Source organism: Rhinatrema bivittatum, chromosome 3 (assembly GCF_901001135.1).
Source record: "Rhinatrema bivittatum chromosome 3, aRhiBiv1.1, whole genome shotgun sequence".
NCBI classification, from domain to species: Eukaryota; Metazoa; Chordata; class Amphibia; order Gymnophiona; family Rhinatrematidae; genus Rhinatrema; species Rhinatrema bivittatum.
In genome coordinates this window covers 35,305,233-35,446,299 of record NC_042617.1, presented here as the reverse complement: position 1 = coordinate 35,446,299, position 141,067 = coordinate 35,305,233, and the positions used below count along the sequence as shown (strand labels likewise).

General features: G+C 43.4%; 1 protein-coding gene across 1 annotated transcript; it reads left to right on the top strand.

The window, feature by feature from the left end:
* The first annotated feature begins 48,851 nt into the window (after positions 1-48,851).
* On the top strand, positions 48,852-127,186 carry LOC115086780 (F-box only protein 28-like). The gene is made up of 5 exons (XM_029593099.1): positions 48,852-49,099; positions 59,833-59,942; positions 92,087-92,225; positions 92,658-92,853; positions 123,840-127,186. Exons 1-5 carry the CDS (start codon positions 48,896-48,898, stop codon positions 124,232-124,234), a joined length of 1,044 nt encoding a protein of 347 aa, XP_029448959.1. The 5' UTR covers positions 48,852-48,895; the 3' UTR covers positions 124,235-127,186.
* Positions 127,187-141,067: the final 13,881 nt, after the last annotated feature.

The following is a 141,067-nucleotide window of genomic DNA, read 5'->3' as shown; positions in this document are numbered from 1 at the left end:
ACCCAAACACTAAGAAGATCCCATGCTACTGATGCAATTAATAGCAGTGGCTATTACCTAAGTAAACTTGATTAATAGCTGGTAATGGACTTCTCCTCCAAGAACACGCAATATTCGTGATATCATGCTTTCTATTTGCATAAAAGCCGCCCCTATTACAATTAGTTGCTTTGCATTCATTTGCATGTATAAAATCGCATAATGTGCTAATGCAGAGTAAATTCTGTGTAAATAAAACAACACAGCTGACTTAGAAATTTTTCAGGCACAATATTTTATCTACAACTTTTGTCAAAACGTTATTCTAGCGCTGGAGCACCGAGACTCTAATGGGAGTCCCAATGCTTCCCTGCTAGAATTAAAGGACCACGCGGCTCAACTTGATAACCCCCCCCTCTCCCATAAAGTTGACAGAAGGTCACCCGGTGTCTTATTAGAGCCTCCGCCTGCCCCAGGGCTGCCATTTGAGGCGACCTCACAAACAAATTATAAAAATAGATAAAATCAGGTGTTTGGTGATGCCCCGCCCCCCTGCTCAAACCCCTCCCCATTCAATCCGAACCACTTCTTGGTACAATAGCAGATCCACCTCCATTATTCAAACCCCTCACCCCCAAGAGCTGCCCCCCAGCTCCTCCTTTCCATCAATTTGAAAGGTAGGTAGGGTCCCCCCAACCCCTCAAAAAATTAACTTGGTGGGCTAATGCTCCCACCTGAATCCCCCTGACCCCCTCTACCTTTAAAAATGTCATTGGTGGACAGTGGAGGGCCAGGGCATGGCGGATTTATTTTTTTAAGTTTTTTTGCGAGCCACCTCGATTGGTGGTCCTAGGGTGGCTGGGGGAGGGGTCTAATAAGACCCCAGTGACTTTCTGACAACATTTGGCAGGGGGTCGCATTGGGCCTCATGGCCCTTTAAAGCGTTGGTGACACCCCCCCCCCCCCCCCCCCCCCCCCAATGCATCGAAGGCCACTATCACACGTTTTCTTAGCCCCAGCCACTTTCTTTTGTCTCATGGACTTTTTTTTTTTTTGGTGAAACAAAAGAACGCGGCGATGCTGCTGCTGTATTTTGTCAGGGAGGGACAAAATATCTCTATTGTGGTTTTAGCTATTTTCCATCATAAATTAAATTCCCCAGTTCCCTTATTTGGCCTAGTTTGGGTTTTTTTTGTCTTGATTATAATGTAAGATCTATAGAGAAAAGGCTCTGTTTCTTATGTGCATTTGTGAGCCTAAGGCTTCGGAGACTGAATCCTCCTCCCCGCTGGAGAGGGCAAGTCTGTGTTAGCGTGAGATGAGGGAGGTCTGGAAGAAAGTGGCCCCGGGGGCCCTCGTGTGCCCCTGCATTCCAAAAGATCCCCAAAGAAGGGGGGGTTACACGTGGGTCTACTGCGGTAAATACAGCACTACGATCGAGCCACAGACCCAGCTCAAATTTGTACTAATTTAATACAGTTTGTTAATAGAATAAGAACACAAGTTCCTCTTAAATGGCTCTCACCAGAGCATCAAATGAAGTTAATATCCTCAGAATGGAACCATAAAAATGTATGATTTTGACAGCAAACCTAATTGGGAATACTGAAACCTAATAAAGATAAAAACCTAATTTTCTGAAATGTCAAGATTCCCACTTTAATTTTACAGCTCCAGTATTAATGAAGTTGTTGCTACTGAAGTGCACCAAGACAAATGATGCTGTAAGGAAGCAATACAAAATATTGAACCAGCATTAAATTAGACAAGTCGAGCTAAGTTTAACCTTGTACAATAAGAAACAGAGAGACGGGGTCACGTGATGTGGTGAACGGGATCGGATGCGTCTGATTCTGCTCCGGTCGGCTTATCTCCCTCCCGCCTCCATCCACCCGCAGCTGTACCTTGAAAAGCCTCACTGTCTTCCCAGGGCTGTTGGTTTATGTCGATTACATCGGTTATGTCCAGATCGCCGGCTCCCATGCCTCCGAAGCTGGCGAAGCGGGACAAGGAGAAACTCAAGGGGCCTGAACCTAAAATGGCGGCCGGACACGCTGAGACGGAGAAAAGCGGTGAGCCCCAGTTAATCCTCCCGACCTCTCCGACTGTGGCGGAAATTAAAGACGTGGTACTGGCAGCCTTGGACAGTAAATTGTCCGGAATAGCTGATCAGCTTGGAGCGCTGAGGGAGGTGATTTCTGATTATGCCCCGCGTCTGTCCCAAGTGGAAAATAGAACTTCAACCCTCGAGGATGATGTAGTGGCGCTGCAGGGGAGGGTAACTAACCTCGAGCGCTTATTACAGGATCAAACTGAAAAAACGGAGGACCTTGAAAATAGAGCACGCCGCTCCAATATTCGCTGCTTAGGTTTTCCTGAAGCCATTGAAGATAATCAGCTGCGCACCGTGCTCCTAAAATGGCTGCCCGAGGTTCTGGGCCTCACAGAGTTAGCAGGTGTGCTAGAAATTGAACGGGCACACCGCATTGGTATCAAGGGTCCAGACCAGGCGAGACCGAGAGTTGTGATTATGAAAATCCTGAACTACCATCATAAAAACCTCATCATGCAAGCCGCTAGGAAAAGCGGCCCTTTACAGCTTCAAGGAACAAGTGTAAGGTTGGCACCGGATTACTCAGCTAAAGTGGCTGCTCTACGTCGCTCCTACGGCCCTGTGTGTAGCAAACTAATTGAAAAGAACATTCGTTTTTCCATGCAATTTCCAGCTAAGCTCCGGATTAATCTTAATGGGAAGTGGATTACTTATGCTACCGTGCTGGAAGCAACTAAGTTTTTGGACGCTTTAAACACATGATAGTATGATTTTCTGGACTCTGGGTGAGGCTAAGATTTCTAGGGAGGCGGGAGGGGGCTCTGAGCCGCTGATCACTCATGTATGACCTGTTTACCAGATCTTTTTAGTCTGGTAGGGCTTATTCTTGTGGGGTGGGGGTGGGGGGTGGGAAGGGAATGCGGCAAAGCACTGATATTTGTGGGACTGTTTGTGTGTACCTGTTTACTGAGTGGTACTGATCTTGTTTCATATCGTTATTATGCTACTGGGGTAGGGTTTGGTAGTTGTGGGGAGAAGCCAGGCTGGGGGCTTTTCCCTCCTCGTTCTTTGCTATTGAAATTCTTTACCAACCCTAGATCTCATGGGGAGTAAATGCAGGTTGATTTCGTGGAACGTGGATGGGCTGGGTACTCCGATTAAGAGGAAGAAAATTCTCCAACATTTGCAAAGGCTACAGGTGGGAATAGCATGTTTGCAAGAAACACACCTCACGGACATAGAAAGTAAGAAACTATGTCAAAGTTGGGCAACTGCTTGTTTTTTCTCTGCCGCCAAAAGGAAGAAGGGTGGAGTTGCAGTGCTCATTAATAAAAATGTTCCCTTTACCTTAATACAAGAGGTTAAGGACCCCGAGGGACGTTATGTAATAGTTATTGGTCTTCTGGCGGGAAAACCGGTGACTGTTTGTAACGTGTACGCACCAAATACCCCTGACAGAGGGTTCACTTCTTCCCTGCTCAGTACCTTGCTATCTCATATGCAGGGTGAGCTCCTTTTGGCTGGGGACTTTAACAGTGTTTTACAAGCTAGTCTGGATAAATCACATACCCCTAAAAGTTATAAAGTGTCCATGGATTGTGGGGTGGGAGCTTTCTGTAAACAATTAGATCTCCTTGATATATGGCGTTTATTACACCCAAGTGAGAGGGAGTATACACATGTTTCTCGTGCACATTATACTCTATCTCGGATTGACTATATCCTGATTTCTAAACCGCTTTTTAGTAGAGTGGATAAGGCGGGCATAGAATCCATTGTGATTGCGGATCATGCCCCAGTGTGGGTAGATCTCTGGCTGTCGACTTCTCTGGTGGGCAAGAAATCCTGGCGTTTCCCCGGGTCTTTAGGTACTGATAAGGGTTTCCATGCCTTCTTGAGGGGAAAATGGGAAGAATATGCTGCTAACAATGCCCAACATTCCGATAATCCCTCCTTGTACTGGGAAACGAGTAAAGCGGTAATGCGTGGGGAAGTGATAGCGTACTCTATTGCCCAACGGAAAAAATTAAACGCCACTATCTTACGTCTGGATGCTCAGCTACAGGCGGCTCAGCATACGCTAGCGAGTTCTCCCATGCCAGCCCATAAAGTAGCTTATAAGGCATGTCTTAATGCCTTGAATGCGCATCTACATTTGAGGGCGCAGAAATCTCTGACGGCCTCAGACCAATTCTTTTTCCGTTATGGAAATAAATCCAGTAAATTACTGGCGAGATTGGTTGCCATCAAGCGGAGGAAAACCTTTATTGGTAGCCTCAAAAATGCGGGGGGCTCTCATGTTTCCGCAAGCCCGGAGATATGTCAGGTGTTACGAGATTTCTACGAAGGGCTTTATAGCGAAGATAGGAAGGGGGGTAAGGCGGAGGAGGAGGCCTTTTTTCGTAATTTACAACTTCCCCAAGTTCCCGCGGAGAAGAGGGAATTTCTCAGTAGGCCAATAACCGAAGGGGAGGTGCAGGGGGTGATTCACACGAGCAAAAATCATAAATCACCGGGCCCCGATGGTTTAACGGCTGAATATTACAAAATTTTGTGTCCTTCTATCTCCAAATCATTAGCGTCCTTTTTTAATAATGCCTGGGATATTAACCATTTCCCGTCCCAGTTTAATACAGCGTTTATCACTGTTCTTCCCAAACCTGGGAAGGACCCCTACCAAGCCGCTTCCTACAGGCCCATATCACTTTTGAATTGTGACCTGAAATTATATGCACGAATAGTAGCCCAGCGGTTAAACTCTGTAATTCCTATAATAATCTCACCATATCAGGCGGGCTTTGTCAGCGGACGAGATGCTGGGGCGCATGTTATTAGACTCCTATCTGCCATAGAGTCGTCCCATCACCTACGTATTGAATCTATGGCAGTGGGATTCGATTCTGAGAAGGCATTCGACAGAGTGTCTTGGGACTATATGTTCTCTGTACTTCAGAGATTTGGTTTTCCTACCCGGATCATACAGGCCATCTCTGTTTTATACCTGCAGCCCAAATCGCATATCGTGGCGAATGATCATATCTCTGAAGCTTTTTGTGTTCATCGAGGGGTGCGCCAAGGCTGTCCCTTGTCCCCGCTGTTATATATCCTGTCCCTTGATCCCCTTCTGAGGAAATTGGCGGAGTCCCCGGAAATTCAAGGTCTTCATTACAAAACGGGTAACTTTAAAGTGGCTGCCTTCGCTGATGACATGCTAGTTTTTCTTTGTAATCCCACTGTCTCTTTAGCACATGTCTTGCATACCCAAGCTGCCTTCGGTCGTTTTGCCGGGCTTAAAGTAAATATTGACAAGTCAGAAGCCTTGGACATATTGGGGACCCTACAAGGTCACTGGCCGGGTAACTTCCCGTTGAAATGGGTTCAAGCCTCTCTAAAATATCTGGGGGTGTATATTCCTTCCTTTCCTAGTAAATTGTATGCTCTGAACGTTCTGCCCTTAAAGCAGAAAATGCTTAAAAAACTGGACATATGGCGAGGTTTACCGCTCTCCCGCTCAGGGAAAATCCTGTTATTGAAAATGATGGAAATTTCTAAATGGCTGTATTTGTTTCATATGCTGCCAGTCTGGCTTGAGAAGCGAGATCTTTATGATATAAATAGGGGTTTACGGGCTTATCTGTGGAATGGGAAACGAGCAAGAATCCCTTTGGACGTTCTTATGTTACCAAAACTGCAAGGCGGTCTTAATTGTCCAAACCTGGGCAGATATAATCAAGCCTGTTTGCTACGACATATTAAAGATTGGGTCTGCAACTCTTCTTCCCACTCTCCAATGGATCATTACAGGGCGTGGCTTGCACCTCATGCGCCAGGAGCTGTTCTTCAACTTCCGGACTCTCTTCTTCCTACCTACATAACAAGGAGCGTGGTGGTCCGTCCCTTTCGACGAATGTGGAGACTCATTAGTAAAACCCTACACATTACTGGAGGGATAACGACGAACTTACCCATTAGAGGCTGTCAATTGTTCCCACCTGGCATGACTCAACTTATTTTTCAACAATGGTCTGCGAAGGGCCTCTTGTTTCTGCAGCAACTCTTTATAGTGAAAGACGATGCCTACCAGATCCGTAGCTTTCAGGAGTTGGCTACTTGTTTTGATTTGCCGCCCAGTGACTTTTATGGATATTTACAACTGCGCCATTTTTTGGTTACTGATCTTCGGGACACTTTACACCTCTCTCAGGGTCAAGCTGTCTTGGACCTCTTGTTGGGAACTGACGGGAAGCGTTCAACCTGCTCACAATATTATTCTGCGCTGGGAGCTTGGGTACCGCGGACTTTGCTGGAAGGGGTGGTGAGCAAATGGAATAAGGTCTTACCTCAGGTGGTCGCTCTTGAAGACATTAAAACTTGTTTTAAAAGAATACCTAGAATAGTCACCAATGCCAATCTACGGGATCAGACATTTAAATTTATTCATCAAGCCTTTTATTCACAACAACAGGCTTTTCACATGGGGCTTACCTCAGACAGGACTTGTACTTGCTGTAAGTTGCCTTGCCCGGACTTTTACCACTGTTTCTGGTCTTGTGCTGTTTTGCAACGGTTTTGGATGTCATTAAGAGACCTAGTGCAACTTTTGTGGGGGACTGTTTTCCCGCTAGAGCCCTCTTTATGGCTGTTAGGCTTGTTCACAGTATCACCCTGTGCGTTAGCGGATCATCAAGTTTATCTATTTGAGAAGATTATCCTTATAGCCAGAGACTCTGTTCTGCTGCAATGGTTGAACCCCGCCCCCCAGCTTCTTTCCGTTTGGAGGACCAGATTCCATAAGCTAATGCATATGGAACTTGTGATTGCCAAAAGTACATCTGTGTCTCAATACGAGAAAACCCTGCAAGTTTGGCAAGACTATATACCGTATTTTTCGCACTATAAGACGCACCTGACCATAGGACGCACCTAGGATTTGGAGGAGGAAAATTAAGAAAAAAATTCTGTCCCCATAATGAGCTCTATCCGGAGCTCCCCTGGTGGCCGTCCATGGGATATTTTTTTGGTTTTGTTTTTTTATAGTAAGGCAGAGAACATCCACACAGGTACTTGCTGGTTTTCTCTCCCTCACAATCATACATAGGCTCTTTCACACTCACTAGTTCTCTCCCCCACTCAACTCACTGGCTCTCCCTCACGTATGCACATACCCACAGACAATTACTCACTCAGACTCTCTCCTTCATACGCACAGCTCTCTCACACCAGTTATTTTAAACTTTCATGACTGCTCCAAAGTTCTTACTCTGGACTGCAAGAGAAGTCCTCCGACGACAGAGCCCGAGCTCCCCGCCGGTCCCGGGGTGCATTTCACTGCAAGAGACGTCTTCCGACGACAGAGCCCGAGCTCCCCGCCGGTCCCGGGGTGCATCTTACTGCAAGATCGGCGTGGGCAGGTCAGTCATCATCTGTTTGAACCGCATGGGCTACGGAGGCCCTTCCAGTTCAAACAGCTCCCTGCCGGTCTGCTGTTCCCAGGGTGCATCCCACTGCGAAGGCCGGCGCGGCACAGGTCAAACGCCAGCCGTCCGAACTGGAGGGGCCTCTGGAGCCCACGCAATTCAAACAGCTGATGTCTGACCTGCGCCGCGCCGACCCTCGCAGCGAGATGCACCCCGGGAACAGCAGACCGGCAGGGAGCTCAAGTTCCGCCGGCAGAATACGACACACCCGCGTCACCATGCTGTTTGGGAGGAGTTCGGAGGGGTCGGGGAATGGCGCGCGAGAGGGAGAGACACTACATTCGCTCCATAAGACGCACCCACATTTTCCCCCCATTTTTTGGGGAAAAAAAGTGCGTCTTATGGAGCGAAAAATACGGTACATACCTTGCAGCCGGAGGATGTTTCCACACTGCCAACATAAGTTGATGTCACATGGTCCTATCTTCACTAGCCGTGGGGAGGGTACTTCTCCTTGCTTATATCACCTTGTTGGAGACAAGATAGAGTCCAGAGAGCCTGGGTCCCTTGCCGGCTCTGACCTTCTGCGTTTCATGAGACTTGGATAGTAATTACCCCAAGTGTAGAACTCTGATGGACCACCTTATGTCTGGACCTGTATTTTTCCTTGCCTTGGAACTTTTGTGCTTGTTCAATTTGTACGATTTTTTTTTTTCATGGTGTAGCATCGTGCTTTGCAAGGGAGGGTGGGTGGGGGGGGAGGAGGGCAGTTCATTTCAGTTAACACTGAGTTATGTTAAAAATTCAGACAACTGGCTAAATAATGCTCCATCTACTACATGTTATCAAGCTGTTACCGTTTCTTAGTATCTGTAGAGTGGATGTGAGTTTCTTCTGTGCGATTTGTTGTATATGCCTATTGTCTAATAAACATATTCACACAGAAACAGAGAACACAAAAGTGACTCCAGCTTCCTTGCTCATCAGATCTCTGCTAAATAACAAACCTGAGCAGCAAGTCTGATATACAGTGGGGTAGATTTTAAAAGAAGTACACACACACATGGATGAGCTGATTTTATAATCTGCGCGTGCAAGAATGGGGATAAGAACATAAGAAATTGCCATGCTGGGTCAGACCAAGGGTCCATCAAGCCCAGCATCCTGTTTCCAACAGAGGCCAAACCAGGCCACAAGAACCTGGCAATTACCCAATCACTAAGAAGATCCCATGCTACTGATGCAATTAATAGCAGTGGCTATTCCCTAAGGAGCAGATTTTCAAAGGAGTACACGCGTACCCCCCGAAAACCTGCCCCAAGTTCCCCCTGCGCGCGCCAAGCCTATGTTGAATAGGCTCGGCGGTGCGCGCAAGCCCTGGGACGCGCGTAAATCCCGGGGCTTTCCTGGGGGGCGTGGTGCTGTGGCGCGTCATTCGGGGGTGGGGCCGCGGATTTGATTCCGGCCCGGGGGCGTGGCCGAGGCCTCCAAAACGGCTCCCGGGCTGGGGAGTTACGCGCATATCTATTAAAATCCGGCGTACTTTCGTTTGCGCTTGATGGGTGAACAAAAGTACACGCAGGCGTACTTTTATAAAATCTACCCCTAAGTCAACTTGATCAATAACAGTTAATGGTCTTCTTCACCAAGAACTTATCCAAACCTTTTTTAAACCCAGCTACACTAACTGCACTAACCACATCCTCTGGCAACAAATTCCAGAGTTTAATTGTGCGCTGAGCGAAAAAGAACTTTCTCCGATTAGTTTTAAATGTGCTACTTGCTAACTTCATGGAATGCCCCCTAGTCCTTCTATTATTTGAAAGTGTAAATAACCGATTCACATCTATTCGTTCAAGACTTATGCAATTTCCACGCAGCGACGCATCCCAGCATTCCCCACCCCCACCTAACCTTCCTTCCCCTTCCCCTCTCCTCCTCTCCTCCTCTCCTCCTAAACCTAACCTACCTTACCTTTTTTTTTTTTTTAAAGTTGTGTGCTTCCCCAGCACAGCGACAAATGCCCGCTGAACCAGCTGCCTCCAGCCCCGCCCCTCCCTTCCCCGCCCCTTTATCTGGGTCCAGCACTTTGGCGTGTAACAGGGGTCCTTTGAAAATGCACGCAGTGTGCGTAACCCCGTTTTCTACGTGTGCAAGTGATTTAAAATCTGCCAGAGTATCTGTGACCCCCATCCCGGGGAGCTTACTGCACTCCCATGGGGCCATACATTTTTTTTTTTAAACTTTCAGGGCCCAGAGTGATTTTTTTTCTTTCTTGTCCCTGGGAGAGGGGTACTTTTCCTCACTGTCAGGCCGATACAGTACAGTGTGGTCCGGCGGAGCAAGGTGTTAACCCATGTTTGGACGCGCGTTTTCGACGTGTGTCCAACCCCCTGAAACTAATAGTGCCCGCAACATGCAAATGCCTATTGATGGGCCTATTAGTTATTCCCGCACAATTCAGTAAGTAAAATGTGCAGCCAAGCTGCACATTTTACTTTCAGAAATTAGCGCCTACCCAAAAGGTAGGCGCTAATTTCTGCCAGCACCGGGTAAGTGTACAGAAAAGCAGTAAAAACTGCTTTTCTGTACACCCTCCGACTTAATATCATGGCGATATTAAGTCGGAGGTCCCAAAGTAAAAAATAATTTAAAATTTAAAAAAAATGTAAAATCAGCTCGCGGGTTGAAAACCGGACGCTCAATTTTGCCGGCGTCCGGTTTCCGAACCCGTGGCTGTCAGCGGGTTTGAGAACCAATGCCGGCAAAATTGAGCGTTGGCTGTCAAACCCGCTGACAGCCGCCGCTCCTGTCAAAAAAAATAGGCGCTAGGGACGCGCTAGTGTTCCTAGCGCCTCTTTTTACCATGGGCCCTCATTTAAATACTGAATCGCGTGCACAGGAGAGTGGGCGCTCTCCCGTGACTTTTACTGAATCGGCCTGTGTGCGTGTGCTGTATGTGCCAAAGAAATACACTGGAGCCACTGGTTTAGTGTCCAAAAGTGAAATATTTTACTGGAGATAAAGCAGGTAAAGTATGGCACAAATAAATCAGTCCTCAGCACCACAGGAGCTCTTTTAGTTACAGTCTGTTTCTTCTCTGTCTGTGCTTGTGTCTCTCTGCACCAGTACAGGGGAATCTCTCACCCTCCAAGTCTAGGCTAAGCGAGATTCTCAAGTGGGCAAGGTATCCTTAGTTAGGCAGGAAAAACCCCTTCCAAACTGGCAAAAATGTTAAAGATTGTCTAATGCACAGAGAGTTCAAGGTCCTGTCTCTCCCCAGGGGTGAAGACTCCCTTTGGGTGTCCCTGAAGTTCTCAGATAATTCTTACAGTTAGGTGATGCTCTCTTGTCTTTTTCTCCTCTCAGTTGAATCCCTGATGGGAGGGCTCCTCTCAGGAACCTTCAGTTCTCAGGGTTCCTCTTCAGGCAGAAAGAGGCAGCAGAAATCTTCCTCCTGATTCTTCTAACTATAAAAAGTTCTGTTTCTCCAAAAATGAAGCTAACTCCGGAGTTGCTCCTTGTTTCGGGTCACCACCATATCTCCTTCTTCACTGAGGGTACAGAGGGCGAAGGTCTTCCCTAACTTGGGCGGCCCTGGACACAGGATTTCCCCGTGTCCTGAATCCAGTGATACCCAGGGCATCACAAGGCTCCTACCACAAAAAAAAAATGTAAAAAATCCCAAAACAAGTCAGAGGATAGCCCCAACCAGCCATCTAGTGGACTGGTAGGAACCCCCTCATGACCTTGCTTAGGATCCGCAGTCAGGGTTTGCCTGGATCCTCCAAGTAGATCTAAAAAGCAACGCAAAAAGCGCTCCTTTAGTGCCATCTAACTCTCAAAAAAAAAAAAAAAAAACCCAAAGCATTGGCCACAGTCTCTGTGTAGCGAGCTACTTAAAAAAAATAACATCCTAGGGGGCCCGGCCAATCCAGCACCCTCAAAGGGGGAGGGGCTGCATATGAATGGTACCTCCCCTCCAACCTTCACTGTCCCTAGCAAAAAAGCAGTTTTCCCAGGGCCTTAATGGTAATGGACCAGACTGTCCATTCCATGTGGAATTTCATCTGTCTCCTCAGATGTCAGGGTTGTGCTCCAGTGCCAGGAACCTGCTCATGTAAGAACGGGACTATCTAGCATGCATTTATTTTATTTATTTATTTAACGGTTTTATATACAGACGTTCGTTGGTGATATCACATCGGTGTACATTAAACGCAAAAGACGCTTGACAGAGAACATGGTAAATGGAAAAATGTATAAAACATATAATGCCTAGAACAAGGGGAAACATGCAGGACTATATATAATATTTACAAGATAACTATATAATTATTTACAAAATTAACCAGAGCAAATGTAATCTATTAGTTACAAATTAGCTACAATGTTCAGCTTCATTTTGAATGTCCACTATTTTGATTGCCTTCAGTAGTACTTCAGCTATAAGGTGGTCATTTAAAGGGCTTTATTCTGTACACTGACTACCCTCATAAATAACTGTTAAAGCACTATAAAGTGAATAATCATCTTGGTAGGAAGGACAATAATCTTTCTCATGCAATGTTCCCAAAGATAGGACAATCATTGATTGAATTCCTACCTGTCCCTCCCAAAGGGATTTTATTTTTGTCCCAACAACTTACTCCTGTTCTTTTGAGCTTCATTGAAACCAGGGCTAGGATCTTGTGCCATGAGCCTTCATTTACGAATACATGGGGATTTTCCCCTTCTGTTATGACCCCTCTCATCCCCCTTAGTCCTGTCATTGCAGTGACAGTCCTCGGGCTGGGGGCCATATCCCAGGGGCTCCTTCTAGTCCCCTGTTATCGGACAAAGTGGTGATGCCATTGTATGAGGGCTGCCCCCTGCAGCATCCCCAGCCCTGGTGAATCTGTGAAGTAGAAGACCTGAGCCGGGTATCAAACCCAGTTCCTTCCCTTTGCAGGGAGTGCACAGCATGCCACTGGTCTTGCCCCAAAGAGAGTTTCTACCAGTTGAAAGCAACATTATTTAGAAAAGAGAGAGAGAAACATCTACCTATATATCTTTTTTTAGCCTGGCAATTCTGTCCTGTTCCTTTGGGCTTCCAGCTCAATCAGAACCTGCCTCAACTGTGGCTTACCACACTGTGATCCTTTGTTTACAACTATTTATTTATTTAAAACTATATATTGCATGCTCTGAAAAATCACAGAGGTTCACAATATTAAAATATGCATAATATCACATAAAAACAATCATTGAGCAATACAAAAAAACCCCCACAAATTCAATAAAATGACATTACAATGGAAGGTGCATACTTCTACTCCAGAGGAACTTTGCTTGTCACCATTTCTGGATAAGCTGGCAAAAACACTAGCTACCGGTGTCTGGAAGGAAAAAGACCCAAGAACAGATATCTTTGGGCTTCTTCTGTTTCTCCAGCCTTCAGTGGGCTCTGCAGCCATTCTGGTGCCCAACCTCTTGCAGGTCCTGCAGATAAAGTTGTGGCAAATGCCTACTGCATGCCTCCCCCATGGCCCACGAATTAGATATGAAATACAGGGTCCATTCTTCGCTAGGATTTGGGTAGTCCAGCTGCCACACCACTCCATGGTGGTAGAGCTGGCATTGTAGTGGGCTAGGCGCACTTGAGATCGCTCCAGTACACCCCCTGGAAAAAGATCTGAAAATAGTGTTTGCTTTTGGGAAGAAGGTCTTTCAGGAATCCATGCTGAGCACCCATCTGGGTGCTCAGCATGGATTCCTGAAAGACCTTCAGCTGTGCATGGTGCAATATTTGCACGAATGCATACAGAAGTTAAAACCTTTGCTGGATTCATCAAGCCCAGAGCAAGCAGTAGAGGACATGGAAGAGTGTGAAAAACAATTGATTTGCTCCGTGTACTAAGTCTTTGATACAGTATCCATGATCTCTGCCATTGCCATTTGAACTCAAAGGCTTGCATGGTTGAGAGCAAGTGGCCTTTGGGAAGATGTACACAGCCTTCTGGCGAATGTGCCCTAATCAGGGGATAACAGTGGCTCTGATTAAGGAGCATCAATCCATCCTTCAGTTGTTATCAGCAGCAGTAGGGGAACTAAGCCACCACCAGTCCTTTTCATATAATATGAATTTTCACAAAGACATCCCTTCTGCTCTTTTTAGCACTATCTTGCCTGCCCTCTCTTCCACAGCAGCAGTCCACAGCAGAGGGAAAGATGTCCATCAAAGGCCCAGCAGCAGTCATAGCCTAAACTCAGGACCATTGCCTCTGGTGGAGGGAAAAGTGCAGGCCTTCATTCTAAAATAGCATTGGATCATGGAGTATGGCTACTGCTTATGCTTTTCTCACCCTCCTCTGACCCAATGGATTGCAGTCTTCAGCTCCGATCCTTCTCAATCTGCCCAGTTATAGCTAGAATTGGAGTTGCTACTTCAGCATCAGGTGATCAAACCTGTCCCTCCTTAAAAATGTGGCCATGGGTTCTACTCTTGATACTTCCTAATCCCCAGGAAGTCAGGGGGATTGAGGCCTATCCTGGACCTGCAAAGACTGAACAGATTGTGGTTTGGGAGAGGTTAAAGATGAGCTCCTGATCATTCTCCCTTTCATTCCACTAAGGGATTAGATGTGTGTACTGGATCTGAATGTGTATGCACACATCCCCATCCACCCTGCTTATTGGAAGTTCCTATGATTCACGGTGAAGGACATGCACTATCAGTACAAGATGCTCCCCTTTACCTCTCATCAACCCCAAAAGTGTTCACAAAATGCCTGGCAGGAGTTTACGTATTCTCTTACCTAGGCAATTGGTTAGTGATGAGCCCATCTCCAGTAGGAGTTCTAGAATGCCTCAAAGATCATTTGGTTTCTCCAATCCCTGGGTTTCCTGGTCAAAATTGTCAAGTCTAACCTGGTTCCATCTCAAAAAAGCAGTTCAAAGGAGTCTGGATAGACTTCAGGAAAAAGCATTTCTCCTCTCGACAGAGACACATTGTTCATGAGTCTAATAATGTTTCCCCTTCTACAAGATCAAATGTCAGCAAGATTGATCTTGGGACTTCTCATCTACTTGGTGGTTGCAGTGTATCTGGTTCCTCTAATTTGTCTGTACATATAGGGCCTTTTGTGGGGACTCCAAAACCAATGGATCAGAAATAATGGCTGTTATCCCACCAGATCTACATGACCCCCAAGATGAGGGCATCCCTTCAGTGGTGGATAAATTAAGAAGTTCTAGACGTGGATCTCTTGCTGTGCATCCCACCACATCAAATTTTTCTGTCTACCTAAGGGGTTATAGTCCTCTGTGGATAGTCATCAATAAATCAACCTCCTAGTGCTGCAAGCCATCCACTATGTTCTGAGAGCTTTTTCTCATCTTTTGGGAAAGAGAATCTTGTGTTATGAAAGTGGACCCCTGTTTCGAGGTAGATAGCTACCGTTGAAGGGCGAGGCCGCTCGGACTGGAGAGGCTTGATAGAAGACTTCGCCCTGGAAGCACGCAACCCCTCCCCCAGAAGGAGCCTGTAGGGGTCCGGCCACTGGGACTTAGGTGACTCCTCTGAAGACTGTAGAAAGGTCTGGATGCAGGCGCCTCCTGCAGGTCGTGGGTTCCAGACGGCTGGCGCCTCCAGCAGGTCGTAGCAGTCTGAGGACGGCATCGTAGAAGAGTCCAAAGCCGGTCCGAGGTTTGATACACAGGCGGGGTCCGAGTCCAGTCCAGGGTCTAAGCAGGAGAAGGGTCCAAAGCCGTACCAGGGTCAAGCCAGAAGAAGGGTCCAATGCCGTACCAGGATCAAGCCAGGAGAAGACACGTCCACCAGACCAGAAGTCAGCAGCCAAGAATCAATCCACGGAGCAGGGGAGCAGAACGGGACGAAGAACCAGGAACACAGGAACACACTCAGGCAGGAATCCAATACCAAGGCAAGGACTGAATGCTCAGCCCTTGCCTTAAGTACAGGAAGCCAGGGGAGGAGTTTCAGAGGGAGCCATGACTCTTCTGTCATGGCTCCTTTAAGAATACCCATCAGCTGCGTGCGCGGCTCCTAGGAGCAGAGGGGGAGAAACTAGAAATGGAGCAGGCTCCTAGGAGCAGAGGGGATAGAAACCAGAAATGGAGCAGGAATGGAGCTGAAGACCAGGAACAAAACAGGAGACTGGATGCAACAGAAACCAGGAACATGCAGGATCATGGACGAAACTCTATGAGGACTGTTGGACCTGCAAAGGTGTGTCAGGCTAGGGGTTCTTATATCCAGCTCTCAGTTTGGGACACAACTAATGCTGGTCCAGTAGGGATCCTCTGAGTCTCCTTAACACTGTTTTAGCTTCATAGTTTCTACAGGATTCTTGCTGAGCCAAAGTCCCTGTGGCTCCACTGCAAGATTTCCTTGCCTTAAACTTCCAGGCCCACAGGTTCAATTCCTGCTGTTCCTGACAAGTCTTTGATTCCTTTGGGAACCTCTCTAACTCTCATCACACAGGAGGATGACAAGCTCTGCCATCTCTGGCCCTTTCAGTGTGGATGTTGAATGCATAGTAATCTCCTCCTTATTCCTTTCCATGGAGGATGTACTGATTTCTACCAGGAAGCCTCCAACCAGAAAATCTTACAGTTTCAAATGGAAGAGATTCTTGAATTGATATAGGACTAGCCAGCTAGATCCTTTCTTTTGTGACCTGAGGGACTTGCTTCAGTATCTATTTTTCCTCTCGTTCTCAGGCCTTCAGTCACAGTTCATCATAGCGTCATTATAATATATCACCAACAGATGGAAGGGGCTCTGATCTCTCTCCACCCTTTGATTTCAAAATTCATGAAAGGACATGGCATTTCAAAGCAAGTCTCCAGTTAGTAAACCTCCAATGCTTTGGGACTTCAGTGTAGTCCTAGCTCAACTCATGAAGCCTCCTTTTCAACATCTCGAGTTGGTGAACTTGAGGTTTCTCACCTGGTATGAAGATTAAGGGCTGAATTTTAAGTGTTGCTCATGCTAAAAGGCCCATATATGCAAGTATGTGGGCTATGCATGAGTGCCCCAGATTTTAAAAGCTGCTAATCATGTGTGCATATGCGCGTGCACAAGCTAAAAAAGGGGCAGGGCCAACAGTTACGCATGTACATCCTTATTTTAAAACCGGAGGCTGCAGCATGTGGCGGCTTCTTAGCCGCGTATATTTACTACTGCTCTTGATGAGGTGTAAGTCTGCAGAAATTGCGTTTTAGGCCTAACATGACAGGGTTGAGGGGTCCAGGTCAACTGTGGGAAGTGCAGGCTGAAGATCTCAAGATAGACTGGGCAAATTGGTGGACTACTTAGTAAAATTGGGACTGTTACTTTTGCGTGAGCATGTTTTAAAATTTGCTTATCTGCACACGTTAAAGCCAACGAAATCCTAAGCAAGATATGCGAAGTACATTTGCTCAAGTAATGGCTTAAAATTAGAAGCACACTTCATATGCAGTAGGCATATTTTAAATCATGCATGCAAAACTGCATGCATGATTTAAAATTCCAGCCTACTGCATATGGGCGCCTACGCGCTTATTTTAAAGTTACCAACCCTACGTACATATATTCAAGTCATAGTTCTGTCAAAAACCATATCTTAGATCATTTAGTTGGCAGTTAATACAACAAAATCATTTCAGTCCCTCTTCATATTCTGGTTTGTGTATTCTTGAATTGCTTATGTTTGACAGTTTTTGAAATCTCCTCCTACTTAGCCACGCTCGCCTAAGCTTACTGGAACGCAGCTGCGCCAGTACTGGTCACAACCCTTTGAAGGCATCGCACTGATACTGTAAATCCCAGAATCTGCAGCAGAAAAGGGGCCAACCCGGGGGGAGGGGGAATTCGGGGATACTCAAATCTACGCCTGGTGTTTCGTCACCTCTCGTCCCGGCGCTCTGCCAGCTTCAGTAGCAGGAGTATAAAGTACGAGGACACTTGTGCGCCGTGTACTTCGCAGGCAATTTTCAAAGGGAAACTGCCCAGGCTTCGGTACGAAGAGTAAGGGCTGAATTTTAAGTGTTCCTCATGCTAAAAGGCCCATATATGCAAGTATGTGGGCTATGCATGAGTGCCGCAGATTTTAAAAACTGGCAAATGGGAATATTTACCCTTTCTGAGGGGACAATCTTCAGCCAGACCATTTTACTCAGGTAAATACTTTTTAGACATTTTTTCTCACAGTTACCACAAGCAAACTTAAACCATCCCTAAAAAGATAGTACATTTCTGGAGGCAAGCAAAGCATTTGTTGCAGGTTTCCAGTAATGCCACATGAAAAAAAATCAACTTCAGCCAAAGGAAATACTGTCTCTGGCAATGTTTGCTGCAGAATCAATTCCTATGTGCCTTGCTAGAAAACGGTAAGTTTTTTGGCTTTTCAGTCTTATGCTGCTTTTAGTTATGGAAATGTTCACATGTAGGTTCTGCCGGTATAAAACTCTCTTTTCTAAAAAAAAAAACAAAAAACCCCAATGATTATTTAAAGCCCTCTATAAATTAAATAGGTGATTTAAAATAATGGGTTTTATACCTTTCTGCTTCTCTCTGTTCCCTGTCCCACAAACAATACTGGCAGGCTTATTGACAGCCTTGACAGTAAAAGTATGATGGACCACAGCTGGTCTTGATCTATGATCTGATATTTCCCTGACCAGGGAGAATCACCTAATAAAGCAGAACGTACAAGATGAACTGCCAACCATAAAACGTTGAAAGAAAACCAGCTAAGTAGACAGGTGGAGACAGAGCCTTTTATAAAGCTAATGAATATTGATAGGTGCAAGATTTCAGGATTACTAAAGGCTTTTCTTCAGGCATTGCAATGCAAATGAGACTGAAGTTCTTTATATAGGGCAGAAGAAAGCAGTCTCAGAGTACTCAAGGAGAAGGTTCGTTAGCTTTTATTTACAAAACATTCAAAACAGCAAGGAGGTGTTATTCTGTGTACTTGTTCTAGCCGGCCCATGCAATAAACTGAGCGTTAGCATTTTTAATGCTCAGGTTACTTTTTTTTTTTTTTTAACATCCCAACGCAGTGAGCTAAATACACCGTGAGTTAAAATAAAAAAAAAAAAAACAGAAATGTAAAATGTGCATTTGGCCAAATGCACATGTTTTAACTCAGGAAAGTGGGGGAGGCATCCTAGCAGGGAGAGAAGAAAGGCAGAGCCACACATTCCTCTTCTCTGAGCGCCTGTACTTTATCGGATAAACGGTAGCCGCCTCCACCTCCACTTACCCGGATAACTATTGATCTATCCGGCTATCTGACAGTGGTAAGCTGCTGTCACTTAGCCGGATCTGTCACTTAGCCGGATAAGTCACTACTTATCCGGGTATCTGGCATAATTCGCTGCTACTTATTCAAATAAGTATTTATCCGACAAGTACTTATCTGGCTAAGTAGTGGTGACCCACACCAGATACCCAGATAAGTACTGACTTATCCAGCTAAGTGAGAGCAGCTTGCTGCTGCCATATAACCAGATAAGTGGCAGTGGCTGCTGCCATTTACATGAATAAGTCGTCATTTATCCGAAAAGTGTGTTTGGTAAATTTTGTTTTCTGTTTTTTAACCTATTTTAAATGCCAGTGCAGTAGCGCTGGAAACTTAACTCCATCTCTGACCCAGAAAGTTTCCTAGTGCTAAGAAAATGACAGCCGCTCCAACGCACTGTTCTGCACCAGGGAGTAAATACTTAATGCCCTCATTTGCATAGGATTCCATGTGAGGGAGCTAAGCAGTATTCCCATTTTAGAATGCTCATTATCAGGTCGATCCAGTAAAGTGTGCTCCGTCGGAGCGCACTGTCACCCTGCTCTGGACGCGTGTTTTCCCTTACCCCTTATTCAGTAAGGGGAGGAAAACACGCGGCCCACCCGCGGCACCTAATAGCGCCCTCAACATGCAAATGCATGTTGATGGCCCTATTAGGTATTCCCGAGCGATCCAGTAAGTAAAATGTGCAGCCAAGCCGCACATTTTACTCTAAGAAATTAGCGCCGCCCAAAGGTTGGCGCTAATTTCTTCTGGCGCCAGGGAAGTGCACAGAAAAGCAGTAAAAACTGCTTTTCTGTGCACCCTCCGACTTAATATCATAGCGATATTAAGTCGGAGGTCCCCAAAAGTAAAAAAAGTAAAAAAAAAATAAAAAAATTTTGAATTCGGCCCGCGGCTGTCGGGCTGAAAACCGGACGCTCAATTTTGCCGGCGTCCGGTTTCCGAGCCCGTGGCTGTCAGCGGGCTCGAGAACCGACGCCGGCAAAATTGAGCGTCGGCTGTCAAACCCGCTGACAGCCGCCGCTCCAGGCCAAAAGGAGGCGCTAGGGACGCGCTAGTGTCCCTAGCGCCTCCTTTTCCTCGTTTGCACCGCGTCGCCTAATTTAAATACTGGATCGCTCGCACCGGCGAGGGGCCGGTGCACGCGCCAGGAGAGCGGGCGTTAGTCCGCTCTCCCACGGACTTTACTGGATCAGGCTGTATGTGAGCGTAAAACTTCTTACTGCATCAGCAGTAAAATTCACGCTCATATACAGGCCGATTCAGTAAAGTCTGCGGGAGAGCTCCCGGCGCGCACAGGCCACTCCCCTGTGCGCGTGATGCAGTATTTAAATTAGGTCCGGCGGTAGAAACGGGCAAAAGGAGGCACTAGGGACACTAGCGCGTCCCTAGCGCCTCCTTTTGGCCCAGAGCAGCGGCTGTCAGCGGGTTTGATAGCCAACGCTCAATTTTGCCGGCGTCTGTTCTCAAGCCTGCTGACAGCTACGGGCTCGGAAACCGGACGCCGGCAAAACTGAGCGTCTGGTTTTCGACCCGACAGCCGCTGGCCGACTTCAAAATTTTTTTTTTACTTTTTTTACCCTTCGGGACCTCCGACTTAATATCGCCATGATATTAAGTCGGAGGGTGCACAGAAAAGCATCAAACCAAATTTTCATGATTCATAGAAATTGTTCCAGAACCTCCATTGCAATCCTGTGTAACCCCCACCCCAATGTGCCCATCTTGTGGGCACGGGTAGGGTCATAAAGGAATTTGTTTCTCTTCAGAGCTGGAACCTGTCACATTCCCTCTTATTCCCAGGGCCAGATCTTTGTAAGGGGGTGGGTGGGGGGGGGAGAGATATTCCAGGGCCCACTGCCACAGGCATAAACCTTTTATACATCCTGTTTGTCCTTTCTATTCCCTTGGGGAGGGATACTCTTTTCTCAATGCTAGATGCTGCGAGCATCAATACTAAGAGACAGAAGACTCGGGTTAAGTGTCCAAAAGCAAAGGGGCGGATTTTCAGACTCCACGAATAGGCCTACTTTTGTTTGCGCTCCAGGCGCAAACAAAAGTACGCTGGATTTTAGTAGATACGCGCGGAGCCGCGCGTATCTGCTAAAAACCTGGATCGGCGCGCGCAAGGCTATCGATTCTGTATAGCCGGCGCGCGCCGAGCCGCGCAGCCTACCCCCGTTCCCTCCAAGGCCGCTCCGAAATCGGAGCGGCCTTGGAGGGAATCCTCTAACGCCCTCCCCTCACCTTCCCCTCCCTTCCTCTACCTACACCCCCCCCTTACCTTTCTCCGGGATTTACGCCTCCTGGAGGGAGAAGTAAATCCCCGCGCGCGAGCGGGCCTCCTGCGCGCCGGGCCGCGACCTGGGGGCGGGTACGGAGGGCGCGGCCACGCCCCCGGACCGCCCCGGGCCGTAGCCACGCCCCCGTACCCACCCCCAAAACGCTGCCGACACGCCCCCGAAACGCCGCAACGACCGGGCCCGCCCCCGACACGCCCCCCTCTGAGAACCCCGGGACTTACGCGAGTCCCGGGGCTCTGCGCGCGCCGGTAGGCCTATGTAAAATAGGCTCACCGGCGCGCAGGGCCCTGCTCGCCTAAATCCGCCCGGTTTTGGGCGGATTTAGGCGAGCAGGGCTCTGAAAATCCGCCCCAATATGTTTACTGATGGGTTAATCCAATGCCATAGCCAAGGGGTGGGCCTGGGCTGGCCATGGACAACCTACCTTGGTCTCAGGCCTACCCAAACAGAGCTGCCCGACACCACAACAGCACGCTGATGACCTGCCTGCGAGGATGATGACTCGCCTGCAGGGATTCCACCTCCCACAGGCACATGAGTAGAACTGCAGCGGTGCAATGATGATGTGTGTGTCGTCCCCCCCCCCCCCCCCCCCCCCGGTCACATGAGCAGCAGTGCGGCGGTACGTTCAACACCTGCCCACAAGGATTCCACCCACCATGGGCTGAAAAGGACCACAAAGGCCTGATGAAGACCGGCCCACTAGAGTACCACCTTCCAGCGGGCTGAAGACGACCACGCTGATGTGACAGTATAAGAACTATGAATGATGATGAATTCTGTTTTGGTCATGTTGAGAGAAAGTTTGTTATGCTTTAGCCAGCTGGTAACGGTAGAGAGATAAATTTGTAGATGCTCAACAATGTCTTGCCATGTATTGCTCGATGATAAGACCACACCTTGAATACTGTGTACAATTCTGGTTGCCTCATCTCAAAAAGATATAGTTGCGATGGAGAAGGTACAGAGAAGGGCGACCAAAATGATAAAGGGGATGGAGCAGCTCCCCTATGAGGAAAGGCTGAAGAGGTTAGGGCTGTTCAGCTTAGAGAAGAGACAGCTGAAGGGGGATATGATAGAGGTCTTTAAAATCATGAGTGGTCTTGAACGAGTAGATGTGAATCGGTTATTTACACTTTCGGATAATAGAAGGACAAGGGGGCACTCCATGAAGTTAGCAAGTAGCACATTTAAAATTAATCGGAGAAATTCTTTTCACTCAACTCACAATTAAGCTCTGGAATTTGTTGCCAGAGGATGTGGTTTAGTGCAGTTAGTGTGACTGGATTTAAAAAAGGTTTGGATAAGTTCATGGAGGAGAAGTCTATTAACTGCTGTTAATCAAGTTGTCTTAGAGAATAGCCACTGCTATTACTGGCATCAGTAGCATGGGATCTACTTAGTGTTTGGGTACTTGCCAGGTACTTGTAGCCTGGATTGGCCACTGTTGGAAACAGGATGCTGGGCTTGATGGACCCTTGATCTAATCCAGTATGGCAATTTCTTATGTTCTTATGTACAAAGAAATGTAACCATTTCTTTTAGCCCTTTGACATAACTATTATCATTAAGGCATTCAGTCATTCCCCATTTTAAGAAGCTTCCCTTCCCCAAAGTCACCACTCCACCGACTCACCCCAACCTTACTCATCACCCTGATATTCTTGATGCTTTCTAGTTTGGAAGCCTAGAAATAACATGAAGCACTTCCTGTATTGTAATTGCAGCTATTAACGGCTTATTATCCTCTTTCAAGATTCTGGGAAGAAAGATTCTCTCACACAATTTATTAAATCTTAGCTGCAGATCTCATGCCTCTGTTATATTTAAAGAGTGATTAAAGCTTGCAAATTCAGTACTTATATCTTCTGGGCTTGTAATTACACTCCCTTGCATTCCTCTAAGAGACACTATTGAATCCCCACGTCTTTGGGTCTTAATAAGATGACGTAACATTTTCCTCCTTTTCTTATTGTATGTATAATTTACATTTATTGTATGATAAACTGCATGTTCCACTTTCTTAAAAAAATATTCTATTTAGACTTAACTTTCATCAATTTCTAGAGCTGCAGTAAAGTGGGAAATCTACCGTGGCAAAACTCCAATCTTTTAATCTCTTTAGTTGATTTTAAAACATCTTCTTTGTGCTTTCTAATTAAAGACGAAGCTTGAACAATCAACCACCTCCAAACTGGACAACTGCTGATACCCTTCATCGATGTGGAAGATTCTTCTCATTCTGCCTGACACTATCTTGTTACACCAGAAACTTGTATTCAGGTGCCATCTCCTGGATGTTCTGAGAATTTCTTTCCAGCTAATCTGCACCTGTGCTGGAGCAGGATTCGAGTTTGCAGCAAACCCCGATTTTAGCAGCTTTGATTTTCTTATTTACGCATAAGTATTTCATACTCCACCTTTTCCTAAAGGTAGAGCCCAAGGTGAATTACATACAGTTAACAAGATAAGTAATGGATACATAGAGAGATGATATACAGACTTGAGTTAAGACTGCAAGTCAATACATGAGAAATGTGGTACATTAGGTAGGAATGAAGACGTGGGAGCACCAGGTATAAACTGCATATATATAGTTCAGAAGTAAGTCAAATAGTAGCAGTGTGAGTGATATGAAGAAGAACAGATGGATAGAGGGAGCCTGCAGGGGGCAAACCTTGTGGGATTTACAAACAGGTGGGGAGATATTAGAGAATGAGTCTCTGCTGTGGAGTCTTTGGGACATAAGATATTTTAAATATTTTTACTGCTGAGCACCACTGAGGGAGGTTTTCCATTGGGAAAAGTGGTTTATAAAAAAAAAACAACTTGGCAATAAATAAATGATCAATCCCCGAAAGTGTTTTGAAGTCGATTTTAAAACGAGTGCACGTGCGCCCATACATGCGTGTGTCAACTCGCAAGAGAGAATACGCTAGAATTTTTAATCATGCACGCACTTCTGTACATATGATTTAAAATGCGCCAATCGCACATAAGTATGCTCCTAATTTTAAGAGGTTATTCAAGCCCAGCTAGCACGTGTGTTTCTTCAATAGGACCAAGTCAGTTTTTACCCGCATATGTCAGCGAATTCTAAAACATGCTCGCGCGGGTCACATTCCCAGTTTTCCCAATTAGTTCGCCAGTTTGTCCAGTTAATAGTGAGGTCTTTCAGACCCCTCTGGTTCTTCATCCTGCATGTTGCCCAGTTGACCCGGACCCCTCACCCTGTACTATTAAGCCCTAAAACTTTAGATCTACAGACTTGCTCTTCCTCAGGAGCAGCAGTACAGATATCTAGCGTACATGAGCTGTGGGTTCCGTTTTTAAAATTCAGAATTATGCACGTAAGCCTTGATCCCGCCACAAAACGCCCATGCCCTGCCTATGCCCCGCCCCTTTTCCACCCCCTAATTCCTCACATGTGCATATTCTATGTCTTTTTAAAATCCGCATTGCTCACGTCTGGCCCACATACATGCATGTGGGGGCAGTTTTGTGTGAGCAATGCTTTTAAAATCGACCTGTTTATGTCTATCAGGAAAAAACGTATAGGGACATTCCATGTTAAGTGAACTAATTTAGAAAATCATCCACGCTTGACCTCCTTCAAATTGAATAAAATTTTGGGTGGATGTTCGCTAGGGCCTCAAACAAAACTATGCAAATTTTTTCGGCTGGATTTCTATTGGTTCCAGAGCTAGAGGCAACTGAATGAAGGTCACTCATAGAGTACTGTGCTCCGCGCAATACAAAACGACCAATTTGTCTGGGCACTGCAGTCAAACAACCCCTGTTAGGGGCCTGAAATTTTGTGGATTATTACAACATCTGGTGATAAGTTCCTATGCAAAGTTTGGAACACAGCGTGAGTTTACCTCCCTTTTTATGGGTCAGCAAAGTACGTGAAAAATTTTGCAAAAGAAATTTAAGGCCTACTTTGACTCCTCATTGCTCCTGATTGTAAACTTCAATTCAGGCAGTAACTGGATCAGTAGTCATGGCCCATGATGTACATCTAGGATTTTCACTAAGAGGCTTTGCAGCCAACTGGAAGTAAAGATATAGTTACATAAAGACATGATGTCACCTTTTTATGCTAATTTTTGGGTGGAAATATCTCTACTGTGTAGTTTTTTTTTTCTAATGTCATTTGATAGCGCACCTTTTTTGCTACTAAAGTCACCCTGTTTCATCTTGGTCTGAGCTGTGCTTTGGTCAGAATTACAGTCCCAAAGACAAGCATCATTTGCATGCGTGAATGCACTATGTTACAAAGAGCCATCTTTGGCACCCAACTGTGAAACATGCAAATGAGCTAGAGATGTGAAATTATACAGTGCAGCTCAGTTTATTGTGCTTATCACACTTAGTTTTTGACACATATTTGTTTAGACATATTTTCATAACTTAGTCATCAAAGTCAGTGCAAAACTTTGTATGCTGATTAGTTACCATGCATTGCTCAGTGGAGGTTGAGCTACTGCCAATTCAGCAAAACTGACAACCCCATCTCCTAGAGGGCCACTCCAGACAGCCAGACAAGGTACCAGCCGCAAGTTTCCAAGCTTTTATTTAAGCATGAAACAAGAAAAGGCAAGACGCTACATACGGAAATTACTTAAATTGCACATTTCACAAAAATTCATTTACAGGTAGATTTAAAAAAAAAATATGTGTGAGCCTCCATGTGCGCCTGCTACCTGGCGAGTACACATGGATGTGCGATTTTATAACATGTGCGCGCGCGCACATGTTATAAAGTCCGGGCCAGCACATGCAGGGGAGTAGATTTCTCCAGTTTATTCATGGCGACGAGATCGGACCTCCCCCAGTTCCCTCCCAGTCTGCTCCAATTAAGGAGCAGACTGGGAGGGAACTTTCCTACCCCTAACTCTATCCTTCCTGCCTCTTCCCCAACCTCTTTGAAGGCCCTACCTTTTTGGTTTTTCTTGTTTTCAAACTTACGCCAGCTCCTCAGCTAGCGTAAGTTGTGCATGCCAGCAGGCTTATGGCGCGCAATCCCCCGGCACAGCAGCAAATGGCTCCAGCTCCGCCCCTCCTCACCCCTCCCCATCATTCTCCATCTTCAGCCCATGCTGGGGCACCTCTCACCTGCCTCGGTGCTTGCCGGAGCTCCTCTGTGGCTGTATCGGGGCCCCAGAGGTACATGAAAACCCACGAGATGGGATCACTACCCACGTTTCCACAACAGTGGCCATTTGTGCACGAGCTACGCTTTTAAAATCTACCTTTTTAGGTTTTTCCCGTAGACACAAAATGGGAGAAAAGCCTTAATGAATCTGGCCCTAAGTCTGATATTAGGAGTTAGCCAAATATGTTTTTTGGCTAACTCTAACCAGCCCCAGGAGCAGGTCTAAAGTTATCCAGAAATGTGTACCCAAATAACTTTAGGTTTAGCCATCTATATTGAAAATAAATATAGCCAGTTAAATGGCGATCTTGTTTTAGAAAAAAAAAAAAATCTGCCTCGCGGACTTGGCAGCCCAATACACCCACCCCAGAAAATGTCAGAAAATTGGGCCCTACCGGCCCGAATTTCCTCACCCCACAAATTCCTCTGAACAAACTCTGTAATTCCTCTGTAATTGGTCTGGTTACACTTGGCGGCCCCTTCCCCCCACCCTCTCTCTCTGGAGGGCCTGGTGACATCTGAGGGCACTTCTGACATCTGAGTTTGGCATCCAGTAAAGACCCAGTGTTGAAAAATCCATTGACACGATATTGCTTGAATTTAACAATTTATATACAGTGCACATCAGGCTGTGAATCATCATTAATACGAGCTGAGTATTCAGTTTTGGTTCAGTTCCTGAGATAGTTTTGTTCGTTGGAATATAATTCCAACGAACAAAACTATCTGGAACAAAACTATTCTGGAACTCCCTTCCCCCCTCCCTCCGAATAGAGCTGTCACTCAACAAATTCAAGAAAGGAGTCAAAACATGGCTCTTTAAGCAGGCATACCCCGACTCATCTATTGCGTAGACCTCTCCTAAATGGACCTTTTCTAAGACTTTCCACTGCCAGCCCTCCTCCTCCCCTTTCTTTGCGCCCCTACCCCTTTACTCTTCCTGCCTTTCCATTAGTGCCTCTTACCCTCCCCCCCCCCCTGGAATTTTTCTACGCATTTTGTAACCCCTGCTTTCGCACACAATGGGGTAGATTTTCAGAGCCCTGCTCGCCTAAATCCGCCCAAAACCGGGCGGATTTAGGCGAGCAGGGCCCTGCGCGCCGGGAAGCCTATTTTACATAGGCCTCCCGGCGCGCGCAGAGCCCCGGGACTCGCGTACGTCCCGGGGTTCTCGGAGGGGGGCGTGTCGGGGGGCGGGGCCGGAGCGCGCGGCGTTGCGGGGGCGTGTCGGCAGCGTTTTGGGGGCGGGTACGGGGCGTGGCTACGGCCCGGGGGCGTGGCCGCGCCCTCCGTACCCGCCCCCAGGTCGCGGCCCGGCGCGCAGCAGGCCCGCTGGCGCGCGGGGCTTTACGTCTCCCTCCGGGAGGCGTAAATCCCCCGACAAAGGTAAGGGGGGGGTGTAGACAGGGCCGGGTGGGTGGGTTCGGTAGGGGAAGGGAGGGTAAGGTGAGGGGAGGGCAAAGGAAAGTTCCCTCCGAGGCCGCTCCGATTTCGGAGCGGCCTTGGAGGGAACGGGGGGAGGCAGCGCGGCTCGGCGCGCGCAGGCTATACAAAATCGATAGCCTTGCGCGCGCCGATCCAGGATTTTAGTGGATACGCGCGGCTCCGCGCGTATCTACTAAAATCCAGCGTACTTTTGCTTGAGTCTGATGCGCAAGCAAAAGTAGGCTGATCGCGCTTCTTTTAAAATCTACCCCAATGCTAAAGATAAAGCTGTATAATTTGTACAAAGTTACTATTCTCTTTATACCTTTTTTTCTACCCTACCTATCAGTTCTTTCATGTTCTTATATATAACCATATAGGGGCGGATTTTCAGCGCCCTGCTCGCCTAAATCCGCCCAAAACCGGGCGGATTTAGGCGAGCAGGGCCCTGCGCGCCGATAAGCCTATTTTACATAGGCCTACCGGCGCGCGCAGACCCCGGGACTCGCGTACGTCCCGGGGTTTTCGGAGGGGGGCATGTCGGGGGCGTGTCGGGGAGCGGGCCCGGTCGACGCGGCGTTTCGGGGGCGTGTTGGCCGCGTTTTGGGGGCGGGTACGGGGCGTGGCTATGGCCCGGGGGCGTGGCCGCGCCCTCCGTACCCGCCCCCAGGTCGCGGCCCGGCGCGCAGCAGGCCCGCTGGCGCGCGGGGATTTACGTCTCCCTCCGGGAGGCGTAAATCCCCCGACAACGGTAAGGGGGGGGTGTAGACAGGGCCGGGTGGGTGGGTTAGGTAGGGGAAGGGAGGGTAAGGTGAGGGGAGGGCAAAGGAAAGTTCCCTCCGAGGCCGCTCCGATTTCGGAGCGGCCTTGGAGGGAACGGGGGGAGGCAGCGCGGCTCGGCGCGCGCAGGCTATACAAAATCGATAGCCTTGCACGCGCCGATCCAGGATTTTAGTGGATACGCGCGGCTCCGCGCGTATCCACTAAAATCCAGCGTACTTTTGCTTGAGTCTGATGCGCAAGCAAAAGTAGGCTGTTCGCGCGCCTCTTAAAATCTACCCCATAATGTTTTATGTTCTTATATATAACCATATAATGTTTTTTAACTATGATATGTTATTCTGTTCATTGTATTTTCCTCCTTTTCAGTTCAATGTAAGCCGGCATGATGTGCCTTACGAATGTCGGCAAAGAAAAGCCTATAAATAAATAAATAAATTTGTTGTAGCACATGTTGTGACATTATAATATTTGCGCTAGCACGTTTTAATTGCAAAAAAAAAAAAAAAAAATTCCCTAAAAATATGATCACGGGACTCACACAGGTACATGATTAAAACCACACCTGATGTTCCCATTCTAGGGCTTTGTCTCTGCTTCACTGTTACTTTACAGGTTTGTACTGATACCAGTTTATAGAATTTTTTGGTATTTTGAGTCTATCTCTGGCTCTTTTTGTGTGACCTGAATACTCTTGCCATTTTGAGGCAGTTGAAGGTTTTGTGACCCCATGCCGGGGGGGGGGGTCCCGACTCACAGTTTTGGTAGCCGTTCCCTATCGTATTGGGCGACTGGTGACCCAGAACTTAGTTCTTTCAAGCAGTGAGGCTGGCAAGGCAGATTTGTCTACAAAAAGCACAATAATAAGTCGCCAACTGCACGAAAACTCAACGGTAAAACATTATTAGAGAGGCAAGGGGGGGCCTGCTTTTCTTTACAGAGACCCTTTTCCTTCTAGCGTCTTTTTCTGCACTGAAATGAAATCTATGAATACAACTAGAGACAAGAAGATTGCTTTTCTATATATTAATTGCCTCTGATTCCAGGGGCCTTAAGGCTAAAAATCCCTAATTATGTTGATAATTTGACAGTGTTGAGAACATGTTAATAAATACATTCTAAGTATTTATGATTAAATGGTTTGCCTGGGTATAAAGAAAGATCCAATTACATTCTTTACGGCTGGTCAAACATTTATCGTTGAACAATTATATAAATGTTTGGATCTCATGGCGCGAGATGATACTTAAAGTTAGCACTTTTGGTTTAGGAAAAAGATACTTCTCCAAGCTAAACAGCTTTTCAGACATTAACAGGGGATGAAGGGCAGAGAAGAAACTAGGAAAGAGAGCAACCTTTTCACAGCTGTGACAAGAATCTTGGCGTAGTTGCTATGGAAGACATATAAAATATGTAACAAAATTGACTGCTTCCCTTAATTTAACTTTAATTAAAAGCACACTATAACACAAACACCAATATGCTGGTGTTGCTGTAACAGTATTGGAATAAACCATCTAGTAAGACGCACCGAAATCACACTTTATTTTAGATCTAAAAGCAGATGCTGCGTTACTGCAGGAGACTCATGAAAATGTTCCGAATCTCATGCACTGAATCCCATATCTCATGGATATGGGTTTGGGGAATTTTCTTCAGCTTATATTTGTCCAAAAAATGGGGAATTGCCATCCTTACAAGAAGATGCTTTAGTTTTTGTAAGCTGAAAAGTTTTTTGCTGATTTTTAAGGATAATGCTCTGGAGCATCTTATTAATAGCATGCCATATTTTCTCCTTTACACAGATTGCCCAGATTGTTTTACTAGTGTCCATTTTCTCATGTTTAATAAGTTTGATAACATTATCATAAGAGGAGATTTTAATGTGATCTTTTACCCCACCATGGGACTGATTCAATAAGACGTGCATTGAAACGGGCGCTCATGCTGAGTGCCTGTTTTCCTAACGCACCCGCAGCCACATCCCCTGGGCGCTCGATGCAGTATTTAAACAAGGGGCTGCGTAAAAAAAGGACGTGCTGGGGAGAATTGTGCGTCCCTAGTGCTCAAACGCGTCGGGTGCCCACAATTGCAATGGGTGCTCAATATGAGCTTCCATTTTCATCCCACTTCTTCTGGCAGATTTTGCTGAGGTTGCTGGAGATGGCCATTACTAAGCACCCCTTGCTATGGGCATCTAAATTGTGCATCCAGAAAGGGGTTTTTTTGTTTTCTTTTTCAATCAAGCCAATATACATTTATTTTTCAACACTTCAAGCAGTAAATTTAAATGTCACAACGATACTATGTAGGAAGAACCACAGAGGACTACATTTTTTAATTTCTCATTTTTCAGCTTACAAAAACTAAGGCACTTGCTTGTAAGGATGGCTATTCTCCATATTTTTTTTTTTTTTGACAAATATGCCACCTCCGGGCCTGGAATTCATTTTGCCACATTAAAAAATGTGCGTTGGGAGCCTAGCGATTTTCTGCATTGGTGGGTAATAAATAATAGCCCCATTTACGTGGAATTTACATGAGATGGGCGCTGTTGGCTATGCATTTGTTTGGGCACATGTTTTGGAGGCGCTAATCTTATTGCATCATGTACTAGTCTAATACGTCCAAAGCGCACGTCCAACCGCGTGTAAACCTGTGTGCAAAGCTGGGTGCACTTTATTGCATCGCGCCTGTGGATGGCTGAGGCAAGTTGATGAATTCTTCACAGGTCAGATTAGAATTATATAGATTTATACCCAACAGGTAAGAGTCTCTAGCCTTGGCATAGGGCCCTAGCCAGTATTATTGGGCTCCTGACACAGGAAATGGAGACAGGAGGCTTCTCCCTCATGTTTCTGCAAGCTTGGGGAGCCTCCTCCCTTGAGGTGCCGGACTTCACATTTGTTCTAGGTCATGGGCTGAATGTGATACTGACACCTGCGGAACCGGACAAGGCACTAAGAAGAGTTTGCCATCTAGTCTATCTGAACCTGGGGCTGACCAGAAATGACTGTTTAACTAGGAGTTTGTTTTTTTTTTTAATAGGCAAGTTGGTGGTATTAATAATCCATAACTAAGGATTGTATATTGTGTGGTTTCTGGAAACTTACATTAAGGTTGCCCTTTATAAAAATACACATTCTGGTCTCTTCAAAACTAGCAAACTAGCATAAACACACAATCACAAGCCTTCTTCCTGTCTAGATCTATTGAGAGATGCCTGGTTCTGAAAAACCTGATCAGCTGGAATAGTTTATTCATCTGCAGCTGAAAAGGTTTAGTACAAATGTTTCTGCTTTGCAGATAGCAACCAACATGAAAGGTGTTACTTAGGACATTGCATCAGACTTTTATTCACTCACATCTCTCTGGGGGCTCTCATTTGAACATGTAGCTATTGTTAGATTTAGGAGATGAGGCATACTTGGGCAATGGGCAAACTACTCCCAGTCTTTCTCCTGGTCATAAAGAAAGTCTTCTGTTGAACATGGGCTCCCATCCTCAGATTCAGGATGAGAAAAGGGAGAGACCCATGGTGAATAACTGCTGCAACTGCTACTCTGTTCCTGGACAGAGGGAGTCTATGTGTTAACTAGCCGTTAAGCCAGTAACAACGGGCTACATTAACTTTTTTTTTCAGTCCATTTCCTTACCCCTCATTCTTCCCTCCCTCCCCTCATTCTCCCCCTCCCCCCACTCTCCTCCCCCACTCACTCTCTCCTCCCACCCCCCACTCACTCTCTCCTTCCTCCCCCCTCCCCTCAGTCACTCTCTCCCCCTCCCCTCACTCTCTCCTTCCTCCCCCCTCCCCTCAGTCACTCCCTCCCCCCTCAGCTCATTCAAAACCTCTTCGGATGGCGCAGATGGAAGATCTCCGGGGGAGGTCCGTCCCTCCCTCGCGCGCGCGCGCCACCGCTACTGCTCCTGCTCCTCGCTGCGCCATTTTTGTTACAGGCAAGCTCTGACCGACGTGCTGCCCGCACATGCGCGGTAGAGTTGCTCTCTACTGCGCATTTGCGGCACGTCTGTCAAGCTTCATTTATCTAGTAGATGCTGCATGCGCTGCTGCTCTGATAGTGAGCAGGTAAGGAGGCTCTATGACCATTAGAAATGTCCACAGACTTCTCCACACTTCTTCCCTTTTACCTTTTTCCTTAATCAATACTTTGTCTAGTTCAGGACTTATTCCTTCAACATTGCATGGCACTCAGGAAGCTACCAACTTTGGCATGGAGATGCTTGACAGTGGCATCAGTCTACTTTACAGTCATTAGCAGCTGCAGTGGAGAACTAACCACCCCCTGCCTGATACCAGGTACTTCTCTTACAAGTGCCCATTCTTCCAGGATCCCCTGGTCCTGAATATTTGGAGCAACAGGTTCAATTTTGTTTGTCAACTGCTCTTCTCATTCTATTTGAGTCAAAGGACATGAACAGGTGAGGATAAATACTCTTTAGGTAATACGTTAGGACTCTCTTACAATCCCAGGAATGAAATGCCTGCTCTCATGTGCATGAGGTCTTGGCAAGAATGTAGACAACATAATAGCTTGATTAAGGAGAAACAGATACTACTTTCAAAAGGAACTTGGGATGAGTTTGTAAAACCTCACTATTGTGAAAAAATTGTAGGTATGATAGATATGAAACCAGAGCTTGTAGTTCATTTACTTTTTATGCCAAAGTGATGGGCACATAAAACAACACTTCAAGTCCACTGTTTTCAGCAGTTCAAAAGGAGACTTCATAAGTTGAGTTGGGACTAGAGTGAAGTCCTAAAAGCACTAGTTATTTGCTGACTGGAGGTCTGAAGTATCAAAAACCTTTCTTGAATTTGGATACCAAAGAGTGAAGAGAGATCAAAGCCCCTTCCACCTTCTGGTGATCTGCTACAATGGCATTGAGATGAACCTTGACTGAAGAGGTGCTAAGATCTGAGGACCAGAGGAAAAAAAGGTACTGAAGCAAGTCCCTCAGGCTGCAAGAGAAGGAATCCAGGAGCCTGGTCCCAAACCAAGATGAAAATCTTTTTCACTTGAAACTGTAGGATCTTCAGGTTGAGAGGCCTTCCAGCCAAAATCAACACATCCTCTACCTCCTTCAGAAGAAGCAAGGAGGAGACTACTGCACATTCAACATCCATGCAAAGAGGGCTAGGAATGGAAGTTTGAGATGGCAGAGTCTGCTATGCTCCTGTGCTATGAAAGTTGGAGATATTCCCAATAGAATCAGAAGCTGAACTGATAGAACAATGAAATATGGAAACCACTTCTGTGGCCAGACTGGTGCAATTAGAATTAGCTTTGCCTTGTTCCATAGGGCCTTCTGGACATTCCTGCCAATTAAAGGAATCAGAGGATATGCACAGAGCAGAACAACATTTCAATTTAGCAGATATTGCATTCAGCAACCCCGCAGACCGTTGCTCTTATCTCCATCCTCAACGCCAACATGCACCCTCAGGCTACAATGCGGCAGGCCACCGCGCTCAAGCAAGGTTGATGCCACTTGCGGCGGGATGCTGTCAACTCATCCCGATGCCGCTCCTAAGGTGCATGCGCAATCTCCTCAGATTTAAAGGGCCTGCGGCGGGAAATTTCCCACAGTGCCCACAAGTTGACATCACAGCCCTTGCCCTATAAAAGGGTATCTTTCCTTGTATTCCATGCCTCAGCAATAGGTCCACTACTGTGAAGTAGAGCAAGTTGCCTCAACATTTCTGCCTGTGTTCCTGCGTTCCTGGTCTTCATCTCTTCTGTTCCTGATCCTTATTACCCAGTTCCTGGTCTTTATCTTCGTTCTGTGATCAGTAAGAACATAAGAACATGCCACACTGGGTCAGACCAAGGGTCCATCAAGCCCAGCATCCTGTTTCCACAGTGGCCAATACAGGCCATAAGAACCTGGCAAGTTCCCAAAAACTAAGTCTTTTCCATGCTACTGTTGCTAGTAATAGCAGTTGCTATTTTCTAAGTCAACTTAATTAATAGCAGGTAATGGGCTTCTCCAAGAACTTATCCATATCCAATCCTTTTTTAAACACAGCTACACTAACTGCACTGACCACATCCTCTGGCAACAAATTCCAGAGTTTAATTGTGCGTTGAGTGAAAAAACTTTTTCCGATTAGTTTTAAATGTGCCACATGCTAACTTTATGGAGTGCCCCATAGTCTTTCTATTATCTGAAAGAGTAAATAACTGATTCACATTAACCCGTTCTAGACCTCTCATGATTTTAAACACCTCTTCAGCTCTTTAAACAGTCTTCAGCTCTTTGTCAGGTCTTCATTTTGTGGTCAGTCTTCAGTTCTTCAGTGTCTTCTGTGTCTTGCCTGCCCACCTGTGCTGCTCCTTGCATTCCTGCCTGCCTACCCATCCCACCTTCCCTCGGACGGATCTCTGGTTCTGACTTTGGCCTGTTGATAATTAACCTCGTTTGAACTCTGCCTGCAACTGACCACTGCTTGACTCACAATTTTGCATATTGTTTGTGCGCCAAGGTTTGGAGCGGTAACAGTGCCTTTTGGCATACAAACTTGGGATGCTTAAAATTTTGTGCGCATAAAATTTGTTTCAGCAGGGATTTGGATGGACACACATCTTCAGTCTCCGGTTAAACGTACTGATGGATTAATGCCGCCAGTGGCTAAGAAACCTAAGAGCTTTTCTCTCTGTGCTGCCTGTCACATTAGGGCATCTCATCCTGAAGGGCCCTCTAACTTATGCCAGCGCTGCTTAGAGGCTCAGGGAGAATTATCTTCCTCTGATTTTACTAAGCCTGGGTCTTCCCAGCCTGATGATGACCTGGTTAAGGATTGTCAGGAGGGACGCCTGACCTTGGAACACCCTTGATGGGTTCCTCAGCAGGGGACGCCAGTTCAGTGGGCGCTGTGCACGTTATAAAATAGCCTGACTGTTACACGTGCCGAACCATTTTAGTAGCCACCCTCTGGACCGACTCCATCCTGTTTATATCCTTTTGAATGTACAGTTTCCAGAACTGTACACAGTATTCAAATTGAGATCTCATCAGGAATCTATACAGGGGCAAGATCACCTCCCTGTTTCTGCTGAGCATTCCTCTCCCTATGCAGCCAAGCATCTTTCTGGCTTTTGCAGTCTCTTTATCCACTTGTTTGTCTACCTTAAGATCATCAGATACAATTACCCCCAGATCCCACTCTTCCTTTATGCTTAGAAGAATTTTACCTCCAATACTGTACCTCCAGTGGGTTTTTGCATCCTAAATGCATTACTCTGCATTTTTTAGCATTAAATCTTAGTTGCCATACCCTAGACCATTCCTTGAACTTCGCTAGATCCCTTCTCATGTTTTCCATACCATCCTGGCTGTCACCCTGTTAGAGATTTTGGTATCATCTGCAAAAAGACAAACCTTTCCAGACAATCCTTCATCTATGTCGCTCACAAAAATGTTGAAAAGAACAGGTCCAAGAACAGGTCCCTGAGGCACACCACAAGTAACAATTCCCTCCTCACAGAAAACACCACTTACCACTACCCTTTGTTGCCTCCCACTCAGCCAGTTTCTAACCCAGTCAGTCACTCTGGTTCCATACTAAGGAATGCCCTCCCGGAAGAGTTGGTGAAGACAAGAAGAATAATGGAGTTCAAAAGGACATGGAATAAGAGCAAGCTTGCTTACCGTAAACAGTGTTTTCCATAGATAGATGAATTAGCCATGTTGTCTGGATGTCCTCCGGTCCTGTAGGTGGCGGAGCTCTCAAAGTAAAGTTCTGAGTTTTGCTGTTGTGTGTGCCTACTTGGCACCTCCCCCGCTCTCCTGAATTTCCTCAGTCCATGATTAAGCAGAGTAGTTGGTATCAAGACTGTCTGGGGAAGCGGGGGGGGGGGGGGGGGGGTGTCAGCATGGATAAGGATGCACCAAACTAGAAGTTATTACTTGTAACCTACAAATGCATTTTAATGTTAAATTAAAACCACCTAATATGTTCCTAACAAACAAGCTTAACTTACACACACAGTTTTTTTTATACTATATTGTTACCGTTCTATGATGGCACATGGTTAATCTGTAATCTATACCACTCATATTTTTTCATTATCGTGCCTTTTTGTAAACCGTTGTGATGGTTATCCAACTCAATGACGGTATAGAAGAGTTTTTAAATAAATAAAAAAATAAATCTACGGAAAATACCGTTTACGGTAAGCAAAATTGCTCTTTTCACATAGATAAGCAAGATGAATTAGCCATGCTGTCTGGGAGTCCCCAGCTAGCAACTTGAGCAACACGGCTTGTCATATTTGTGAAGTGTTACTTCGTGCGCTCAAGATGTCGAAGAAGATCTGCAGACAGTCCTTGGTGATATAGTTGATTCAGGAGGTGCCCGCTTGTAGAATCTGTGTGCCCATGGAATCATCTATTGCTGTGAGTTTGTCCAAGCAGTAATGAGTGGTGAAGGTATGAAGTGAGGACCAGGTTGCAGCTTTGCAAATGTCCAGAATGGGCATATCACGCAGGTGGGCTATGGAAGCTGCCACAGCACGCACCTGGTGTGCTTTATGTGAAGAAGCTAAGGACTCTGAACGTTTTTGGTAGAAAAATTGAATGCAGTTCGTGATCCAGGTTGATAGAGTCCTCTACAAGTAACGCTGGAGCATTTGAGTTAAACGAGACAAAGAGTTATGATGCTGTAGTATCTGAAGCAGTTCTCTGTTTATAATAAGCAAGTGCACGCTTGCAATCCAGTGTGTGTAGTGTATGCTGTCCCCACCTCTCCCCCTGCTATAACTCTCCCTGAAACCCTACCCATTTAAGAGTTTGCTCGACCCCTAACTACCCAATCACACTATGGTCTGCTTTCCCTGTATCACCATTACGCCTGTAATACGCTCTTGCCTTCCCTGTTAATCACACTATGGACTATGGACTGTTTCTATGGACTGTTTCTCTAACCAAATTATGGTCTATATACTATCAAATTCTGTAAATAGTTTCTCAGTTACACAGTTTATCTTGTTTTTGTAAGTTACTGTATATTTTGTTCCTGTTCTATGTAAGGGCATTCCCAACTAGTTATAAGTTATATGTAAACCGATACGATGTGCAAACAGTTGTCGGTATATAAAATTCTCTAAATAAATAAATGCTCTGCCTCATTGCTATGAGGCTTTGGACAGAAGGTTGGAAGAGTTATAGATTGGTTAAGGTGGAAGGAAGAAACTACCTTGGGTAGGAAGTTAGGATGCATGCATAACGTGACTTTATCGTGGTAGAACACTAGATACGGAGAGTAGTGAATTAGCGCTTGAAGTTCGCTAACACGTCTTGCTGAAGTAAGGGCTACCAGAAAGAGTACTTTCCATGCCAGGTATCTAGGATGGCAAGTATCTAGAGGTTCAAAGAGTGGTAGCATAAGTTGTTCCAGTACAATGTTTAAGTCCCACGGTACGGGGGGGGTTACGTATCGGTGGGCGCAAACGTAAAATCCCCTTCATATATCTCGAAATTAGAGGGTGAGAGGATATTGATGTATCATTGTGTAGAGAATGATATGCTGCTATTGCACTCAGGTGGACTGAGTGAGGCTGTGGCTAGTCCTTTTTGATACAGTAGTTGAAGATACCAAGTAATTTGTCTTGAGGGCAGGTGAATGGGTCCATACCCCTGCCCGAGCACCAAGAGGTTTAACTAATCCATTTTCTTCTGTAATTTAACCTGGTGGAGGGTTTTCTGGAAGAGATCAGAATATCTTCTAGCTGAGGTGAAAGGTCTAGGCTTTGAAATAATAGCCTTTCAATCTCCACGCTGTGAGGTTCAGAGAGGAGTGAAGCTTATGTAGGAGGGATCCTCCTTCCTGGGTTAGGAGGCGAGGGCTGTTTCCCAATGGAATTGGAGTGTCCACTGATAGACGAGTCAGATATGCGTACCATGTTTGTTTGGGCCATGCTGGAGCTATCAGAATGAGGTTGGCATTGTCCATGATGCATTTCTGTACCATGCGAGAAATCAACGGTATTGGGGGGAAAGGCATACAGTAGGCCTTCCTACCAGTCTATGAGAAATGCATCCTGCGCTAGCCTTCAGGTGCTTGGATATTTCGAACAGAAGGTCTGAATCTTGCAGTTGCATTCCGTAGCGAAGAAGACAATGTGTGGCCAGCCCCAGGTTTGGAAGATTTTGAGTGCCACCTTCTGATGAAGTTCCCATTTGTGGGGATGAAATATTCTGCTCAGTTTGTTCACTCTGGTGTTGTTGATGCCAGGTAGGCAGGTGGCTGGTAGGGTAATGGACTTGTTGTTTGCCCATTCTAGGATCTTTATTGCCTTCTTGCACAGGGTCCAGGAACCTGACCCTCCTTCTTTGTTTATATAGAACATGGCCACTTGATTGTCCGTGTGGATCATGACTGTTTTGCCTTGTAATGTGAGTTTGCAAGCTCGGAGAGCGTTTTGAATTGCCCTCAGTTCTAGCAGATTTATTTGCTGCGTACATTCCCAGGCGGACCAGAGGCCCTGAGTTTGCAGGTGGGCTAGGTGAGCACCCCATCCTTTTGTTGAGGCATCTGTGGTGAGTATGATATGATGAACTGGGGGTCGCAGTGGGGCTCCCACTGTGAGAGCTGATGGTGTCAACCACCAGTCCAAGTCTTGTTTCATGCTGGGCATGATGGAGACGGGTGTAGAGAAATGGTCAGAAAATTGATTCCATTGCGTCTTCAGGCCCCACTGTAGACACCGCATGTGGAGACGTGTGTGGAGAACCACATAGATAGCTGCCGCCATATGCCCCAGAAGTGTTAAGGTCTGATAAACAGGGGCAGTGGCCGAGTGTCTTAGGTTTTGCGCGAGATTTCTCAGGTTGATTGCTCGTGTTTTGGGAAGGAATGCTCTGTCCTTTGAGGTGTCATTATGGGCTCCAATGAATTGCAAAGCTTGAGTGGGTTGCAGATTTGATTTCTCATTAGTCCCAACCCATCTAAGCATTTGATGGTGGTAATGAGGTTGGCTTGTAGAAGAAATGGGCTGGCTACTAGAAGCCAATCGTCCAGATAGGAGAATATTTGTATGCCCTTTTGTCGTAGGTGAGCTACCGCTACCGCTAGACATTTCGTGAAAACTCTGGGAGCTGAGGAGAGGCCAAATGGAAGTACTTTGTACTGAAAGTGGCGTCCCATCACCATAAAGCAAAGGTACTGCCAGGAGGCCTTGTGCATTGGTATGTGGGAGTAAACATCCTTGAGATCTATGGAACACATCCAGTCTTTGGGTTGAATTAAGGGCAGAATGGATTTGAGGGACATCATCTTGAATTTTTCCGTCGCCAAATGCTTGTTGAGCGCTCTCCAGGATAGGACGGAATCCTCCTGATTTTTATTGAATGAGGAAGTATTGGGAATAAAAACCTGTGTGATGGTGCGGCACAGGTAATTCTTGGATGCACTGCTGTTGGAGTAAGTTGTTGATCTCCAGGTGCATTTGAAGGGAATGCGTGTTTTGTTATCTGGTACTCACCAAGTGTGGCATGGGGGGGGGAAGGATCAGAAGTTGAGGAAGTAACCTTCCTTTATTATTTTTAAGACCCAGAGGTTGGTTGTGATGACTTCCCATGCAGGTAGAAAATGGGATATTCTGCCCCCAACAGGAAGTGGTAGCGGTGGTTTGGGGTTCCCGAAAAACCCTGCGATGGTTTTGGGGGGTTTGGATCTTGAGGAGTCCGAGGTTGTTTCGGAGTCCTCTGATGTTGTCTAGGTCCTTGTGGTTGCGAGGTCTGAGGGCGAGAAGAGTAGTAGTATAGAGGACATGAAGCTGGATAAGGCCTGAAGGGTCGATGCTGATATTGCAATTTGTGGTAAGATGTATAATACCGTCTGGAGGTTGAAGGGTCCGATGGAGTGGTTAGAGACTGTACTGCTAATTTTTACTCTTTTAATTGAGCCACTGTCTCCCGGAACTGGTTGTCAAACAAATTATCTGGCAAGCAGGGGAGGTTTGCTAACTTCTCATGGACATCTTCTCTGATGGCACTTGCCCTCATCCATGCAAGTCTTCTCGCTACGATGGCATTGGCTGTGGACTTCGCAGATGTCTCAAACCCTTCATATACTGTACGGATGAGATGTCTCAAACCCTCTTCCATATGGTAGAACTCTTCAGGGAGTTGCTGATCAGGAGATCCTTCCTGAAGCTTAGGTTTCAGGGCTTGTAAGCACTCAAACAGGTATTGGGTAATTGCAAACTGCTGCTGCTGGATCTTTGCAATGAGCATACCTGATTGGTATGCTCGTTTACCAAAATCATCCATATATTTGGAGTCTCAACCTGAAGGGGCATTTGAATGTAGCCTAGACTTATGGGCCTTTTGCATTGCTGACTCGACCACTACTGAGACATGAGGCAGTTGAACATGCGAATAGTAGGAAGATTGTCGCATTCGATATTTTAACTCCGATTTTCTTGAAGTGGAGGCGCCTGATAGGGGTGTTTTCCAGGCTCTTTTCATTACTGAATCCAGCACCTCATGAGATGGAAGTGCAGTTGGTTCTGCTGGAGTTTCAAAAACCTTTAATAAGCCAAGAACATCTGCTCTTGGATCCGGTAGTCGCTTGATATCACTGTTTAGTCTTTGGCCCACTTTCTCGAGGAATTTCGAATAAGTGAGGTCTTCGGGAGGCGAGACAGGTTTTGGTTGATCATCTGGGGAGTCCGAAGGGTACCCCGTTGAGGAGCCTGGTGAAGATGACAGAGGCGATTGGTCAGCCGGAGGAGGAGACGGGGATGCCGGAACCGGCCCAGGACTAGGGCTGTCTTGAGGTGACATTGGAACCTCCTGTGGTGGTTCTGGCAGGTGTCCTCCCTGATTTGCCACTGTTGCCAAATATTGTGCCAAGATTAAGGAAATTTGTGACATCGCTTGGGAGGCCAATGTCTCCTGAGGTTGTGTATCCTGTGGTGCACCTCGTGGTGGATCTTGCGGCGGCAGAATAGGAATTTCACTCCCTGAGTGCATGGTGCTAGGGAGTGATGATATCCGTGGCCTCTTATGTAAAGGCTCCTCATGGTCAGATGGTTGAGACGGTGAGGACGCATCAGGGGGAGAAGACAGAGGATCTTCATCCACAATCAAGAGAGGCGATGGCTCTTTCTGCCTCTTATGGCCAGAAATGTGTTTCTTTGGTTGTTTATGAGGCCTTTGCCTCAATGGAGTCGATGATAAAAACCGATGGTGATGAGTCAGAACTGTAGTGCTTCGATGTGTCGAAGTTTTATGTCCATGCTTTGAGCCCGAAGCATGGCTTGACTTGCCTGCGCCGGATGTGTCGGTGCATTGATGATGGTGCGTCGGAGCACTGATGCCAGTCAACTCAACGCCTGTTGATGCTGCTGCCCTCTTCGATACAGTGAATGCGTCGCCCGTGCTATGTGTCGGCACCAATGGGAGCTTCTTGGTAGTCGACGCAGTCGAAGTGGGAGGCCCCACCGAAGCAGCCCGTGGACGCACCGACGCCTTTGACGCACGAGGAGGATCGAGCCGAGTCCTCAGAGGGGGCATATGATCCTGACGCAGCCTGCTTTAATTCTTGGATCTTGGCTGCATGTTGTCTCTGTGCTCTAGGGGACTTGCGTCCACAGTCCACGCAGTTAGACTGGTTGTGTTTTGGGCCCAGGCAAATATAACAGGAGGTATGTCGGTCTGTAACAGACATTAACTTCCCGCATTGACAGAATTTGAAGCCTGGACGAGACATGTTCAGTCAGAAGTCAATGAATTTTTAAAGAAGTAGTTAAGCCTAACTAGAGGAAGAGGCAATAAGATAAAAAAAAAAAAAAGTTTTTTTTTCTTTCTTCACAGAATAGATTGTGAGGAGACCGAGAGCTCCGCGTGCTGTTAAGCTCGCGGAAAAAAATGGACTGAGGAGGCTCAGGAGAGCGGGGAAGATGCGAAGCAGGCACACACTACAGCAAGACTCAGAACTTTACTTTGAGAGCTCTGCCACCTACAGGACCGGAGGACATCCCAGACAGCACAGCTAATTCATCCTGCTTATTTATTTATTTAAGAACTTTTCTATACTGGTATTCGTGGGTACATCATATTGGTTTACAGATAACTTAACGTATTACAGAGAACAAGGGTAGGGGAAACAAGGGAACGAAAGAGGAACGTGAAAAACACAGAAAATCCCTAGTTGTTACACTCGCCTCCCATGGCAACCCCACGGTGCGGCCCTCTCACTTCTCTGCACAAGCTTCAGGCTCTAGCTCCTCGTCGCTGTCGGCAGTGGGCCGCCAGTCCCAACCTCGGACTCCCACCAGCATCTCCGGCCCTGCTCTGCTTCCCAGGACCTCCAACCAGGATTCCTCCACTCCTCGGGCCTCTCTGCAGGCCTCGCAGAGAGACACTGCAGGCACTCACGCATCAGTGAATGATTTAAAGGGCCCGCGGCGGGAAACTGGCCGTGGACCCGGATGCTGACGTCAGATCCTTCAGCATATACATACTCAGGCCGCGCTCCTCAGCGTCGCCTTTGCAACAGGTCTCCTTGGTTTCCTGTTCCTGGTTTCCGAGTGCTCGTTGCTGCAGTACTTGTTTGTTCGTGTTCCTGATTCTCCAAGTTCCCGGTTCCTGTTCCACTGTTCATCTCGACTTGTGTCTGATTGACTTCCTGGTTTTGACCACTGCTTCGCCTGACTTCGCCTACCTGCCTTCTCCAAGCCTGAACACTGCTTCGCCTGACCACGCCTGCCTTCTCCAAGCCTGACCATGCCTGACTTCTCCGTGCCTTGACCATTGCTATGTCTGACCATGCCTGCTTTCTCTATGCCTTGACCATTGCTACGTCTGACCACGCCTGCCTTCTCCGTGCCCTGACCTGACCATTGCTACATCTGACCACGCTTGTTTTCTCTGTGCCTTGAACTTTGCTACGTATGACTTCGCCTCAGACTCTTTTGAATCCAGAGATCCACATTGCTTGCTACACCTTCCAAATGCCGCCCGCTTCTACTCAAGTTTGAGAGTGATGCCTGTGTCCCTATCCTCTGGACACGGACTATTAAGGCTTCGGCCTCCCTTTGCTCAGGCACCTTCAGTATCCTCCTGTTCACTGGTGCTTGGGTTTCCGTTCCGCATCCTGACCGGGATAGGATCACGCCATCTGCTGGCTGCTGTCTCTGGGCTGAACCAGTTACTACTGATACCCAACCTCGAGGCCCGCCTAAGTCCTGCCAGCCACGGCACCTGAAGGCTCAACCCTAGGGGAACGTGGGCTGGTATAAGTGAAGCTCCAGTGGCCTCCAGCTTCAGCCCACTCCTCCTGCTGACGGTGGGGACTATGGGTTGCGTCAACCCCACCTCAGCCCAAGGATCCACCTCTTATGCAGCACTAGTGACTGGAGAATAGAAATGAAAAAAACGGGGTAGCTGGTGTATAATTTCTGCATGGGAATAACCTGCACAGAGCAGCAGTTACAAACCTAAACAGCAGGCATAGAGTTAATCTGCATGGAGCGGCATTTACAACCCCAAACAGGGGCAGATTAGATGGACTATTTGGGTAATTATCTGCTGTCATTTACTATGTTACTATCATATCTCCTTATCTCACCTTTCTCCAGGGTATACATGTTTAGTTCTTGATACCGATGGCAAAAAGTCTTCTTTTTTTCCCCGTTTCGGGGAAGAGGAATGCTTATTTTATTGGTGCTGCGGAGGATGACCTTTTTTTGGTGGCTACTAGGCTTGGGGGTGGGGGGGGGGGGGACGACAAAGACTATTTCCCTTCAGATGGTGATGACAGCTCATACATAACTTGAGCTCCATGAAGGTAAGGGCCCCTGGAGATATTATTCTGCATGCGGAATAGTTGCATCATGCTCAGGCCTCAGGCAGCAGAGACAGATGTCATAGAGTGGAGAAGCAGCCTAGTAGTTAGAGCAGCCTATGGATTCAGGCAAGCCAAGGTTCAAATCCTGCTGCTGCTCCTTGTGGAAGTCACTTCACTTTCCATCATCTCAGGTTCAAACTCAGTTTGTGAGCCCTCTGAGGACAAGGAAATAACCTTAGTGCCGAATGTAATCTGCTTTGAAGTGCCTGAAAGGCAGAATATAAATAAAAGGAAATCCACTGAAGCTATTTTGTACTTTTATTTTACACATGATTTAAAAGGTTTTCCAGATATGACAGAGGAAAGAGCTAACTCTAAGAGGAGACATAATATTTTTTTAAGGCTCACAAAAACAGAAAACAAAAACATAACCAAATAAAGTAAGCCCATTGAAAAAAGAACAAAGAGTAAACGGCAGTTGAAGTGGAGAGAGAAAGCATGTATTTTTACTCCAGTGGAGAAAATATGACTGAGGGGACTTCCGCAGCAGTGGATCCACAGGAACAGCTGCGTATAAAGACAGATGTTCTATGTCTTTTTTGAGCTCTGAGAGCATATTTCCACGACAGTGCCCATGGTGATGTCACCAACTTGTGTGGCTGAATTAGTTTATCTCTGGAACCACAACTGCCCTTTGCCAATCTTACAGCAACACTTGTGCCTCCAAGGATCTATTAAACAGATCCTTCAGCAGGTCTACCAGCACTTCCCTGAACTCCCTTACAGGCCGATACAGTAAAAGTCGCGGGAAAGCGGGCAAGCGCCCGCTCTCCTGTGCGCACGATTCAGTAAAAAAAAATATTCAAATTAGGGCCTGCGGTAAAAAGTGGCGCTAGGGACACTAGCGCGTCCCTAGCGGAGCGGCAGCTGTCAGCGAGGTTGACAGCTGACGCTCAAGTTTGCCGGGGTCGGTTCTCAAACCTGCTGACAGCCACGGATTCGGAAACTGGACGCCGGCAAAATTGAGCATCCGGTTTTCAACCCGTGAGCCGTGGGCCGATTTTACATTTTTTTTTTTTTTTTTTAACTTTTGGGACCTCCGACTTAATACTGCCATGATATTAAGTCGGAGGGAGTACAGAAAAGCAGTTTTTACTGCTTTTCTGTGCACTTTCCTGGTGCTGGCAGAAATTAACGCCTACCTTTGGGTAGGCGCTAATTTCTGAAAGTAATATGTGCGGCTTGACTGCACATTTTACTTACTGAATCGCGCGGGAATAACTAATAGGGCCATCAACATGCATTTGCATGTTGTGGGCGCTATTAGTTTCGGGGGGGTTGGACGTACGTTTTCGACGTGCTATTACCCCTTACTGAATAAGGGGTAAAGCTAGCGTGTCGAAAACGCGTGTCCAAACTCGGGTTAACAGTGTGCTCTGGTGTATCGGCCTGCATGTAACCTAGGATGTATCTCACTGAGCCCTATGGCCTTGTTCACTTGCAGATTTGTCAGTTCCACTCAAACACTCTCTTCTGTAAATGGCGTGGTATCTTATCTACTGCACTCCCATCCATACTCTGGCCAACCAGCAAAGGACCTCTTGCAATGCCCTCTTTAGTGAACACTGAACTATTTAATATTTCTTTTTCCACATCTTTCTTCACACAATGCTCCTTGTCTCCTTTCAATCTTATACCACCTCTGACCTTCCTCCTTTCTCTGATATATTTGAAAATAGTTGTGTCACCTCACTTTACCTCTTTGACAATCCTTTCTTCCACTTGAGCTTTTGCCATCCTGATATCTTTCTCAGGGCTGGTGCAAGGTTATTAGGCGCCCTAGGCGAGCCTTTTGCCTGCTGGCTCCTACCGCATTCACACCCACCGAGTGTGTGCGCTGCTTTGGGTTGCGAGCAGGATGGACACTGCTCGCAGCTTGCCGAATCTCTACTCCTCTGCCGAGAGCAGGATAGGCTCTTCTCGCGGCTCCACATGGCTGCTTTTCCCGAGGCAACTGTCTAGTTCGCATAATAGGACGCATCAGCCCTGATCTTTCTTCATCTCTTTCAACTGCTCCAGTCTTTCTTGTGTTTTTTTCTTTTTGAGACCCTTTGTACTCGTGAATGCTGATCTTTTTGCATTCATTTTTAGCCACTTCTTTGGAGAACAGTAGTTGATGCCCTTTTCTCTTACTTTTATTACAAAAATGTATTGGGTCCACTGTTGTTCCACTTCACCTATATTTTCCCAACCATCCAGCTCTTCCTTCAAGGTATTTCTCCATTTTACCAAAGTCTATATTTTTTTGTTGATTCCTTAAGAGGGACACTTAGTCCAGATAATATATTACCACTTGCAATTGAAGCAGGAATGACTGGAGAGCAACCAGTGGTGGGGGATGGAGAGCTTAAGCAGGAGACGAATATAATTATACCTTCTGATATACCTGAGGTTACTATGGGTTCAATATGGACCGCAATAAAATCCCTTGAGAAAGCTATAGTGAAGTTGTCTCAAAATATCACTAGTACACCACAAAATGTCTCTAATTTGGAAAATTCAGTTACCTTAAATAAAATTAATATAGAAAAGTCAGAAAAACGCTTAGACAAGTAGAAGCGTTTCAACAAAAATTTGTAAAAGTGGAATTGATAAATGATAAAAAGTTGGAGTACTTGGAAAACACAACAAAATACCTGAATCTTAGAGTTTTGAATTTTCCAATGATTAGATTGACATCAGCTAAGGAAATGTTTAATAGATATTTAATAAAGGTTTTGAAGATGCAACAACAAAATATGCCTGTAATCTAAAAAATCTATTATCTGCCAATAAGTCGATCGATCTCTCTGAAGCATTGGAGACAAAACCCTGACCATAGTACACAAGTCTATCCACACCCATAATTCCAACTGGCTTGACCTTCCTTTCAATGCCTCCCAGTCCACTCGAGCTACCAGATCAGCCAGCAAAGGCACACTACATGTACCTTCCCTGAAAACAGCTCATCTTTCCTCGACCCGCGACCGTGCCATCTCTATTGCTGGTCCGGCTCTCTGGAACTCCCTGCCCGTCCACATGCGCCTTGAACCATGTATGATCAAATTTAAAAAGAAACTAAAAACACTACTGTTCAACCAAGTTTATTCAGAATAGTCCCTCCATCTCTCACACCACCTCCTGGTGACCTCCCCTTTCCTTATATTAAGGAGCTAATTATATTGTAAACTGTTACTTGTTCTTGTTACTTGTTCTTGTTTGTTAAACTATTTTTCTATACTGCCTTAGGTTAACCCCCTGCCCAGTTCTCCCTCCCTGTTGATATGTATTTTCAAGCCTTTTGTTATCATGCGAACCGGTATGATGTCCCCACTAATACCGGTATATAAAAGTTTCTAAATAAATAAAGTAAATAAAATATCGGTTGACACCGAAATAAAGACAAGAGCCACATTATTTGTGACTTTTGTCTTTACAGCTGACCGAGATGCAGTTTTAAAATTGTTTTCGAAACAGCGACTACAGCTGTTCCATGGCCAAAAGATCTGGATTTATCCAGACTTGGCCAGGTCAACTCAGTTAAGAAGGAAATGTTTTTTGAATGTTAGATCTGCTGTAGAAGCAATTGATGCTAGAATGATTCTCAAATTCCAATGTAGATGTGAGATCTATCATTTAAATCATAAATATGTTTTTTATGAAGTGACTCAGCTCCAGAAGTTCTTCAGTTCTCATACCCCAGGAACCAGAGGAAATGGTTAGAAGCAAGTAGTATTAATGTATCACCCAGTGTAAAACTCTGTTTCTTGTTGAAAAAAAGGGTCTAGACCCCTATATGTTTATTAACCCTTTATTTTTCCTTGAATAGCTCGTATTTACCTGTAATAACACAGGTATAAGGATTAATGGTATTGGATTTAATTAATTTTCTCCGATGGAAAATTTTCTACTTATAATATCTGTATTTCATTTATAATGTAATGTTATCAATTTTTGGAAACTTCAATAAAATTTAAAAAAAAAGTCTACATTTTTAAAGTCCAGGACTTGCCAATTAAATACTTCAGAGATATCAATGCACAGCAATACCCCCCATTCCTGGGGACGATAGGTGGTGGCTGAGGAAACGGGATTTGGCCAGCAGAATTGGCCGCAGGGCAACCTACAGCCTTTAGTTTTTCAGAGGACCCCCAGTTCCCTTCTTTCCCATCCATTAGTCTCTGGTGCCCTCTAGGGGGCACCAGAGAAGAGAATTTCTATTTTCCTTCAAGAGAAACCAAAGTAATAATAAAGCGCACAAATTCGGAAGACTAAAACCATCTATTTTTGGAAGCCAAATGCCTTCTCATTTGTGAAGTTTTCACCATATTTACTGGAAGTAAAAGTTGACGGAAGGACTGAGTGACCTTCTCCCCTCAACTTGTCCAAAGAGAAATTGCATGGCACAAACAGAAAGCAGCTGAGAACTTAATTCTCCTTGTTTTCTAAACTAAGAAGCTCTGCCATTAACCCAAGCCTTGCCTCAGAGACCCATAACCACCACGTCCTCCTCCTCCTCCTTTCTCGGGCCTAGCGGAGGACGGAGCCCGCCCTTTAAAGTCAACGGAAGTGACGTAGAGCCGCGAGATTCCTTTCTGCAGGCGCAGTGAGAGAGAGAGAGTGAGCGATGGCGGCTGCGGTGGCCGTGGAGGAGCAGCAGCCGCGCCGGGACGAAGGAGGGCCGCTGGCCTCCGCCGCTGCGTCCCCGCGGCTCTCCCCGGCCGCCCTGGAGCAGCTCCCGCAGAACAACACGCTGGTCGGGCTGCCGATCGTGGCCATCGAGAACATCCTGAGCTTCCTGAACTATGACGAGATCAGCCAGCTGCGCCTGGTGAGCCGCGCGGGCTGACGGCCGAGCGCTCCCCTCTCGCCCCCTCCCCCCCCCCCCCGGGGGGCAGCCCCGGATTTCCCTCCTCCCGCCCGGGGGGGGGGGCAGCGGCCATAGATGGAAGCCGTGATCGCGGCCCGTTCAGCCGCTGCGAGGCGCTCCATTACTTGGTAGGGTCGGGCAGACGTGAGCAAGGGGGCTCGCTGCTTCACGTATTTTTGGAAGCATCCAAATCTGGAAGTAGTCTTATGGTTGGGAAATCTATATCGGATCAGATCTGTGTCTTTTATTATTGTTTTTCATTCAAAACCAGCACTTTTTAGAAAACAGATATTGTACCAACTATCCAGGTTTGGGTGAACTGCAGCCTAAGATCTGGGGAGAAAGTCAAATAATGTTGTGGGCACGTTTTAAGGGGGCATAGGGGTGGAATGGAGGAGAGATAATAAGCAGCTTGGAGTTTGAAAGCCAAAAAAAATGTTTTCCTTTTAATTGATCTGACGAAATAAATACGATTAGTTTGAATGTGCCTGCAGTCCTCGGCGGTACCAAATTTAATCTGCTTTGAAGCGTCACCAAAAGACGGAATATAAATAAAAACATATTGTTACATTAAAAGAAGATGTGACCATTCAAGTTTGAAAGTTGACTGTAATGTAAAAAATGTTTTTTGTTTACAAGTGTACTTTTCTAAGGAAGATGACAAGCAGCATTATATTAGACACCTAAATAGAATAAGTATAGCAACTTTATGCAGTATAATAAAGGCATACTCATAATCTAGATATATACAAAAAAGTCAACAAATACATTGTAGATGACATTTTTTATTTTATTTTAATGGAATAGGTTTGTGACTAGCATTTGAGAGCTCTTCTCCCTTCATCAGATCAGCACAAAATGAGCTGAGGATGATATTGCCTGAATATATAAATAAAATGTATAATGGATTACAGCATTTCCATTTTATATTCAAACTTGTAAAAGGATGTGAGGTGAGAACGTCTTTAAGGAAAGGGTGAGAAAATGGAGGGAGCCATTTTATAGCTAAAACATAGAAACAGAAATGTAATGGCAGAAGAAACCATATAGCCAGTCTAGTCTGCCCATTCACACTATCTGCTCAGCTCTACAATCCCTACCACATCCTCAGAGATCCCCTGTGCATGTCCCATGCTTCTTTGAATTCAGATTCTGTCATTGTCTCCATCATCCCCACTGAAAGGCTGTTCCATGCATCTATCATCTTTTTGTGAAGAAATACTTCCTTAGATTACTCCTGAGTCTACTTCCCATTTTACTCTCATGCCATGACACCTCCAGAGTTTCCATTCTGTTGAGAGGTCTACCTTCTGTGCATTGATACATTGGAGGTATTTAAATATCTTTATATTATCTTCCCATCCTGCCTTTCTTCTAGGATATACAACCTCCCCCGGTTAATGAGTTAATTGTAAAGCACTGTTGCAAATGTTCATTTTATTTAGCACAGTTGCAATGTTTCTGTTAATTGTCAACCGATGTGAGGTTACTAAACAAATATCGGTATATAAAAACTGCAAATAAATAAATATTTAGATCTTAAAGTCTGCTCCCATATGCTTTAGAACAAAGATCACTGACCATTTTAGTAGCCACTCTGGACTGACTCCATCGCGTTTATATTCCTTGAAAGTAAGGTCTCCAGAATTGTACACCGTATTCCAAATGAGATTTTGCCATGGACTTCTACAGGTGCAATGTCTCCCTCTCTTTCCCCTCCACACTCAAGCATCTTTCTGGCTTTTGCCATCACCTTAGCCACCTGCTTGGCCACCTGAAAGTTATCGGGTATGATCACCCCTAGATTCATTCTTGTTCCATGCTTAGAAGCATTTCACCCTTAGCCTGTACCACTCCTTGGTTTTGCAGCTCAGATGCATGACTGCATTTTTTTTTTTTTTTTTTTAGCATTAAATCTTAGCTGCCAGACTCTAGACCGTTCGTCAAACTTCGGTAGATCCCTCCTCCATATTTTTCACACATTTGTGCAAGTGGATATTGGTATTGTCTGCAAAAAAAAAAAAAAAAAAAGCTTTTGTTAATTCCCTCTTGTTCGATGTAAATCGATGTGATATGACTTATGTCATGAACGTCGGTATAGAAAATAAATAAAAAAGACAAACGTTTTCCAAGAGTATTGCTTACAAAAATGTAAAAAAAAAAAGGCCCAAAGACTGATCCCTGCAGCGCACCACTAGTAATGAATGTCCTTCTCACTACCCTTTGTCATTTCTCGCTCAACTGTTTTCTAACCCAGTCAGTCATTTTGGGGCCCATACCAAAGGTACTCAGTTTGTAAATTGCTCCTGTTGAACCGTTTCAAAGGCCTTAATGAACTCTAAGTGCATCTAGTACTCTTCCCAACTGTCTGGATTCTTCTAACAAAACCTACCTCTGGTAAAACCAATTCTGTCTTGGATTTTGTAATCTACTGCATTCCAGAAACCACACTTCTGTTTTTTTGCACCATTTCCATTAATTTACTTACCACAGAGGTCAGACTTCGCCTTTCTTTTGGTTTTGGGAAGAGGAACCATATCTGCCGGTCTCCAGTCCTCTGGAACTACCCTGGACTCTAAAGCATTGAAAAGATCAGCCAGTGACGCTGTTAGAACTTCTCTGAATTCTCTTAATATCCACCGATGTATCCCATCCGGCCCCATCACTTTATCTGCTTCAAGTTTAGCTAGCTCTTCACTAACACACTTTACTGGAAATTGTTTTGAAGTTTACCTCGCTTCCAATCTTATTTTTGTCTGTTTTTAATGGTCCTTTTCCTGGCCCTTCTTCAGTACAGGAAACAAAGATTTGTTAAGCAATTCTGCTTTTTCCTCATCAGCCTTCACCTCCTGAGACCCCCAAGTATGTCTTCTTTTTGGAGGAAGATAGGCAACACTATCTGGAAAAGCTAGGAAAGTAGTCAAGAGAGTGAAGATGCAAATGGAAGAAAAATAGGAAATATAGTAAAATGGGGGGCTTGTTTGAAAGATGTTAGTGATAGAAGGATATGCACAAGTGACCTTGTGAGACTTGGGAGAAGAAGAGGAAAATGTAGAGGATCTGGGTTCACCGAGGAAAGGCCAGGAGAAGGATCAAAGAGAACGAGTGTCACTAGACTGGAAGGGAGGTAAACCTCAAACGATGTTCAGAAGACTGTTAGCGAAAGGCAAGAAAAAGGTCTTAAGTTTCGTTACTTCAAAACATTCGGTTATTTAAATTTCTTGGGCTCCTAAATAGTTCTTGAATTTTCTCGTTTCCTCTCTTGATCATAAAGGTGCACTGATCGAGCCTGGAAAGACATTCCTGTACAGCAGTGTCAGCTTGTTCCTACCTGTGATGTGTTAGTTGGTCTGTAAAAGGTTGATTCTTGTGTTTTCACTACTGGTTCACTTTTGCTAACTTAGCATCCCTCTTCTACATCTGAATGTCTTTCCCATGTGGGTAACTGTAGGGTCCCTGGGATATGTGCTGGCCTGGCACAGTTTGCAGTGTGGTATCTTGATCAAGTTATTTTTTTGTGCTTTTTTTTTTCTTCAAGTTGCTCTGAAGCTTGTTTCTCACCAGTTTTAGGTTGATTGTTGGAAAGTTAAAACCGGAGGTGCAGGGAGTATTTCTTTAGGTGATTTCATCTTCCTTTGGCAGTGGTTGGAGGACTCTGATTTTTCAGTCTCTGGGTTGTAAATTACTGCAAGAGGTAACTGCTCCGTGGCTATTCTGGATACTTTTTTTTTTTTTTTTTTCTGGTAGGTTTTCTCCGAGTGTTAATTGAAGGCGACTACTTTCTTGGAGATCCTATTCTATTTGGCTCCACTAAAACAAACCGCAGTGAAAAGCCTACAGGCCCATTCTGTAAAAAGTGCGGGAGAGCCAGCGCTCCGTGTTGAACGCCCAGGCACCTTTCCTGGGCGCGCGATTCTCTATTTAAATTAGGTGTCGCGCTAAATAAGGAGGCGCTAGTGACAACTGTGCATCCCTAGCACCTCCTTATTAGCATCAGGGATGGCTGTCAGCGGGTCCGATAACGGACGCTCAATTTTACTGGTGTCGATTTTTGAACCCGCTGACAGCTACGGGTTATGAAAATGGACGCCGGCAAAATTGAGCGTCTTTTTTTTTTTTTTTTTTTAAATCCGCTGACCGGGCAGATTTTTTTTTTTTTTTAAATTTTTGGTGCTTCCGACTTAATATCACTCGGATATTAAGTCAGAGGGGGTACAGAAAAGCAGAATTTTCTGCTTTCTGTACACTTTCCCGGGTTGCTTAGATCTTAACGCCTGCCCTTGGCTTGGCCGCACATTTTCCTTTCAGTATCCCAGGCGACTAATAAGCTCATTAACATGCATTTGCATGTGATGAGCGCTGTTAGTTTTTGCGAGGTTGGCCGCGCAGTTTTGAGCCGCTCTTACCCCTTATTTTTTTTTTTGAAGAAATTAATTTATGATCCCTAAAGTCTAGATGTTTTGTTTAAATTTGAATGGTTTATAACTTTTTTTTTTTTTTTTCTTCTTTATATCAAAAGGAAATGCAAGAAGAGTCGGGACAGAAATGTTGGTTTGCATCCAGTGAGGTGTTGGTTTTTGTTTTAACCAAGTGCACCAGCTCTGAATTTTGTTTTACAGCAATATGATGTTTTTGAGATTTCATATGCAAGTCCCTTAAGCAGCAGCAAAGAGAGAGGCTTGACAAGTGCAGTGTCCTGTTACCCCCCCCCAGTGTTTGGAAGAACCCTTCTTAATGGGAGGTAGGAAGGCTGCGTACACGCCGAGGCCTTGTATGGCGTAATGTGGACGTGGCTCCTTTAAGTACCTGGGTCTAAAGCTTTTCAAGAAGAGAGAGACGCTAGATGCAATGTAAGAATCTGTACACAACAGCCACGAAGGTGCCACTTCAGCTGATTCGTTCCAGCAAGATTGTTTGGGCTGTCAAGGGCTGCATGCCAATAGCTCTTTGCCAAATTGATCTCTGTTTGTCTGCAGTGATGCAAGTATGAATTAGGTCTTTCTTTTCCATTTTGATTGAAGGGTGGAAGGAAAGGTAGCAGCTCCTCTAAAATGTACATATGTATGCTGGGATGAGTTAGACCCTTACAGATCTGGTGAACCTTACTCGGGCACTCCCTCTCTCCAGCTTACCTTGTGACACCAGCTCCAGCACAGCGCTCCTTTCTTTGGCAGTATTGGCTTTTCCCCTCAGGACCTTGTGTGATAGAATTGACACTCCCAAAATTTTGGCACTTTAGTCAACCGCCTAGCTTGACAAATGGAGGAAGCACCAGCCCTGCTTAGTCAAGTCGATTTATAAGCAACACTCTGCAGCAATATGCAACTGTAGGAAACAGATACTGTTCCAAGTAATCCACTTATAGCTAAAGCCAACCTTTTCATTTCAGCATGTAACTTGTCAGGCGTAAAAATGTTTCTTATTTTTGCTGACTCGGAGGCCAGAATGAGGTAAATATCTCTGGAAGCTCTCTGTCGGCATTCAGTTGATGTGGATTCTTGTATGGGAGAAATTGCTCACTCTGTGAGGGTCCTTCCAGAAGTGCATACATGGGTTACTTTTGCCTCACTAGAGTACATCTGATATGATTCATGAAATATTCTACCTGGGATAGAAAAGACCACAGAAGGGCAGCAAGGCCCATCTAATCTGCCCAGTTCCACTCCTGCTGCAGTGCCAGAGTCCCCAATGGATCTCCAGCTTTCCCCTCATGTCTTTATAACTCTGGTTCCTCTATGCTTATCCCAGGCTTTCTTGAATTCTGTTAATGATTTTACTCCAGCAACTCCTGTAGGAGACCATTCCATGCATCCTCCACTCTTCCCGTGAAGAAATATAGTATATTCCTCCTAAGTCTACCCCTCTAGACCCTCGTACTGTGTGACCTATTGTTCTAGAACAGTCTTTCCTCTGCAAAACATTGCTTCTTGTACATTGATCCTTTTTGAGGTATCTGTCTCTACCATATCACCTGTCCTTCCTCTCCCCTAGCATATACAGAATTTCTGGTCCTGAAATCTCATCTCTTATGTGTGGCATAGATCAGCTCCATTTTGGTAACCTTTCTCTAGACTGTCTCCATTCAGCCTATAGGCTTGCAGAGATACGGCCTCATGATTTGGACATAATCTTCTTGGGAAGGTCTTGCCAATGATTTGTATACAGGCCTTATTGCCTCCTTTTTTTTTTTTTAAACTGGCTATCCATCTCCCTGGGTACCATAGCATCGTTTTGGCCGCTGCCTTCTCGCGCAGACTCCCTATCTTGATATACCTTTGGATATAATCTTGTGGTGGCCGTCCTGGTTGCATGTCTCTTACCCTGGCCATGTATTGCTCCTTGGGGTTTCTGCACCCCAAATATATGGGTCTGTGATCCTTTTTTTTTTTTTTTCTCATTGATATTAACTGTCGAGCATTCGATCACTTCTCAAGCTTTCTTAGATCTCTTTTCATTCTCTCTACTCCCTCAGATGTATCCACTCATTTGCAGATCTTCGTCGTCTACAAAAGATAAACTTTTTTTTTTCTAACTCCCTCTGCAATGTTCCCAACTGTTGGCTAGTAGTGCTATAAATCTAATTTGCATACTGCTGGGTTGGCCGTGCTTGAATTAATTGCTAATCCTCATGAGAACTGATCTAAGAATTTTCCCCAGATGCACAACGTCGCAGCAAATTCTTGATTCATCGGGCCTGTAGTGAATTTCATGACACTGAATTCTACCCACATTTTTTGAAAGGTTCACTGTAAGTGACTTTACAGAGATGATCACTATATTGTTTATTAAACCTTTTTAGGTTTACAAATTAGAAAAGCTTCTTAAATCAGTATTGTAGCCTTTATAACCAATTCCTCTCTGGTTCCTCTATGTGGCTTTGTGTTTGCTGTAAGAATATAAGAACGGCCATGCTGGGTTAGAAAAAGGTCCATCAAGCCCAGCACTCTGTCTCTGACTGTGGCCAGTCCAGCAAATCCCCAATAGTTGATCTGTTTCTTGTTTCTCATTCCCAGGGATAAGCGCTGGCTTTCCCAAGTCTTCCTGGCTAATAACTGTTTATGGACTCTTCCTTCAGGAACTTGTCCTGCCCACTTTTGACCACATCCTCTGGCAACCGGTTCCATGGCTTCACTGAGTACCAAGTGAAAAAAATACTTTCTATGATTTGTTTTAAATCTGCCAGTTATTTTCATGGCGTGTTCCCTAGTCCTAGTGGTGTTTTGAAAGGATAAGGAATATTCATATTTACTTGTTATACCCCACTCAAGATGTTGTAAACTTCAATCTTACCCCCTCTGTTGTCTCTTCCAAGCTAAAGGGTCCCAATCTGTTTAGCCTCTCTCCATCCCCTTTATCATTTTCGTCACCCTTCTCTGTGCCTTTTCTGTGTCCACTCTATCTTTTTTGAAATGGGGGCGAACAGAACTGCACATAATACTCCAGGGGCAGTTGCATCATGAATCTATATAAAGTTGTTATATTCTCAGTTTTGTTCTCTATTCCTTTCCAAATAATTCCTAACATTGTTTGACTTTTTGACTGCCATCATGCACTAAGCATAAGATTTCAAGGTATTCACAAGGACTCTGAGACCCTTTTCCTGGCTGGTGACTCCTAACGTAGTTATAAAGTAATACTGCAAAATATATGTATGATAAATCCAGAGGGAGAGTGAGTTTTAGGGTTTTTGTGAGGTTTTTAATGAATTTTCATAGTTTTGGGTGACAGCAGCAATGTCATCGGAGAATTATTGTCCTCTTTAGAATATCCCATTCTCGAGTGAAAGTTTAGAGAAGGTGGTAATACTTCAACTCCAGGAATGTTGGTTTGGTTATTTAGATGCCCAGCAATCAAGATTTAGGGACTACTACTACTATTTATCACTTCTGTAGCGCTGCTTGACGTATACAGTGTTGTACAAAAACTATATAAGGGATAACCCCGGTCTCAGTAGAGCTTACAACTTAAGACAAAAGTGCAAAAAAACCTTTTATTTATTAAACTGGTTAAAATCAATAAGATTGTAAACGGGCTAATCAGGGGATTAAATTTAAAATCTGAGAGAAAGTGGATTTTAAGACTGGTCTTTTGAATAAGACAAAAAAGGGAGCATGAAGCACCAAATTGGGCAATCCATTCCAAGCGTACTGTGCAGCCAGGTAGAAAGCATGGATTCGGGAACTGGCGGTAGAGGAGAAGGGCATAGATAGGACTTGCCTGGTGAGCGGAGTTCACGAGGAAGGGTTGTAAGGAGATAGGAGCTGCAGAGTGAAGTACCGTAGCGCTGAAGCTGCTCTTATAGCAATAACCGATATTCTGCTGTTAGATACAGATCAGGAATTGATTCAGTTCTGTAATTATTAGATCCTAGTGAGGCTTTGATACCATCGAAGTAACTCTTATTGCAGCAGTTATCCACCATGGGAGTAGCTGATTTGTCTTTAGAATGGATGTTTATTTTTGGACCAAAAGGAGCAGTGAGTGAGGTGATCGCATTGGTAGATGACCTAAAAATATTCAGAATAATTACCGTAAAGCACAAGCCTGTTGAAGAACTACAGGTGGGCCTGACTAGAATAGGGAACTGAGCATTTAAATGGCAGATAGAATCTATGTGGACAAGCACAAAGTGACGCACATAGGGGGGAAAAAAAATCCTAACATTAGATACACAATACTGCTTTCTGTATTAGGAGTCATCCAGGAAAAGGATGTCGAATTCATTGTGGACAATGCATTGAAATCTCAGTTAAGTGTGCGTAGGTGGCTTAAAAAAAAAAGGAAATAAAATATTGGAAATGATTTGGAAAGGAATGTAGAATATAGAAACATAGAAATGACGGCAGAAAAGGACCAAATGGTCCATCCAGTCTGCCTCGCAAGCTTCTGGTAGGATCTGCCGTGCCGTGCAGGTTACCCCCGTACCTATCAATTTCCCAGACTATCAGTGAGGGTCCTTGTTGGTGGTTGAGTCCAATTCCCCGATACCTATTGCCGTTGAAGCAGACTGCAGTAAAACTGAGAATATCATGATGCTTCTGTCGATCCATGGTGAACTGCACCTGGAGTGTTGCGTGCACTTCTGGTTGTCCCATATCTTAAAAAAAATAAAAAAATGTAGAAAATTTACCGAGGCAGCAAAAAATGATACAGGGATGTGGAACGAGTCTTTTATAAAGAGAAGCTAAACAGATGAGGGCTGTGCAGCTTGGAGAAGAGTTGACAGGTGGGATATGATAAAATGTTTAGAAAATCATGCGTGGGGTGGAACAGTGATAGATTTATTTAAAATCATTTAATACCTGCTCCCTTTGAAGTTTGGGATGGGGTACGTCGTAACACACAATAAAAGAAGATAAATTGGGAACAGTTATGTATTCTTTCAAATAGTACAAATGACTAGGGGACACTTTATGGAATGAACTGGGTAGCAGATTTCAAAGAAATTGGAGGAGAAAATTTTTATTTCACGCACTGTACAATGAAGCGCCGGAATCTGTTGCTGGAGGATGTGGTAAAGGCATCTAGCGTAGCAGAATTTAAAAGCGGCTTGGATGAGTTCCTCAAATCAAAATCCATAAACAGTTAATTATTAGCCAGGTAGACTTGGGGGAAGCCACTGCTTATCCTTGGGAGTGGGTAAGAAGAAATGGACCTACTCTTTGGGATCTGGATTGGCCACAGTCAGACAGGAAGCCGGGCCTGATAGACACTTGGTCTGGCCCATCTTATGTTCTTACCATGGTGTGAATTATTTTTTTGGAATGACCCCTGTGATCACGACTCCTTGATTCTCTGTCAGCATTGTGATCCCAGTGTTTATCTGTTTCTGGGACTTGTGAATAGTTTTAGCTGTCTGTAGTGGAAACTCTTCTTCAAACAATGGAGTAAGAACCATACTGGCTTGATGTTCCAGACACGGGTTTATTACCTTCTGGCTTGTGTGATTGTGCCTTAGCTTGTCCAGTTTTTGCCTTTTATTGTGATATCTTTGTGGATTGATGTTATCTCCCTTTGCTGCTGATTACTGTGCTGCATTCATGCTTCACATGACTGGACTAGAACTACACAGGGCCTCGGACTGCCAGCACCGCTGCAGCCCAATTTGCGAACTCCATTATGGTGGACTTAGAAAGAAAGAGATTTAAAAATATATATTCAAATGCTTTCTCTTTAAAATTACAGAGGACTATTGTGGGAAGCTGTGTGCATTGTCCTCCTTTTACCCGTTTGCCTATTTTGGCCTTCTAATGTTGCCTCCCCATTCCTATAGGATCCAGAAGGGATCTCTGACTACGAAACGGCAGCAGCATTGGCAGGTTGTGGAATAATCAGAAGGGAGGGTTGAGGGTGCTGAGGCATTTTTGTCAGTGTTTCATAGACTGGGATAGGCAAAGTTCATCACTACCCCTCCCCCCTCACAGGCTCTTGCCTGCTCCGAAAAAGGGGGAGAGAGCCTCCTTGCCCCTTCCTAATTTAGACTGCACATGTGTCATACGCCCTGACTTTTAAGGGGTGCAGTAATACTCTTTCTGCCCGCCAGGCCCTAGAGCATCGCCTTCATGGGGCAGGCTTAACTAGGCTGAGGAGCAAGAGACCCAGTCCTGCCACCCGGGCCGTACCACCGCTGTAATGGGGAGTTGGTGGTTATCTTTGACGGAGGATTTTTATTTCTCTCACCTTGCTGTCTCCAGGTTTGTAAGCGAATGGATCTGGTCTGCCAGAGAATGCTGAATCAGGGATTTCTGAAGGTGGAGCGCTACCACAACTTGTGTCAGAAGCAGGTCAAAGCACAGCTCCCAAGGTAAGTACAGCCTGCAACAACTAATTCTGCGCTTCAGCGGGACCAGTAAGGTAAGTGGCTCAACAGGCTTAATGGTTTTCTTTAGGAAACGTCCTTGGTGAACAAACCTGTTCAAGGAAAGTCGATGGAAACCCCTCCCCTTTCTGATTGGCTCTTGTGCAGACGGCTGGGATTTGCCTATAAGTTCAGGCCTAGACTTGTGCTTTCTTGATGTTCTTGCAACAGGTAACTTCAAACTTCTCCCCAAAAAGGAAGAAATGTGGTTTTTTACTTGCCCTTTGAGGAAAAAATTAGGTTTGGGTTTTGGCTGGTACAAAAAACTCAAACTGCAGCCAAAAACAATTTTCATTCCTTCCTTTTTTTTTTTTTGTTTTGTTTTGTGCACCAGATTGAAAGGAAAGCTCATCCCTATGAGAGGCATTGCCAGCTTTCCTTACTACCGAAGCTTGTTCTGAAAGCTTTCAGTTTAAGAGCATTTTTAGTGCGGACTTGGATACGTTTCTTTTTCGACTTCTGCCCGTTGCCTCTCCAAGCTCTCTCCACATCTCTGTTCATTCTTGTTCAAACAAAAAGCTTGCCCGCTCTGATGAAGAAAAGGGGGCCTAGCTGGGCTGCAAGCCAAAGGAGAATCCTCCTAAAAACCTGGGGGGAGGGGGTGTTTCCTAACCCTTTTTGTTTAGTCTTGGAAAAATTCTTCATCCATTTGGCTTTGTGTTTGTCTACTAATTTTAAGAAATTGGCAAGTGACAGGATTGACTGTATTACAGTGACTCGGTATGTGACGCTGCTGTTTACACTTATTAATGGTAAGATGGTGATCGGCTCCTTTAGATGTAGGACAGTACAGAGAATGCAATGCAGTCTTGGGTTTTATACTTTTCATTACTATGAGCCAACAATATCTGCTATAGGAGATGTCCAGTGACCTCGACCCCATTCTGGGTTCTGAGAAAGCAGCTTTAAAGAGTTTGATATCTCAGGGTAGGCTCCCAAAGAAGGAAAAGAACCGTTGGCCATTCTAAATAGTGCCAGAGTAAGTTAGTGAGTTAAGTTTTGCTAGTGCAAGAAGCCGATGTAAAGTTTGACTTCCTTCTCCTTCCCACAAATCAGGAAAGGATCTCGGATCTGCCACAGTCGAGGGAGCAGCAAGACGCAGAAGATGGTAGGGGCCGCATGAGGCACCGAGAAGAGTGCATAAGCAGTGTGAGGGATCCCTTCTGGGGCTGTCTCCCTTGGTGCTGAAGAAACCAGCACTTCAATGCAGGTGCCTGCCTCCTTTATAGCACAGAAGATCCCTATGGTGCCAAGTCACTTATTCTCTCCAGACCTGCCCAGTCTGTGTGCCATTAGTCTCTCTGATGGAGAGCTTGCTGGCATGCTAGGACGCAGTCATTCTCCTCGGCCGGGGATTCTAGGATGCCTTCAATCTCATCGGAGCAGAGCTGCTTGGTGCACAAAGGCAGGCATATTTCAACCATGGAAGTAAGGGCTTTGGTACAGAGTGGCCCTGTTGGGGTCAACGATCAAACCAGGCACTGGTCAGTGAGATGCATCAGCACAGCCGGTGGGACATGCATCGGAACCTGTGGCTTCTACAGTGCAAAGGATTCCTCTGCTGTTGTGAGCCTAGCTATCTGAATTGGTGAATTTCTTTTTCCTCCTTAACCCCTGAAGACAAGAGGGAAGTTGGACCCTCTCCTGTCCAGGATGGAGGAGCTTTTCCCACACATTGGGTCCTCACAGGGTCTCACCTCGGGGACTTCTGGTGCTATGAGTGATTCCATGTCCTAAGGGGTTAGATTCACCACCTCAGAGGGAATCGCTTCATGGATCAGAAGTATGTGGGGTTTACTCACTCTGAGTTCCTTCCTGTTTCTCTCTCCTTATCAGGATCCTGATTAAGCATCTTTCTGTGGTCAGGTGAGGAATATTTTATGGGGATTTCTCCAGATCCACTGCTGCGCCTGTTTCAGCATAACATCTTTGGAAGATCTCCACTACTCTCGCTTTCTGAACAAGTTAGTGAAGATGCTTTCCATCAAGGTGAAGAAGAGCAGGTCTCAAGAATGCATATTTTTGGTTTGTTTGCAATTTTTTCAGCCTCTGAGGGATTTTGTAGCCACCCCAATACTTGTTCTCTTTAAGAATCTGTAAATGATACTGTGGCAGGCTCAAATATGTCTTCTAGCAGCCGGGAAAATTGATTGGAAGCCATAGGGTCCTGGTCTCAGTGTTTCGGTGCAGTCTGACTGCTGCACCATTCCTTTGTGGTGGAGTCTGCATTGAAATGGATGAGGCACGCCAAGGATCACTCTAATGCTCCTCTTGGAAAGTATCCAAAGGTGTTGGATGTATTTGGGAAGAAGGTCTTCTAGGTGTCCTTGCTTTGTGATCTAATTGTTGCACAGCAATCTATGGTGCCATACCTGCATGAGCGTTCCAAAACTGAAACCTTTAATGGAGTCATTGGACCTTGGGCATGCGGATTTTCAACAAGCTGTAGAAGATGCAGAGAAGTGAGAAGCATATCATCCATTCTACCTCTGAAGCCTTTAATATTGCAGCCAGAAGCTCTGTTGGAGCCAGGAGGCTTGTGTGGCTGAGTGAATGACTTCTGGGAAGATGTATTCGATCATCTAGTGCAGTCATTGTCTGCAGCAGCAGAAGACTAGTCAGCTCTTACCAGATGGCCTGGACTTTGCCTACAAGTGCCCATTTTTCCAGAGATGTCCCTTCTGTCCTTTTCAGTATCATCAAGCTTTTCCTAATCTGCCACATTAGGTGCTGGCAGAGGGCTAAGCATCAGCCAAAAATCCAACACATTTATGATGTCCTTGAGCTCTGCCGTCTCTGGTGGGGAGAAGGGTACAATCCTTCCTTCCAGAATGGGTCCGCATCATCAAGGACGAGTGGGTTCTTAAGATTATGGAATATGGATATCACTTGCATTTCTTTCACTCTACTCTCTCAGCAGACTTCAGTCTATTTCTGTCCCATCTGATGCGCAACTGCAGCTAACGTCTCTCCTTCAGCAGAAGGTGATTGAGCTTGTTCCAGTTCACTATGGTCAGGGGTCTATGCCTCAATACTTATCCCCAAGAAGTCAGGAGGATTGAGGTCTATCCTGGATTTATGGAAACTGAACAAATTGATCCAAGAGAGGTTCAAGATGAACTACAGTACTTCCATACGATTCTTCCTTTCATTCAGCCAAAGGATAGGATGTGCACTCTGGATCTGAAAAATGCTTATGCACGCATCATCATTCCCTCTGCTCATCAAACATGTTCCTCGGGTTTGTGGTGAAGTACGCACTACCAATACAAAGTACTTCCGTTTGGTCTCACAGCAGCTCGGGGTGTGTTCACAAAATGCCTTGATCATAGCTACACAGCTTCATTGGCAGGGAGTCTATATATTCCCATATTTGGACGATTCATTGGTGACTGGCCTGTCTCTGGCAAGAGTACTAGAATTCTTCAGCACAACTGTCTGGCTTTTCCAGCCTTTGGGGTTCCTAGTCTGTTTTCCAACTCACACTTGGTTCTATCCCAAAAGATACATTTCATAGGAACCTGCTTCAGGAGACAGTGTTTCATCCTGTCAGTCAGAATCTTAATAGGCCTAGTGAGGCCCTTGTATAGCAAGACTGTATGTGAACAAGGTCAATCTTTCTTCTTCTAGGTCACATGGCTGCAGCAGTGCATGTGATCTGACTCATCTGCACATGTGGGGCCTTCAATAGAGACCCTCTGAGGCCAGTATACCACTAAATCTCTGTAACCCCTAGGATGTAAGTGTCTCTTCAATGATGGATATCATCTCATGATGTGTCCTGATATATCAAGTGTCCCTGTCTGACATCTGCTCCAGGGGGTGGGGAGTGCACACCAGTGCTGCATGGACCCAAGGGATGTGGTCCCTGATAGACAGTCACCTGCAAATCAACCATCTAATGCTATGAGCCATCTGTAGGGCCCATCTGTTGGTTTCAGTTTTTATTTTTTCCTGGGAATTTATCAGTGCTTGTTACAGCCAAAATGGGAGAAATCTGTGGAAAAAGGCTCATCATTTTTGTTCTTGTTGTAATAGATAAATTCTCAGGAAAAATAAAATAAAAACACTGAAAAATGCTTTAGTAGTAAAATGAAGGTTCCTAGCCATCCATTATGCCTTAAGGACTTTCTCATTTGCTGTCAGGCAAGAGAATATTGATTCAGGTGGCCAGGTTCTGTGTAAACAAGAAAGGAACACAGGATTGTTTGCTTTCTGTGCAGAGGCCCTCTGAATCTGGTCATGAGCCAGTCATTGCAACACCCATTAGGAATCTGGAATATGTTGGCAGACTGTCTCAGCAGAGTGCTATAGCTATATATGAGTGGTCTTTGAATCTAGGAGTTGCAGATGACTTGTTGAGGCATTAGGAAATGTTGGTGATCAACACGTTTACCTTTTGAGTACAACAGGAAGCTCAAGGTTCTTCGCTATGCATCTGAGTATCTATAGGTTGGCTTCCACTGCTTTTCTGCTAGATTGGAGTGCCGATCTACTCTATATGCATTTCTGCCAATGACTTTTCAGAAGGCCCTTCAGGACAGATGAGCGTGATAATCATAGCACCAGACTGGCTGTAGCAAGTGTGATATCCATTAGAGATGTCTAACTCTCATCACACAAGAAGATGACAGACTCTGCGAACACAAAGTAGCTTCCTCCTTATACTTTTTTTTTTTTAAACGGTTTTTGAAAAATACAAACATGAGAGAGACAAAAGAAAAGAAACAAATCAAGAAATAAAACAAATATAATAGGAAAAAAATTTTCATTTCTTTATCTAAAGTAATAAGATATAGAGGGAGCCAGGCAAACAGAGGAGAAAATAAGGAAAATCATTTTAAAGTTTATAAACTGTGGAAAAGGCGAATTAGTGTAAAAGCCACTCCAAAGAATAATTGATCAGATTGATCACCCGCTTATCTTAAGTTCCTGAGAAAACATTCCCATGTCTAGAGTCCAGGAAACTCCTTAGTTGATGTGGAGCAAAGAAAATATAGATATTGGCATTCATTTTAATCAATGGTTTCGCAAAAGAAGAGCGGCACCAATACCCTGTACCTCTTGTCTCGTGAGAAAAACCTTCTGCCTTTCCTTTGCAGCCTTAGCCAAATCAGGGTAAATTCTAACTATTGTACCTAATATTAGAAAAATAATTTCTCATTATCGAGGATATATCATGCTCGATATATTAAAGTTGATCTTTCTGTAACTTTGATGTTAGATGACTCCCAGAAAAGCAGATAAGTTCTCAAAGTCCACAGCAGGTTGACAAACCAGTGCGGGATTTATGAGTAAAAATGTAAGCTTTATTGAAAGCAGGAATTTGATCTTCAGAGAGCCATAAATGTCCAAGTATTTCCTTAAAGTAACAGAGGGCAATTCACCCATTATTTTGGGAAAGTTAATTAGCCTTAGATTTAAATGTCTAAGATTATTTTTCCATATTTTCCATTCTTCTTTTGAGGAAATCTTGCTCACGAATCATCCTAGCATTCACTGCACGCACATCTTTTATTTCATCCTCCAAAGTTTGAAGAGTCCCAGTATGATCAGATAAAATTCTTTGGTGATCACATGCAAGGGAATTTAAACTCTGGGAGATAGTTTCCACCTTATTTGAATGCTTTTGCGCTGATTGGGGTGTTAGCCATCAGGTCCCATAGAACATTGAGGGTCACGATGGGCGGTTTAGATAGAATCAAAAAAGCCCGAGAAGGGGAGGACTCTCCCTCTACTGAGCCTGAAAACTCTGCCGCCTGATCCACTACAGTCAAATTCGGCCCAGGATCATACTCTCCACCGTGCTCCCACAAACAGAAGGCAACACAGACTTTGAAGCAGAGAATATGCCGGTGGTTCCCCGCACAGGCGCCACAGATGAAATCAAGTACCCATCTTCATGAAATGCCACCGGTGGTTGGGTAAAAGACTCCGGCGGGCTGAGTGACACCTTCCCAGGCAAAGGTGGGGGCTCCTCAACCCGTATCGCCAACAAGACTCAGCTCGCAGTGGTGGAGCAGTTGACACAAACTCTGGGATGATTCACTGCACGGAAAGAGGAGTCGAAGAGGGATAAACTCACACATTTCCTTTTTGGTGGCATTCCAATGGAAGAAACAGGTAAAGCAAGAACAGGGGAAAGAGCAGCACAGTCGTCAGCTTATGCCACCAACTGTGTACAATTCTGGTCGCAGCATCTCAAAAAAGATATAGTTGGGGACCATGACGTCACGAGTAGCAATGGCCGCTTAACTCTAGAGCTCCCACAGACTCCCGTACAATCAACAAACATCTACCTAATCAGCGCGTCAAATCGCACTCTAATTCTTTTGGGTATACAGATAAGTATCCCGACATGGCAACCAAAAAGAAAAACATTGATTTGCATCGCTTCTCATTCACTAAAGAAGGGAAACGCGCGCTCGATGATCACGCTGACGGCGACGCTGAGGCCCAAGATGGCGCCGATTCGTGGGCTCAAAGCCCTGATGCTTTAAAGCATGGTGCTGAGCTCCGGAATCCGACCACCCGTCAAGGGCGGAATTCCGCGAATGGTTCCCCAATATTCGCGCTGATATTAAATCCTACCATCAGGAGCTTTTGGCACACACAGGAGATGCGGGAGGATCTGACCTGTATGGGGCATCGTGTTGATGAACTAGATGGGCGCATCGATAGCCAGGCAGACCTAACGAACACCAACACAAGTGCATATGAAGCACTGCGGGCTGAGATGTCTCAGCTGGTTACCAAACTAGCTGACCTTGAAAACCGCTCTCGCCGGCGTAATCTCCGATTTCGGGGGTTTCCAGAGGCTGTGACCACTGAAAACTGTGCAGCTCTTATTCAGCAGTTTTGTCAACACATGCTCGCTACCACTCACAACTCAGAAAACTTTACTCCCCCGGAGATAAAGCTTGACCGGGCACATCGGGCTCTTAAGGCTCCACTACCCAATCGTACCAGGGACATAATAGTCTGTTTTAACGATTGTTCAGTAAAAGAAATGATAGCCACAGCAGCCAGAGCCTGCAACGCGTGGTCCTGGGAGGGAAGCACCATCGCCATTTTCCCGGATCTCTCAACAGCTACCCTGCAGAGCAGACAGTCTTTTAGAGAAATTACTACATTTCTTCGCACAAAAAATGTTAAGTATCAGTGGCTACACCCATTTGGAATCTCTTTCATGCTGGAAGGCCCAAATTACAAGGCCCTGTACCCCACTGAAGTGCTGCCCACACTTACTAAATATGGTTTCACCAGCTCCCAGGGGGCTATCTCCCCGACTACCATTCCCTGCCTGGCAGTGTGTAGGCAAAAGAAACAGTAGACTGCGCAGTCAATCTGGCAGTTCTGCAAGCAGCCAAGGTCCTGCCTGAAATTTATCAGCTTACCATCTAGGGCAATAGTGGAGATTAATTTCACTAATAATCTGTGCACCAAAAAACAGTTTTGATGCGTTGTGAGGCATTCTAGTTACTTTCCTACATAATTACCATGTTTGCAATGTTTACTTTTATATATAGCCTAATGTTTACATGTTTGTTGTATACTACGTTCTAATCTGTTGTATTCACAAATGGGAGAAGGGGGAGAGATTCACCTCCTGCGAGTGTCATTCACACCCCCCCACATAGGAAAGGGTGCAAGCTTACATGGAGGGTTCTGTAAGCTCACTTACCATAGTAGGGGATACTCTAACTCCCCAGGGGACTCATGCTATCATTATGAGGCACAAACTATATCTGTCTAACTTTTGTAACTTACAGTATTTTTCTTTTTTGGCTAAGTATGATTTTATACCCTGTCTTCAGGACGTTGGTATCAGCTTTCATACTTATTATTCTTTACCTGTCTGTGTATACACTCACTGAAGGCATGGGCAGACCCTGTTTATGGATATTGAGCAATGAGACTGGAGGTTTTTTCCTGCTTGCAGCTTTTCCAGAAAAACCTCAGTAATGACGGGTTTAAAACTTCTCTCAATTAATGCTAAAGACTTAAACTCCCCACAAAAACTATCCTTTTTCTATGAAGAATTGGGAGTCTCATCTTCAGACATAGTATTTGTCCAAGAGACTCACCTTTCAAGTAGGCATGAATGCCTTATGAAGTCTCCTAAATATACTAATCAATATTATTCTGCAAATAAACTGGTTAAGTATGCATCCTTTTTGCTTCTCAATTAGTTTTCGAATGTACCAGCTGTATTAAGGATCCAATGAACAGTCCTAGTGGTGTTTTGAAAGGATAAGTAATGTTCATATTTACTTGTTGTACCCCACTCAAGATGTTTTAAACTTCAATCTTACCCCCTCTGTTGTCTCTTCCAAGCTAAAGGGTCCCAATCTGTTTAGCCTCTCTCCATCCCCTTTATCATTTTCGTCACCCTTCTCTCTGCCTTTTCTGTGTCCACTCTGTCTTTTTTGAAATGGGGGCGAACAGAACTGCACATAATACTCCAGGTGCAGATGCATCATGAATCTATATAAAGTTGTTATATTCTCAGTTTTGTTCTCTATTCCTTTCCAAATAATTCCTAACATTGTTTGACTTTTTGACTGCCATCATGCACTCCAAGCATTTGGAGGAGAAGTCCATTACCTGCTATTAAGTTCACCTAGAGAATAGCCACTGCCATTAGCAATGGTAACATGGAATAGACTTAGTTTTTGGGTACTTGCCAGGTTCTTATGGCCTGGATTGGCCACTGTTGGAAACAGGATGCTGGGCTTGATGGACCCTTGGTCTGACCCAGTATGGCATATTCTTATGTTCTTATGTTCTTAATAAATAAATCTCTCTGAAGACATGCGTGATTTGCTTAACGCAGAAATCACAACCACAGAGATTCTCTTGACCATTAAGACTCTTAAAGTTGGCAAGGCTCCAGGACCCGATGGCCTTACGACATAATTTTATAAAGCCTTTGGACCTTTTATGGTTTCCCATATCCAAAAATACTTTACCTACACAAAGGGGGTTCCCTATTATCAGACTCGAATAAAGCAGGCATTACTATTATTGCTAAACCAGGCAGAGATCCTGCTCTATGTGCATGTTTTCGGCCCATGTCTCTGATTAATTTCGATCTTAAGTTACTTGCCAGAATCTTAGCAGATAGATTAAACTGATTCATAGCCCAAATTGTTCATCCCGACCAAGTGGGCTTTATCCCGGGCCGCATTGCTAGGGACAACTTACAGAAAATCATAAACATTCTATGGGGTATCACCCAACAATCATCAGATCATCATCTCCTGGCCATTGATGCCAAAAAGGCCTTCGATATGGTACACTGGCCTTTTCTATTTCGCATCCTTACCATTATGGATTTTGGGGCCCCATTTCAAAATTGGTTACAAGCGCTATACAACTCTCCTACAGCCTGCCTAAAAATAAACGGTCAATACTCACCTCCCTTCAAGATTCAACAGGGAACCAGACAGGGGTGTCTGCTCTCCCCAATTCTTTTTGCTATTTTCCTTGAACATCTAGCCATCCATAAACGCAACAATCCCAAAATATTCGGCTTTTCTCTCCGCTTCCAGCAATATAAATTATCGCTGTTTGCGGATGATATCTTGTTTACAGTTTAGTCATTGCTCCATTTCATCCCTCTATCTCTTTATAAGAGATTGAAATGGACCTTGCCCGCTATAGCGCTGTATCAGGCTTTAAAATCAATTGGGACAAGTCAGAGATTTTAAATATTTCTTGCCCATCCCAGTTGGTTTCTCAACTTCAGCTCTCCCACCCCTTCAAATGGGTGTCTACGAAGCTTAAGTACCTGGGGGTGTATCTTGGAAAGCAGATCTCTGATCTGTTCCAACTTAATTATACTCCCCTAATCCAGAGTCTTGATCAGGACCTAATCAGGTGGAATTCTCTTCCCTTAACTTGGCTGGGCCGTTTGGCAACATTAAAAATGAATGTACTTCCACGGTTATTGTATCTCTTTCAAACTTTGCCTATCCCTGTTAGCAATGTAACACTACAAATGTGGCAGAAGAAACTACTTCATTTTCTGTGGAAACTAGAGCAACTCTTTTTTTTTCCCAATCTAAAACCCGTGGTGGCTTAGGACTTCCTAATCTTACTTGGTACCATGCAGCTGCACAGATTCGTCCTGTCATAGATTGGCACAGGACTAATGATGTCAGACCTTGGACATTGATAGAACAGAGTTGCCTGCCAGATATGCCTCTTGTGGTTCTGAAATGGCAGCCGAGCAATACCTGGGGACCGATGTCCCCCATGCACCAGACACACCCTTAATGGATGGTGATTATGGAAACGATCGCTGGTGGGGGAGGTGGATTACTTTTATCAGTCATCTTTATTTTATAATCAGACATTTGCCCCTGGCCTTCCCAAATCAGCTTATCTCACTTGGAAATCTCAGGGTATTACGCAATCTCTCACCTCTATACTCAAGGATCCTTTATTTCTTTCACTAAGCTCCAGGAGGATTATAATCTCACCAAGGCAGAGTTCCTACCATACATGCAACTCTGACATTTTGTCCACCAGATCCACTCACGAAATCTACTATCTCATAAGAGATCCTTATTCGAGGGCTACTGTACCCACCCTGACTTGTCTAAAGGTCTGATTTCTAAAATCTACCAGCTATTGGTGGCTCGCCCGCCAAACAAACCTTCACATCTTGTGGCTTGGGAGCACGATCTGGGTAAATCGTTCTCTGAGGAAGAATGGGAATCTATTTATGCAACTTTTACAAGGTTCCATTTCGGCTCGGATTATAGAAGCTAACTACAAGCTACTTTACCGCTGGCATCTAACTCCTACCTGTCTGCATCATTTTTGTGCCTCTAATGATCCCCACTGCTGGCGAAACTGTTATCAACTGGGCACGTATTTACACCTATGGTGGGACTGTACTCTCATCCAATCATTATGGCGGTATGTTTCCAGGATCCTGTCAGAGATACTTGACTTTCCGATTCATCTCACAAAGGAACAAGCACTTCTTTGTATTTTTGAAGATACAATAACACCCCACAATCAAATTCTCATTCAACAGGTCTGTACAGCTGCTAAAATGGAAATAGTTGCAAATTGGAAGAGGCCTTTGCCTCTGACATCTTCTGAGCTGCTGAATTGTTTTCACAGGGTTTGCACTCTATTGTTTGACTGCTATTAAATACCATCACCTCGCCAAATTTTCTCCTATCTGGAAAGCATATATCTCATGGAGACGCTTGTAATTTTCTTCGTCTACTTAATTCTCCTAGCCATTTTCTATTGATTTGAACCATTCTGTATTTCACCATAGTTCTATGATATATTTTGTACCAATAATAAATAAGCACTTATTGTTTGCTGAATAGCATGATCGGGAAAGGGGGGGGGTGTGAACAATGTCTTTTGAAAATCGCTGTTTGCATGTTGGTTTGATTTGTTCCTTACTTTTAATGCTTGTACAAATGATTGTATAACAGCAGTTAAAAAAAAATAAAATATATATATATATATAGTTGCAACGGAGAAGGTACAGAGAAGGGCAACCAAAATGATAAAGGGGATGGAACAGCTCCCCTATGAGGGAAAGGCTGTTCAGCTTGGAGAAGAGACGGCTGAGGGGGGGATATGATGGAGGTCTTTAAAATCATGAGAGCTCCTTGAACCAGTTATTTACTCTTTCGGATAATAGAAGGACTAGGGGGCACGTGATGAAGTTAGCATGTTGCACATTTAAGACTAATCAGAGAAAGTTCTTTCACTCAATGCACAATTAAGCTCTGGAATTTATTGCCAGGGGATGTGGTTAGTGCAGTTAGTGTAGCTGGGTTTAAAAAAGGTTTGGATACGTTCTTGGAGGAGAAGTCCATTACCTGCTATTAATCAAGTTGACTTAGAAAATAACCACTGCTATTACTAGCAACGGTAACATGAAATAGACTTAGTTTTCGGGTACTTGCCAGGTTCTTGTAGCCTGGATTGGCCTTTGTTGGAAGCCACATGGCGGCAGCCATCCATGCAGTTCCCCACACGAGACTGCACATGCACTGTTTACAATGGGGCCTCAAAACTCAATGGGCACAGTTCCTGCAGCCCCTCAACTCCAAGGTTCAACTCACCAAACCAATGAAAGCAGACATTCAGTGGTGGCTCTCTCCCTCCAACTTATCCTCAGGAGCTCCCTTCCGGTTGCCCCTTCATCAGCTAACGCTCACAACAGATGCCTCCAGGAGAGGTTGGGGAGTCCATCTCGACGACCTCAAAACTCAGGAATTTTGGTCTCCACAAGAATCCACGTACCAAATCAATCTCCTAGAGTTTTGCGCAATCTGGAGGGCGCTTCAGACCTTCTCTTCTCAGGTCCAAGGAAAACGTCTCATGGTGTACACAGACAACCAAGTCGCCATGTTTTACATAAATAAGGAGGGTCCGGTTCATGGACACTCTGTCGGGAAGCACTCCGGATACTCCATTGGGTGAATGCAACCAATGTATCCCTCCAGGCCACCTACTTGCTGGGTCCAGATAACGTCACGGCGGATCGCAGGAGCAGAGTTTTTCACCCACATGAATTGACTTCAAATCGAGATGTGGGGCTTCCCAACAATCGACCTCTTTGCCATGAAAAGCAACTGGCAGATACGGATCTTTTGCTCCATTTCTCTCAGCAAACTTCAGTACCCCCTGGATGCCTTCCTCATCCCATGGATGACAGGCTTACTATATGCCTACCCTCCCATTCCGCTAATATCAAGGACAATTCAGAAATAGCTCCAGCGTGGCCGACACAACATGGTATGCGTATCTCATGTGACTTTTCATATGCCCACAGATTCCGCTGGAGAACCATATGCAGTTTTTAACACAGGAAGGAGGTTCCCTCCTCCATCCAATGCATCAATCCCTCCATCTGGTGGCATGGAGATTAAAAGGCAAATATTAAACCACCTTGGCCTACCTTCGCAGTTGGAAGATATCCTTATTGCATCCAGGAAGCCTTCAACCAGACGTAACTATGCTGGCAAATGGCATCGCTATCAGATGTAGTGTAAGCCATGGAACCTAGATCAGTTCTCCTCCACCGCCATCCAATTACTGGAATATCTTCATACGCTTTACCAAGCGGGTCTGACCACTACGTCAGTTTGGGTACATATCAGTGCTCTTGCAGGTTTTCATCACTCTCATAAATGCCTACCCATCTCTAACCATCCTTTGATTTCTAGATTAATGAAGGGCATGCTTCTCCTCAGACAGCTGGTGACAAAGCCACCTGTACCATGGGACCTGAACATTGTCTTGGAGTAGCTAATGCTGCCTCCCTTTGAGCCTTTAGACACAAGCCACATTAAATACCTGACATAGAAAACAGTATTCCTGGTTGCTATCACATCAGCTAGAAGGGTAAGTGAGTTACAAGCTTTAGTTCACTACTCTCCTTACTTAGAATTCTACCACGAGAATTCTCTTCGTCCTCATCCCACCTTCCTTCCCATGGTGGTCTCAGCTTTTCATCTCATTCAAACCTTCACTCTGCCCATTTTCATGCCAAGGCCTCATCACAATGATCGAGAGAAACTTCTCCACTCACTGGACTGTAAACGGGCTCTGGCTTACTATAAACAGAGGACTCAATCTCCTATAAGACCTTCTCAGTTCTTTCTTTCATTTAATCCAAATGATCCTGGTCAACCCGTCTCTAAGAAAACCATCACCAGATGGTTATCACAAAGCATTCTTTTTTGTTACAACAAACGATCAATCAAACTTCACAAGAAGCCTCAGGTGCACCAAATACGCGCCACCGCAGCATCAGTTGCCCACTTGAACAAGGTTCCATTACTGGATATCTGCAAAGAGGCAACTTGGTCCTCCAATCATACCTTCACGTCACACTATTGTCTACAACAGCAAGCGACCTCCGATGCAGCGCTGGGCACAGCAGTCTTGTCGACTCTTCAAAACCGATGAGACTGTCTACTACACTATGGGTTGCTGTCCTGACCTTCAAGACTTACCAAATGGACACAACCCGGGAGCTTGGGACTCCCAGACAGCATGGCTAATTCAGCTCTGCTATCGACAGGAAAAAAGCAAGTTTGCTTACCGTAAACGGTGTTTCCGTAGATAGGATGAATTAACCATGCAATCCCTCCCTCCTCCCTAGACAGCCCCACGAAGGACACTTAATTATTACCTCTCACTTGGCTACAAAGAAACTGAGAAGAAGAGGGGAATCGTGCGGGAAGACAACTGCGCAGCTGCACAGAGTCAAAGCTCTGTGACTCACTGAGGAAACTCCGCATACTTCTGCTTGCGTGCACTCCCAGACAGCATGGGTGATTCATCCTGCTATCTACGGAAACACCGTTTACGGTAAGCAAACTTGCTTTTTTTCAGGATTCAGTTACATTATTGGAAAAATAATTGAAAATCAGAAGCTGCTTTTCTTCATATTTGAGGGCCTTTTATGCTTATAAGCCTGCATTATCTTGACTTTCATTGTCCATAATTCAGTATTTTTGCTATTTCCAGCTGTGGATGAGCGTTTTCCTTCAAAGAGCCCACCTTATGCACTCGCTGTACAGCAATGGGCACGCCCTCCATCTCCATAAGATCTCCATTTCAGCTGCCATTTTGAGATCGGGGATTTTGCTTTTTTTTTTTTTTTTTTTCTTTCTGAATTTGAATGGTTCTAGTTGACACAAGAATTGGCTGGGATGCACCACTTCACATATTTTGTCCACTGTACAGCAAAAGATTGCCCCCTCTAGGGTTAAAGAGATTTGTGTATTCACCCAGGGGTCCAATATTTATTTAGTGCAGATTTTGTTGCCAATTATAAAAACTGGATTCTGGTCTGCTTTGCCCATGAGGTTGTACCTCCTCTTCCATTTCCATTGGTCTCTGAGGTATGGGAGACTTTTTGGAGAGTGTAGTGAGTAAGTATGATAACCCTGCTAGCTATCTACAGACTTCTAATCTGTCTACTATGAGTAAATAATTAGAAAAGGCGATATACTCTCAGTTGGTTGGGTCTTTTTTTTTTTTTTTTGAAAGATGAGGTACTGTACCCTTTTCAGTGTGGTTTGCCTAAAACCCATAGCACAGAGACCTTGCTGGTATCCATGACTAATTATCTACTGCAAGAGCTTGATAGTGGTGGGGCTGTAGGTACTGTATTTCTTGACATTTTCCTCGGCCTTTGTCTCCCAATCATTTTGGAACGTCTCTGGCACCTTGGAATCTGAGGTATTGTTTGCTTGGTTTAAATCTTACCTGGAGGCTAGAGGGCACCAGGTCTCTCTTCTATTCTATTGTATTTGGCACAAGCCAGGATACCGCAGGGATCGGTCTTATCACCGGCTCTTTCTAATGTTCGTCTGAGGCTGCTTTGTTCTGTCCTTGATCAACAAGATGTCCTGTTCTGAATTTATGCTGGTATTAAGCTATTCTTTCCAGTGAGGGATAATTTATGTCTATTTTGCAACATGTTTCCAGTAGTCTGTTAGTTATTAACTCTTGGCTATGCCAGCATTATTTCATGTGAAATGTTTCTAAAACGGAGGCAATCTGTTTTGTGAGGAATGCTGATAATTAACATTCTGGTTGGATAAATAGTTTTCCAGCACTTGGCACTGTTATCCAGTTTGAAGACTGTCTGGAATCTGGGCTTTTTATTTGACAGCTCTCTCTCCCCTAAGCCCCAGATTCAACAGATTCTCCATGCCGATTGTTATAAATTGTGAATTCTGCAGACTTCTGCACTATTGTTCGGGCCTTTCTTCTTTCTGCCTTAGACTATCTTGATTCCTTTTATGTTGGGGTCCACGTTCCCACCTTAAAACACTGTCACGTGCCTAGTCTTTAAAGCCCTAAAAGCTGATGCCCTCTTGCACTTTGTGGTCCTCGAATAAATTCTTGTTGGCTTTACTCTCCATAAAATCAGGAAACCAAGTGGTGGGCTTTCTTTCTTGTTGGTCCAGCTTGATGGAATGTGTTGCTTGATGCTTTGCAGGTTGAGGAGAACATTACTTAGGTTCTGTAAATGCTTGAAGGCTCTCTTGTTTCAAGATTTGTACCAGCTAATTTTTATTTTTTTGTGTTGGTTTCCTGTTCTGTGTATTTTGCTTTATTTGTTTTATGGTATGTGCTTTATTTGTAACTGCTGTTTTTGTTATAATCTTGTAATTTGCCTAGTACATTTGTTATAGGTGAAACATTTTTAATATTGAAATGGATAATCGTGAAAGGACTATGGTATCCTAAACCTCCGATCAGTAAGCCTCCTAGTTCCTTGAGTCCTCAGCATAGTCTTAGCTCAACTCATGAAACTTCTCTTCAACTTCTCAAGTCTGTGTATGTGAAGATTTTTACCTGGAAGATGGTTGCAGTCACTTCAGCACGAAAAGTCGGCAAATTTACAGGCTCTGGTTTTAATTTTCATCATACCTGCGTTTTTATTATTATTTTTTCCCACAAGATCATGTGCACAAAGATTGGGCTTTCTACTTCTTGAAGTGTATGATAGCCCAGGCATTTTACATGAAGAGGACTCGACTTTACAATCCAAACTTCTTGGTGGTTTGTCCTTTGGTCCAAACAAATTGGCAGTTGCTAAAAGAACTGTCCAATTGACTAGAGGCCTGTATAGCACATTATTAAATGCTCACTGGCTTACAGATAGATTTTGAGAGCTCACCCAAACACTTGTGGATTTACACTGGCTCCCAATAGAACAAAGAGTGCAATTTAAAACACTATGCACTAATCAATGACGAAAATGCCGACTGGCTAAACACTGCACTACGATTGCATGTCCCCCAGAGAAATCTCAGATCGGCCAGTAAAGCTCTACTAACCATACCCTCAGTAAAAACAGTTGACCCAAGTTAGAGAGAGAGCACTATCTTTGGCAGGGCCATTATTATGGAACACATTACCACTCGAATTAAGACTAATGAAAGATTCAAAACTCTTTAAAAAAAAAAAAAAAAAAAAAAAAAAGCTTAAAAACATGGCTCTTCAAAAAAGCCTTTCACAGTGAGGTCATTGAATAAGAACACATACACACAGCTGAAAGTCACCTAAATAAGGAAAAAAAGCAGAATTGCTTACTTTATTATTTTGCTCATAATTAAGTATTAAATTAGAAAGACAGTATAAACATATATGATTATCCTAATAATCATATAAATAGAAACCCCTACCCACTTTCCATTTAAAGTATATTATTGAACTATGTAACCGAAAATGTATTGGCACCCCAAACCGTTGTGATGGTGCATTACTAAATGACGGTATAGAAAAGTTTTTAAATAAGTTGAAAATATGAAATCCTACTTGATTGTCTGTCCACATCTTCACGTCTCCCTACAGTCTGGACAATATGTCCCAAAGAGATAGATAGTAACTTTGAACAAGTAGTTCTGGGCAGCCTGTTTACCTAATAGTCCACGCTCCACATGGGATGGGGGGAGCCAGGTTGGCCTTTAAATGATTGCTCTGCAATGCAACCCTCAGCTTGGGACTCGCATGTGTTACGCCTGATTTTAATCCTCTTTTTCAGTGGAGAAAGTCAATTTGTATGCCTGTAAATAGGTGTCACGGTGTGTGAGCCCTTGAGCTGCGGTGAGATTGATGTACCCAACTGGTGACCCAGCTGAACCCTCACCGACAGAAGGCAGAGTCGCTCGAACAGGGACCTGATCTGGGCGTCACCTATCCCAGCTTCTTCCCCCGCGCATTGAGCCTTTGGGTTGGGAGGCTGGCAGGGCTTAGGCGAGGGTCCCAGAAGCAAGCAGACAAGGTCAAGAAACAGGCTGTAGTCAGGTTCCAGGCAATGTCTGAGCACAAGAGGTTAGTCCAAGGAGGGAGAAGGTAGCTCAGAGGCAGGTGGGAGGTGAGGCTGGGCAAGGCTGTGCAGGCTGGAATTAGCAAGGCAGGAACTGGGCAGGCTGGCCTGGAAGAAGGCAGGAGCAGGCAAGCAGGCAGGATTAGGATTAGATCAACACGTACTGCAGGCGGTTAAATATGGCAGAAGAATCTGTTCCTGAGACACCGACTACACAGTGTTGAGAGGTTTACATGGCCTGGTGGGGTGACATCATCAGAAGGTGCCATGGCCAAGTTTCCGCCACAGGGCCTTTAAGAATCTGTGCTTAATAGAAGCCATGTTTAGCATCAGGCAGCAGTGTGATGTAACAGCAAAGGTGTTGGCAGTGTCCCCACCATGGCGAAGATCCAGCAGCATCCTGTGCTGAGTGAGGCTGCCCATGGCAGCCAAATGTTACAATAGGGTTCTCCTTAAGGTGAATCAGCTATACATAAATGCTCATCTGCCTCTCTGGAGAGTCAGCTAACTTGCTGAAGCTTAAGCTCAGGCAGAGACCCATGAGACAGTTACTATACACAGGAACTCCTGCACATGCTCAGTAAGACTTCTGAGCTCTGAGTTGGGTCCATGTTGGTGCTGTTTGGATGATGTCACCCAGGCATTATGGCTGGTTCATCCTGCTGTCTGCAGAGAACTCTGTTTACAGGTAAACGGACATGCTTTCTTATGTACTGTATATGGGCCATACAGCTTTAACCTATTATTGTGTTCTTCTGTTTGACATTTTTTTTTTAAATTAAAATTCTCTATGGTACTGATTGCATTTTTGCTAGGCTTGCCACTTGGGGAAACGAAATGTAGATGAAATAAATCTAATGTTTTTCATAAATACCTTTCCTATCATGCTGCAAGAAAAGAATCAAATTATCTGCAGTTTTTGAGGGTTGAAAGGAAAAGAGAACTAGTTGCTTACCTTGAGGTTAAAATCCAGTTTACTGTTCTAAATGGAATGTGATTTTTAGATTGAAATACTGTATTTCTTCAGAATCCAATGCTGCATGTCTGGAATTGCTGCTCTGACTTTAGAGAGAGATTGGGCCAGAACTGATGATAAAGTTGACTTGTTTCTCATATGGCCATGATGTATCTAGATCATGTGTGAGGGCATTCCTGTCTTGAGAAGAGAATGTGGTTTGCAGGAGTGTGTGGACAAGGGAGTTTGGTTTCTACTTAGTTTGGTCCCTAATCTTTAGAAACCGCAAGTATTCCTTAGGCTAAACGAAGGAGCAGGCCTTGGGGCCTTCCCTCTATCTCTCCGGTAGGTTCTTGAAGGACTAAAAGCCAGGTATCTCTGCTTGCATTGGAGTCCTTGAATTGATTGGAAGGCATTGCTGTTAATTAGGGGCCTGAGGCTCCCTCCTCCCCGAGCACTGAGGGCCATTTTGCTGTTACTCTCAGCTTCAGCCTGTCCAAGTCCTGGTCTCCTGCACAGCCGCACATGGGACATGCCTACTTTAAATACTGCTAATGTAGATGCCCTAAAATGATACCTCCCAGTATTTACATAACATCGGAGCTCTAAATCAGAAGTGTATTGTTACATTTGGTCAGTAGCGAGACGACCTCGTGACCGGCTGCACTCATCCTCCAGGGCCCACGATACCGCCGTTCCTGTTTTGGCGGCTCAGACCGCTGCCAGCGGGTGGTCCCCTGTTGCTGCGTCATGCCGTACCTTAGGTGCATGCAGTGCGTCAGCCTTTAAGGGCCCTCTGGCAGGAAAAGCCAGCGCCGATGCCCCGGATGTTACATGTCTGGGTATTTAAACCCAGCCGCGACTTCTTCTCTTCGCCTCAACAATGGGTCTCTTGCCATCTAAGTGGTGCCTGTTACCACTATTCCTGTCTCCTTGCTTCACCTTGTCTCTCCAGCCTGTCTCTGCCTCTTCTTCGCAGCCTGCTATGTCACTCCAGCCTGTCTCGACTCGTTCAGCCTTCTGATCTTGTCTGTCCATCTCCCTTTGCCCTTGCATTCTCCTTGGACTAATTACCTGGACCTTGACTACGCCTTACCTGCCATCTGCCTCTGACCCCAGCCTGGACAGTGACTATTCTCGCTTGCTGCTTGCCTCTGATCTTAGCCTGGACCCTGACCGCTCTTGTCCGCTGCCTGCCCTGACTCAGCCTGACCCTGGACTCTTCATCTCGCCTTACCCTGAGGGATTCTTGCATAAGTCCTGGCAGCCCTCAGAAACCAAGGGCTGGGTCTGTGGGTACAGGGGTTGGTATAGGTGACAGTCTAATCCCTTCCAGGGTTCATCTGCCTGCCCAAAAGTCCCGCAGCAATGGTCAGTGTGCTCTAGTTTGTGAGCAGCGGTTTTTGATTGCTGCGTGCCATGGGGAAGCCCCTTATGAGAAAATGCGAGTTAAATGCCCCATTTCACCACAGCATCTCCAGTATTTATCAGCGAGGGAATTGGAGATCTTAAATCTGACAGGCACGCAGTAAAATCGTATTATAATCCCATACTTTTTGCATGCATATAAAAGCCGAGAAAGAGGATTGCCATACACTTAACCCATTTTTCTACTGCAATCTGATCACCCAGATCTTTGTCCCAGGCTTTGCAAGGAAGAGTATCTATATTTAAATTAGTTTAACCCTAAAAGTACTTACAACTGTCTTCCCCCCTCCCCATTGGGCAGGTGAATTTATTTATTTTTTTCAGGCTAATTGTTGCCTGTACCAAATTTACATGCTTAAGTGTTCTCAGGATGCAGCTAAACCAGGGGGTTGCAGCACTGCACAGCTACAGTTTACCTGAGTAAGTGTTCGGAGAAATCCACTGTCCTAAAGTTACCGGGGTAACTTGATCCAAATGTATTTTGTGGTGCTTTTACTCAAGATAAGTGCTGCTGAATATCTGGGCGAAGTTACATGGGAGGTAACTTGCTGCTTGTTGAATAGAAACCTCTCTATGGAGGTGACCGCCCACATGAGTCTACAAAGGCGTGCATAAGGGACACCAGTTTTCAAAGCAAACGTGCACATGTATGTTAGTTTTGCTGGGATAATTTTCAAGGCAATCTGTACACATGATTTGTGCACCAGAAACATTTCTGAAGACATTTTATGGGCATATTTATAAATATCCAAAAGTGCATAGGCCTCCAAATGCCTCTCCTGCTTAGTCTGGGCTAACTTACACGCATACAGTACATACCTGCAAAGTCTACCTACATGTATGTTGGATGGGTAAGTTTATTATAACCAGTGGTTGATGTTATCGATGGTGCTGACACGGATCCACTGTCAGAGCTCGGACGTCTTTCTGAGCACGTGCGGTGGCTTCTGTGCACTGATGCAGCCTCGTGAACTGCGCAGTCTTTCTTCATAGTTACAGACCATATGACCTATTTAGTCTGCCCATTCACTCCAACTTTACGATCCCTACCCCCTCTTCAGAGATCCCATGCTTTCTTGAATTTGGATATTGTCCTAGTCTCCAACACCTCCACTGAAAGGATGTTCCCTGCATCCACCACCCTTTCTGTAAAGAAGTATTTGCTAAGAGTACTGCTGAGTCTACCCCTTCTCACCCTCATCCCATGGCCCCTCGTTCTAGACCCCCCTTTCCATTGAAAAAGGCTCCTCTCCAGTGCATGGAAACCTTTCCTCTAAAGTTTACATGTTTAGATTTTGAAGTCTGTCCCCATATGCTTTAGAGCAAAGACGACTGATCATTTTAATAGCCACCCTCTAGAAGTACTCTAGGTTTTACTTATTTGAAAACATTTCTAATCTGCCAGTTCAGAAATATGTTCTCAGCAGAGCCCTACCGATGCATATACATGAATTAAAGGCAAATACATAGAAAATAATATTGCAATAAAATGTCAGTTAAAAGCTATAGATTACATTGTGGAAAGGCCTTGAGTGTATAAGAAAGCTTTTATATTCTTTTGAAATATGCACTAACGATTGATTGCAGTTCAGATGGAAATTTATTCCAGAGTGGGAGCAGCTACAACAAAGGATTGCAATTGTGTCCATGAGGCGGAACTGCTTTTAATAGTGGGAATCTTTAAGTAGCATCACTTGTGAGCACAATGGTTTAGTAGGGGTATTTATCAATATCTCAGCATGAATGCTCTCAGGAACAACTTGGAGAGTTTTTTTAAATACCAATATAAGAATTTTAAATTGGATTCACCAGGCAATAGGAAGCCAATGAAGGCTAGCTAGAATGGGAGTGATATGATCATAGCAGGATGTAGTGGCCTTCTGAACTAGTTGTAGAAACTTTCGCAGTGATTTTGGGAAACCTAAATAAAGCAGGTTACACTAATCGGAAGAAGAACACATACTTGCATGTCACTGTGGAAGTTGGATGGATGTAACATTGATTTCAAGCCACAAAGAAGCTTGAATTTGTAAAAGGCAGAGCCAGCAGATGCTTTTGATTTGTGTTTTTCAAAAATAATTTGGTGGATGCCTAAATCTCACCTCTGACCAATCAGGATGGTTATATCATCCTTCTGAAACATTAATTGATCAGGAATTGCAGATTGGTTGACCTTTTTGGAGCTTCAGGTTTTGCCAAATTAAACACCAGATTATTCCGGAACATTACTACTTACCAGTACTTAACATTTCTATAGCATTACTCGATGTATGCAGGGCCATACAAACGCACAAGAGACAGTCCCTGTTCAATAGAGATTACAATCTAATCATGACAAAAAAATATATAGCTTTTTAAAGCATTTATAACAGCGGAAAAAGAAGATAAATATCAATCAGTAACTGGAAAGAGTAACAATGTTATATGCATAGATATAATATCAGATGTGTAGGGAAGTAAAAAATTAACTGTAGCATATAAATATTAAAAAGAACTGTGGTCTCCAGAAATGTGTGTGGTATTCCAAATAATATCTCCTGATATATTGCTAATATTGTAAACTTTTCTTTCATCAGGTATGTTGCCTACATATATCTTTAAAAACACGCCTCAGTTATCCCATTCCCAAAAGGCTTTAGTAGATCCTTTTGGATTTTTCACATTTTCAGCCTGTATCATCCCTAACATCACTGGCAAAAATCATTGAGCCTGTAGTCCTACAGCAGCTAACTGAATGAATGTATTAACGCAATCTTTGACCATCAGCAGCATGGATTTAGGCAGGGCTTCAGAACAGAAACCTTTAATCTTCTTATCGAACTCGATTTATATGGGGGTTCAACTCAATATTGATTCTAACCACTGCATTTGATGCATTCTTCTCATTCCATTTAAAATCTTGGCATCAATGGAGCAGTATCTATCTAATTGTTTTTCTTCATATTTATGTGAAAGAATCCAGCAAGTAAGGATTGGCTCATTTTGCTGTGATCGGCATGCAGTGCCCTCTGTATCCCACAAGACTCTGCCCTCTCTGCTATTTTCTTGAATATTTACTTAGCCCCTCTTTGTCAACTTCTTGCATGAATCGCTGTGAATTATAACATTTACGCTGGCGACACATAATTTCAGACTTCACAACTCATCCTGGTCTGACACTTTTTTGCTTTGGTTTAACTCCATCAAGCATTGGTTAACTCATAATAGATTACAACTTAACATTGCATAAACTGATTATCTAATTCCCTTCATATGAGATTCCCACTTCTTTAAATTTCCAAGGACGTTTGCGCGTAGGGCAAGAAATGTAAGTATTATTTAAAAGCCTTCTTTGACTTGCAAGTCTTCTGTTTGGTTCTGCAGGTTCTAATACTCGACAGCCTAGATTATTGTAACTCCTTATACTTTTGGCTTTCAGCATGCACGATTCGTCCTTTAGCAGCTCACCTAGTTACTGGCACCCACACATGATGCTTTACTCTGGCTCCCCAATGTGTACTGTATTCAGTACAAGGTAGTAACGCTTACATTCAGCCATCTGCACAATGATACATCCATCTGGCAGAGGACCTCCCTCCAGATTTGCAAACCAGCAAGGCAACTACGCTTCTCTAATAAGAACCTGTTGGAAGTCCCTGCCCTAAGAGTGGCTAGATTAGATTAGATATCACAAGAAATTGTGCATTCGCTGACCCGAGACTCTGGAAGGCTGTAGTTAATCACGGCGAGAGTCCTGTGATTTAAAGAACTTTCAAAGGAACTTAAAACCATTCCTTTTTTAAACATGCATTTAATGGGTAATATTGTGTTATCAGTCGCGGTGTGCGGTAGATCATTAACAGAGTCCGGAAATCAGTTTTTACTTGCATGCTATGGGTTGAATTGAATGTCTGTTGTAGAATGTACTAATGACTTTGTATTTGTATGTTACTTTCTGTTTATGTATGTTATATTGTGAGCCACCTCACCAGGGATCTATACAGAGGCAATATCACCTCCCTTTTTTCTGCTGACCATTCCTCTCCCTATGCAGCCAAGCATCTTTCTGACTTTATCCACCTGTTGGGCCACCCTTAAAATCACCAAATACTGTTATCCCCAGATCCTGCTCTTCTTTAATGCTTAGAATCTCACCCCTATATATTGTTCTTCTCCCTTGTTTTTTGTTTTTGCTTCCTAAATGCATTTTTTTTTTTTTTTAGTATTATATCTTATCTGCCAGACTCCATACCATTTCTTAAGCTTTACCAGCTCATTCCTCATTTTCCACACCTTCCTGACTGTCTACCCTGTTGCAGAGTTAGGTTTTGTCCCCTTTGTGCACCCCTTCGTGCAACCCTTGTGCTTGAAAAAAAAAAAAAAAAAAAAAAAAAAAACTTTTATATTTTTCTTTTATTTAAACTGTATTCCAATTTTTTACCTTTTCTTTTCGCTTGTTAATAATTTTAATTAGAAATGTTCTTTGTATTAGACTATGGAAATTTATTTTCTGCTATTCTGTTTAATGTAAACCGGTATGATTTACATCGGATATAAGAATGTCAGTATATAAAAATAAAAATAAATAAATAACAGATTCTTGATAGTCCTTCTGCAATATGAAAATGTTGAAAAGAACCAAGATGCCACTGTGAAATCCATTTTCTTTGGAATGAGCTCCATTTACCACTACCCTTTGCCTCTCACTCAACTAGTTTCTTATCCAATGTCTTTAGGACTCATAAGAAGGGTACTCAATTTATTTCTAAGTCACGTGAAACTGAGTGTAGGACCTTGCTGAAATCCAATTACACTATATCTAATGCTCTCCCCTGATCCAACGGTTAAGGGCGCTTACCTGAGTGACGTCAGGGAGAGATCGATTTTCCATAGCTGGTCCCAAATTCTGGAATACTAGGCTAGTCTAGCTGAGGCTTGAACCAGACATTAAGATCTTCAAAAAGGGATTACAAACATGGCTATTCGGCATTGCATTTCCGCAGACAGAAAAAGGATAGCAGGAAAATAGCATAATAGTGAAGTTATTTTAATTATTTTTAATGTAGTGTAGGTATGATGTCTATTTGTTGCTATATACCTGTATTTTAATTTTCTGCGAACCGCCAAGATTGTTTATCAGATTGACAGTATACAAATAAAATAACACCTCTCTGGTCATGTAGTCAAAGAAATTAATTAAATTTGTCTTAATGAGACCTACCTCTGGTAAAAGCACACTGCCTCGAATCTTATCATCCATTGTATTCCAGAAACTGCACTGTTCTTTGTTTTATTAGCATTTCCATTAATTTGCTCTCTACAAAAGTTAGACTAATTGGCCTGAAATTCCCAGCCTTCATCTTCCTTCCACGTTTGTGACTAAGAACCATATCCGCCTGTCTCCAGTCCTCCGGAAGAAGCCTTGAAAAGGTCAGCCAGCGTTGCTGCCAGAACCACTCGGCTGTATCCCATCCTGCTCGATTGCTTTAAGTATCGCTTCTTCCTCATGCATGCACTCTTCTGAATATTGGAGGTTTACCAATATCCTGGGGTCCTACTCCAGGCCCTTCTGAACACCAAACAGAAAAATGTGTTGAGAAAAAAAAGCAGAATTACTTGTCTGCCTGTACACAGTCCTCACCTTTTCCTCAGTCTCACATTGCCACTTTTGCACTTCCTCCTATCATTAACATAGCTTAAAAGTCTTGTCCCCCTGTTATAATATTTACTATTTTTTCTTCCATTTGCCTCTTTGCTCTCCTGACTTCTTTCCCAGCTTCTCTTACCTTTTCCAGATATTGTTGCCGGTCTTCCTCTTTCTGCAGTCTCTCTTGTAACTTACAAATACTTTTTTTGTTTTTGTTTGGTTTCTTTCATACCTTTTCAGCTACTTTAGAAACCATAGCAGCCTCTCTTTCGTCTTCCTCTGTTTACATTTCTAACAAGGTTAGTTGCCGTTACAATATCTGCTTTTACTTTTTCCCCACTGCTTTTCTCCCTCCCCTAGATTTTCCCATCCAGCTAACGATTCCTGAGGTACTTCTCTCCCCCCCGCCCTCATTTTAACACAGCTAGTTTTCCTGAAGACTAGGACCTCTCCTTAAAATGAACCATCACCACCTGAGCTCTAATACTGAACCGCACCATCTTTTGACCACTGGATCTCAGATTATCCATTACAACGTCAGAAACACCGACCCCCACTTTTGGTAAACATCAGTCCCAGTATTGCCCCTTCCCCGTATGGGTTCTGTTACCAGCTCTCCCTGCAGAGAGTCCAGGATCTCTCCGCTTCTAGAAGACACCACAGCCGTGATGTCCCAGTCAACATCTGACAGGTTGAAATCCCCTACTTACCTCCCTTTTCATAGCAATTTTGGGAATATCCTCCTCCATAAAATCTTTCTTCTGTCTGAGGTAGAAGTGTGTGTGTATTCCACCAATATACATAGAGGTTCCAATCTCCTGGCCTCAGAAGCCCTGCAGTTCTGTTGCTTTAATATTTTTATATATATATATATAGCGCAAGTCCTCTTTTCTTCCTACCCTGACTTTCCTGGATAGATTGTAGCCCAGTATAACTGTATGCAAGTCATGGCTTTCTACATGATGGCCACTACATCCATGTTAGCCTCTTCCATGACTGCCTCTGGACCTGGGATACGAACCCTACTTGATTTCTCTGAATCAAATTTGGTAAACTATATCGCGCCTTTTAGCCAGTACTTTTTGTGGAAATTTTCAGGTTCGTATTCACTGGAAAGAGCTGCCTGTAAGATGCATTCTTCGTAGCTTTATCTGGAGAAAGACCAGACTATGTGCCGAAGCCTAGTTTGTATGCTAGGCACGTTTGCATCTGCGGGGAAACACGTTAAAAGTGAAACGGGTTAGGGCTCTCAGCCTGAGAGGAGATGTGAGGGGTGGGATAGGGGAGGGTAAAGAGGAAATAGCTATTTACCCTTTCCAATAGTAGCAGAGGACATTCCATTCACGTTAAAATAAATTGGAGAAAGTATTTTTTTTTTCTTTGCACAGTTAAACGGTGGAATTTGTTGCCAGAGGATGTGGAGAAAGCAGTTAGTGAAGCTCATCTTAAAGGTGTGGATAAGTTTCTGGAGGAAAAGTCCATAAACTATTAACCATGTAGACTCGGGAAAGCCACTGCTCATTTTGGTTATGGACCTATTCTTTGGGATCCTGCTGGGGACTTACTACCTAGATTGGCCATTGTGTGAGACAGGGATGCTGGAGCTTGATGGACCTTTGTTCCATCCCAGTATTGCATTTATGTTCTCATTTTAATTGAATTTCTCCTTCTAATTATATTTCCAAAGGGATAATTTTGGGTGGAGCACTACCTGAGGAGCTGGAATTGAATATTAAATGGCCCGAAGAGGAATTCAAATATGCATTTTGAATGTGAATGACAGTGACCAATATGGATAATATATATGAGTCTGATAATCAGCACTACTTATCCAGATGATAAGTGACTTATCTTGCTAAGTGAAGGCCACTGAACTACCTATAAGCTAAGTAGATAGCTGGATATTTAGTATGCGGGAAGTGGTTAGATTGGAGCAATGCTACTTATCTGGCTAATTTAGCTGGAAAAGTCATATTTGTACTTATCCTGGTTAAGTTAATCGAATAAATTAGTGTCAAAGACAGGGATATTCAGCAGCAGCATAGCTATGCTGCCGACTATCCCAAGTAAGTTAGCTGGATAAATGTTATCTGGCAAGCTTACATATCCATTTTCTTTTCAGTATCTGCCTCAAGGTATAGATGCTAAGTCCATCAAACCAGGTACGCCCTCCACTTATCTCTTACCGTTTGACAAACATCAGTATCATTAAGGAGTCTTAAGTCTCCACCTTCTGGTAGAGAGAAAATCAGACTCCCCACCACACAAATTGGCTCCGAAGAAACAAGTACACGGTGAGAAATAGTAACGCAACCCAAATCGCATCTTTCCACCCACCAAAAATCTTCGTGAATATGATTTTTGGGGGGGTGGTGAGATCTTTTTCTGAAGGATCAACTTGCTCACATATCTCACAGGCTTAATGTATTCCCATTTCTCGGAATAAATGTGAACCCTTTTCCTGTATGTGTGTCTGGATCTTGCTGAAGTTAAGCTTGAGAAGACTTAGGAAAATGAATGTTCCCTGGTTACATTTATTCCTATTTACACAAGAAAATTGAGATGCTGGATGTCATGAGAGGCTGTAATTTACGACTGAGAAATATTTCTAAGCTTCTAGCCGTTTCTGCTTTGGGAATATTTAAGATTTAACTGAACTACTAAAAAGTTCCAGAATGTTTTCCTCTGCTGTCCAAAGCTGCTTATTCTCCATCAGGCCTGCAACCCTCTCTGGATAATCTGCATTTAATTTGGGGATGAGGGGCAGGGGAGTTTGTGTGTGGTGGTTTTATTGAGAAATTTAAGCTAAAGTCGGGGTAAAACTCTCACCTTGCCCCTGAAATTTCAAGAAACCACTTTTTTTTTTTTTTTTTCCCTCAAGATCATTGCTTGACTTGATAGCTGTAGAACTTAAGAAGGAGAACCTGGGATTTTGCATTTATTATTCTGGGCCCTGGAGGCGTGAGGGACGCTGATGGATCAACAATTTGCAGCACTTCAAAAAGAAATTCTGTACAATGTCCTTTGCAACCTCTGGTATGCGGTGCTGTGAGTTATCTTCCAGAACGGTCACTTTTATTTTGGAGAGCTGCCATCTGCCTGCGGAGCACCAAAAGTGTATCGTCAGTGCGTTTTGCTGAGACTAAAGAACTCCCAGGCCCAGTACATCCAGCTTTACATTTAAAGTGTTAATGGAGTCCTTTACTGACATCAGCTACAAAGTCTGCTGGAAGCACTGTGATCTCAGCTAGAATTGATCTGTCTTGGGCTCGGAGGAGAGTTAGGGCTGTGTACTAAACCTGGCTGGTGTGCTGCAGATTCTCCTTCCCGCCGTACCATAGACAGCCAGATTATAGGACTATGACCACTAATACTGAGAGGAAAGGAAATGAGAAAATATTAAGATGGGAAACCAGAAATCCACCTATCGGGCCCCTGGTGGTAGATTTTTCAAGATAGCAAGGTGAATAACTTTCCCAGCTCAGCTTAATATTGGCAGGACTTCAGCGCTGCTTAGTATGACTCATTATAGGCAGATTATAAGTACTGTAAATAAATATATAATGCTTTAGGTACCAGTGCAGTGGCATCTTGTCAGTAAACCAGCAGTGCATTTGGACCAGAGGCGCACATGCTGGGATCGGACAGGAAGGGGGACATAGACTTCCTCATTCCTCTGAAAATGTTTTGCAGGCATCTGCTAGGTTCTATATGTTTACTTCACAATCCCAGCTATGATCATACTATCTGAAGCATTAGGACCCCAGGACCAAAGGGTATCCAGTCAGCACCCAAGCATCATCTTGCATCTGTCCCTCGTCTTGACTCCTCCCTTTACTGCTCTATCACTGCCGCAGGGGATCTCTGCAGGACCTTAATTGATCTCGCATGTGACTTGGGCCTATTGCCACTGTTGACCAGGCTCTTCTCTAGAGCCTCATCTTCATAGCTACCTCCTTCTGTAATCTTGGTTTCTTCGCACAACCGTCTGCAGCTCTGATGTGGCTAACAGCCCCCCTTCTCCCGATCCGCCTCCACTTCTTGGCAGCACAGCCCCGTTGACTTGCTCAGTGCTGGTACAGGGGGTGAGGGGAGGCTGCTATTTGGCCCATGGCATCAAAGGTGTTATACTGGCAATCTTGCAATTGCCCGCCACCTTCAGTCTCTTGATCCTCATCATTCAGGGCAGGCACTACCATTCTGTAACGAAATTTCTGTTGCATATTTCTTTTATATGTTTTAAAGACGTTTTACTAATTTAACAATTTAAAGCATTTCAGGAACAGAGGGAACTGAGAATTCACCCTACCTTTCAGCTCTCTAGCATCCCCAGGAAAGAGAATATTTTTGAATACCTTTGTTTTCCAGATGGAAGTAAAGGCCAATATCTTATACCAGTTATACTGTTCCATATGTTCTACTGTTCCATGTAAAGCTCCGCTCTCTGTTGAGCAGTTCTTCGTTTTATGTAAACCGGAGTGATTTGTAGTCCCTACAAGAACTTCGGTATATAAAAATTAAAAATAAATATAAATAAATAAATAAATCTTTAGAAAATTCAATCAAACTTGCTCTCTGATTCATGCCACTTGAATAACCTTTCCATGGTCACATTTTTGTAACTTATTTGCTTTTTATAAAACCTAGGAGTTCATCTGGATGAAAACTTAAGTATGAAAACTCATATAAGTAATATGATTAAATCTGGCTACAACAAATTAAGGATACTGAGCCGATTTGAAACCATTACTAATGACAACAGACTTCCGCACAGTATTACAAACCTTAATATTCTCTAACCTTGACTACTGCCAGGGCTTCCAGCTAGTAACATAAAACCACTACAACTACTTCAAAACGCTGCTGCAAGATGTTTAACAGGAACTATGATCATATCTCACCAATATTAATGGCACTACATTGGCTACCTATCCAGTCACGAATACACTATAAAGTATTAACAACAATATTCAACAGCATAAACCCTGACAATAATGGATTACTGGAAGTGACACTCCAAAAACACAACCCCAGTCGAACACTAAGATCTCAGAACAAAGGCCTCTTAAAAATCCCAACAATAAGACACTCATTTGACTCAAACAAGAGCTAGGCTGTTATCTGTGGCTGGACCAAAACTCTGAAACTCCTTGCCTGGAGAACTAGGAACAATATAAGAGAATTTCAAGCGAGACCTGAAACCTTGGCTCTTTTAAAAATGCCTATAACTTAGTATAGCCTTAGCATTCAGATCACCTAACTGATAAATAAGATGCTCTGAAAAATAACCCTCTGGAATCGTTCATATGTTATTACTAATCCTTTGTTATATGTGAGTTTATCTTGTATAAATTTTATCTATGAATGTTTTTATGTAAACCATTATGATCTTGTGAACTTCACGTGGAATGATGGTATATAAAACATTTAAATAAATAAAATAGATAAATGGATGTATATAATGTCTTTATATGTAGGAATTGCAAATTTCAGAGTGGATGCCATTTCCTTCTCAATTTCTAACGAAGGTTTGTTAGCATATCGCAGGTCCATCGCTCTCCTCTGGTTTATCTAAGTAGAATCTGGTCTTGGGTAAACAACCTCTCCCCGGGACATAGTACAAATTATTTTAACAGATAACCCATTAAGGCCCCTATTCATGAAGGTGCATGTTAACACGCAAAAACGCACATTACTGCTTCTTGCAGGCCCTATTATATTCGGTGGAGTCTAGTCACTAACGTGTGTGTTTTGAAGCATTAATGCTAAACGCGCCTTTGTAAATGGGACCCTGAATGAACAGTTGTGGGCTGGTTCTTAAAGTATTCAGATTTAGCAATTTCAAATGTGTTTAAAAATGTCTCAAGTTTTCCATTTGCTTCCATCAATTATTCACCACTGATATTCACCAGGTTGTCATGTATACTGTTTGCTGGTTATTTTAAGTGAATGTTATTCCAGGAATGTTTCTGCAATGTGTTGTATAAATTCCATCACCTTCCATATTATGTGATGATATGTCTGACCTCATGTTATACTCTTCATAATATTGAGTATATCCATCCATTCCCATCACAGAAGTTGTAGGTAGATCAGCTGAAAGCCCACATCCTTGTTAGACATTTTTTGTATCTACTATTGTCCTAACTCTAATCCAAAGCATTTATCAGCAGGAGAAAGTTTGAGCAAGTGTCATCCATGACATTGATACCTGCCTTGTCCCTTTTCATTAATGACAGACGGGAGTCGGAAAGGAGGAATCACTCATTGGCCCGCCATGCAGACATTCTAGCTGCGGTGGAAACCAGGCTGTCGCTTTTAAATATGACTTTCATGAAATATGTAGACTCCAATCTCTGCTGCTTCATTCCTGGAAAGGTAAGATGGGCTATTTCAGGTCCTACCTTCATGTGTTTACAGTTCTTCCAAAAATTAGCTTTTGTTCTTGTGAAAGGTGGGGTGTATAGGTTTATGCTTGCAGATTTGGCCTTCAGTCTTCCCTATCTGCATGATTTGTGTGTACTAATTTTATAGCATGAAAATACATATTACTGTCTACTTTCATAAACTCTTCTTGGATTTTAGTCACTTATTAGGATTTCTAGTTCTAATATTACATTTTCAGAGTATATTATAAGGAGCATATAGTAAGTCTTTTTTTTTTTTTTTTTTAATAGTTTAGATGTACAAAACTATAACTTTAAAATATCCTTAAACAGTGCAAAATATGTCCATGCCCATGAAAATTCTGTCATTAGCCCATACCAGTATCTTCAGTAGAACATGTCTAAGTAACTCTAAATGTTCTAGGTGATTGATGAAATCTACCGTGTGCTGAGATACGTGAACTCTACAAGGGCTCCTCAGAGAGCCCACGAGGTCCTTCAGGAACTGAGGGACATCTCATCGATGGCCATGGAGTATTTTGATGAGAAAATTGTTCCAATTCTGAAGAGGAAGTTACCTGGTTCAGATGTTTCAGGACGTCTCATAGGATCTCCTCCAGGTATGGCCCAGTCTGTTCACATTTCAGGTTGGGTGTTTTTTTTCCATGCCTCTATGCATAGAATAAATGTATACTCACCACCCTTTTTGTAAGGTCTAATAAAAGACTATTATCAATGTTCCCAACAAAGACTAAAATAAATAATAATAAAATGTGTATGTGTGTGTATATATATACACACATACCAAGTAACTATGCAATTATGAACACTTCTGTATCTTTTTAACAAAATACCTTTCACTTTATACAATCACACTTCTTTATTAAACAATTTCTTTTACACTTTTTTTTTAAAACATTGATTTTGTTCATTTCAATATATATTAAGTGCTCAAATGTCCTATCACAAGACACTTAATGGATCTAAAAATGTCCAAATATCAATGTCCAAATAAAATTGTCCAAATATCAATAACTATTGTTAAATTATAATTTATAGATGTCTCCAGCACTGAGTACACTGTCTCTGAGATTTATATGTGCTCTGCAAGTGTGCTGTGTGTAGCTGCAATTCTGCTCTGTAAATGTACTGTTAGGTTTCAAGCCATTCCAGCTGCCACATCTCGTGTCCTGTTGTTAATACAAACTCTTCTCGACAAAGGACCTCCTGTTTCACCAATGCTTGGCTTCGTCAGGAGGAAGAGATGCAAAATTTTTTTCCCATATTTCCAAAACACCTTCAGCGTTCAAACCTTTATGGACTTCCTCATACCACGGCTAGGAGATCAGATATTTATCTTCTTCTATTAACCAAACAACCTGAGCCTTCCTCTCTTGCTTCTATATCAGAGAAATGAATGTTGATTGTAAATTGTAATAGTAATTGAATAGGAATTTAACCTATAAATTTGAGTGTAATCTGCCTTGAGGCTAGCTTGGAAAAGGCAGAATGTCAAATTACATACGTGTGTGTGTGTGTATACTATCTTACCTTATATGTTCTGGGAAAGAGTCAAGGCTTGTCAAGAATGTCAAGCCTAAGGTAAGATGTCTCAAGCATAAGGGGTAGTGGTATCTTGTTCCATAATTTTGGGGCATAGCAGTTGATTGAGCAAAGTCTGGTGCAAGGTAATCTGGCTGGACCCAGAGGAGGAGAGGATAGAAGGACCATTTGGAAGGAAGAAAGCTCTCTTGAGGGAGTGTAGAAGCTGGGAGAGATACCGGGGGGGGGGGGGGGGGGGGCGATCGTGTTTACCCACCTGATGACAAAGTAAGAATTTTTAATTTCATCCTGTTTTCGACTGATAGTGTAACTGATTTAAAATTGGCCTTAGGTGGTCAGTTCCCTTGGCCCCAAAATTCCAAAAGCTGTATTTTGTAATTGGAGGCATTTGAGTTACACAATTCTCTTTTCCATGACATCACAATATAATCTGTTTGCTCCTCTATTGCAATTTATTTATTTATTTATAGGGTCTATTATTCCTTCAAATTTTGTTATCCTGTCATATATGACTGTTTGTTTGTTTGTTTTTTAATACTTTTTATATTAGTAATTTGTACTTTGCTGCTATGACTTTTGTGTTATAGGTTAGGTTTTGTATTTTTTATTTTGTTAATTTATATGAGTCGTTTTTAAGATGCTTAATTTTGGAAGGTTTTCGCTCTAGTTTTATTGCAGCTTTGAAATGGCCTTTTCACTGGATAAGGTGGAATATAAATAATACAGCACAATAAAGATAAGCGAAAGTGTCACAATTAAATCATTTGAATATTACTCATTGAAACATAGAAATTTTAATGCTAAATTATTTTACAATATTTATCACAAACTTTTAATTTAATGATATACAGATTTATTCAACAATTCTTTCAAAATATCTTTTCATAAATACAACATATACATCAATACCAAAAATCACATACCACAATCACACTTGATATTTAAAATTTAAATTAAAACCCACACATTCAGCTCATACATTCTCAAATCAATTTAAACAATATATACCCATGCACAACATCCAACCATTCTTAAAACTTGTTGCACTGGAGGTGGACCCTTGGCCTGGTGTAGGATTGGTAGGCCCTCTGGTCGAACCCAGAGAGTGTCTGCCACCAGGAGACGGTGCACACGAGGAGACAGAGGCTAACTGTAGCTTCACCAATAACAGTCCAGGGTTTCCACAGGTTGAGCCCTTGGGTACCCAGACCACCTGGACTTAGATGGGCCTCAGATGGTCTCCCGGAGAGGTAGTGGAAGGGTGTGCCCACCACAAGCAAGGGTGCGCAGCTAACACAGATAGGATGGACTAGACCCGAACTGGAAGCTCCGGAGACCTCAGGGGAGATCACAGTTCAGGAAGGGTCTCCGAGCGAGGCAGGCAGCACCTGCAGGTCTAGTCAGGTGGAAGCCTCGAGTGGATTCCCAGCAGGCTGGTCTGGTAGTCACAGTAGGCCAGAAGAGTGGGTCCGAGTGAAGCGCAAGGGTCAGAGCCAGAGTATCAGTTCAGAAGTAGTCAGCCAAAGCAAGGGTCAATACCAAGGTCAGTCCGAGTGTAGTCAAGGCAAGCGAGGGTCTGTTCCAGGCAGCAGACAGGAGAATGGTCAGGCAGGCAGAGGTCAGTCCGAAGGGGTACTACCTGGGAAAGACGCTGGAACACGGAGTAGACAAACACCACGGTGTCGACCGGATTGCCAAGGCGAAGTCCTGGGGGACAGGACCTCGCTTTTATATGAGGCTTACGTGACGTCATCGGGCTGCGCCGCGGAACTGGTTCCTGCCCTTGACCCTCTAAAGGGCCGGGCGGTCTGCGCGCCTAGGGGTGGGGCTGGTGCCGGAGAGGACGCCACACCCCAGTGTGGAGCTAGGCCCGATGTGGAGGGCCTGGGAGACACCGCCGCGGAGCGCCACGGACGGGAGGCACTTGCAGCGGGAGAGGACGGCCCGGGGCCCGACAGTGCAGGAACAAGGTGAGCAGGCCCGGACGGGATGCGCAACAAAACCTAATCACAACGAGCGATGTTAAAGTTCTTATATTCTTCTTCCACTCTCAAAGTACATCTCGGATGCTTTAATTCAAAAAGGACAATTTTTATACCAAGACAGTATTCATACAGCCCTTCCAACTTCAGTCTGCCAACATGTTGTGCATGTGTATGGATGGTTTAAACGTGATTTAAGAATCTATGAGCTGAATGAGTGGGTTATACTGCGTGGACATTTATGGAGGGTAATCAATTCATCTTTTGTAATATTAAGCAGCAATTTATTATGGGAAAACCAGGATTTAACATAATTTAAACTTAAATGTATGAGACCAAGATGAAATATAAGAAATAAAAAAAAAACTGAATATCAGCATAAATTTTATAATTAACACCAAGACATGATAGAATCCACATAATGGGGAGAAGTAAATATTGAATAGTGGCTGACTGGGCTGAGCCCTGCAGGACTCCAGTGGTCCCATCATATTAATCTGAAATATTGCTACCTAGTCTGAACTGGTAGGATTCATAACTGAAGAAATACCAAATGATTTTAAATGGACTAATAAGAGCAAGGGTGTTGAAGGCAGAGGATATATCAAAGAGAACCAAGAACATTCCACACATTTTAAATGGTTAACCATTTAAACTATTGAAATGTAAATTGATTAACTTTTTAAATAATTACATCCTTAGTCTGGTGGTTAAACCTACAATGCACAACATTGTATTGGTTACATAAAAGAAAACCAGACTTGCACTGCTGGGTCAGACCAAATCAATCGAGCCCAGCATCCTGTCTGCCAGGTCACAAGTATATGGCAGATCCTGAGCATCTGATCTGTTTCTTGTATCTCATAGACACACAGAAATGATGTCAGAAAAGGACCAAATGGTCTGCCCAGTAAGCATATGGTAGTTTGTGCTGTGCCGTGCAGGTTATCCCATGCTTATGTTTCCCAGACCATCAAAGTCTCACTCCCAGGGATGAGCACTAGCTTGCCCAAGTCTACCTGGCTAATAACTGTTTATAGACTTTTCTTTCAGGAACTTATCCAACCCTTTGTAACTCCTCTGTTAATTGCCTTGACCACATCCTCTGGCAACAGATTCCATAGCTTGATTGGGCACTGAGTGAAAAAATACTTCCTATAATTTGCTAGTTTCATGGAGTTGCCCCTAGTCCTAATGTTGTTTGAAAGGGTAAATAACCATTCCCTTTTTACCTATAAATTTCAATGCTGTCTCTTCTCGGTCATCTCATTTCCAAGCTGAACAGCCCCAATCTGCCTTTCTCCATAAAAGGGATAGAAAGGCTCCCTAATAATTTTGGTCACCCTTCTCTGTACCTTTTCTTTTTTTTTTTTTTTTTTAATTGTAAACGTTTATTGGATGATACGGCATAAACACATATAAAACAGAACATACATGTAAATACACCCACTTTCATCTCAAGTGTATATAGAAAGCAATCAACCAATTCTCCCCCCCACCCACAGAGCTTGACAAGTTCATCACTTACATTGAAGAAGACTAGAACAAATGCACGATGCAGCATTACCTAAAGCACTAGGATTTAGAAAATAAAGTATACAATAAGTACAAACAATTAAGAAAACATGTGGAAGAAAATGTAAAAAAAATGAATGAAAGGAGAAAGCACCTCCCTAAGTGACATTAGCCACGAACATCAAACCCCAAAACACCGCTCAGTCATGGGCTCGAAGCCATGTCATAAAAGGGCCCCAGGTGGCCTTGAAGGATGGCAATAGACTATGTTGTAAAGCAGTGAGACGAGCTAATCGACAATATCCATGTAAGTGTTGGATCACCAGCAAAGCTGATGGAACCTTCACTCGTTTCCAAAAGGTGGCTAACTCACGGGCCGCTCTGAACAGCTGTTGGGGGGGGGGGGGGGGAAACATTGTAAGTGCTTATTCAAATTGGATATGGGAAGGTTCAGCAAGCCATGACAAGATTCAACACTAACATTCACCTTTAGAAGTTGTGATATCCACTCCATAATTTGCTTCCAAAAAGAAACTACCTTCTCGCATTGCAACCATATATGGAAGAAAGTGCCAATACCGCCACAGTTTCTCCAGGAAATATTTGACCCTTTGAGGAATAAACGGTGCAAGTGAACTGGCATAAAGTGCCATCGATATAGCAATTTATAACGATTCTCTTGTAGACTGGCTGATATAGAGCATTTGCCAAGATACAAGAAAACCGAATCCCAGTCCTCAGTACTCAAGAGGATGCCCCAGATTAGTGTCCCAATCACACAAATGTTTAAAGGGTTCAGATAATTGGCCATTAAGAAAGTGTATAAATTTTAGAAATCAGACCATGCAAATTATCTGCTTGTTGGCAGTAGGTTTCAAATAGGGATCTGGTTTGGTGTAGGATATCTGCTCGAAATGAGGAATCTATAAAATGCTTAATTTGTGCATAAGCTAAGAAATCCACATCCCTCAGACTCTATCTCTAAAAGCATCAGCAGGCAAAAAATTCTCCTGAATGAAAAAAATGCTCAATGCAGAAGATACCCGAAGCCAGCAATTTAGTAAAGGCCTTGGATTGCAAGCCTGCTAGAAAGATAATATTGTGAAAAAGATGAGTAAGAAGAAAATAAGTCATTACCAACCAATAGTGACCGCCATTGAGACCATACTCTCGTGGTAACTTGTAATGTAAACTGAAAACATGAAAGCGGCTTCCAAAAAAATTTAGGCTGCTAGGGCATGGCAGATAAAGGCATCATACCTATTAATGCTTGTTCTAACAGAACCCATTGCTTTACAGATTTTGTCCTATGTATATCAGTCAGAGCCCTCAATTGGGAGCCACCATAATCCCAAATCAAATTGGGGACTCCAAGACCTCCCCGTAAGTTGGGTTGAAAAATAATTGGCAGAGCTACCCTTGGGGGACATTTTTTTCCAAATAAATAAAAAATCTTTTTTTGCCAAGAACGTAATATTGCAATTGAAAGAAAAATGGGAAGGGTGGAGAATAAGTAGAGAAATCTAAGTAGTATATTCATTTTGATTATAGCTATGTGACCCAGTCAAGAGAATGTGTCCCGAGACCACCTGTCCAAATCACAGTCTGTGGCCTTCAGCAGGGGGATATAGTTCAGGGCATAGAGATCAAACATGAGATCCAATATGGACTCCCAAGTATTTGTGAGCACATTTAGCCCATTTGAAGGGAAACATTTTAAGCTTATTAACCTTAGTCTCAGCCAAATTAATTTTCAGAATTTCATATTTATCAGTTGACCTTAAGACTGGAAACTACTAAATTAATCCAACTCATCAATAATACCAGCTAAAGAGTTAAAAGGGTTGGACAGAGTCAACATATCATCTGCAAAAATGAAGGACTTGGTGAAGATCATCAAATCTGATCCCAGTGACTAGTGGGGATGAATGGATCCTGGAGGTAAAAGGTTAAAAAAACAGAGCGAACAGTAAGGGGGACACTGGGCATCCCTGCCTCGTACCCCTCTCTATACCAAAGCAATCGCCATAGCCTCCATTAATCTTAACTCTGGCCTTTGGTGATTAGAAACCTAGAAATGATGGCAGAAGAAGACCAAACGGCCCATCCAGTCTGCCCAGCAAGCTTTCGCAGTTATTTTTTTCATACTTAGCTGTTACTCTTGGCCCTTATAAGTAACTTTTTGGTTCTATTTCCCTTCCACCCCCGCCATCAATATAGATAGCAGTGCTGGTGCTGCATCTAAGTGAAGTATCTTGCTAATTGTTTAGGGGTAGTAACCACCATAATAAGCAAGCTACTCCCATGCTTGTTTACCCAGCCTGTGCAATTCAGTCCTTATTGGTTGTTGTCTGAATATAGATCCTCTTTTCTTCATTTCCCCTGCCCCTGATTAATACAGGTTTTTTAACCATTGAAGGAAAAAGGGTCCTAAATGCATCTTATCTAAAGTTTTAAATAGGAAAGACCAATGGACTAGGTCAAATGCTTTTTCAGCATCAATAGATAGTAAAACAGATGGCATATGTTCCTTTTGGACCCACCAGATTAGGTCAACAATTTTGCAGACGTTATGGGCAGCCATGCAGCTTGGGACAAAGCCCACTTAGTCAAAATGCACTAGAGAAGGCAATATCTTATTCAGCCTTTCAGCTAGAACTCTTGCCAATATCTTCAAATCTAAATTTATCAGCGAAATTGGCTGGTAAGATCCGCATAACATAAGGTCTCTGCCCAGCTTAGCTATAACCCATATGCCAGCTACATTAGAATTCGCAGAGAGAGAGCCCCCCTCCCTAATATAGTTGAACATGTCAGTCAAAGAGGACACTAGAATATGGGAGTACCGCTTGTAATACCCACTAGAAAATCCATCTAATTCTGGGGATTGCCCTATTTTTAACTGCTTAATCACATAATTCAGGAGTGTTTGGGGCTATCCAGATATTGCTGTTGCTCCATAGTAATCATGGGCAAGGATACGGAGCTGAGATGGTCTTTGATTTCAGAATCAACAATATTCCCATCCTTACCATACAAGGTTGTATAAAACTATGTAAAACAGTCCCGTATACTAGAAGAAGTAGACACTGGATCTCCTGGTGAGTTTTTTAATTTTGACAATAGGTCCTTGAGTATAAAAGATTTTCAGGCACTTAGCCAAATAACGCCAAGCTTTATTTCCCCCTTCATAATAGGACTGTTTAAGTATCTTTAATTTATGGTTTAGAACTCGGGTGCCTGGAGCTCAGACTTGGCAAGAATCAGGCATTTATATATAATATGAGATTGGTTATTCATATGTAGACAGAAAAGATATCTGGGCCAAAAGAGTATTCCTATGCTTCTCTTGCTCTCGCTTATGAAAGGATGCTTGATAAATGAGAAAACCCGGTGCCATTGCTTTAGAGCACTCCCAAACTACTTCTTTAGATATCTCTGCCAAGGAATTTGTCTTGAAGTACTCCTGTAAATGCTTGCCTAGAGAGATAGACAAAGATTCATCTTTCAATAAGCTTTCATTTAATTGCCAAAAGCGGAGGCCTCTGTCCGTATCTTGTAGCTGAATATCTACCCCTACAGGTGCGTGACTGGACCAGATAATATTTCCAATTCCTGCCCCCAGCACACGATTTTACGTAGCCTTATCTATAAGAAAATAATCAATACGGGAATAAGTCCCTTGAGTGGAAGAGTAAAATGTGTAAGTGCGAGATGTGGGATAGCGCTGTCTCGAAATAGCAACAAGACTCCATTGTGACATAAGAGAGCACAGCACCCTCCACATTCCTTGTAATGAGGCAGGGGATAAGGAAGAGTTATCTAAAGACGAGGTTCTGGTAAAATTAAAATCCCCCACCCGACACCACGAAGCCTTCTGCAGGAGTCAATAAAAGATCATCATCTAGTGTCTTTAAAAAGGTTTGATCAGAATTGGGGAAATAGATAGTAAAAATATCCCTTCCCACTCTCACCTTGACCAGTAAAAACCGACCCTGAAAATCTGTCATTTGAAAAAGCAACGCATAAATTAGAGAGCAGGAAATCAAAATGCCCACCCCTGCATACCTTGTTCCCTTAGAACTAGCTGCAAGATATTTATGGGGAAAGGAAGGCAGAGACAGTAAGTGCTCGTGACACTTATGCAGGTGTGGTTCCTGGATAAGCGCAATAGCCACTTTATGATAATCAAGCTCCTGAGCCAGAAAATAGCATTTTCGAGAGGTGTTAAGCCCCTTAACATTCAGAGAAATAATATGGACCACCTTAGCATATATATTTTGATATTTTTTTCTAAGGTAATGCTTGTACATTCAGGACAGCTAAATAAGAAAAATCAGCATGCTGACACAGCAGGGAGTAAAATAAGTGAAGAGAACGAGAATCGGATGATGGAAAAAGCCCTTTATTGAAATTTGCCCAACTCTGGCCGAGTTTGGGCAGGACTTTCCCATCATCCGATTCTTGTTCTCTTCACTATTACACAGCCAACTGGATCAGCTTCCGCTTTGCTTTGTGAGTAAAATAAGGCAATAGTAAGGATGAAATGCCTCTCTCCATGTTCCCAAAAACCCTTATGAATCACCTTCCCCAAATGGCAGATCCCACTCCTCCCAGGTGACCCAAACATCTGCCAAAAATGAACTCCCAAGGAAAAACCCCTCTCCATAAACAATGGTAGAAAAGAAATGACCATCACACTTATTGTAAGCTGAACCCTCCAAGACTAATTGCTATTAGTAGCCCTTCTTAATATCGAAATAGCTAAAGAGCCAGTGTTGCAAAAAGGTAAAGGTTTATGTTTAGCAAAAAACTAATAAAGGATAGTATAGCACTATAAGAGTTCGTGGAACCTTATCTTAAATTACTCAATAACTGAGGCTTAAAGATTAATTAGATCAGCATATCCTTTGTGTATTTAATGGTTGCTTGTAGACAAATCTCCCTGTCCCCCGACACGGACGGTGTTTCGCCACAAGGACTGCCTTGGGGAGGGACAAAGGCCAAAGAGTAAAACTAGGAAGAATCAAAACAATATTCTAATAAGGAACCATAAAAATAACAAAAGACACCAACAGCACAGATAAATCAATGGCATCGAACAAGAACATGTAAATATGAATACATACAAATTGAATAACTGATGTAATGTTAAATAATAAAAATAGAAATCAAGACGAAAGTGACCATATTAAAAGGTTGGCGTTACTATAAACATGAGAAGATGTTTAATGCAATGCCAGGTAATCAGGGAATGGGTCAAATATCCAAAGAGAAAGAGAAGCAAAGTAATAAGAAGAGGAAGGGAGGAGTAGGGGAAGGGAAGGAGGAAGGGAGTGGGGTAAAGCACGGAGGGAAAAAAGAAGAAAGCATAACAGAAAGCAAGATGACAGTGCAGGAACCACAAGGAACATACAAAAGACAACATCCGAACACACAAACAGTACCGGTAGAGTTTGTAACCTGGAAGTGTGGAATATGTTGAATGTGTTGTGTAGCCCTGCGGAGGGAGTTCAGATCAACTAAAACAAAACAAAGAAACATATAAATAGCTTTTAAAAAATCTTGGAAAGAGATGGAAAAGTGAACGTGTGAAGAAAAAGTACCTTACAAACATATTAACCACGATATTAACACCAGCATCTACTTCGGGGAGGATTTCTGAAGTGAACCCGAAGGGGGAAGTGTGTGAAAAACTTTTATCTAGATAAGAGACAACAAGAAGGATGAACAGGAAGGTAAACTAAACTGCTAGGAAGGAATAAAGCTAAAAACAAGGAAAACTTACCGATTGGAAGGAAAAGTATGGTGGTTCCGCAGGGCTGCTGCCGCATCAGCATGCCAGGGTTTTAAAGGGGAAGGAGGATCAAAACCACGCGAGAAGACATGTTGTCTTTTGTATGTTCCTTGTGGTTCGTGCGCTGTCATCTTGCTTTCTGTTATGCTTTCTTCTTTTTTTTCCTCCGTGCTTTACCCCCATCCACAGGCGCATGACTTTTAGCCACTAATTGTTTTCTTCAACGCCATGTTGTGGATATATATAGCCCTATATCCAGAACATGGCATTGTAGAAAACAATTAGTGGCTAAAAGTCATGCGCCTGTGGATGAATTGTGGTCAGGAAAGATGTTAAGAGAATCCATAGAAGATTCAGAATGGAAGCACAAAGTTTTATTAAGAAAGATGAAGCAGTTACGGGTGCAATTAAAAACTTAAACCATTGATCATATAAACTATCAAACGATACAGGTGAAGCAAACTTATTTTGAGTCTGGTAACAAATTATCAAAATTTCTAGCTTGTAAATTGAAAAAACCAAATTGCTCGAGTGCATCAAGTGAAGGATCAGGAGGGACAATTGTACGAACCTAACTAGATTTTGAGGAGATTCCTGGAATTCTATCAAGATTTATATTCTGGAGATAAAGCCATAAGGGATGGGGAAATTGATAACTTAATTAGCAGAGATGGTTACCAAGCCTGGCCCTGGAACAACAGGTGACAGAATTTGTGATACAAGTGGCCATCAAGGGCTTAAAAGCTAAGTCTCCCAGGTTGGATGGGTTCACAGCCCGATTTTTATAAGCAGTTTGCAGGTCTTCTGGTACAACCCCCTAAAGGATATGTTCAACTATCTGCTTATGGAGGGATGGCTTCCACCACCTATGAAGCAGGCGGGACTAACAGTATTACAAAAGAAGGAAGAGCTAAAACTAGTTGTGGGTCTTTATAGGCCAAAATCATTATTAAATATAGATGTTAAAGTTTTAGCAAAAATTCTCATAGTTAGGTTGGCCAAGATGATGCCAGTGTTGATACATGAGGATCAATCTGGATTCATTAAGGATAGGAGGACCTCTGATAAGATCGAGTGATGCTATTTATAATATACTTAATGCTATTTAGGCAGCAAGAGAGCAATCAGCTCTCTCTTCTGCTTGCAATTGACATGGAAAAGGCCTTTGATAGGGTCTGCTAGGCATTTTTATGTATGGGGTGTTGAACGGTGGGTTTATATGATAATTTCAGCACATGGGTACAGAAATTATATGATATTCCTCAAGCATGTATTAAGGTTAGTGGTGGCTATTCTGAAGCCTTTACATTGAATAAAAGTACCAGGCAGTGGTGTTCTCTGTCCCCTCTTTGCTTTATTTATTTATTTACTTAATTTTCTATATCGATGTTGGTATTTACCTTTACACTGGTTTACAATGTTTTGTAACTAAAAATAATAAAAATACAGTAAAAATATTAAAGCAAACAAGTAAATATTACTAAAAAGAACTCAAAATTATATAAATGAATCAAATCATAAAATAAATGTTAGCAATTAGAAAAATAAATAATCACATTAAAACATACCCATTTAAAGCATAAAAATAGTTAAAAGAAAGCATCAAAATATAAAAATATGAGTTACTGGCTTAATTCTAATTGGAACGCTTGTGCAAACAGTCACTGTGCTTTCTTAAACGCTTTTTAAATCGTTCTGGAGTCTTAATTCTATGGATAACATATTCCAAAGACCTGGACCGGCTAATGAAACAGCGCTTTCCCTAACAGAGGTAAGTTTGGCAGTGGCAATAGAGGGAATTGTAAGAAGACCTTTACCTGCTGAGCGCAGGTTTTGTTGTGGAGTGTGTATGCGTATAACTGCATTCATCCAGTCCACGTGTTCTGCATAGATTGCTTTGTGTATCAAGCATAAGGTTTTAAATTTAATTCTGTACTTGACTGGTGATGGAACTGTTGGTAGAGAGACATTTTGGATATTAATGGCTAGAGGACTATAAAATGTCTTTTAAATGGGCTCCGTATAAGGTACACACAGTGGGTGATATTGAACCACTTTCTCTATGAATATTATAATCACACAGATATGTAAGAGAAAAGTACACATTTTTATTATCACAGCTTTTTAAACAGTTTTGGACATGTGTCCTAAAATACATACACTCACACACACACATTCATACTCTAAAAACTCCACACCAAATACAAGGGAATAGTGAGCCTCAAGACCCAAAGGCCTATACATCATTGTTTTTCATTAACCCAATACAAAGTCATGTGCATGAACCCCCCCCCCCCCCCCCCCCTGTGGTTTTAACCACTTACAACTTTATACCCAGCTTTTGCCCATTTTTTCATGCTGAAACATGGCTGTATAAAAATATAAGATTTTTTCAAGAGACTTTAAACAGTGCTGATTCATAAATCATTCAATATATACATGAGTGAGTGACTTTCATACCATCCCGCAAGCTTTTCTGGCGTGAACACTACTTCCTCGCGGTCTGGCTCCAGACCGCGAGGAAGTAGTGTTCACGCTCGCGAGACAATAATCAAACATAACTGAAGAACGTTTTGACATAAGTTAATACAGCCAGACAGGTTCCTGAAGCAGCACAGGACGCGAAACGTGCACGTCGAACTGTACTTGGACTGCATCTAAAACTACTTGGAAGGGTAGCACCCTCCATGGATATCTTTGAAAGGGAAGTATCTCTGCAAAAAAATTTTATTTAAAAAAGAAAAAGAGAAAAAAAGTAAAATATGCAAAACGCAAAAACATGGGTAAAATAGTGACTGATGATTAAAGATGATCCCTAATGCGGCTTGAGAGCAGATTTGCCAGAAAAGCTTGCGGGATGGTATGAAAGTCACTCACTCATGTATATATTAAATGATTTATGAATCAGCACTGTTTAAAGTCTCTTGAAAAAATCTAATAATCTAACGTATTTAGATAGTACTATTACTGAGTTCGTTGGTTTTCAAATAACGATTGAGTTTATTGAATATTATGTATAATAATATAAACCACTTCAATGTTTCTTCATCTGGCAAACTTCCCTGTATAGGTCTCTTCACTTCTAGGCAATCCTTCTTCATATTGCTGACTGCATGTTGTCACTGTGGTTTAACTCCAACAAGCGGCCTTTGTTTCACAACCATCTGCTTCCTCAGGGAGATGGTAACCACTGAGAAAACAAACCCAAATTTAGTCACCTTATAAGACATAATATATAAGACACATTTACCTTCAAAAAATGTGAGAAAAAACTTTACCAAAGAGCGTCTATAATTTGATTTGTTCCCAGGCTGTCCACATGTATCGGGTATGCCACCAAATATCTCTTAACTCTCCCAAAACCGGCTTATATCTGGGCACTGGAGATTGTTTTCACAGTAAATTTTCAAAGCCTGGAGCAATGAGCACACACAACACACGAACTAAACAAAACTCCCCATAAGACCACACCATGTTCCAACACACGAAACAATTTCCCTACTTCAGACCTTTACCATACCTTAAAGCGACATCCAAAACTTAATTTCTCATAAACAATGTCCACCTCTTAATGCTTACAACTCGGCTTGGTCAAAACTCACGACTTCACAAAAAATCGCTGTGAACGATGCTTCCTCTTGCTTTACTTTTAAAGCGTGTTTCAAGTGGCCACCGCCCTACGGCGGTAAGCTGCGAGCATCGGCGCCCCCTACGTCAGACGCATCACCATAACGTCATCACGCGCAAGTGAGCATCGCCAACATATCGAACAAGCTGAAAAATTAAGTAAAAAACCACCCCCAATATAATACCCATTCAACCTCACTCTTCCCACCAACCTCACTCTTTCCACCATCCAAACGCACACAACACTCAACTCCACCCAACGCATCCCTAACTCTTAAAGAGCGACTATGACGGGACAAATGTACGCTCCCTACATTGGACGCGTCACCATAACGTCATCACGTGCAAGCAAGCATCACCAACAACGTATCAAACAAACTAAAAATTAAATCAAAAACCATCCACAATATAATACCCATTCAACCTCACTCTTCAAAACACATTCCACCATCCAAACACACACAACACTCAACTCCATCCAACACACCCGAACTCTTGCAAGGGCAATTCCCCCAAATAACCACACATGCATTCACACCAAACCAATTTCCCCTTCTTTCCATCATCACCAATACTAACCCCCACTATGCACATATAACCACATACCACTCAATACTCACCAAAACACAATCGCCTACAACACCATACCTAAAATGCCACCATGCCCATTCCATTACCAGACCAAACCAAAAAGAACTATAGACAATGCTTATCCTACCCTACTCACCCCTGAAATAGATGCTTCACAAAAAAGCTACCCACTCAATCGCAGCATTTAACCCATGAGGTATCAAGGTCTGCCATTCGAAAATACATTTCTGCTCCCACTGAGTAAGGAGACACTGTGTGTTACCCTCAGCGTTATAACACTGCTTGATGACAAAACATTTTATGTCATCTACACTATGTATTTTCTGTAACTAATGACCTACTAACGGAGCTGACTCTTTCTTAGTATGTACACAACTCTTGTGTTCAACTATTCTTTGTCTTATAGTTCTGTTAGTATGACCAACATATACCAATGCAGAAGGACATATTATAGCAAAAACAACCCTTTCAGATGAACAAAAAAATGTCCAGGTAATATATATGGACGAGCATTGGATTTAACCCGATATTGTTGAATCTGTAACACATTAGAACAAACAGAGCAATGACCACATTGATATTGGCCACAGGAGCGAGTATCTATCATTGGTGATAAACTACTTTTCAACCTATCCTTTAAATTTTTACCCTTTTTAGTAGCAAAAATAGGTCGATCAGTAAAACCTGACAGAGGTGATAACAAAGACCAATGTTTCAATATACTTTGTTTTATAGCTGTGGTTTTGGATGAATAAGGACGTGTATAAACAATCCTAGAAATTTTCTCTCTATGCTGTACTTTCAACAAATTGTCACGATTCGCACAGAGGCCACGTTTAAACGCTTTCTTAATGAGTCGTTTGCTATAACCTCGTTCCAAAAATCTGTTGGTAAGCTCCTGTGCCTTAACCCTATATTCCTTCGTAGAGGAACACAGCCTCCTATATCTCAAAAACTGCCCACACTGTATATTCTCCTTAAGCTTTCTTGGATGAAAACATGTAGCATGAAGCAGTGTGTTTCTATCTGTGGGCTTTCTAAACACAGTAGTTTCTATGCTGCTATCACCTTTAGTGACCAACATATCCAGAAAAGCAACCGAGATGGTATCCTTAACGAAAGTAAACTGCAAATGAGTATCACTCTGATTCATATGCATTTGAAAACTCAACAACGATGCTTCATTTCCCTTCCACAAAAAAAACAAGTCATCAATATATTGCTTCCAAACCGTATTCCCTTGTATTTAGTGTGGTGTTGTTAGAGTATGAATGTGTGTGTGTGAGTGTATGTATTTTAGGACACATGTCCAAAACTGTTTAAAAAGCTGTGATAATAAAATTGTGTACTTTTCTCTTACATATGTGTGATTTTAAATGGTCTCACCATTCTATAAAATACTGAGGAGTGAAAATCTCCAGGGACAGCCAGCAGATGGCGCAAGTGAATTATTCTTCTTTGGTGCAGACAGTTTCGTCAGATCTCTAGCAATGGAGGAACACACATTTTTTTTAATACTTTATATTTATAACATTTTAACAAATATTAACAATAGGTGATAATTGTTACAAAGATAAGCAAAATGCCCAAAAAGTCAACAAAACAAAACAAAAAATGGAAAATCTCATATAATCCTCTGTAGCCCACAATATGAAAAGGGAAATCAGCAAAACAAGGAAGCTGCATAATATGATGATGATAAAAGAAATAGAATAGACAGAAAAGGCGAATCCAGGGATACTAACAAAATCCTAAATGGTAGCATTAGCAGAAAATGCAGCAATCTTTGCATCCAAAAAAGTTTTAAGTTGTATAGGGTCAAAATATGTAGCGAAGATTTTCAAATGTTACTAAGCATTTAGAAGGAAAACGAAGGAAAAAAAACACCAGCCAAGTTAAAGCAAGTCCTGCCTCATCTGTTTGAATTATTTACATCTAGCCTGTGTTTCTAATGATACATCAGGAAAAAGAAACTTTTTGGTCCACAAACAAAACATTCCTTATTCCTAAAAAAAAAAAAAAAAAGCCACATTACAGAATTATTATCAGATTTGAAGACAAAGGATACTAGCAGGGTGGCCTTAGAAGTCACTTTATCCTGTGAATTCTCTAGGAAGGCAGATAATTCCAAAGTGTATCTATTTAAGAAAAATCTAGTTAAAAGCGTATTCCATGGTACAAAACATAGAGCAGTATAACCGCTAAGTGACAATCCTAACAATGCTGTACAACAGATTATACATTCCAGCTTCGTCAGTATTGCAAAGTGTCTACATTTAAATGATCTTGTACACCATCTTGTGCTACAGTAGCTGAAACACAGTTTTTGGAAGGAAGGTAATAAATCCGGGTTAAAGCTGGTAACACTTCTGGAGAGAGCTTCAAAATCTGGCCTATACTGCTTGAACAACTCTTCAGGCCCAATCAAAGAGGTCTCCGGAAAGTTCAGCACTCTGAGATTCAAGAACCTCATTTTGTTTGCCATAATCTCCAGCCTACCATGTAAAATAAGATTGCCCTTTTCTAAGGACCAAGGCTTAACTTTCCTTCACAATCATGAGTTTTCTCAGAAATGTTTAAGATTGCTGTACCCTGTCAATATGATCTTTATTGTCTCTCATAAAAGATTTCTTTTGGAAATAGAGAGATTCATGGCGCTAAGAAATTTCCACATGGATTCCAGTCAGATTTCGCCACTTGCTTGGTGGTGACACACCTTCAAATCAGGGTTTACAGGTGGAAAGTTGGCTAGTGACGCTCCCAAAGATGACCCAGCCTCAATCGAAGCACTCAGCACTGGCAGGACATCCAACGACATCCCTTGCAGTGCTTCCTGTCCATCCTTGGAGAGGAAAGCTGCCACCCTCTGCCTCTGAACACCTATTTGCTCAGCTGATACTTCTTCCACTAGCAGCTCAACTGCTTCCAGGTTAGCCGCACTGACGGGGAGTCCCGTTCCCGGGGAAGCAGACAGGGCAGGCCGCGGAGGAACAGACTGCTCATCTGGGCTGAGAAACCTCTGCTACAGACTGGGAAGAGGCTTCCTTCTCAACCCTGGCAACAAGACGTACTGGCTTGAGAGAAAATGCAGAAAGCTCAGAGGACACACATGGGAGAATAGACTATTGAATCAAGGAAGAGTTGCATACTTGAATTGGTGGGGTATGCACACCCCACCTTTCCTCTTCTTCCACATAGCAAAATTGGAAAAATGCTGGTAGGAGCTCAGAGAATCAGTGTCTTACCTCTAGGATGCCATCTTGAATCCCCAGGAACGTGAATATTTTGTGGCTGAGGAAAATAGCTGCCATTAAAATGAATGCTTTGCCTCACCTGTGCTATTTATGTCAAATGCTTCTGATAGCAATTCCCACTGTCGTTTTTAAAAATTTCTTCTGAATCTTATTTGAAGTTTATTTGGAGATACAAACCTCCTAGGATTTCCAAAAACATTGTTCTTACCGAAAGAATGATTGGAGGGAGGAGGGGAGGGACTTGGGAGTCCCAGAAGTAGATATCTGTTATAAGGTGGTGTACCACGTAGGCCTTGGGCAGGAAAAAAAAAATGAAATCCGTGAAAAAATCGTCCACATCCATCCTCCGTCCGTCCATCTCCTTGGTCATCAACCCCTGCTTTTGTATCACTGGAGACAGCAGGGGAGGGGAATCCCTCGGCTCACGAAAAGCTGCCTGCTTCCTGCCACGTGTAGCAGTCCCACCTGCCGTGATAAAATCTCTCCCCGGAGCATCTCTGACAGGGGCCCTGGGATAGGGTAGCTCTCCTGCCAGCTGCCGCCCCCGAGGAGGGTCCCTCCCTTCCCGCAGCACATTCACTGCAAAGTTCGGCTGAGTTGAGCTGTGCGCGGCCGGCGTCACAGGCCCAACAGGATATGTTGCGCTCTGAAGACGGCGCCATTACCGAGCACACGTAGTGCGGTCTGCCTGCCTGCTGCGTCAAACTCTCCACGCCCACAGCGTAAGTCACCTCAGAAAAAAAAAAGACTGCCCCGATCTCGCAGCAGGGACCGCTTGCGTTCTTTTCTACCCCAACTACAGCAGCCTCAAATACCTTAGGCTGACGAGCCTTATACTGTGACTTTTTTTTTAAAGAAACAGCAACGCGCAAAACCAACAGAAGAAAAGATACACTTCCCTGCTGCTGGCTGAAGACATGAGGAAGAAGACCACAGGGGAAAGAGAGAACCAGGACCCCCTGTCTTTCCCACCCCTTGTGTAGTTGAAGGCACGGCTGAGAGTGAAACTGAGGGCTGAGAGTGAAAAAATGGGTTCAAATGGAGCAACACTATTTGGGGGAAAGTCCTATTCAGTTTTATTCTTTAATTTTTAAGGGGGATGCGCAACCCTAAAGTAATGTGTAATCCCTTCACAAGCTACACGATTGCAGTGTGGGAATCGACCACGGATAAGGTTTCTTCGTGGGGAAAGTACTCCCTAATGTGCCAGATTGGTATGATGAGGAATTTCCAGCAGGGAATGAAGAGATTTGCTTTAAGTGATGGGGAAACAGCTGGATTAACTCGTCTAGGCCAGTTTTTAAATTCTCAGGGCGTATTGAGCTTTGCTGCATTGAGGGAGAAATTGAATGTATTAAGGTTGACTGCATTTTTTTGCAGGTTCAACATTATATTAGATAGAGAGGGGTAAACAGGTTAATTTACTTTCTCTTTGAAAAATCTGTAAAGAGGGTTTGGCCTTTAAAGGTTATCTCAGATATATAAGGTGATTAGGGGAGGGGTAGGTGGACTGAATCATGAGCTGGACTGGGAAAGGGAACCTATCTTGCACGATTGAAGATATCTGGGAGGAGATCAGATAGTGGATAGCTGAAACATTGATAGCTGCACAATCAGCAGAAAATGTGTTTAAAGTCTACTTTCATTGGTTTTTACCCCCTCCCCCCAGACTGAAAGGGATTTACATTACCACATTAGATCAATGCAAGAGGGACTGTGGCACCTATCCAAAAATTATAAGGTATTGGGACATTACTAAATATCCAATGGACAGAGATCAGATGGTGATTTTGCTTCATGCTCTGGTGAAGGGGGTACTGTAATTTGCCAAATTAAGTCCATATATTTGAGAAAGCACATTGACAAGAGGGTGAGTGGCATCTTATAGACTAATTTATTGAAGCATTAGATTTTGAAAACAAAGTCCACTTCATCAGATGCAGATTGAAAGCAGAATAATCCACCTCTGTAAAACCTTAAGATTTGCCATACTAGGTCAGACCAAAAGTCTTCAAGCCCAGTATTCTGTTTCTAACAGTGGCCAATCCAGATCATGAGTATCTGGCAGGATCCCAAAAGGTTGATAGATTCCATGCTGCTTACCCCAGGGATAAACAATGAATTTCCTCAACTCCACTTGAATGATTTATGGACTTTTCTTCCAAGAACTTTTCCAAACCTGTTTTTAAACCCAGCTACATTAACAGCTTTTACCATATCCTCTGGCAATGAATTCCAGAATATTTTCTCCTATTCTTAATTGGATTTCCTAGCAACTTTGTCGCATGTCCCCTAGTCTTTGTACATTTGAAAATAAATAAACAGGTTCATGTTTACTCATTCCACTTCACTTATTTTATTTATTTAGCACTTTTATATACCGATTTTCCAGTAACAGAATTACTAATCAAGTCGGTTTACATTCCAAACAATAACCCTGACAAGAGGATGTCTTACAATAAACAGGTAGAATGAACTTGGAAAAAAGTAACTGGGGTTAACAACATAAAAGTAAGAGTTATGGGGCCTAATGTAGGCTGGAGATGAGAACGGGTGATGGGCATGAGGCTAGGTTTTAATATTTAATATTTTATAGATCTCTATCATATTTCCTCTGTCATCTCCTCTCCAAACTGAATATCCCTAACCTCTTTAGCCTTTCCTCATAAGAGAAATTTTGAGATGTGGCAACCAGAATTGTCCACAATACTCAGTGTGATCTCACCATGGCGCAATACAGAGGTATCTTGATATTCTCCATTCCTTTCCAAATAATTCCTAGCATTCTATTTGCCTTTTTTTTTTTTTTTTTTTTGTTGCCACCGCACACAGAGCAGAGGATTTCAACATATTCACAATGACGCCTAGGTCCTTTTCCTTGATGGTGACGTCTAATGTGGAACCTTGCATTGTGTAGCTATAATTTGGGTTGCTCTTCCCTATGTGCATCACTTTGCTCTTGTCCTCATTAAATGTCGTGCTATTTGGATACTCAGTCTCCCAGTCTTGCAAGGTTGTCTTGCAAATTCTCACAGTCTTCTTGTGCTTTAACAACTTCAAATAATTTTGCATCCTCAGCAAATTTGATCACCTCACTCATTCCATCTCTAGGTCATCTATAAATATGTTAAAAAGCAGCGGTCCCAGTTCAGATCCTTGGGACACTGCCCTATTCACCTTTCACCATAACAGCTTTATATAAGAGACTTTGGGGAATATATCAGGTGGAACAGTTAACCACCTTGCTCAGGAAACATGTTTCTTCCTGTGTTAGTTTGTTTATAATTTCAAGCCTGGGCCAAAGATCACAGTGGAACTTGGATAGCTGAGAGAGAACTCTGGGGGGAGCTGGGAGGGTGAAGTGTAATTTTACCAAGTATGCAAGCTTAGATGGGATGTTGGTGTATGTTTGAAAAACTTTAATTAAAAAAAAAAAAATTACTGGCAAGAACAAATATGGGGGTGTTGGGATCTCAATTTCCAAGGATCTGAATGCAGATGTTGGAGAAGTGAAAAAAGATGTTGTATGTGTATATAATATAGAATTATAATAAAAGTAAACACTGAGATATGCACGATTGCAATTATTGATGCTCCAAATTGTAAATGGGGTATCTTATGGTGTATGTGTGAAGTTTTGAAGGTCATGTGGTTTGGGGTGGTGATTTTAACTTTACCATTTCTCTCCCCCTCTTGATAATTCTGCAGGTGTTAGTCTGTCAATGCAGGGTGATCGGGGGTATCTAAAAATGTCTGGTAGATATTTAGCAGATGTTAAATTCAATTAGTGATTAAGTGTGTGTTGTTTTTTTCTTTCTAAACCTCATAATACTTATTCCAGGATCGATATTTTTTCCCCCTCCCCCTCTTTGGTGGACAAAATTTGTCTCAAAGGCGATGTGTATTGAAATTCTAATATCACTCGGTCTGACCAGATTTCTAGTTGAATTGACTCTTAACCATATACAAAACAATAGAGGGAGCTGTTTCTGGAGAATAAATGACTATTGAATAATGAGATTTGTCAGAGTTTGGAGATTGGCATTCAGGACTATCTTAAGTTTAAAGAAGATGGAGACAAAGGGAAGTTGATTGGTCTGTAAAAAGAGCAAACTTGTATTAATTTTCAAAAGTCTACTCAATAGAAGACTTAAAAAGAAATCTGATCCAAGTATTCTAAGAAAGTTAGAAGTGGATAGGAGTAAACTGTACTTTTTTTTTATATACGGATATTAATCATTAGCTAAACCTGACCTGTCGGTCACTTTGAACATGGTAATAAGGCAAATAAAATCCTGGGTCTGAAGTTGAGCTAAGCAGTCTCAGAATCATATCCTTTGAAGTAGAGAGGCTAGGGGAACACTTTTTGACAATACCAAAATCCAAGAGGTTTTATCAGGATCTGTATAGGAAAGATACCTTTTTCGATGAACATATTTATGCCTATTTAGAGGGGATATATTTACCAGTTATTCCTCAGGAATCACAGTTTAGGTTGAAAAAGGAAATTACAGTGTTTGAAGTTTCACAGGCAACTGATAATTTGAAGTTGAATAAGTCTGATTTAGATGGATTCTCTTCTAAACGTTAAAAGCAATTTGGAGAGATGCTTGTGGGACATCTTGTTAACATGTTAATGCATTGCTGGAAGGTGTTAGTCTTTCTCCTATGAATGTAGCTCACTGTTTTCCAACCCTCGCTTGGAGGCACACCTATTCAGTCAGGTTTTCAGGATTGCCACAGTGAAAATGATTGATACAGATTTGCATGCATTGGAGACCCAATATATGCAAATTTCTCGTAGGCATATTCATTACAGATATTCTGAAAATCTGACTGGTGTGCCTCCAGGAGAGGGTTGGGAAACCCTGATGTAGCCAGTTTTACAGTTATCCCCGAGATGGGTAAGGCTAGTAGCTTATGCAGATCCTGTTACCAGGTTTGTGAAGGGGCTTTAGCTCTAAAGATAGTAATAATAGCAGTATATGCAATTGGACTTGCAAATGAAACCAAATAATTCTTAGAGACCAGAAAACCACATACGAGGACTACAAATTACAGCACTAAAATTATAGCATATGATTGTACAGACATATAGATATTTTGTTATTCACTTGGGATCTTTAGAGAGAGGATAGGTAAACAGCAAAGTTATCCTGTTTAGTATTCTTGCAAGCAATACATTAGGACATACTGGCAGTTGGCCAGACTTCTTGTAGCTGAGATGGGCAGGGAGGTAAGGTGATCAATACCCATGCTTGCTTCAGGATGGTAATGATGGCTTTGAAGTTTCATGATCTGGGATCATATTAGCTGACAGTCATAGGTTACATATAGATGAGGGTCATATGCTGTCCTTTTCTGAAATTTCTCCCTGGTTATATAGGTGATGTATAGCTGTGTAGGAGGGGACGTACACTGGGCTACTTCTCAGAAACTCATCCACTTGGCCTTGCGGGTTGGATATGCTATGCCATCATCTTTAGCAATTGTCTGTCTCCAGTTGTTGGTGGTAGTGAAATCATACCAAATCATATAAAATAAAATCCCGAACCAACAAATATGGAAGCTGGAAAAGCTACTGAATTTGCTGACAGCAGTAAACCATGTCTGAATTGCAGACTGTACAGGCCTCCAAGGACCTGGAAAAAAACTTTGATCGTTACTCGGTGATTGAGAATGTCATACACCTTAGACACAAGACTTTTTATCTCTTCTACTTGCTCACAGTAATTTTCAAAGAGGGATTTACCCTGTCTTATAGCCAGAGCTTTCTGTTGTACAAGTAGAAAATGTTTTACTTGGGCATATTCCAGAAAGTTCAAGGTTATCATATGATAATGGTTAACAATATCATTTGATTTCATAACCTCACTATGTTGCAATAAATTATCAACTCTTATTATTCCATGTACCTTCTCTTAAATCAAGTGATTTAAGAGACTTTTAAATGGGAAAAGCCATATTATGGAAAAGATGTGAGAAATAAAAATGTTACCCACAACCCCGTGCTTCCACTGTGACCAAACTCGCAGCATTGATTTCAAGGTTATGGACAAGCTATGTAGAGAACACCAGCTGGAACAAGGTTGCCGGAGTGTCGACAGAGGCATAGGACCCTACCATACTCTGTTCCAGTATGGTCCATTGTTTTACCTCTGTGGACCTCTGCAAGTCAAGAGGTGCCTTTAATTGTGATGCTGCAAAGTACCATAAAAAAAATATGGTATTCCTAATCCACCTCTTTTTTTGGGTTGATATAAAATTGCCTGAACTACCCGATATGGTCGTCTTTTCCAAATAAAATTGAAAATTTTATTTTTCCATGAGCGCCCCCCCCACCCCACCCCGATCATACAGGCATAATATTGTGCAAGAAACAACAAGCACTGTGTTCCACCTTAAGGACTATAAAAATATAGAAAGAACTTAGCAGCCTAATCACTGCACATTAAACTGTATGTGAAAAGAAAGAGTCCAAGGTAGTAACAATTAGACTCAAAGGTAGTCCAAATAAACTGCAAAAAAAGAGAAATTCGCAATATTGATCACCCCTGATCAGACATAGCTGAGCAGGAGTTCTCAGACTGCCTGCGGAGTTTCCTGCTTCCTTTTCCAACACACTGCCATTTGGGAAAGATATCCACCTTTGTCGCTTCGGCCACCATCTTGGGGGCAGAAAAATTGAAGGAGATATTTAGCTTGCTTGAAATCATCTACTGCTTCCATCATGGTTTTCACACGAAATGTCATGCCTTTAACCACAAAGAGCAATCCAAAGAGGAAAGGCCACCTATATCGAAGGTGTGCATCTCGTAGCGCTCATGTAATTTCACGTAGTTCATAGTGCTTGCGAAGAGTGGAGGGTGCTAGGTCCTGACGGATGGAGTGACTATCCCAAGATAGTTCCATCTGCTTCCATGCCAGCTCAAAAATAAGGGAGGAAAACTGTGTAGGCACAGCACTATATCTCTGAGCCAGTTGTCAGTTTTAGAGCCAAGCTCTCTATGGGCTCTTTCAATCTTTACTTGAGAAGACTGGCTGTCATTAGACATGGCTGTGTCTCCTTGTAAAGAAAGTATGTAGGTGCATATGTTTTTCACCACTGGAGCGCACTGTTAACCCGCAATTGGACGTGCGTTTTCGACATGCTAGCTTTACCCCTTATTCAGTAAGGGGTAATAGCGCGTCGAAAACGCGTCCAACCCCCCGAACCTAATAGCGCCCGCAACATGCAAATGCATGTTGATGGTCCTATTAGGTATTCCCGCGCGATTCAGAAAGCAAAATATGCAGCCAAGCCGCACATTTTACTTTCAGAAATTAGCGCCTACCCAAAGGTAGGCGTTAATTTCTCCGGGCACCAGGAAAATGCACAGAAAAGCAGTAAAAACTGCTTTTCTGTGCACCCTCTGACTTAATATCATGGCGATATTAAGTCGGAGGTCCCAAAAGTTAAAAAAAAGTTTTGTTTTTTTTTTTTTAAATCGGCTCGCGGGTTGAAAACCGGATGCTCAATTTTGCCGGCGACCGGTTTCCGAACCCGTGGCTGTCAGCAGGTTAGAGAACAGACGCCGGCAAAATTGAGCGTTGGCTGTCAAACCCGCTGACAGCCGCCGCTCCTGTCCAGAAAGAGGTGCTAGGGACGCGCTAGTGTCCCTAAAGCCTCTTTTTGCTGTGAGCCCTCATTTGAATATAGAATTGCGCGCACAGGAGAGCAGGCATTTGCCCGCTCTCCTGCAACTTATACTGTATCAGCCCGATACTAATTAAGACAGAAAAGGACCAAATGCTCCATCCTGTCTGCCCAGCAAGCTGCACTGTGCAGGTTTCTCCCATGTTTCTCTTAAGGGTAGCATCTGACGTTCCGTGCAGTTATTCCCAAGCCTTATGATAACCCATTAAAAAATATTTACTGCTAGCAACATTTTTAGTGGGTGATGAGCCTTGAAAATTGACAGTGCTGAATTTTCAAGAGGTCACTGGAGGCCTCTGCTGGTGGGGAGTTGTCATAGCAGACTGGATCAGGGCATGGTGAGGCTGCATGGTAGGCGAAACCCTGATGGGTAGTCACTGCTTTCCATCATATTGTCTACCACCTTTCCTAAGCCCCATGTGCGGGAAGGCGAAAAAGCCCTAGGTACTTTGGCCTGCAAAAGGGCCTTAGCGCATTACAAGGAACGAATTCAGCCACATCATAAAACCTCTCAACTGGTCTAGGAGTAGCAAACACCAAACATACCTTATGTAACAGGCATTCATCCCTGCTACACCTTAGCAGGACTGCAAATAGCACTCTGTGAAGGCTCATCAGGTGAGAGGCATGGCTGCTTCCATTGCACACCTCCGAGAAGTACCTTTTGAAGATATCTGCAAAGCCGCAACTTGGTCTTCTATTCATACTTTTTGCTGTTTTAATAAACTCTCAAAGGCTGACAGTAAATTTGGATAAGCAGTTTTGCAAAATCTGATCTCTCCGTAGTAAACACTCTGTTGCAGCCATCGGTTTTAGAGTAAGAAGGCTGAATTAGCCATTACATGTGGGGATTTCCCACGCTGCTTTCTGTAGAAAGGATGAATTAGCCATGGAATACCCACCCTCCTCCCTGGAGAGTCCAACTACATAGCTAGATCAGCTGTGATATAGACTGAGGGGACTCACGAGGTAACGCCCACACGGGCACTCCTGCACATGCCTAGTAGAGCTCAAAGCTCTACTTACTTGGAGAGACGTGTCCATTCAGTGCCGCTGGATGACACATAATGGCTAATTCATCCTGCTATCTACAGAAAACAGTGACGGTAAGCAAACTTGCTTTAAATTGCTAGAATTCATTGAAGATGTATTTCTGTAGGCTCAGGATTGGGAAGTCCCTTTGAATGAATAAGGCCCAAAGCTTGGTTTGTAAAATGGGAGAAATTCAAATGGAGATGAGTGCTATGACTGTACATTTACTGTACAATAAATGGATGAGTAATGTAGTAAATCTTTCTTATTTGTATTCATTTTCTCAGATTTAATCCTAATTTTAGCTCATTTTAAATGCTCCTGAGAGAGTTTTTGGTGACTTTTTTTTTTTTTCTTTCTGTAAGGTTTGAACCCTAAAAATCTATTACCTTTCTTCATATACTACATTGGAAAAGCTGTTGGATTTGTGCACTAGAAGAGGGAGCTAATATAGTTCCTGCTTGTGGTTTGGTCTTGTGTAACAGAGTCTGAGTCCTTATCAGAGACGTAGCGAGGGTCTCTGGTACCCTGGCAGGTCCGTACCCCCCCCCCCCCCCTTTCCAATCCACCTTGTAGAAATATTTAAGGGCAAGAAAGTTACACTAATAGAAACCCCAGAAAAGAAATGAACGTAGGATCATATTGCCGTGCTGGGTCAGGTTGAGGGTCTTTCAGGCCCAGCAACCTGTTTCCAACAGTGACCAATCCAGGATACAAACGCCTGGCAAGTACCCAAACATTAAGAGATCCATATTCAAAAGGATTTAGCCTGGTAACTCAGACATTAGGCAGGTAAATGAATATTTGGACACATCTTTTAAGTTAGGAGGCTAGAATTTAGCCAGATAAGTTAGGAATGTTCCGGGGACGTAACTGGGAGGGATTGAATTAGCCAGCTAAGTTAACCAGCTAACTCCAATATGCAGTTAACCAGATGACTTATCTGGTTAAATCTTGTCTGGTCAAATTGCTGTCCTAAAGCTAGCAGGCTAACCAATTAAGAAAGCCGGCTATATTCAGTAGTGTGGCTACATTATTGAATATGCTTCCAAAGTTAGATGGATAAGTTCTATCCGTCTAACTTTGCTATCCAGACTGTGTCTGAATATGGATCTCTAACTAGATCCCATGCTAGTAAGCAGTGGCTATTTTCTAAGTCAAACTATCTAATAGTTTATAAACTTCTCCTCCAGGAACTTGTCCAAACCTTTTTTAAACCCAGATAAGCTAACTGCCTTAACCATATCCTCTGCCAATGAATTCCAGAGCTTAATTGTGCATTGAGTGGAAAATAATTTTCTTTGATTTGTTTTAAATGTGCTACTTGCTAACGTCATAGGGTACCTCTAGTCCTTATATTGTCTGAAAGAGTAAACAACTGATTTACATTAATCCCTTCTAGTCCTCTCATGATTTTATAGACCTCTATCATATCTCCCTATCTCCCCCCCCCCCCCCCCCCATCCCATCCCCCCCAGTTGTGTCTTCTCCAAGCCTTTCCTCATAGAGGAGCCATTCCATCCCCTTTACCATTTTGGTCGCATTTCTCTGTATCTTTTTTTTAGATGCAGCAACCAGATTTGAACACACTAGTCATTGTCTGGACTCACTATGGAGTGACACACAGGCATTATGATATTATCCATTTTATTCATTACTCCCTTCTTAAGTATTCTTAACATTGTTTGTTTGACTGCTGCAGCACACTGAGCTGACTATTTTACTGTATTGTTCACTATGATGCCCAGATCTTTTTCCCTTGGTGGTAATTTCTATCATGAAACCTAACATTGTATAACTACTGCATGGGGTTTTTATTTTTCCCTTTATGCATCTCCTTGCACTGGTCCACATTAAATTTCATCTGCCATTTGGATGCTAATCTTCCAGTTTCACAAGGCCCTCCTGCAATTTATCTCCATCTGTCAGTGATTTAACTACTCTGAATAATTTTGTATCATCTGCAAATTTGATCCCCTCACTTGTCATTCCCCTTTCCAGATCATTTATAAATACATTAAAAAGCACTGGTCTAAGTACAGATCCCTGTTTACCTCTCTTCACTGAGAAAACTGACCATTTAATCCTACTCTATTTCCTATCTTTAAACCAGTTTGCAATCCACAAAAGTACGTTGCCTCCTCTCCCATGCCGTTTACATTTTTTTTTTTTTAGAAGTCTCTCAGGGGGTGCTTGTCAAACTGACAGACTGTTGTGAACAAGCTATTGGGGCAAAAGCGTCCTTCGCTGCGGACAGGCCGCCAACATTGCCCCTTCCCTCCGTGGTACTGCAAGCAAACAACATTCTCTGATAAAGAATAAGACTGAGTCAAGGACTGCGATGTTAAATTTATAAAGTCTTCCAAAATTTCCCGATTTTTCCACTTCTGACCATTAGGAGGAAAAAAAGAAGGAAAACCATTTCCAAGATGTCCTTTTTTCCAGTCCTGCCCTTGTCATGACTGCAGCCTCATGACAGCAGACAGCCTGCCCCCTGACCAAATGCAGAATAAGTGGCCACAAATTAGAAAGAGAAACATGGAGACAAAAGCTCAACTGGAAACCCCCAAAAGCCACACTCTGTCTGCAGTACAACACCAGAGAAATAATATAGACTTATATTCAGATGTACATTTCCCAAAAATGACCCAGAGAAAATAAAATTCTCCCACTTCCCATCTCAGAGAACTAGAAGCAATAGCAGTCTCAGTCTCCTACCCTCCCAGACCCCAGCAGTCGTGCTCTCTCTCCCCTCCCAGCCCCCGGCACTCTTGCCCCCCCCCAGCCACTCCCAGGCCCCAGCAGTCGTGCTCCCCCCCAGCCACTCCCAGACCTCCCAATCAGGCTCCCCAGCCTCTCTCCTCTCCCAGATCTCCCAATCAGACGCACATGCAATACAATAATGTAAGAAACAAACATCACCATTCATCATATAACAGAATCAAGAAATATAAATCCATCATAACAGAAACCATACTAATAAAAATAATCTTTCAAAAACAAATGACGAATAGAGCATCTAATAAATAAGGATAAAAACAACTTTAAACATTTCCTAAAAATCAATTAAATATTCAAAACAGCAGACATATCAAATAACACCCAATAATTAAATCTAATAAGGATAAAACATGTTTCCCTCACCATACCTGGGAACTCTTGATTTCCAGTCACCCTGAGATTGTCCTGGATTAGTGGAGGGGAGGTTGGGGATGCAGGAACAAAAAGTTTCTCTCTCTCTCTCTCTCTCCTATACACACGTTCATTCACACACATGCACTCTTCTATCCTCAGACCCTCTTCCACTTCCTCGCTCTCTCTTCTCCCCCTTTCCTTCCCTTTCACTCACTTCAGTCACTCACCCCCTTTTTCCTCACTCTCACCTTGCTTCTCTTCCAGTCACTCACCCCCTCCCTCCCCTCCTCTCTGTCACTCAACACCCTCCTTCCGCTCTCACTAACCACTTTCACCCCTTCTCTCTCAATCACAACCTACCATATGACTCTCCTGTCTCACAGTAGTCCTAGTCTTTTTCCAGTTGGCCAGGTGCAGGAAGCCGGCCAGGTATAGTGCCTAGCTCCCTCTCTCTCTCTTATAAACATGTTCTCAAACACACAAACTCCTTCTCATATGCACATGCTCCCTGTCTCTCATATGCATGTTCTCACATGCAAACTCCCTCTCTCTTATGTACACATGTTCACACAAATGCCCCCTCCCTCATAAGCAGACTCTTATACATATGCAAGCTCCCTCTCCCTCATATACACATGTTCTCATACATACAGGTAAGTCCCTTTTTCTCACACACAGGCTCTCACATAAACATTCCCTCTCATACGCATAGACTGTCTCTCACACCACCCATCGAGCTCCCATTTTCACACACACACCACCCGTCGGGCTCCCATTTTCACACACACACACACACACACACACACCACCCGTCGGGCTCCCATTTTCACACACACACACACACACACCACCTGTCGGGCTCCCTCTTCTTTCTTCCTCTGCTGGTGGGATGGGCTCCACAGGTCCCCTCTTCTTTTCACAGGACCTCCTTTTCCTTGTGGCCACTGGTGGGATGGGATCCACTGCCGGCTTTGTGGGCCTCCTCGTCTTTGGGTGCTGCCCTTTGCAGTTGCACAACAGGAACATCTGGTAGTGCTGGGCCTGCCAGCCTGCAATTCTATCTGGGTGGGCCTGCTTTTGCAGCAGGGCCTGGAGTTTTCAGAAGGTCCCGGTGCTGAAAAATAAGTTTTGAAAAAAGGCTCCTGGGGCCCCCCACACTGGTGGTCCTTATGTTTAAGGAACATGAAGTCAGACTATGGAATTACTAGGTGGCTTGAGAAGTTGAGACTCTTTAGTTGGCAGGTGCATTTTAGGACTAATTATCACAGGTCACTACTACTTACCCCTTTCACCTTGTAGCGGGAGACTTGAATTAATCCATCCCTAGGAGAACAGCCTGGCATATCATCTACCTTCATGACCTCTTGTTAAGTAAAATTATATAACTTTTTTCTCTCTCTCTCTCTCTTCTCAGTCCCAGGCCCGTCTGCAGCTCTCACAACGATGCAGCTCTTCTCCAAGCAAGGCCCCTCCAGGCAGGAGGTCACTAAACTCCAGCAGCAAGTGAAAGCGAACGGCGCGGGGCTGACTGTACTGCGGCGTGAAGTTTCCGAGTTCCGCACCAAGGTGCAGGAGCAGCAGAAGCAGCTTCAAGACCAAGATCAGAAACTGCTGGAACAGACCCAGATCATAGGAGAACAGAACGCACGCCTGGCCGAACTGGAGCGCAAGCTGCGCGAGGTCATGGAGAGCGCGGTGGAAAATCCCTCGGGCTCAGGCCAGGCGGAGGAGTCTCCCCGCAAACGGAAGAAGGCCATCAACAGCCCGGACTCTCCTAGGAAATCTAAGCGCCTTCGAAATAAAAAGTAGCCCCTTCAGGATGGGTTTATGTTACCGGAAGAGCCCACCGCTCCCTATCCCGAGCAGTTTCGCGCGGCCGGGATACTGTGGTTAGGAGCATGGGGTCCTGTTGGCTGCCAAGCTTTTTAAAACACCACTGAGACTTCCCCCCCCACCCTACCCCCCCTTACCCTTCCACTTTTGAGATAAAATTTATTTTACCCCCCTGTTTCTGTAAGGGTGGGCCTCATGCATAAACTGTATACGTTGCAATTGATTTTTACTAACCGTTCTGCTCTTATCATGGTTTTGAGGAAGGTTTTGTTTTTTTTGTTTGTTTGTTTTTTTCCCCCCCCCCTGTGCTGGTGGCATATATGTTTATAAAGTTTAAAGAAAAGTGTTTATGCAGATATGCACATTTAAAATAAGGAAGGTAAATAAATTCAGTTATGACTGACTAGAAGTGAAAACTCTAAACAGAAGATATCCTGTTCACTTGAAAGACAAAGGATCCACCACTTCAATATTCACGATCTTGTTTTAAACAAAGTTGACCTTTTTGTTACAAGTGACCTTGTCTGAAATGTCTTAAACGTAGTTGCAACTTTTTTTTTTTTTTTTTTGTATCCATGTAATGATTGATTAATGGGGAAATAACTTCTGCTCTACAGTGTTAGCTCTCTATTTTTATAGACTATGGGCCAGGAATGCGTACCCAGTCGCAACACTCCTGTTCCAGCTCCTGATGGGAGCCATCATCTGTATTTGCATGGACAGATACGCATGCAGTGTATTTCCTGAAGCAAGGGCTTTTTTTTTTATAGAAGCAGAGACCGGCAGAGGCTCCTCCGCCCTGGCTTAGTAGGTAGTTTTCAGCAGAACACCTTGCCTGCAATTAGAAGGGATGGATGGTTAACAGATAGCAGTGTCTGCCTTGCCTGTATATGGAGAGGGGCGGGGTTTTTTTCTCTTTCAGTAGCTTACATCCCCTCATAACTTGAAGGCCCAGTTTCTGATCTAATGCTGGCTTAACATTTTGCTCAAAGCCTCTGGTTTTTCTACTCTTCACCCCACCCCCTCCCTGGCCATTGTAGGCTGACTTTTGTTGTAGTGAATTGGTAGAATGCAGTAAGACCAGAGAACCAGGGTTGCACTGAAATGGCATGATCCATTCAGATTGGACCTTGAACTGAAAGTGGAGCTTTCGTCGTGGGCTCGGTTTCCCTTATCCTACTGGATCTAGGCATTCCAATCCAGTTCCTGTCCACTTGGGCGCCCACTGTTAGCATGTTGTACTGCTGCTGTTTTGGCCCATAGCTAAAGCTGTGATGCATTTGGTTTGATCAAGAGGAAAAAGTAAAGACAAGCAATTTATTTTCTTAGAATAGGGATAGTAAACCATTTCTTGTCCTTGAAATCTGCTTTATATTGCCAGCAAATATATTCCACTCATCCAGTTCATTAAAAAAAACAAAAAGAGCTTACATTTTTTTTCTTTTGCACTTAAAATTTTGCAGTTACAGGCTCAAATAAATCTTGCACTGTTTTGATTTTGTTTTTTGTTTTTTTTTAACACCCAACATTGTATAAATTGATTCCTTTACCCTAGCTCTTCTTTACCTCAAAGTTGTATATTTTTTGGCAATTTTAATGCTCTGAATTACATAAATGACTCTTAATTGCTTTTGATGGAGGTAGATGGAGTTTTAGGGTTGGCACTGAAGTGACAAGTTACTGACAGATGTGTAGTGTAATCTCCAGCGACTGAGTTGGTTCTTTGAAGAAGCACATCCAGACAACTGAGCAGTTGGAAAGTAGAATGTGAGCTTCAGTGAATATGATAGCACAGTAGAAGCCTACTGGCTCTAGTAGAATTAAAGGCTTAGTTAAAATTTAAGAAAAATTTCTGTTTTAGAAGCATTATTTGCCTTTGGCAATAGGATCTTCCCTTGCCTTCAGCTCGACACAAAAGTGTAGTTCCAGGAAATGCAATGTCTAATGATTTGGCTACTACGGTGGAGGCTAGAATTGCCAGCAAAGGCCATGTTATAAGGTTCAGACTGAGCTATTCATGGTTTTACCTCATTTCACCTATGGATTAGAAATTGCATGAGAGGTTTGCATTTCCAATAGCATCCAACCAGGACTTTCTAAGTATGACCCATACAGCAGCCTTAATGGGGGGCTCGTATACAAATTAAGCCTTGTCCACGTTTCATCCCACACCCTTTAATTTTTCATTCCTAGACTACCTGTTTATATTTTTCAAATGCTGAGCTGTTCCTGGTCTTTGATTGATTGTTTTGTAATAATGTTTAGAGGCTTATTCTTTAAAGTTTGCTGATCACATGGAACAGTTACAAAATGTTACCTGTAGTAAATACAAGTATGAGATCTACTCGTTTACTGAGAAATCCTGAAACTGGTGTATTGATCACGAGCTGCTTGAAACAGTGACAGTTTTTGTAAAGCAGGTTTTATTTTTCCAATGACCATAGTGTGTCCATGTCTTAAAGTAATGCTTTTACTTTTCAGATTTTCCTCACTACCATGGGTGCTCATATGCATGAGAAATATTTGACTACCTGGGAAGTTGTGTATGCAAATGACTCATGCATATTCATTGGAAAGCTCCTGAAAACCCAACTGGGTGGGGGGCCCGTAAAGGACTGGTTTGAGCAGCTCTTGCTCTATAGGCAATACCTCCCTCATCTGGGGTTAAAAATCAAAGTGCCAGACTTGTACCTAAGTTGCCTGCCACCGGAACTCATTAGCCTGTAATTTGTTTTTTTGTCTGAGCTTGTTCTAAAGCCATAAGAATGTTAATGGCTAGAGACACAGTGGAGGCCTGTTAGCCAGAGCTATGAATTGTCACTTTATCCCTGTCCTTTCTCTGCTGTACGAATGGCTTCACAGTGGTCAACTAACATTGGCATCACATGGATTCTTCATTTATTCATTAAAATACATGAATGTTTGTTATGCAGGGTTTTTATTTATGTAACAGGATTATTTCTTTTGCAGGTACTTAATTTTGAAAGACTGATTAATAAAAACCACCTGTAGAGACGACTATAAAATACCAAAGTGTGGGGAAAATCTTTTTCTCTTATTTTTCTGGGGAAAGGCAGTGGAGAGGAACAGAGCTGCCCTTTCTGATTTAGTGTGACTAGGATATCTGTCACAGATAAGTAAAGCAAACATATCTTGCTTCCAAATGCAACCTCGTTCCCAGTTTATTAAATGGGCATTTAATCTTGGCTACTTCAAGCTGTAAGGAAAGGTACTCTTCCTTTTTTTTTTTTTTTCCCCCCACCCCAGCGTGTGCTGCTGCTAAGTGCACTCTGTACTCCTCTACTTCAAATAAATCTTGCATCTTACCACCTAGTAGGAGGGTTACCTCGTCTATTTTAAATTTGTGAAATCATTAGTCAGGGCAACCAATACCGTAAGCTGCACAGGTTGCAACAGGTAACAAAAGTAGGGTGAGGTGGTCATCCCGAGTCCAAGCAACCAGCCTGGACTCCAGACAGCAGGGGAGACATAAAAACACCCTAAGAATGAACTACTACCTCCACCTATTATAGCAGCCTCCCTACTACCAGTGGATTTGTTTTTCGGACTCCCTTGGGTGAAAATAAGTGTGGAACACCCCCAAAGTCTATTTTAGTTTAGCTGAAACGGGAATTGGTGAGGTTGAAATACTCCTTAGTAGCTGATGCTTGCACCCATGTGCTGGGGGAGATAGTTTAGTAAAAAGGGAGGTCTTTCCTCTTGAATGTTCTAAGTAGTACTCCAGGTGTGGCCTCACTTGGTGAGGCCACACCTGGAGTACTGTGTTCAGTTCTGGAGACCGTATCTACAAAGAGACAAGGACAAGATGGAAGCGGTTCAGAGAAGGGCGACCAGGAAGGTGGAGGGTCTTCACAGGATGACATACGAGGAGAGATTGAAGAATCTAAATATGTACTCCCTGGAGGAAAGGAGGAGCAGGGGTGATATGATTCAGACTTTCAGATACTTGAAAAACTTTAATGATCCAAAGACATCAACAAACCTTTTCCATCAGAAAAAAATCAGCAGAACCAGAGGTCACGAGCTGAGGCTCCAGGGAGGAAGACTAAGAACCAATATCAAGAAGTATTTCTTCACGGAAAGGGTGGTGGATGCCTGGAATGCCCTTCCGGAGGAAGTGGTGAAGTCTAAAACTGTGAACGACTTCAAAGGGGCGTGGGATAAACACTGTGGATCCATCAAGTCTAGAGGGCGTGAATAAAGTGGAGACATTCAAACACTGCACGGAGCGGCAGTAGCCACAGCGGCATTCAAACACTGCACGGAGTGGCAGTAGCCACAGCGGCATTCAAACACTGCATGGAGCGGCAGTAGCCACAGAGGCGTTCACGGAGCGGGATGCAAGTGGCCAGTAGTTGGTGTTCCACCTTCACGGAGTGGAAGGATGGAGGGCTGCTATTTCCAAAAAAAACAAAAAATAAAAACAGGGGTGGGTAAGAGTATGGGGCCAAGGGGGTGGCCTGCTTGTTGCAGCGGTTGCTACCCCCAATTGAGCTGGATGTCACTTGGATGCAGATTCAAAGCTGCTCTCTAAATTGGGTGGAGGGGAATTAGGGCTGGAGGGTACTGGAAGCCAATAGTAACAGATGGGAGAGAGAAAAAGGGAAAAAAAAATGGATTAAGTGCGTAGCTTGCTGGGCAGACTGGATGGGCCATTTGGTCTTCTTCTGCCGTCATTTCTATGTTTCTATATAAGCTTTACATATCATGGGCCAGTTAATTTGATTTATAGAAATAAATTGATCAAGACCATAACATTCACCGAGGAACTGATGTAATAAGCTAAGCATTATAAGCAGGCGCTAAAATTCCGCAGACAGTTTCTCCATAAAAAGCAGGACGAATTTATGCACACAAGTTGGCAATTTGACTAGTGGCGCCAATGTGGAAACTTATCAAAGACCTAGAAGTCTTTCTGAGCATGTACAGCAGGTTTATGCATCTACTGCCACAGCAGTGCCCTCAGTCTTTCCTTTTTCTCTGTTGGAATAAAGATATGCTTTCAACTTCTGCAGCTATTTATTTGCTTTTGGGGGGGGGGGGGGGTTTTGAGTGCGCTCTTTTCTTTCTTTGTGAGTCTCCTAGATTTACTAATGCTGCAAGGCATAGTGAATTTGGCGGTAACGGGGGGCGGGAGGGGCGGTCCTGCGATAGCCGGCAGCGATCGCACCTCCGCAGTGCAATAGCTGCCAGCGTCACGCCAAATAACTCCACCATAAAAGGTGTAGTTATTCGGCGTGAAACTGGCAACGAAAACACAGCGTACCTTTCGCTGTCAGCGAGGTCTTCGCGGCGTCAGCCCCAGTGCCGCCCCCGACTCCTCTTCTGGGGCTGACGCCGCCCCGATCTTGGTATTGCACGCGATAAGGGACTTTTTGCATGTGAAACGTCCCTTATCGCATGTGATCTGCTTGGAAAATGACCCCCTGAGTCTTTAAGGTCTCATATGTTTTCTCAAACAATATTGGCCTGGAATCAGATACTTCATTGATGGATTATCACTCTTTTTTATACAGATTCTATGAATAAAATGTGTACACAGCTATATGAAAAACTCTTTAATATATATTTAACTCCTTTGGATCGTCTCCTTGAGCAACTCTGTTTCCTGTAAATTGTATGCAATGCCATACAATTTTTCTTTCCACTTGACTCATCTTGGTCTTCTACAGTTTGCTTTGCGTCTGTTTATCTTCAAACTATTCTAGGTTGGCTTTCTGCTAATAGATTGGTTTTGGTGAGATTTAAAGACAATGTTCTTTTCCTTGGTCCTCACCTTCCCTTTTTAATTCCTGACTCTCCACAGCTTGGTTGATACTATTCCTATCTCTCCCACAGTTCACAACCTTGATGTTTTCTAAGAAATTGCTCCATGACCTCGTAGATTAAATCAGTTGTTAAAAGCTCCTTCTACAAACTCAAGATGCTAAGACACTTGAAGTCCATTCTACAACCACATAATTTCTCTACTGTATTCCACGTTCTCATCTTCCATTGGCTACTGCAACTTTCTTTATGCTGGCCTTCCTCAAAACTCACTCCACACACTACAGATAATTCAGACTTCCGCTGCATGTCTACTCTCAGGTTCAATGATTTGTTACCACATCACACCTATATTAAAACATTTACATTGGCAACCCATTTCCTCTCGCATTAAATATAAAGTTGCCATCTCTATTCATAATCACCTTCACAACATTTCATCCCCTTGGATCAATTCCATCCTATGCATCCATACACCAGTCTGGACCCTCTATACTCATTGAGTCGGTTTTTACTAGATGTCCCTCTCCCCAAAGCTGCCTCTTTAGCATCCACATGAGCAATCCTTGTCTATATATAGTCCTATTTTTTGGAATTCCTTTCCATTATTTCCGGGTCATGCAAGATCCAAACCAATGTAAGAAACTATTAAAATCTCATTTATTTTGGAAGCATTCCAATAACACTATCCCATGTCCTCTCCTGTATATTTTGCCAAACAGACAAATGTAACTGGCTTACCCTTTCTTTCTGCTCCAATTTGCATATTTTTGTCACACAGATAATTGTATTTGTTCTCGTCTGTCCCATTTTAATGAATGTTTTTCTGTAGGTAATAAATAAATGCTTTTAAATAAATAAATACAATGCCACCTGCTTTAGTAGAACCTATTCTGGCAACACTATCAAAGTGGAATCTATCTCCCATTACACCATATCAGAGAATGGCAGAATTTCAAAAGGGGAAATCGCACATCATTATCTTCAGAATTTCCATTAGTGATTTCTGACTCTGATATTGAGTCTACGTTATCTTTAGATTCCCACTCGTAACAATCATTACATAATCTTCAGATTCTCATTTAAGCCCTTCTCTAGGCTTCAGTAGGAATAGATCACCTCTGGAGGCTCTCCTAGCATTTTTTTTTTTTACAAAAGATGTCTTTTTGACTTACAGGCAGTCCATTCACAAAAGACTTCCTAAGAGTTTGGGTTGTTTTTTTTAAAGTTTATACAAGCACTAAAGCAGTCTTTGACCATATCAGTTGACAAAACTCTTAGCAGGAGCTTCAAATGAAAATGTGGCAAACACTAATTTTCACATTTCCAGTCACAAGGAAGATTTAAATATAAAGTTCACTCCTGTCCAGACAGTGATAGGAACCACTGCCTCATTAATCAGTGGTAGAATCTGCTCTTAAAAGATCTAAGAAATAATAATAATAATAAAAACTCTAGTGCACCACCTGGTAAAAAGGCTTGACATAACATTTTTTTTCCAATATTTGCTTGTAAAATTTCAGCCCATAATTTCCAGATTGCTTTTGTAGGCTATAAAGATAATGTACAATGGAGGGATAATGCTAGCCTTTGGGCTGTAAAAAATTACAGATCTCACAGAAGCAGATGAATGTTTAAAGTATTTGATAAAATCTGCTTACGATTTGTGCAACATTACATTCAGATTTTCAGCATTGGCTAGAAAGACAAAAAGTCTAGCTTGGCTTAAGGTCTCAGGTCTTAGAGAAAACATGCATGAAAAGTTAGCTAATGCTCCCTGATCAGGAGATAACGTGTTCTGAAACAAAGGAAAAGAAACAGCAAATGCTATAAAGGCAAACTGTTATTCCTTACAAGTCCTAACAGCAGCTACTCCAAAAAAGATACCAGTCTCATTCTTATAGGATACAATATTTCTTCCCTTCTGTGAGCTAGCCTTACCCATTTCAAAGGCAATGCAGCCTGGGTACCTGATAAAGCCTCAACAACAGTAGCAACAGCTTGATGGGCCCTTGGTCTGACCTAGTATAGTAACGTAGGTTCTTAACCCACATCTGGAGCAGGAAACAGCACACAATCATCTCCAAAAACCCTCACCCACATTTTTACTACAAAGCATTGCACTTCTATTCTATCAAAGATTGGTGAGGGGAAGACTTCAGTCATCTCTCGTCACCACGGACCATTGAGTTAACAAAATAATTCATAAGAATTATCATCTAAATTTTTAAAGCTTTACCTCTTCACAAATCACCTCCTCTCCCATAAGTTTTCTCAAACCAGCTTCTCATTTTAATTGCAAGAGATTACTGCTCTTTTTTTGGCTGATGCAATAGAGCCATTTCCCACAGCAGATACTTTGGGATTAGAAAGAAGTTGGAGGGAATGATGACTGACCCTGGATTTAAGAGATCAAAATACATTTCTGAAATGAATTCCCTCAGCACCATTCTTCCTCATCTAGATGTTGGCGATTTGGCTATTTTGGATCTTGAAGGTATTTAAATGCACATCTTCCACGCTAACCACAAGAACTATCTTTTGATTTTGAATAAAAGAAGAATATTACCAATATTAAGTGTTTCTATTTGACCTGGCAGCATCTCCCCAAGCATTCACCAAATGGCCTAGTAGTGGTAGCTGCCCATGTCAGAAAGCACTATAGGGCCAATGTAATAAGACCACAGTGAAATCAACCCTTTTTTTTTCAGTGTATTTATTTATTTTTTATAGTGTACATGGCAAAAGCAGGTGCCTCCGCGGGCTTTAATAAGAGGATGGCATGCAAATGAGATATGTGCAGAAAATCCACATAAAATAAATATCCACACAGATGCGCACTGAAGGCCCTGTGCACCCAAGTTTCTACAAACCTCGATTTGCTTTGTCTTTATGAAGTATTGGGTGCAATGGCCAGAAATTAATGTTTTGGGGGGGGGGGGGCCCCCAAGGTTAACATGGGTGGGCAGTTGACATACAAATATAGGCCCTATTATTTGTACTCATCAATAAATAATGCCTTAGAGTGCTTCTGTTAATGGATCTCTAAGTAGTTTCATCATGAGTGATGCTTTAAAATATTTTCATTCTATTATTTCAAGCACTTAACCAGCATTAAAAATACCTTATTTATCTACATTTTGTAATATTTATTGCAGTTTATACACATCATGTAAAAAGTAACAGAAGTTTAACAAACATCAGATCTAATTATGTAATAAAACAAATATAAATGTATTTTTTTTATGAATCCTCTTTCCAAAAAATTCAGAGCATATCATAACTACAATAAAATAGCAATAACCATAATAATCATCATAAGAACTTAAGATTTGCAACAGGTGCAGAACAGAACTAGAACATGCAAAAAATGTTCAAATGCTGGTGCCACTTCAGTGACAGCAAAACAAACTCCCTCTAATGCCAAACACTTTGTGAAGTAAGACAAATTCCTACAAAAACAAAAAAAACAACACCTAGAATCTTCTTATGCCATGCCATACCATAACAGCAGTAACTCTCAGGACTCAAACAGCAGCAACCTTATCTACAGCTAGGCAGCAAAGGCAAGCATTACACCAAGCCCTAGAACACTAATACACTACGTAGTGGGCATACAGAACAAGCCAAACCTCTACAAATATCTACAGAGAAACTACACACTAGCCAAAATACTGCACTTCTGTCACACATGTGCAACACAGACAGACTCTTACCTAATACAGAATAAGGGACTACATATTAGAAACAAACATGCAGACAAAACTGAAATGGAAAGCCTGAGAAACCAGCCTCAGCTTCTGTGAATACTGAAGAAACAGCAACATAAAAATGTATAAGAAATGCACATTCCCAAAGACGGCATATTCCAATTGCTGAAAGTCAAAATAATTTTTTTTATCTTATTTTTCTAATTGGTTGGTCCCAGTCTCTTTGTTCCCCTTGTCTGTCTTTTCCTACTTCCTTTTTCAGGATCTCTTTTATTCTTTGTTTCTTCTCTCTCCTCTTTCTTCTTTCCTTCCTCCTTCATACATACACACACAGTTTCTGTCTTACTTGCACTCTCTGAAACACATGCTCTCTCTCACACAGGCTTCCACTTTTGCATGCTTTCTCACATACATACAGGTTCCCACTCCTACATATATATACACACAGGCTTGCACTCAAACTTGCAGTCTCCCATTCCCCCTCACAGACACACACAAGCTTTCACTCTTACGTTCTCTCTCACACACAGGTACACATTCCCACACAAACACACAGGCTCTCATGTACAGGCTCACACATACACACAGGCTCTCTCACAAGCAGGCTGCCACTCCCACACACACAGAGGCTCCCACTTTCATACTCTCACACGCAGGCTCCCACTTCCACACACATATGCTCTCACACATATACACATAACTTCTCCATTCCCACTTGTTCTCTCACATACATTTCCTAGCAGGCTCCCATTCATACCCCCACTCCACGGCAGGCTCTCTTTCTCACACCAACAGCCCCCCTCCCCCAGATAAGTTCCCATTCTCACACCAACACCCCCCTCCCCCAGGCAGGCTCCCAGGCTCATACCAACAGCTCCCCTCCCCCAGGCAGGCTCCCAGGCTCACACCAACAGCCCCCTTCCCCAGGCAGGCTGCCCATGAGGAGCATAAATGGGAGCCTGTTCTGCTGCTGCTCCTTGTGTGCTGGCCCCTGTGCTATTCAAAACTCTTGCGGCTAGCACTTCCTCTATGCTGATCTTGTGCATCGCGGGATCAGCATAGAGCACGTTATAGCTGCAAGCATTTCAATTCAATAGGGCCGGCAGCCGCGGAGGTGAACAGGCTCTCTCCAGCTGGGTTTCTCTTCTCGGCCACCAGTGGTTTGTGGTCCTCCAGCAGCCTCCCGGGCCCCATTCTGTTTCCGGCTGTGGGTGGGATTGGAGCCACTAGCGGCCTCACAGGCCACCTTCCCTTCTGTCACCGGTGGGACAGGGTCCACCAGCGGCCTCCCAGGCCACCTTCCCTCTTTAGCCACTGCTTTGCTGCTTCTCAAGCTGCTGGGCTGGGCCAACACTAAGTGGGTGAGCCACCCAGGCTCAACCGTGGCTACGCCACTGATTGTGTATAGATTGAGGAGTGAAAAATGCACATTATCCATTGTAGAGTAGGGCTGTAATGTAACAAAATTTGGAAAAAGTGAAAGAGGTCTGTATAATATCTGATGCACTGAATCTGTTAGAATGTTCAGGACAGTGCTGGGCCACATGACAGCTACAGTCCATGTAATAGCTTTTGCTCATTTTACTCTGAGAGAAGCAGAATGACATCTCAGACACTGATACAATCAACATTTGCAATCAATATCCCACAAAATTCATCTAGCCAAAGCCTCCTTCAGTGCCTTGAAAGGGTGGGTTCAACCATCCACTCTCCTCTCTGGCCAACATTTTCACCCTCCCCAGATTCAATAAATGCTGATAAAAAGATGCCTCCCATTGCGAATGGGTAGCCCATCTCAATACTGGCTGCTCCCAAGGAACTTGGTCCATTCAAGAGACATGCTTAAACATAAACCTTCTAGAGCTTGAGAGTCTTTTTCAAGGCCCTATTATAATTCCTGTTGTCATTGAAGGGGACTGCGGTACAAATCTGAACAAACGCTGTAGTAATCATACATTACGTAAACAAGGAGAAAAACAGCCTCCTTAAAACTGTCAGGAAGCTTGAAAAAAATTGGAACTGGGAATTTCTGGTACTAAATGCCATTTATCTCCCAGGTAAGGACAATGTACTAGCAGACTCCCTGAATCAATATGAATGGTCCCGTCCCAGTACAGTTCAGTTCCTGTTTCAAGTATGGGGAACAACAAAGATAGATCTCCTAGCAGTACCATTCAACCGCAGATGCCCTTTATTATGCTCAAAGAGACAGAGCTAGAACTGTTAATCATCAGATGTGTTCTCCCTTTCATGGAGCAAGGGTCTGATGTATACATACTCCCCAATACTCTAATTTCTAAAACAATCACATTAAAAATGGAAGATGGAACGATGATTCTAATAGCCCATTTTTGCCCATGCCAAGTGTAGTTTCCATGATTTCAAAGACTAGTTCTCAACTAATTTGTCTACAAATGTTTCCATTACAGTACAATGGGACAGTACTTCATCCCAACCTTTAATCCCTAACACTCACTGCCCGGATAGTGAAAGCAGATTAATACAAGACTTGCCCTTTTCTTCAGTAGTGAAGGAAGTAATCATAGCAGTGAGAAAGCGGTCTACTTGGTGCTCTTATAATTTTCAATGGAAAAGATTTTCCACTGGATGCACGTCTCAAAAAGAAAACCCTTGTGTTCTACTTTGATATTATTATAGTATCTACCAAATCTCTCAGATGTGAACTCAAAACAAAATCTTAGTACACCTGTGTGCAAAAGGAGGTCATGTGATGCTGTGAGGGCAGCAAGATGTGAGACTCTGTTCTCTTGGGCCACGCACCCTACCACCAGCTGATATTTTACTTTTCTCCATTCAAAAAATATTTGCCCAAGAGTGGGATTACTTCCTGTCTTGGCTCGGACGTTTACCTGCCTCGGGCGATGTTGTCTCACCCAGTAAGAAAGGAGAAAGAAAAAGCAAAGCTGGGGTCTCTTAAGATGGCCCACAGCAGCCTGGAAACCGCTCGGGATGGTGCGCAGATGATGGCGGTTAGTGAACTCAGATCTGTAGTGGTCGCCGCGCTGGAGCCAGAATTAAAAAAAAACGCGGATAAACTTGATGTTTCTGTCACTCTGTCTGGATTTGAGCAATGCATGGCCAAAGCAGAGCAGCGGATCTCCGACATGCAGGATGGCCTACATGGCGTGAAAATGGATATCGCTGCCATTCAGGGGGCCCTCACAAAACAAGAAGAGCAGCTTGAAGATTTAGAAAATTGGTCTCGCAGCAATAACTTGCGGCTAGTGGATATCCCTGAATTGGTGGACGATCGCATGCTGTCTACGTTTTTGGAATCCTGGTTGCCTCATGAACTGAACCTGCCTAGCAAATATGGAGACCTGCGCATTGAACGAGTGCATCACTTGGGCCCTAGACGGGAGAATTCTGAGCATCCAAGGGTGGTAATCATTCGATTATTAAACTTTGCCCCAAAGGGAAATTCAACAAGCAATTCGTGCAGGGAAACAATTATCGTATGAAGGCAAGAAGAACCTAGTTTTTCAGGATTTCTCTTCTAAACTGTGTGCACAAGGGAGAGAATTTGCACCTCTTTGCTCCAAGCTGTTTCAACTTGGGTTATGGTCTGCTTTGCTCTACCCAGCTAAACTTAAAGTAGCCCATAAAGGCAACATAAAATGGTTCAATTCTGTGGTGGAAGCCAAAAGATTTCTTGCTGCACTAGAAGCAGAACAAGATCATATTTGAACTGAATTGGTAACTAAAGTGTTGTTTGCTCTGGGCGATTAGTCCTCAATGTTTTTGTTACCTGACCTCAGCAGGATATATATTTTTTAGCTCCTATTTTGTTAGTGAAGCTCTGACCTCCTATGACTACTCTGACTCTGGAAGATAGTTGCAGCTATCTGGATCCTTACCTTGAACCGATCAGTTCAAGCAAGCACTGGCAATATTAGACAATTGCCTCAGTTATTGGCTTTTTTTTTTCAGTTTTAACTTGGTTTGATCATCTCTTTATGTATCACTGGCGTATTATACTTGTTTTTATTTATTTTATAGGTCTCCAGCTACTAATGTTGTACTTGTTTCGAGGGAAAACATGTTCTTAAGATGGTTTGATATGTCTAAAAGTTGGGTGGCAGGGTGAGATGTTCTTAGCATTGTAGTTGACCTCTCTCCTGGATGCAGGATGTTGATGTAATGGAGAGGGGAAGGGTTGGGAAAGTGGAGGGGGGGTATAGATATAAGATGGTCTGAAGGTTTCTTACTTGTCACACAGATGTTCAATTATTATTGGGTTCTCCTGTTCTTCGCTTCTGGCAATATTACTGGGCCAAGTGGGAGCTCATGCTGGGAGGGTGCCCTCTCTTTTATTATTAAGAGGTTGCTAATATCATCTTCCCAGATACTGGGGTACATATGTCATCTGGGGGAGTGAAGATAGTATCCTGGAATGTGTGTGGAGTTAACTCAGTAATCAAGAGATCCAAGATCTTGGTGGCTCTGAATAGACAGAAAGCAGATGTGGCTTTTCTCCAGGAGACACATTTAAATGACATAGAATGAGGTCACGTGATTATGCCTGAGTGATCAGACGTGCGGCTGATCTCTCCGAGGACCCCCTTCCACAGTTAGCTGACCAAAAAGCGTTTGCAGGGGCCGAATTTCGCATACAACCAGCCGAGAGACCAGCTAAACCTACTTGGATCGAGTCTGGCTCGCGACCCACAGCTTTCTTCTCCGTATGGCATCCAAGGCAGGCAAAAGAGAAAAAAAAAAAAAGCCCCCCGAACACGCGGAAACGGACGTTGCGGCCAAGGTCATCGCTGCATTAGAAAGTAGATTTGTTCAGCTCTCCTCACAGATTGCTGGTGTTAGCACGCAGCTGGCCACAATATAAACGCAACTGCAGGGTACAGAGTAAAGAATATCGGATATAGAAGACAAAATGGAGTCCGAGGGAAGGGGGGGTGCAGGCCATTAGAGATGCTCAGGCTGCACTCCAAAACAAACTGGATGATCTTGAAAATAGGTCGAGACGTAACAATTTAAGACTTATAGGGATACCTGAAAGCATCCCCAAACAGACCTTGGCACCCGGCTGGAAAACTGGCTATCCCAATCGCTCCAAATTGACAACCTACATGGGGCTCTTTACATAGAGCGTGCACACAGGCTGGGTCCCCCTCCTCGGGAACGGCCCCACAAACCAGACCAAGAGTGGTCATACTGAGAGTTCTTAACTTTGCCCATAAAGTTCAGATACTTCGGGCTTATCGAAAAACACCCGCCCTGACTCTTGAGGGGGCAAAGATTCTCCTGTTTCAGGATTATTCAGCTTCAGTGGCGGCAGAGAGAAAGGCCTTTGCCTCAACCTGCTCACAGCTAGCTAATTTACGGATTCATGCAACCCTGCTCTTCCCTGCAAAACTTCGACTCATTCACAATGGGCAAGTTCATATTTTCACAGATGCAGCGGCGGCAAATGCATTTATTCAAGGACTACCCTCAGGTTAAATTGATAATATCACGCTGCATGCTTAACTTCTCATCTTCTTCTTTTAGAGCCCGGGGTGATGCAACTTGGGTAGCTATACAGAGTGGCTGTCCTAAATGTGGAATATGGTTGACATTTAAGTTCTTGTTGATTTTATGTTACTGGGAGGGGGGATCCGGTCCTCACAGCTCTAGTGACCCTGTGCTATTTATTAGATGATATGACAGCCTCCAGAGTTAACTTCTGGCTTCTTTGGTATGGCTTCATACATCTACTAAGGGGAAATCGAGTGGGAAGCGCACTGAGAGAGACTGAGGTTTGGGGCTGTTTCTTTCACTCTATCTTTTTTTCTTTCTATAGCATGTCAAAAACCGTGATCACTATTGTTATCCTAATGGGTGATGGTCTAAGCTGGGGGACCACAACCCATTTGCTAGTTATACCTGAACATTGTAAGATATTTTCTATGACTTTGTATCCTAATGGCTAACATACGATGTTGTGCCTGGAATGTATGTGGTATAGGCTCTGTAACGAAACGCTACAAAGTCTTATAAGCCCTGCGGCGGTGCAAAGCACAGATTGCTATGTTGCAAGAGACTAGACTGACGGATGTAGAACATGAAAAGGTAAAAAAACAATGGGTGGGGAAATCTTTCTATGCCTCCTTTACCTCGAATAAAGCCGGAGTAGCTATTTTACTACACAAAATTTCAATTACCAGGCTATCGTAGACCCAGAAGGGCGGTACCTATTCTTAGAAATAGAAATATATGGGGAAAAAACTCTTCCTGGGCAATATTTATGCTCCAAACACGTACTCCCAAGCCTTCTATAACAAGATTTTCCAACTTCTCCAAGATAACTCCCATCTTCCCCTTCTTATTGGAGAGGATTTTAATGCGGTACTAGACCCTATGAAAGACAGGCAGCCACCTAGACCAGTTTCTAAACTGGAATCCATGAGGGGCTTACCATTGCTCTGGACCTGACCCAAGCACTACCCCTCCCTTTCTCCAGAGCCCCAGTATTCCTCTCTGCTGGCCCTGACTGCTACAGATCTCCTCATTTATTCTTGTGATAGTGCTGCTGCTCCCTATTCTTCATGCAGAGTCTTGGATCCAAACTCACATGACAGCAATTCAGGCCACGCTGCTACCTAGATGCGTTTTGGAATATTTTTTAATAGTTTTGCACTGAATTAACTAAAAGAAAAAGTGCATGTGCTGCCTCTATTGTATGCAAATCTATCTCATGCATATTCATTGTGGATATCCTGAAAACCTGGCCTGTTTGTGGTGCTCAAGGACTTGAGTTGGCCACCCCTGCTTTAGAGGAATAAATGATTTACTGAGCTGGCTCAATGGCAAGTACTGTGCACTTCCATGCAGAAGGTCCCAGTTGGATTTCTGAATCAGGTCTTCTGTTCTCTGGGTCAGCCAGGGTTGAGCATGGTGCACAGGCAGCATTTACAGCCTTTAATGGAGACTTGTGATCATCAACAAGAACGACACCTATGGCAAGATTTAGAGATCTTGATACAGAGTCGCAGAAGGGACCCCGCTGCAGGGCTCCCAGCCTCAGTAAGTAGTATAATGGGTACACGATCAATCAAACTGATTGACAGGTGAGATAAGGATGACAGCAGCCAATCAGCGTTCACTTCCGGTCTAAGCCCCGCCCACGCCCCGCCCACTCCCCATAGAAGTGAATGGGGGCGTAGCCACGCCCCCTCCCGCCTCCTCCCGCCCTCGACCACGCCCCAACCACACCCCTTCCGCCACAGGCCCCACCCCTTCCGCAGCCAATCAGCATTCACTTCCGGTCTAAGCCCCGCCCACTCCCCATAGAATG

What these genes read in the sequence shown, in the direction of transcription:
- LOC115086780 (XM_029593099.1), top strand. Translation starts at nt 48,896, where the DNA reads ATGGCGGCTGCGGTGGCCGTGGAGGAGCAGCAGCCGCGCCGGGACGAA. An exon ending in AGATCAGCCAGCTGCGCCTG is followed by an intron (nt 49,100 to 59,832) that starts GTGAGCCGCGCG and finishes TGCTGTCTCCAG; the next exon opens with GTTTGTAAGCGAATGGATCT. An exon ending in TCTCATAGGATCTCCTCCAG is followed by an intron (nt 92,854 to 123,839) that starts GTATGGCCCAGT and finishes CTCTCTTCTCAG; the next exon opens with TCCCAGGCCCGTCTGCAGCT.